The following is a 144,179-nucleotide window of genomic DNA, read 5'->3' on the forward strand; positions in this document are numbered from 1 at the left end:
TTATCATACCAGAATGAAAGATGGAGGGGATCCCTTATAATTATACAGTGTATATAAAATGATGGAATGCAGCAAATTTGGCAGACCCTGTTTCATCTTTTAGTGTAAAACAAGGCAATTTTCACTACACAGTTTCCATTGCACAGAGGATTTTTTGGGGAAAAAATCCCAGAGCATGTAAAATCATATATTCTAAATTATACTTGTTGGTGAATACAAGTGCACAATTTAAATTCTTACAGTAAATCTGTTGGTAACGTTAATTTTATTGTAAGGTCCAAATAATTTATATGTAGGGATGGGCCTCTGATTAGTTGGTTGACTGTAACAGTACAGTATGAGATGAGGGGCTGTGCTGTTTTGACTATATTTTATTTACTAATATTTTTCTCTACAGTCGTGAACACTTCCCACTGAAGAAGCTGAATGGACAAATCCATGAAGACATGTTTCATTTTCCCTGACAGCAGATGTTTTCATACATAAACACAATAATAGAGTAATTACATATACGTTCACATTATTATAGCTGCTGTGTGCTCAGTGCTACTCAAAACAAGGCACTAAGCCAAATCTTCCTAGTTTCCATTTTGATGTAAATTATATTCATAATAAAGGGATTTTAATTCAACCTAAATGCAGTTTCATTCTAGTCTAACAAACCTCCCCACTTTTTATTATTATTATTATAATTGTTATTCTTTTTCTTTTATTCTAGGTCACTCAGCCCAGATACAAGTGAAATTCTCCTCTGGTGGTGATAACAGTGATGCTACTCAATGAACTATAACAAGGGCTCTAAATGCATCTCCTGTAGCATACCACAGTGATTTGCCAAAGTGGGAATAAATCAAAGCAGTGAAGAGATGCCACGTTGAGCCAGAAGCTAAATGTTACATCTTGTTGCATGAGGTAAGGGAGAACAGATCCTGTTTTTCTGGAAGCACAATATCTTTGTGCTTGTTACCTCGGATCCAGCCCCATTAAAACAATCATTCAGAATCTACAGGAGATTGTCACCTCTTTCTTTCATGCAATGGCAGCTGGTATTGGTGCTTACACACATTCCTCATTCCCTTCAAGATTTTCAACACACAAAAAAGAAGCTTAATTTATAGTTAAAAAATAAGTGTCAGCTTACCCCGAGGCTCATCACTGGCACCAGAGGGAAAAAAAAAAAAGATAAATGCCTCTAGGTGAACTGGCAGAGATGCTAATTCTCCACTCACTTTACCGCTACACTATATGCACCACATTAATCATTTCACAGACATTTCAGAAAACTTGCACAATTTTCAAATAAAGATGCATCGTCTTCAACTCAATAATAATACAACTATATCTTGTAGCCCCAGTTTAGTTCATACAAACTCCATCCCCAAACAGGAGATTTATAAAATATTCCTATAGTCCTCTGGGATGTAATTTTTATCCTTATGTGTTTGTTTGTCTATATAGTTTTGTCTTCTCTAGTGAATATTTTTCCATGTGTTTGTACATATATAATATTGTCATTTGTCTTATTCAACTGCTAACACACTTGGGATGTTTTCTGCTTCACAGTTTTATTGCATGGATGGGTAAATGCATTATATGATCCTTATGAACTGTGTTTTACACCTCAGTACAAATCTAATATATTTTTGCTTTTGTTTTTTTAAAATAGAGCAGAGCTGCATCTTCTACTAACTTATGTAAATTCTGTGGGGTTTTCATGTTTTTAGTTTTAATTTTTTTTAAAAACCCTGAATTATAAAGACACTTGGGCCCAGATCCTCAACTATATTTAGACCCCTAACTCCCACTGATTTCATTGAAAAAGCATACAGTACAATGACATCAATTATAAAATTTCAAAAATACTGTTTAGAAACTTTCCTTGTTATAGTGAAACTGAACACCCTTAGGATCAGCTGATGAATACAAGTTGCACCTCTTTTGAAGGATCTTGGAGAGAGCTTTGGGTCCACAGAAGAATACACCGATGCTGTTGCTGCAGCAATAACAAAAAGATAACAGAACAAAACAAATAAACCACATCTCAGTTTTGTTTGAATCTTTTAAAATGGCCTGTTGACAAATGCATTTTAAAAGTTTTGCCCGTGTTCGTTTCACAAAGTATTATTTTATAACTATCTTTATTTTTAATTCTTCTTTAGTGTTTATTACATTTTATTACAGTGTTCAACTGGATTGCTATAGCTGAGGTTGCAAAAAAATGTTTTTGGTAATAATTCTCTGTTTTCACATTGTCATAGTTTTACAAAAAACAAAACAAAAAACCCCTACTCCATGGGCTGAAATTTTCCATTCTTTGTCTCTAAGTGGAGGTATTTTTAAAAAAAATGCACAAAATCCCTGCAGTTATTTTTGAGTTCTATGAAGATGAAAAAAATACACATTTTTGCCCACAGCCATAATTTAAAAGTGGCTGAATTTTGAAACTTGACATGTAAGTAGTCCTCATAGAAGAATAAGTGCATGCCCAAGTTAGCAAATATCTAGGCAATGATGTTACAGACAATAGAAAAATAGCTATTTTCTGCACAATAGAATATATCATTGTTTGAGGGTTTGCTTTTAAAAAGACCCTGCACATATCCATTAAACATATAAAGTACACACTCATTAGCTGTGCACCTACTGGAGTAAATTTTCAGAATTTGTGCCATTAGAGCAGGAAGCTAAATCTGCAGCAATGAGGTGCTACTGATGTTTGCTCCCAATAAGCTTTCTCAAAGGAAAGTGCAAATGAGGTTCAAGTGAATTCTAACCACAAAAACAGTGTTGCAGAAGTCTTAATACTGTACCAAGAACATGTGCCCACCACTGAATTTCCAAAGCATACCTATGCCTAAGTGGGAACTGGAGCTCCAAAATGTTTGCACGAATAATTGCACCTATAAGATCTTGGAATGGCTAAGAATCTGATTGGCTGCTGCTGCCCCAGTCTCTAGCTGGACAGCCCTAGCTCTGTACTCTGTAGCAGGTGTGAATGGTGGATTCATGGTGTAGTACAGCAGTTCTCAAACTGTGGGTCAGGACCCCAAAGTGGGTCACAACCCCATTCGCCAAGGCTGGCTTAGACTTGCTGGGGCCCAGGGCCGAAGGCTTCGGTCCCCCGTCCTGGGGTCATGCAGTAATTTTTATTGTCAGAAGGGGGTCGTGGTGCAATGAAGTTTGAGAACCCCTGGTGTAGTAGATACACCACCACCCTACTCCATCTGCAAAGAGACTCTGTGCATTGCACAGAAGGGAGCCCATGTGGACTTGGACTCAGTGGTATAAAGGGATGTAGACCCTGGTCAGGAACAGCCCTAGTCATTTTGCTGGCCAGGGCAGAAAACATTTTTGGCACCCACCCTCCCCTAACAGTCAGGCAAAGAAAACCTAAAACACAGTTGGCCAATGAGTTGGGGAGGGGGAACCTAGCAGTCCAGTGTCCCCTGGAAGCTGGTGCCCAGGGCGATGGCCCTGTTTGTCTGCCCCTAGAATCAGCCCTGAGTCTGGTTACCTCATGAAATCTAGCTACCCCTTTACACACACACAGCAGAACCATGCCAATTCCTCTGCATCCTGAACCATCTGCACATGCAGAGAGCATGGAGGAGGGGCAGTTTTTGCCCCATACAAGTCCAATAAAATGTTTCTCTTATGCACTTTTTCCTTTAAAGAGTTCACATTTGACCTTAAATGTATAAACTGAGGCTCACAAGCAAATTCATAGATTCATAGGGACCATTGAAATCATCTAATTTGATCTCCTGTATAGCACAAGCCATAGAACTTCCCCGCAATAATTCCTTTTGAACTACAGCATATCTTTTACAAAGAGATCCAACCTTGATTTTAAAATTGCCAGCGATGGAGAATCCACTATGACACCTTGGTAAATTGCTCCAATAGTTATTTACATTCACTTTTAAAAATTTACACCTTATTTCTAGTCTGAATTTGTCTAGCTCCAACTTCCAGCTACTGGATCATGTTATACTTTGCTAGACTGAAGAGTCCATTATCAAATATTTGTTCCCCTTGTAGATACTTGCAGACTGTGATCAAGTCACCCCTTAACCTTCTCTTTGTTAAGCTAAATAGATTGAACTCTGTGAATCTATCACTATAATGCATGTTTTCTAATCCTTTAATCATTCTCATGGCTTTTATCCTCCATCGTGTAAGTATAGTCTACATTCTTTTTTCCTACCTGTATTTATTTACAGTTAGCCATATTATTTGTTTGTTCCCAGCTTACCAAGCCACATCGCTCTGTATCCATGACCTGTCCTCATCATTATTTACCACTCCCCCAATTTTTTCATCGTCTGCATACTTATCAGGAACGATTTTATGTTTTCTTCCAGATTATTGATAAAAATGTTAAATAGCACAGGGACAAGAAATGATCCCTGCGAGACCCCACTAGAAACACCTGCTTGATGATGATTCCCCATTTACAATTACATTTTGAGACCTATCAGTTAGCCAGCTTTCAATCCACTTAATGTGTGCCATGTTAATTTTATATCATTCTAGTTTTTTAATCCAAATGTTGTGTGATAGCAAGTCAAATGCCTTATAGAAGTCTGTTACATCAACACTATTAACTTTGTCAACCAAACTTGTAATCTCATAAAAATAGATATCAGGTTAGTTTTACCAGATCTGTTTTCCAAAAATCCATGTTAACTGGCATTAATTATATTACCCTCCTTTTAATTCTTTATTAATTGTGTCCTGTATCAGCCACTCCATTATCTTGCCTTGGATCGATGTCAGACTGACAGGCCCATTACGACCCAAATTCACGTTCCCAAAACTTCAGTGCTGGATTCTTAAGAAAGCATCATAACATTCAGGACATCTCACCATCACCTTCTACTCTGTGCGTGAAAAGCTGCACAGAAAGTCTTTCTTGAAGATATTAACTATATTTTGGATATTGTCAAATAATAAAGTTTAGACTGCAAGTTAAATTTGACTGCAAGCCTAAATTTTAAAAATATGATTTTGTAGTAGCAATATTTCACAAATAATAAAAAGGAAAAAATTATATTTTCTATTGTCAGCCCTTTGCCAATTTTTTATCTTCCTTCTTATTTCCTGATTTGTATTCATCTTTACCTCTATCAATTGGTTTCTCTATTACTGTTATTTTTTCAATGTTATGGTATTCTTGAAGCTTACTCTTTTCTCTCTTTCCCCTTCCAGCATTTTAGTTTTTCATTCATAAAAAAATGCTTTTCCTTTTCCTTTCTCAACCCTTTCTCCTGAATGCAGGCCTTTAGCTTACATTAACAGGTAAATATTTGGAAATGGAAAAGAATCACAAAGATTCCAGAATTTTCTGGTGATGAACAGAAAAATATTTCAAATTCTTTCTTCAAAGGCTTCCAGGAACAAAGCAGCTTTTCTCAGACCACTAGCAAATCCACCAGGTTCAAATGAACTGTCTTTGCCAGCAGAGATGAACTAATGACAGAACAGCACAGTCTTACAACGGTAGCCAAATATGTTGGGAGAACAAACATATCCTTGACATCATAAGAAAAAAAATCACAGTTTATCTCTTTAATAACCATCTTCAAGGGAAATTAATGTTACTTTGTCCTTTGTGCAGAACAGTAATTGGATTGTGTGTTTCAATTATATCTGGCAAAGGCCAGGATATTGAAATACTTATAAATATTAGATTTTCTTATCCAAAAATTAGATTTTATTGGCATTCTCTTTCTGAGATTTCTTCATTAAAAGCTTCATTAAACATAAATCTTCTTTCCACATAGCAAAAAACTAAATTATTTTAAAAGGGTCATTTTAAAAGATTTGCCCTCTCACTGTTTATGTTGAGAAAGTGTTACATAATAAGGCTAGAAGCCAACCTGCCTTACCTAGGATGATTTTCTGCTATTTGCCTGAACTCAGTGTCCCAGTTCGGCCTTCCATAGAAGGTCTTCTGTCTCAGACCAGTAATTACATCCATCTTTTCATCATCATGTAGAGCTATATGAGTAGCCTAAAGCAAAATGTACAGCAATAGTTTTAGAATCAACAACGTATATGCAGAGTAAAAAGTAAAGCGATAATACTGTCTCTGAATAAAAGGTGGAAATATATATTACTCGGGGGGGGGGGGTCAACATATAATTATCATCAGAGGGCAGCACTCTGCCCCTAAAGAGACGGCAGACTGGGGGGAGAACAGTATTTTCAAAAGTGCCTAAGTGGCTTAGAAGCCTAAATTCCATTTTCAAAAGTGACTTAGGTACATGGGCACCTAAGTCCTATTGACTTTCAATTAGACTTGTTCCTAAGGCCCTGATTCTGAAAGGTATTTAGGTGCCTTTGAGGATCTGGGCCCAGGTCACTTTTGCAAACATGGACTTAGATTCCTAAGTTTCTTAGCAGCTTTTAAACATTTCCCGGTAGTTAAGCGGGTGATAACCATTTTAATGTTGAAAAGAAATGATTTTGGAAAGGAAAAACATAAGTAGTGAAGTAATGGTGATTTTTAAATAAATATTAGAAATTATATGCAATATAGGAAGTCTGTGTATCCAGGATGTGTGTACTTTGAATTTTCAGTTGCTCACAGAGGAGGAGTCAAAGAGGGTATGCACAAATGGTGCACAACAGTCTACCACCCTTTTTATTTTTGTATTTGTTGAGAAAAGAACCTGCTTAAATATTCTGAACAATATTCCACCTCATACTTTCATATGGCATATACAGACCATCATTAGCGGTGGCCAATGCTTTACCAATAGCATACTTTATGATATCAGACAAGCAGCAATAACTTTCCTTTGTTAAGTTGATAAAGGAAATTTACTTGCAAGTAATTCTGCTTGCCATTTTCATCCCCCTTATTCCCCCAATATTCTCCTTTCAGAAAACATTATTGCACCACCTGTAAGCAAGGAGGCAAAGAACCAAAGTTGATATTGAGGATTATCCACACCCATTTTAACCTCAGTTGAGAAACTTCCAGAACAAGTAAATAGATGTATTTTCTAAACTTGATATATAATAACCCATCTGTCCAATGCTCTATGTACACAAACTAAGCTCCCCAAGATAAGGACCATCTCTTCTTGTATGCTTGGAAAGTACTTAGCACATTGTAGGCACTATAGCAAACCAGTACATAAATAATAAACCAATTAACAAGACCATGTTAATTGATATTGCCATACCAGCAGAAGAAACAAAAAAGAAACAGGAAGAGAAATGGAAAAGTATGAAGAACTCTGCCACGAAGTGGAATGAAGATGGAAAACAGAACAAAGATGATTACAAGAGCACTTGGAGCAGTCCCTCAGAGTCTGAATGAGCAGCTCAGGAATACAGTAGGTGTGCAAAACATCATGATTAGTGATCTCCAGAAGCCAATGCTCGTAGGCTTTGTGAGAATATTAAGTCAAAAGAGAACCAGTACATTGGAGCCCCTAAAATGCAGAATTTCTGTGGACAGTTTAACAAAACTTTTGACTCCCCAAACCTACAGAGTCAGTTTGTGGTCAGGATTTATTGGTGACTCATGGGAATAAATTTTTGATGGTAGCTTTCCCCTCTTTATGCTTAAAGATCTTGTATGTTGTGAAGGTGAAAAAAATCCCTATGATGTCATACTGAGGGATAATAATAATTATACTGTAATATAATTAATACTATTATAATTAATACATATTATTATCTGATACAACATAGCAATGCCTATGTTCCTTTTCTCCTAAATAATATACAGGATTCCTATATGTAGACAGAAATAAGGCCTTTTTATTTTTCAAGTTACATGCACAGAAATGCAGTTATGTGCATAATTTGCATGCAGATTTACTCTCTCTATAGGTTCTTATATTGCACCCATAACTGCATAGGTAATTAAAAATCAAACATACAATCTCTCTCCATTTTCCTCCCTCTGTAAGTAGGAGTAACGTGTTTGTTTGTATTATAGACTATTATTATTATCCTTGTGAAGGATTATTGAAGAAAAACTAAGTCACGAAAATTGTTTGGAATTTAGTTCTGAATGTGATGTGACCTGTGGTCATTATCTTTTGCAGGAATGGATTCCATAGTTTGGATCCTTCCCTTATGAAAGTTCCCTCTCTTGTGTTCATGAGTTTCCTCTATTTCTTGACAGCTTCAGTGTTCTTGTGAGGCGTAGCAGTCACAGGAGGTCATGGTGGTAAAGGGAGATGCGGTCTTCCTGCTAGCTTGGGCCAATCTCATGGAGGGCTTTTAATATCATGGCAGAGGACTTGAACTGGAGTCTATTCAGTGGAGAGCCAATGCAGGGACTGGATGATTTGCTCATGGCCAGCTGCGCTGCTCAGCAGATGGTGGCTGCATTCTGTAGCAAACGGAACTTTTTCAATATTTGTGACTTCAGACCTAAGTATAATGAATTACAGTAATGAAGCCTAGATGTTTCAAATGCATTGCCAGGACTGGGTTTGATATCTTGAGGCACAGTTTCCTGACCAGCCATAGATGGAAGAGGTCTTGTTTGCCACCATATCTCTATTTGGTCATCCAGCGGGAGAAGAATCTATCAGGACGTCAAGACTGAACAAATTTAACAGTCTGAAGGCATATGCCCTCAACAGAGGGGAAAGAAGTAAATTCTCCAAAGGGATTCTTGCTTTCTAATATCATCACCATCATTTTGCCTAGTTTCAGCTTCAGTCAACTGCTCTTCATCCAAATGTTGTTCTTGGCCAAATGCTGGGGGATAGCCTGGAGAGAATGCTGGTTTTGTTCTATGTAAAGGAAATGTAAACCTTGGTGTCATCTGAGTATTGCTGGTATTTAAGCTAAAGTTGTCACACAGTCTCCACTAGTGGTTTCCTAAAGATATCAAGTAAGATGGGGAGAGGTTTAAGGCTTGTCGAATTCCACATGTGAGAGCTCTGGAGGTAGAGGAACTGTTACCAATTACAACCCTCTGTGTTTGGTCTGAGAAGAAGAAAGCCATTTCACTGTACTTCTTTTCACCCCTGCATAATTTTGGAGGTGGGATAACAGTAGTTGGTACTCAGTGGTATCACATGCCACAGAAAGGTCCAAAGGTCCAACAAGATATCCACCTCTGTCTATGAGCTGGAGGTCACTCACGAGAGCAAAAATTGTTTGTTTCTGTACCATGTTCTGGTGTGAAGATTCAGGATATTGGCAGCTGGCGGTTGATGGTGACCATGTGTTTTGTTAGCTTCTTGATTCTATTGTTTAGAAAATAGATGGTAGATAATAGCCTGTGAGTTTGCTAACATTGAGCAATGGTTTGTTTAATATTGGTCACACTGTTGCATGCTTCAGCATGGGTAGTAGATTTTTCTCTCCAAAAGAAGTTTTCACAGTCTCTGTTAGATAACTAGTATAAGACAGAGGTTCTCAACCTTTCTGGGCTCACAACCCATTTGTAAATGTTTGTGGCCTGTCACAACCCAGTAAATAGTCTGGGGATAGAGGTCCTGGAGTGGTTTCGGTCAGGTCCTGCCCCCTGGGGGAGTTTCAGGGTTCCCAGATTTCTACTGCATTAATAGCCCAAAGTGACTTAAAAACTAGCCCCAAAGTAGCCCAATCTACTTATTGAAACAACGTTTCAAACAAAGTGGGAGGGTGTATTTGGGGGGGAAGGGTGTGCTGGAGGGATTACCTATGGTCTCACACACAAGGTGGGGGGAAGTGTCACTCTGTCTGGCTCCCTGTCATGATGGTAGGGTGGCTGGCGCAGGCCTGGGACTCAGCACCAGCCCATCAGTCAATGCCTCCCTGCGGGCCTTTCCTCCTCCCCAGGGTGGGGAGCTGCGGCCTGGTTCTGTCACCCTCCTGGCCGAGCTCTCAGGCCCTGAGGTGAGGAGGTGGCCCGGTCGAGAAGTACTTGCTGGCTCCGCTTACCTGTTAGGCTGGCCAGCTACCACAGAGTGGTAGCTCCTGCAGCTCCTGTGCTGTGGGGTTGGCTGGGCTTGTCTCTCAACTCTGGGCATTGCAACCTGTGGGGTTGCAGCACTGCTCAGGTTTGGCCCTACCCCGCTGACTGGACCACATGACCCTTTGAAACATTCTGGCAACCCAGTTTTGGGTCCTGACCCATTGGCTGAGAAACTGATATAAGAGGCTGTTTGGACTATGTGTGTGTGAACAACTGCACACATACATTTTGAAAATCAATCCCATAATGTTGAAAGCACCTCGTCATTACCTTTTAAATAATCCCTGAGGGAAAGTGGAAAGGAATTAAGATGAGAGAAGAGCCAGGCTACAAGAAAAAGAATGACTTGTGGTATATTTCCTCTTTTTTAATCCTGTAAGAGTCCTTTCATTAAATGGAAAGAACAAAAAGTAAGAAACAGGAGGAGAGGTTTTCCTTTCCGCATCTAATGTGACTTGAGTGACCAATTAATAAAGCAGAGAGAAAGGAAAGACCCATTTGGGGCCAAATAAAGAGGGAAGAAGCTGAATGAGCCTCCTTAATCTAAGTAGTATGCAGATCTCAGAGTGGGATCTATCAATGAAATTTAAAGTTGGCAAATTTAAAACTGATTAAAGGAAATACATTTTCACAAAACACACAATTAACTTGCAGAACTCACTACCCTCCAACCAGGTCACTAATTTAGTTCGCCCCATTCTGAGGTAACAGAGTGCAAAGAAATATATATAGTCCCACGTCCTCACAATAGGGAGGGCCTTAAGTTCCCCTGCTGAGCCCTCTAGGTGACTCAGCTTTGCCTTGGGGCTTTCAACGTCTCTACCCTCTCCTTACTTCTGAGAGGGGTGTGTGGAAGGGAGGTTTTTGTACTCTCCACAACAAGGGTGGTTGATAGGGGAGCCAGGGCCCTCTTACTGTACCGGGCTGCAACCAAGAGCCCTATTAGAGGCAAAAATATCAGCATACTGAAGTGCCTTGAGGCTGCCTCCCTGGGTCACTTCCTACCATTCGCCTTCCCTCAAAGTCCAATATAAGATAGCAAAAAAGAAAAATCTGACCCTTCAGCCCAGCTGATAGCCCCTTCCTGGCAGCAAAGGCTTTTGTAGTTCCCTTGTTCAGGAGCTCTCAGGATAGATCTGTCCTCCTACCCTGACTGACCCCTTTTTTAGCCATCTGGCTCCCTTTAAAGCTCCTCCTCCAGCCGAAGCAGGATCTGCAGTTGGGGGTGGGGGGAGGGATAGAGAGAAATCACCTGGGCTCAGAGCTGCTCCTTAACCCGTTCAGTTCCAGTGGGGGGTTTATATAGCCCATCACAATGGATAACAAAATATATATTTTATACATATAATAGTAAGGAATTAAAAACAACAATAATTGTGAAAGGCATTCCACAAACTATCATGCCAACATCTCATTTAGGGTTCAGAAGAAATTTTCCATGCTGGCAAGTTGTCTTCCACCTTACTCTACAGCAGATAGTACTGGTGACTTCCAGAGATAGGATATTGGACTAGATGGACCACAGGTTCGATCTTATACAGCAATTCTTATGTTCCTATTTTCCTAAAGCTGAATTGGAAGTGGGCTCTATATTTACGGTTCTTTGCCTCCTTGCTTCCTGATAGTGGAGTTATAATGGTGTAAGTGTGGAAAAATATCACAAAAGATTTAAAAAAGAAATTTTAGGAGAAAAAAACCTGTTTATCAAATACTTCAAGAATTTAATATAATTACATTAATTCATCCATTTGCTTGTTCCTGTTTCATATGCTGCCATACTGGAAAATAAGGTACATTAACTCAAACCTATTTCATTAATACCTGACTTTCATCCCAGCCAGTAAGAAATATATGATAACTTAGAAAATGGGTTTTCCCTTTCTCAGCCATTTGTGTTTCCAGCAAGAACAGGAGATCAGCAAACCACTCAAAGGCAGATGCATCTCGGCAAGTCCAATAGAAATAAACCTGTCAGGTAAAAGTAAGGAAATTCAACAAGACACAAGCTTTCAACAAGCTTTCTATAAAGCTCTTAAATTATTTATGTTGAGATAAGTGGTTAATCTTATAGCATGCTACTGTACTCCAGTAGAAATTTAAACATGATCCCATCTACTTTTGACATTGTGGAGTTTCTTTGTATGTTTTAAAACACCTTTTTCTTAAAAAATGTGAGTGAATTTAGTGATTAAAGTATTAATGCAGACAGGCAATATGCAAGCCATCTAACTCTGTCAATGCATCATGGCTTACAAAACCTAACTCTGCATTTTTCTTGAATAGAGACTGAATATCCTATGAAACTCTGCAGTGATTTTGAGATGTGATCAAGCAGGGAGTAAGATGAGACCACCACACTCAATTTCATTCATCCACTAAGAAAGTTATTCTATTTTGTTGAGATTCTTATACCATGCCCATCACTGTGGTATTGAACTCTGGTTCCAAAGGTGAAAAATCTGTGAACTAGCCCACTCTGTCCTTTTAGTCTTAAGGTTGCCAATACCGTATTGAGTGCAGCATTAAACATCTATGCTTCTAGACAAAACTCTTAATTAAATTCATTATGGTTCTCCATTTATTATAGATGGGGCTGGTAGTGCCACCTACTATTAAGGTTGCCAGACATTCCAGTTATAAGATTTTGTTTTTAGTTGCTTATAACATTGCCAAACTTTAACCATTTGGGCTGAAATTTTCATTGCTGTGTGTTGGCCTCAGGATGATTGGGGGGGGGAGGGGGCAAATTTCACCCAAAATGATACAGCTGTTTCCAAAACTGAGACTAAGGGAAAAATATGTTGTTTTGCCCATGTTAAAAAATTCTTGAGACCTATTCTTTGTAATGCTGTAGTGTTTTCAAGTTATAGAGCAGAGAATAGAAATTTGGTGGGGGCGGCCTTTGTGTCAGGGAGGTGCCTTTTGTCATCTTGTGACAACCCACCTAAATTTGTCCAAGTTATAAGCCTTTGAAAAAATCACAGTTTGCAAATGTTTAATAGAACATTACTATCACTTAACAGCTAAAAACCCTAAAGATTCCTTCCTCACTGTGCATGCTCAAGCCTCTGACATCTCCTACTGCTGAACGGACTGCACAGGCATCATCCCTACAGAGTGACTGTGCATGTTCCAGCCCTTACAGCAGCTACACATGACCAGGCTATGCATGTGCCACCCCCACAAGGCAACTGAGCATGCTCCAGACTCTGGAGCAGTGATGGGCAACCTGCGGCCCGCAGGCCACATGCGGCCCATCAGGGTAATCTGCTGGCGGGCCGCAAGACAGTTTGTTTACATTGACTGTCCACAGGCACGGCTGCCCGCAGCTCCCAGTGGCCGCGGTTCACTGTTCCCGGCCAATGGGAGCTGCGGGAAGCAGTGTCCAGCACATCCCTGTGGCCCGCACCATTTCCCGCAGCTCCCATTGGCTGGGAACGGCGAACCGCGGTCACTGGGAGCTGCGGGCGGCCGTGCCTGTGGACGGTCAATGTAAACAAACTGTCTTGCAGCCTGCCAGCGGATTACCCTGATGGGCAGGGCCGGCTCCAGGCACCAGCTTAACAAGCAGGTGCTTGGGGTGGCCAAGGGAGAGGGGCGGCACCTGCGGCAATTCGGGGGCGGCAGGTCCCTCACTCCCTCTAGGAGCAAAGGACCTGCCGCTGAACTGCCGCCGCCAATCGTGGCTTTTTTTTTTTTTTTTTTCCAATTGCCGCCGCCGATCGCGGCTTTTTTTTTTTTTTTTTTGCTTGGGGCGGCAGAAATGCTGGAGCTGGCCCTGCTGATGGGCCTCGTACAGCCCGCAGGCCACAGGTTGTCCATCACTGCCGCAGACCCTCACAGCTCTTCTGCGTGACAGGACTGCACGTGCACTATTCTCGCAGAGAAACTTAGCATGTTCCAACCTCTCACAGCTTCTACACATGATTGGACTTTCCACGCACTGTTCCCACAGAGCAACTGAGCATGCACCAGCCAAGGGCTACAGGGGTGAAGCTGGACTTTCCCTGTAATTGCTGCTCCCAGCAGCTCTAGGCTGGGCTAAGGCCAGGCACTAGAGCTGAGAGCAGGGTGCTCTCACTTACCCTCTTGATAGCACCCAGGCAGCATAGAAGAGGAAGCTGTCTGATTCAAATGCAGAGGAAACAAAAGCCAGACCAGTAGGAGGAGAAATAGTTGATTGGGACAAAAAGTCTGGTGAGACTAGAACTAGCTGGGCAAAGAGAGTGAGACTGGGAGGCAGGGAAGGGAGACTGGGCCTGGGAGCTGGAGGGGAAGCTGGATTGGGAGCAAGTGAGGGAAATGTTTGGGGGGGGGGGGAGCAGATTGCAAACCAGATGGCTTGGGGGAGAATAGGGAAATTGGATGAGGAGCTAAGAGGAAGTGGGATTCAGAGCCAGTGAGGGTTGGGGGAACCTGAGATTGGATGAGATGCTAGGGATTGGGCGCCTTGCAACCTTAATAATGTTTTTTTAATGTAATTATTTGTATAGTCCCCCAAAGTGTACTAGACACTTTACTAACCCATAAGAAGCCCCTTCTCTCTCTCTCTCTCAAAGAAAAGAATGGGGACAATGGATGTTAGAAGGGATACAAAGCTATAAATAAAGTCAGAAAAGTGATGTTTGGCTCTTGTTTTGTTGTGTCCATGATTTTTATACTGTTTTGGTCTTTTTAAAAATCCTTTCTCCTCTTAATCCAAACCGTCTCTCTTTCTCCTCACCATGCCCCAGTGCCTTGACCTTTAAATATCAAAGGAAGTCTGACAGGTCTGCCTAATGTGTTTTTGTCTCAAACACAGCACATTTTGAAAACTGGTTAATTCCACCTTCAAATTCAGCGAAACAAACTCTTAATTCTAGTCTTGTAGTCCCACACTTTATTCACTTAACTGGACTACTTCTTAGGTGTTACTACTAACTAAGCTTTTCCTATCCTTGAATAAATCACATTCTACATGTAATAAATTTGTGCTTTGGTTATTGTGATAATTTGGCATTTACAGCCCATGTGGGTAGAATGAATAGGAGTAAAGTTTTATTTGAGGCGTGTTTATGGAGGGTGAGGTTTTGAAGCTTCACATAGAGGACAAATGAGATACACATAGTGGTGTTTCTAGTACACATATATGCAAGGTAGATGAAATAGACTGAGTTGTGTAGCTTCTAGTGAAATGGTAGATGGTGGAAAGGGAATATGTTTTGTATTATAAGTGATTACATGGCAAGATGTTGGTGTGTTTCACTCTGAAGAGTTGGATGAATTAGAGGAGGGTCTAGGGCTAATATGAGTGGTTTCTTAGATCTGTACTGTAGGTGAGTGCTCAGGGTCTCTACTGGAAATGCAGACAAGTTCTGGTGGTGGAAAATAGTGAGCTTTCTGGTGAATAGGTAAAGGATGAATTTTATATAGGGTCTGGATTAGGGCTGTTTGCAGAACCTTAACTCTAAATATCTGAGGCCTGTTTTTTTAATTATTACATTGTTTTTACATTAATATAATCCCATTGCTTTCCATGGAGTTGCTACTGACTTACCCTGGTGTAAATATGAGGAAAATCAGGCCCATTGGCAGTAAAACATTTCATTTTGGTAACTAACAACAGTGTTGTTTTAAGTTAACTGCTATGTACAATATTTACAGGCTTATGTCGCCCTTTACAAAGTTTTTGTCTGGGAATTTTGAAGTCAGCAGTTGCTAAAAGCACCTGATACCTCTGAAAATCAGGCCCCTGAAAAACATCACTATGAATTTTATCATGGCTATTGGTGACTTTTACTGAGGAACTGTCCCCACAACCTCTATTTTACCATCTAATTACTCACATCTTTTCAACAACGCATCTTACAAAAATGTATGGCAAGTGCAGATGGGTGGGGAAAGGAGGGGAGGGGACAATTTACCAAATCCAATATATTGAGCCAAATTCATCCCCACTAAAGCTGTGCCGATTGCATTTCTTAAAATTGTCATTTGTTATTAATGAGAAATATTTGTAATTAATTAATTAATAGAATTTTTCCTCACAAAGAATATTTTTGCCACAAATAGAGTCCTGAGAAGGAAGGAGAGAGAAGCTGGTGAGGAAAGTTGGCCTATGGAAAAATGAAACTATGAGGCACACAGACTCCTAGAAAAATAAAGGTAATAATGGTAAATATTATTTATAAAGAGCCTCCCTTTCTTTCCACTGAGATGCTCTGGGCATTCCACAACATATTACAAATATGATTAAAATACAATAAAAACGCAATAAAATTCACCCTCATTAACATTGTAGAATAAAACCATCCAGGAATGGTGTATTTCTATAAGTAAGCAAATATTCTGAATTTTGTATTTTATTGTAGAGCTCACAGTAATAACTGTCTGTGCTATTATTTAGGCTCCTCAAAAAAACAACAACCCCTCATTAGATTTATGTTTCACTAATCCCCACCCACCCCACCTATTATATTCATCATCTTGATGGCTTGCACAAGTAAACTGCCTTAAATTTTCCAAGTGCTCTTTCTGCAAATTGAGTTAGATGCAGTATTACTATTAATCAGATCTGTAAGGCAGGATTTTGAGTGGTCTCTTATTTAAATAATGCACTTATACTCCATGCCCTCTTCATCCTCACATATTTATCATTCATTTTTCTCCACCGTACACTTGGTAAAGTAAGCAAGAGCAGAGAGCTCTGCTCTTTCACATAAGGTGCATGCATATACTTCGTAAAGCTGCTTTCAGCACAGTGCAAACCATTAATAACTACTCCTTGATGAACATTCACTCCCCCTCCTCCCATTTGAGAGCACTGGGGAAGGCAATGGAGCAACAGAATCAGCTTGTACTCAGAAGACATAGCAAGAACGACTATGGGGGAGCAAGGGAAAAATATTCATCACCTGCTCTTACTGCTGCTCTTAAATGTGTAGTGTGTGTGTGGGGGGCTACCCCACAGCTGCTTCTGGGTGGCTGTGGAGGGCCCACAACCTGAGTAACCACACTCCCTTTGGGTTACAGGGCATAGTCCGGCACACTGTAGTTATCTCTATCCTCCACACTCAAAGGTGAGGGTCCTGCATGGGTGCACTAACAAGACGATCAAGAATTTAGCACTCAGCCGTATAGGCATAAAGACTGTTTCCCAAAAGCAGCTTTAACACGACGTTACATTTGACAACATGAACTCTGCCGCCTTTTAGTATTTCCAAATTACTGTATTTTGCTGAAAAGTTTGTGGGATGGGGTGAATCTTAAATAGGGAACAAGAAGATACAGCTGTTTGCCAGTGTTAGAATCTGGGTTAACCAATACAGTTTCATAAATTCCCAACTGCAAAATTGAGGCTAGCTGGTGTGAGGAAGAAACCAGCCTGTGCATAACTAAACTGAGTGGTAACACTCCAGTCATGAGTACTGGAATGTCCCATCCTAACCATCAAAAAAGCAATATGAAAACTACACTCTAAGGCTATTTAATTGTGACAAATCAATTAGATAAATGTGTACTGCTTCTGTTTTGCTGTGTTTTTTTTAATTATACAGCTGCTGACATTATGCAAAGCTATTAGTATTTATATCTCAACTATATGTGGGCAACACTAGGAAATATTAGTTTAATAACTGTAATGATAGCTGTACTCAAATCAAGATGAAATTGTTTAAAAAAAGAAAAAGAAAATCCTCTTATTTCCTTAATCGACATTTCTATGGTACTCACCACTATAGAAGACGAGCGCCATATACTTGGAGACAGATTAAATTATTTGTAATTATATCACAAGTGGAAGCTTTTAGCCAATGGAAAAGAAATAATTACTCTGAGATTAAGTCAATCTCACTTAAATGACTGATAAAAAAATTCTAATACTACTTTGGACTTCCACAGCACCTTCCATTGAAATCTCAAGATATCTTTCCCAAATTAATGATTTTAGCCTCACAACACCTGTGAGAAATAAGTATCATTATTCCCATTACACTAATGAAGAAACTGTGAAACAGAAAAGTTACATGTAAAGTAGAAATAATCATATTCCTGTTTCTCACAGAGGTCCTGTGAGACTTAATGCATTATAGCAAAAAGCCACGGCAGGGTGTAAATTATTGGGTCACTCGGGCACACCTTAAGTACATTCAGCCTTGTGCCTTTATCCATCCCAGAAGGCAACCAAGTCTTCTAGTGCATGCCCTGAAAAGTGACTTGCTGCTATTAAAGTATGGGGTATGGTTATTCTCTCTCTCTCTCTCTCTCTCTCTCTCTTTCTATCTCACCCACACTTTCCCTAGTCTATTTGGACCCCTTCTCACCTCCTGCATTCCCAGAAACCATGCTGCTCTTTCAGCAGCAATTTGTCATCAAACCACCAGTTTTAACTCCCTTTATTTTATAAAGATCAAGGCCTTGGACCTGCATTCTGGTCCCTGTGGGTGGATCCTTACACTGGTCTGCCCACAGACACAGTTGCAGGCTCTGGCTCTAAATCTGAAACACTGAACAGCTCCCAGTTGAGTTTTTACATTAGAAAGTGAGTTAAAATGGCTGGAAGGGGAAGGGACAGTTTTTACTTGCCACTTTCTTTTTAGTGTTTCGCTCTCTCCATTTCCACCCCAGCTGTCTCTTCTTCACCCTATCCTCACAAGCCACTACCATATTATTTATTATTATTATTATTACAAAATTAGTTCAGAGAATTAAGAATATGTTAACTTCATTGGTGCTGTCCAGGACCTGCAGCCTCAGGCACACTTTTATCAATTACATTATTAGAAATAATTCATGTTTGGAACCAGTGGATCTACTGGAGAGTTTAAAGACCCTGTTGTGTTCCTTCTATTCTACTTAAAATCTATTTGATTTTGCAAGGAGAGAAAGTAGCCAATAGCTGCTGAATGTAGCCAGGGCCGGCTCTGGCTTTTTTGCCGCCCCAGGCAAAAAAGCCTCCCGCCGCCCCCCCTCCCCCCCTCACAGGGAACGTGGCAGGGGAGGGCGCCGAGCCCGGCCGTGGGCCCGCTCTCCCCAACCGGCCGGAGCGCCGGGGGGAGGGTGGCGAGCCCGCCGTGGCTCCACTGGCGGCCGGAGCACCGGGAGGAGGGTGGAGAGCCCGGCTGGGGCCCCGCTCTCCCCGACCGGCCAGAGCACTGGGGGGAGGGTGGAGAGCCCGGCCGGGGCTCCGCTCTCCCCGGTGGCCAGAGCGCCGGGGGGAGGGCGGAGAGCCCAGTCACGGCCCCGCTCTCGGGCCGGAGCGCCGCGCCGCCCCCCTCCAGGTGCCGCCCCAAGCACATGCTTGGTGGGCTGGTGCCTGGAGCCGGCCCTGAATGTAGCTTACAGAATCACAGTTCCACACCGGAAGAGCCCTCATGAAAACTGCAAGTGGAAGTGGAGCTCAAAAACCCTCCAGGATTGACTGAGAAGGGATTTTCTTGTAGAAAAATGCTACTTTTTGAAAGAAATCCATTTTTGTCAAAACCAAAAGGTTGTTTTCTCTCTTTTTGTGTGTGAGAGACACTTGCTGTTTAGTCACCAGGAAGTGAAGCACTATCTAATGCCTTAGTTTTACTGCAAATACTTTAATTAACCTAATTTCCTCCTACCCCAAAATTACAATGATTTATGAGAATTATCATTGCACTTCAGTTCCTCAGGCAGCTGAGTAGAAGGAGGGAAGAGGAGAAAAAACAGCTGGAGGAGGAAAGGCAAAGAGGGAAGGGTTGCTGGGGGAGGGGGGGGAGGGAGAGTGAGTTACAGGTTTAACTGCCTTTGCATGCAGCTCAAACTTCTATGAATTTTTAAAAGTTGACTATGAAAACAGAGTGCATGTTGGGGTTGGAAGCAGACAATTTAAAAACATATTTCCATCTTTTTTATTCCTCTATTATTAAATATAATGGGTTTATAAATATTTATCTGAGTGCTGAGATCCCAACCCATTGTCAGTATGGTTTTAAAAAAAACATCATGAAAGAAAGTACAACGACGATATGAATTCTGCGTTGGACAATCGGCCTCCAAAGCCATACTCTAATAATCTTTAGCTTCAGAACTGTAGATGGAAACCTCTGTACATTACTGAAGGGAATCATTAATAATGAATGCCAGTGTGGAACTGTGATGGGGTACACAAACCCCACACGGGAGAGCAAGGGGTTAAGGAACAGCTCTGGGCTCAAGCAGCCATACCCAGTCACACCTGCAAAGCCTGTGCAAGCTGGAGGCATGACTTTAAAAAGGAGAGAACAGCTCAGAGGGGGGCAGTGAAAGGGAGCAGATGGCTGCTCGGAGGGAAAAGTACTGCCCTGGAGTTCATTGCCTGGGATCTGACAACAACCCAGACTCGTGAGAACCCACAAAGGAGAGACTAGTGACTGAGTGTGTGGGTCAGAGACTAGACAGAAGTGATTGTCTCCAGGAAGCTAAAGGAGGCTGGGGTAGGAAGTGGTCTGGGAAGGTAACTGCTTAGCATACCAAGGCACCGATTGGAGCTGCCCACCATTTGGCCCTGGATCGGAGCCCAGTGGACAGGGCAGGTCAGGGTTCCTGTACCCACTCTAAGAGAACGTTACAACAACAAGAGCCTTACTTAGGGTGAGATGCCAGAGGTGGGAAGAGGCAGGGTGGGGGCTTGGTGGAAGGTGTGGAGTGGGGGTGGGGCCTGGAGCTGAGTAAGTCAGCGCCTATGCTCCACCCTCACTTCTTTTTTGTTATAGGTTACCTGGGTATCAAGGTGAATTGTAAGGAGATGCCACTGCACCAGTGGTTGAGGGCAGAAGTAATAAAAATGTTCAATTAGGCCTTTAGTAGAGTGAGCTAGCAGCTAAAAAGTACTTTATCTCAGAAAGTTCTGAAAACTCATTGGGTCCACTGGACAGCAGACAAATGAGATGTTGAGATGGAGGAACTAAAGCAATTTCTACCCTCAACTTGAAGGAGCTGGTTATCTAACTTTGACAAGTATTAGCTTATTAAAATACTACCTTTTAAAAGGAATTATAAACAAATTTCCCCCCTACCTTCTCCAACGTCAGTTCTGTATTAGGATTACAGCACTTAAACCATATGGATTTTAGAATCGAGGCGAACGGAGTGACTCCTATCCCTGCTGCAATGCATACACTGACTCGATAGTGAAAAACATCTGTAGTTGCAGCTCCAAATGGTCCATCCACAGCCAGTCTGAAGTAACAAAGTATCATTTGTTAAAAGTCAGCAACATATCACTGTGACTCAAAATCTGAGAGATACTGGGCTACATTTTCCAAAATAGTGCTTCTGTTGCATATATAAAAACGTCTAAACTGTCACACAAATTGCTATCACACAAGGATTTAATTTTCAGTGGGTGGCATTTCATAGCAAAGCAACTATTTTGTGTGAAATGAGAGCACAAGAGCATCCATGTGAGTTCGGGGCCTGGCCATCTATTTAAGCATGCAATTGCAATTTTCAGGCTTTCTGAAATGTGATTAGTCATATAATTACATGTCCAAATTTAGCCAAGGTATTTGCATATTTAATTATGATTTACTGCAAAGCATCCTGTTTTTAGAGCTTTATTTTCCATAGTGTATAAATCAAAGGACAGAGGAGCAGATTTATTAATCTTTTTGAAAAGTTTTCAGTATGTATTTATGTAATGAAAGAGAGAGAGAGAAAGATCATATGTAAGTAAAGAATTAGTTTCTGAACTCTTTCAGAGGAACAAGTATTTCAGAAATAAAATATACTTAATAAAACTATAAACGCTACTTAGAATCAGAATTAAGAGAAATGCGTTCAGGTCTGAATTCCTCCAGAATCAACAGTTCTCAATGAGAATCAGTCAATTTGGATAGGAATGATATAAATTAGAGCTGAAAAAGAACTATTAAATCATCTAATCCATCCTTCTTGCAGCATGGGATGTAATCCTACGGTATATTTTTGAGTGCTTTGTCCAGCCTAGTTTTAAATTACCCAAGTGATGGTGCTTCCATCACTTCCTCTGGAAGATTGTTTCACAATCTAACATCTTACTTTCAGGAAACGTAAGTTTCCCTTGTTCCAGATTTTCTGTTTACTTGCAGATGTCATTGTGTGAATCACAGTAAAAGGAAGTTTAAATAGTGTAAATGAACATGCAGATGTTGTAGGAAGAGTTAAGTACGCTAATAAGAAAGGAAGAGGTAATCATTGTGCAACAGTCCACAAAATACATTTACATTAATTATTTGAAAATCTATTATTTTGAATGTTATGTTGCTGGCTTGTTTAAGGGTGTTGTTGCATAAGCAAACATGCCCCATTTTCAATTACTCTATTTCCCATTTTCAATTACACTAGTCATTTGGTTTGCTTTTATTCAAGTATTTCCAATGGTTTGCGTGGGTAATTGCATGTGAAATAGCAACTAAACACATTCTAAAAGACAATCTTTGATAATTTAGCCACAAACCTAAATATGTGGTTATATAAACATCTATTTTTCTCTCTATATCTGTCTTGATTTGTGCATGTTGTGCCCAATCCTGCATTTCTTGAACACTCAAAACTCCCACTGAAGTCAGTGGGAATTTAGGGCATAAAAACATACATGATGAGGTTTGTCATCAGTTGTCTAGATAGCATGTGGTGGGTACACTGCAATTATATAAGATGTATCATTCTCTGCATATAGCATTTATGGAATATTTAGAAGTAATTTTCTATATAGTGAAATAATGATTTAGCAGCATGATTTCATTAATATCAGTAGATGCTGATGGCTAAATCTCTGTGCACTATTTGAAAATTCATCCTTTACTATTAATACTTGAAACAGGCGATTTTTGTTTTGAAAATGAAGTTAAACAAAGGTTACTTACGAGTAACACGAATTCTCTGAACATATTACTTTTTGCAGATCCCATAGAAGTTGCATACAATGCCTAGCAAGCCACAGAACCATTTCTAGTAGTAAACGATTAGGGGACACACAAGCTGCTGCCATTAATCTAAACATTCCGCACCATACTTATAAGTCTCACTCACTTCTAAAAATCCTTAGTACCTCTTTGCCTTACTTAACTCTATACAAAGATCTAAGGGGAAGGGAGGTAACTGAAAAGGATTTGTGAAGCTGGGGCAGAATGGAGGGAGAATGCTGGGAAAGAGGAAGATGCACGTAGGTATTCACAGATCAATAGAGGGAAGAAGCTGCAGGCAGCAGATAGTTCCCTAGACCCAATGAAAGTGAGATCAGGACAGCTGGGAGAAGTAGAATTCTCTCTGAGATAAGGAACAGAGGTAGAAAGAGGGATCCAGGTACTGGAAGAGAGTTGTAGGACAGTGGCTCTCAACCTTTCCAGATGATTGTACCCCTTTCAGGAGTCTGATTTGTCTTGTGTACCCTAAGTTTCACCTCACTTAAAAACTACTGGCTTACAAAATCAGACATAAAAATACAAAAGTGTCACAACACACTATAACTGAAGAAATTGCGTACTTTCTCATTTTTACCATATAATTATAAAAGAAATCAATTGGAATATAAATATTGTACTTACATTTCAGTGTATAAAGCAGTATACACAAGTCATTGTCTGTATGAAATTTTAGTTTGTACTGACTTCACTAGTGCTTTTTATGTAGCCTGTTGTAAAACTAGGCAAATATCTAGAAGACTTCTGTGTACCCTGTGTTGAGAACCACAGTTGTAGGGAAGCGCAACACAGGGCTAGGGAGCAAGAAAGCGGTAAGATACTATGATGATAGTTGCCATTATAAGAACCTAAATACATAAGTTAATAGATAGGAAGCTAGCATACATAAATGGCTACTGTCATTTTAATCTGATTCATAAATATACAGGTACAGCTAAATGGCCATATTTATGTATAAGCTGATTCTGAATCAGGGATTTGTGACAGACCTTCTTGATAACTAAGAGCTCTAAGTTTATGTCCATATCCATTGTTCTTTAGCATAATGACATACTGAGATGGTTCCACGTTTATCATCTAGTACTGTACAAAAGGCAACACACACAAAAATTAGTATTTAAACCTTGGTAGCTTCCAGGGCTCCTTAAAGACTTTTTCCTCTGCTCCACAGGCCTTGAACAGGGCTCCTGTCCAATCCCCAACTACTCTTATGTGCACACTGAAGAATTCCTCCTCAGGAGCTGAGGTAAGTGTGAAAGGATGCCACTCCAGTTGTGATACAGAAGGGCACTGTAGAAATATATACTGGCCAGGGTCCATTTTAAAGCCACATTTCTTCATATGGAGCTCAAGGACTCCAGAGGAATGAGTCACCACCTAAACCATAGTAAACCACAATAAAACATTGATTTGTCCTGTACTGCTGTGTTAATTATGAATACATGTTCATTTATAGTAAGTTACAAAGCTTCCTCTAGTTCACTTCTATTTGCCTTCAACCAAAAAGAATTAAAAAGCGGGATACACATTAATTTTTAAGTTGGCAGTGGACAATGTACTATACAATATATCATAGTGCTACTGTTACTCAACATCAAATTAAGAATTTCAATTGCATGTATTATATGGTATTTTGCATTATGGATTTGAGAAGTCAAGTGAAGCCTGTGTGAGAAACCACATTTTAGGCAACTGTTACCTTGAGAGTCTGAGAGAGACCACACAACCGTATCCCCAAACATATTGGGCCTAACGTTCCTTTCACAGCAATTTGACTCCAGTGTAACTCAATTGGCATGTATGATGTTATTGCTGATTTACACCGAAGTAAGTAAGAAGAACCAAGCCCATTGAATACAATTCTAATTAACTTTTACTAAAAGCTCATCTCAGTTAAGCAACTGAGTTTTTCAATATCATGAATGGTTGCTTAACAGAAATTTCAGTCCACTGAAATTCTCTTTTAATGACTTTACCATCAAGGCTCATCTGCCACAATTATCCTCCTAGACAATGAGTCTGAGTCTGATCTCACTTAAAGCTGGTTTCACAGCTGTGTAATTCGTTGATTTCAGTGGAATTATTCCTGATTTACTTACTAATGTAAGTGAGATAAACAGGCCTTGAACTTAAAGGCAGATCCTCAGCTGACATAAGTTGTCATAACTCAATTGACTTCAATGGAGCTATGACTATTTTTACCAATTAAAGATTTGCCTCATAATCCCCTTCAGGTCTCCAGGCTCTATGGGTAGAATCCTGGACCCCCATTAAAGTTAGTATGAGTTTTGCTGCTGACTTCAATAAGATCAGGATTTCACACTGTGGGCCCAAAGAGGGAGAGACATCACCTGATCACAGGTTGCCTCATCAATCTGGTACAGATGCTCCCCGGGTTATGCAAGACCCGACATACGCAAATTTGCACTTACGGAAAAAGTTCCATAAGCCAGAAATAGGATTTTCAAGTTGCGGAATTTTTTGCATAACGTACGGGTATACGTTTCTGACTTACGCAAAATTCAAGTTACACTAGGCTTTCCATAATGGAACGATTGCGTAAGTCGGGGGGCGTCTGTACATTGTGGAACAAGTTTGCTTACATGTAGAACTTATGGATTCACTATTGGAGTGGGAGCAAAAGCTAAAACCAAATAAAAAAGCAATACTTTGCAAAACTACATGGTAATACTGGAAGAGCTCACGAAGCTAGCAGTGAAGATGAAGCTACAGAGTGGTCATCAACAAAATTAGCAAATAAAAAACTTCTGTTGATATAACAATTTCATTTGTACATTGCTTTTTATTCAGACATTTAGACTATATTACATACCTTTGTAATGACAACTTCCTGCTGAAATCTCCAGAACCTAACAATTTTTTCACAGATGTATACTACCACAGGACCTAAAACCCATTTCCAAGCCTGTAGAAAGTTGCACATAAAAAGACAACAAAACTTAAGATAAAAAATGTTTTCATTTCTGATTAAATCAGCAGTTAGCATAAAATGACATGATTTGGACCTTTCTTCTGTGGCTTTTGGTTGACCTACCAAGAGAGCATGTTTCTTGTACTGTCTACTAAGGGACAAATTCTGGCATTCGCCCGAAACAAATATAATGAATTCCTTAATGGGCACACTACAAAAGCTGTGTTAATGTATTTCTGTATTCTGGCCAAGATCCTCCCTTTAAAAGCTTTTCCTACTAACAGACAAAAGGATTAACTACTTAGGAGCTGTATTTATATGTCATTGCTGGTCATGGAGTATAAATGCATATATTTATGGAGCAAAATCCAGAGTCTTACTCCCTTGCTTTTGTTACAGAGACTGAGACTTTTCAGAATGGTCAGAAGAGGGGTAACCAGCTTCTCCCCAGTGCTCTCATTGTTGTCTGTTGGCTTTCCAGTATACAAATGTGTGCAGCACTAGCTAGAATTAGATCCAAAATATTCACTTATGCTTTAAGTATAAAGAACAGGAGTGCATCATCAGATGCATGCAGTGTATTTTCCTACTGTTATTTCCACTGCATGCATCCGATGAAGTGGGTTTTAGCCCACGAAAGCTTAAGCTCAAATAAATTTGTTAGGCTCTAAGGTGCCACAAGTACTTCTGTTCTTTTTGCGGATACAGACTAACACAGCTGCTACTCTGAAACCTGGCTTTAAGTATTTATTCTCACATAATCAGTTAGTCTGTTCTGTATCAATAATTGGACTAAGCTTATTTATGGCACCTAACTGGTCATACTGTAGATATTATACATGATCATTGTACTTTGCTGATCATATATACTGATCGATATAATAATCAAAAATACATAGCTGATCATGTATATTAGTTGATAATTGTACTCGGAGTATAATAGCTTTAGATAATTATATATAATTATATCTGCAAGACTACAAAAATGCAGACATTTGTCTGTACAGAGGACACCATCATATTTCCAGATGGAAGAATGCACCATCATATTTCTAGATGGAAGAATGCACAAAAAGCTCATTTAAGCTAACCAAAGACCTGAAAAACATGTGGCTTTTCAAGCCACCTAAATCAATATTTGTTTGCTAAAACATTGACTTTGGTGTACAAGCTGGAATGATGCTAGGTTATAAAGCATCTTTTATGAGAAGGAAATCTTCATTCATATTATGTAATTCCTTTAGATGGTGTTAAGGGGACGGAGTTGCAATTTGCCTAGCATAAGTCTTGAAAAATAAGTTTAAAAATACACATTTAAATAATGGCAAGAGGCTGACAAAAGTAAGAAGATTCTGAGTTAAAGCAGAAACTCAACTCATTCATTGTCCCTAAAGACTAGAGATGTCTCTGCACAGTCTGCAGTTTGATACGTCCCAAATAAGTTAGCGTAGATCAAGTTACAACAATGATTAAACCAGTTTTTCTCCTTTCTGTTTGTACTACTTGTAAATAAAAACATGTAACAGGAATTGTCCTTTGTAAGAGCTCAGCCAAAGCTTTCAAATGAGCTACTGTGATTATCAGCAAACAGCTTTTAAACACTTTCATTTTAACCTGTCTTCTGGATGGTTAAGAATAACAGAGCATCCTCCAGAACTGGTGGACTGGTAGGTGACAGATGTCCTTCCCTGGTAATCAGGAAAGTTACATTTTTTCCCAGGTGGTGATTTCTCCTCATAATTAGAATGAAGTGAGATGGCGCTGGACTGACTCAAGATAGGGATTGATGATATAAAGTCTGATACAAGTTAATGGGAATTGTGTCACCAACTTCAGTAGGAGCCAGATCAAGCCCATATGGGTTGACAGATACAATACAAAGTATTACAGAAATGTCATCATGGCTTTTACCCTCTGAGTTTTTTTTGAACGGAATTCAGAAGTACCTACCAGATATTATGTCACAGCATATTACACATCCAGTAAAGTAACATTCTTACAGGTAATCTATATGCCATATGGTATTATCACAATTCATTTAATATAATGTGACTTTAAGTTTATGGTTTTGGGTATACAGGAAAGTCTGGCAAAAGAGGTCTAACAGAGAAAAGGATAAGTTCATTAGTTAGCTTTATCATAGTTAATATCAGGCCATGCTGTTGGAAGCAAGCTTCTGTCTGTATTCACAGAGCATAACAGCATATTAATTTTTATGGAAACACTGTAGCTGAAATTTTAAGAGAGGCATTTATTTCCTCATTAATAGTGGATAGTGGCTAACGATAGTTTAAGAAAAATCTATGTCAGCCATTAAAAGCACTACAAGATACTGAATGTTAATTTTTCCTCTATTTAAAATTTTTTGAATGGAGGTGCAGAATCCTTTGGAAATCTTAGACATAGTCTGCAGATCCCCAGGGGTCTGTGGACTTCAGGTTGAAAACTACTGCTTTAGATAGTAAGTTCTTAGGGGATGGGGTCTCTTTATTAGGGCTGTCAAGTGACTAAAAAAATTAATTGCAATTAATCGTGTGATTAAAAAAATTAATCGTGTGATTAATCATGCTGTTAAAAAATAATAGAATGCCACTTATTTAAATATTTTTGGATGTTTTCTACATTTTCAAATATATTGGTTTCAATTACAACACAGAATACAAAGTGTACAGTGCTCACTTTATGTTTATTTTTTATTATAAATATTTGCACTGTAAAAAACAAAAGAAATAGTATTTTTCAATTAACCTCATACAAGTACCATCGTGCAATCTCTTTATCATGAAAGTTGAGCTTACAAATGTAGAATTATGTACAAAAAAATAACTGCTTTCAAAAATAAAATAATGTAAAACTTTAGAGCCTACAAGTCCACTCAGTCCTACTTCTTGTTCAGCCAATCACTCAGACAAACAAGTTTGTTGACATTTGCAGGTGATAATGCTGCCTGCTTCTTGTTTACAATGTCACCTGAAAGTGAGAACAGGCGTTCTCATGGCACCGTTGTAGCCGGCGTTGCAAGCTATTTACGTGCTAGATGTACTAAAGATTCATATGTCCCTTCATGCTTCAACCACCATTCCAGATGACTTGCATCCATGCTGGTGAAAGGTTATGTTCAATAATGATCCAAAGCAGTGCGGATCGACACATGTTCATTTTCATCATCTGAATCAGATGCCACCCGCAGAAGGTTGATTTTCTTTTTTGGTGGTTTGGGTTCTATAGTTTCCACATCAGAGAGTTGCTCTTTTAAGACTTCTGAAAGCACGCTCCACACCCCGTCCCTCTCAGATTTTGGATGGCACTTCAGATTCTTAAATCTTGGGTCGAGTGCTGTAGCTATCTTTAGAAATCTCACATTGGTATATTCTTTGCGTTTTGTCAACTCTGCAGTGAAAGTGTTCTTAAAACGAACAACATGTGCTGGGTCATCATTCAAGACTGCTATAACATGAACTATATGGCAGAATGCAGGTAAAAGAGAGCAGGAGACATACAATTCTCTCCCAAGGAGCAAGCGTCATCAGCATGGAAGCATGTCCTTGGAATGGTGTCCGAAGCATGAAGGGGCATACGAATGGTTAGCATATTTGGCACGTAAATACCTTGCAATACCGGCTACAAAAGTGCCATGCGAACCCCTGTTGTCTCTTTCAGGTGACATTGTAAATAAGAAGCGGGCAGCATTCTCTCCTGTAAATATAAACAAACTTGTTTGTCTTAGCAATTGGCTGAACAAGAAGTAGGATTTTTTTAATCACAATTAATTTTTTGAGTTAATTGCATGAGTCAGCTGCGATTAATCGACAGCCGTACTCTTTATATTTGTGTAATGTACACATCAAGCACATTCTTTATACTGAATAAATAATAAACAAACAATAACAAAAATGCTGTAAATAATGGATTTATATACAGAAGGCTAGATTCTGAAATCCACAGTCTTCACTGGGAGTTGCCTGACTAAAAAGGACTATACCAAAAACAATTATTAAGGAATAATGATACCTAGCATTTTTCATCTGTAGATGCTAATGCTCTTTACAAAGGAGGTAAGCATCATTATCCTCATATTTTAGAGGGGAGACCAAGGCACAGAAAAGTGCACTTACTTGTCTGAGGTCACCCTACAGGCCAGCAGCAGACTCAGGAATAGAACTCCAGCATCCTGAGTCCAGGTCACTGCTCTAGCCAATGCCATTCTGCTTCCTCAAGAAAGGACATAAATATAAAGAAGACATGAGCTTCATTCTTACCACAGGTTCACTGCCAGAAAATAGGGGCAAAGGACATTGAGTGGCTTTCTCCCATTCTGAGTAGTGATCTTTACAATAAGTGACATTGTGCAGCAACAGACTCTGCGGTGTCTGACCTCGGATGAGCTGACTTAACACATAAAAAAAAAGATATACAGTTGATATCATCTCTTTTGTTGTTTGATATACTAGTATGTTAACAAATACTGTACTGAATGCAGAAATGGCAATATCTGAAAATATGGCAGCTGGTTTGTTGTCTTAATGTTGTTCTTTCAGATTGTTTCAACCATACTTCTTCCACAAGGTTTTTAGGTTTTTCATTGTCAACCCACCAAGTGTAGTGGGTATGCTATGCTATAAGTATGTAGCCACACCACTGGCAGTTTGGAGAGTCAGTACATGTAACATGGATATCTCTCTCATCTGTGGATTGAGTCAGAAAGTAAGCTCATTGGAGCAGAGACCTTGTCCTCCTCTATATGTGAACAGCTGGTGTTGCTCAGAAAAATAAAATAATAGTCACTTTCTTTTCTTTGCAGCTTTAAGAAACATATTTAAAGAGCACCAAATAATTGTGAAGAGCCTTAATGAGATGTGTGGTTTTTGTTAACATATTTAAATTCTAACTTCTTTACCTAGAGAATTTACAGTGAAGTAAATTTCCTTGAACATACCCTTCTCAATTATTGAGTTTTAAAATGTACTACAGCTGGTGCTGATTGTGGATGAAGAAGAGGGGATAATGGGACTAGGTCATATTGTTGCCCTTCTTTATCCCTTTCAGATTTATTTGAAGCCAGATCATGGTCTGTCCTGTGCTCTAGTGCAAGGGATTAGAGGGGATAAAAGGTGCTTCCTTACTCCATTGTGCCAGTGTGCCACACTTCCTGTACAGCGGGGCTCCATAGAGCCACTACATCTCTCCCGCTCTCGGGTGAACAGGAAGAAGCAAGAGGGGGTGGGGAATAGGCAGAGCCTTGACTCTTGCCTTCCTACACCTCCCAAGTGTGTCCAGTTGAGTAGCTATGCTGCAGACCGGGAAGTGTACCTGTGACATTTGATGCAGTTTAGGAATCATAGAATATCAGGGTTGGAAGGGACCTCAGGAGGTCATCTAGTCTCACCCCCTGCTCAAAGCAGGACCAATCCCCAGACAGTTCAATCAGTTCAGACAATCCCCAGTTACTCATGTCCAGGAGCAACAAGGAGAGTAGGAGGAAGACTGAACTCCCTGAGTCAGTCTCCCTCCCAAACTACCCCTATCTATGAGCTAGATCACAAACTGATGATTCAGCACTTTATTATTATTTTCTCAGGGGTCCTTTTTGGGATCACAGTGTGGCATTCTTAAGAATGCTGAAGAGCAGTTTACACTACGCATATTTGAATAGGAGTGGATTGAAGTCAGTGGGACTACTTGTGGAGTAATTTATTAATCCATTGCCTTTCATGCTAACCAATATTGTCTCATTGTTTTCTTGGGCTCCCCCACCAGTTTGTCTGTATCCATCTGTTGTTTCTTGGTTTGTACTTAGGTTGTAAGCTCTTTTAGGGCAACGACAGTCATTTCGTAAAGTGTTTGTACAGCACCTAACACGATGGAGTCCTGGTCCATGACTAGCACTCCTAGGCGCCATGATAATACAAATAAATAACATGAAGTAATAATATTAATAATAGCAATCATCAGTTTGAGTAATGGTATCACACTTTGTCCATGATGGATTAAGGGACCAAAAATAAGGAGGCCTCTTGGTTCTATCCACTCGGGTGCTTAGGTGCCAAAGTCCTGTTTTTAAGCACCCCTGTGATCCACAAAACTGCTGCTTGTCTGCTGCCTAAATCCCCCCAAATCCCCCACTCACACTCACTATCGTAGGTTTGAATCATGTGTGATCCTAAAGTGTTAATATCATCATATATAATCACCTCATACCAGGCATATCATATATATATATATATATATATGTGTGTGTTTATATACTCACCCCATACCATGGATAACCAGACCAATAAAGAAAACCATGAATAGGTGATGGGTATACCAGAACACCTCATAGAATGATCTTCTGATGATCTCTGTGGATGAAGTCATGATCAGAATGAAAGCCACAGTGATTATGACACCAGTTACTCCAGCTATGGTAGTTAGTATCTGTGTTGTGTTCTAAAATAAGAATAAATTATTATGTACAGAGACTAAATCAAAGATGCAGCTTCAGTATAAGAATGAATGTAAGCAACAAACCAGACAAGGCAAAAAGATTAGAAGCTGCATGAAAAAAGATTATTTGTTCTGTTATCCATATAGGTTTATTCCAGACATGAATGTAAATATTAACTGCAATTTGTCTGTTTCAGCAATTGATAGGAGGAAATTACATAATCCTGCTAGTTCTTGCATGTATTTTTGTTGTACAAGAGTGCCTCAGAAAAGAGAGAGAATAAATTATTAGAGTTAAGAGTAGGTAAAAAAAGAGGTAATAACCAGAACAGCACTGAAAAAAATCCACAATCATTTTGAGAGAGATAAATGAGGGGTGTTCAGTGGCCTACGGACTGTAAGAAGCATGGATCTGCTTTGTTCTTATTTCACTTTAACTTACATCATTTCAGGCAGCAATAGATGCCCCTGACAGCCTCACGTTCTGTTGCCACTGCTGTCTCCATGAGACATTCATTCTGACTGCAGGCTTCCAGAATTCCAAAAGAGCTGCAGACTACAATTGAGGATTTACCCTTTCAGGGCTCTAAGCTGTTCTCTGCCAGGATGGATGATGCTATGCACACACTGAAAGACTCTCGTGCAACACTTTGCTCATTGGGAGTCTACACTTCTGCTACTAAAATGAAGCAATTTAAACCACGCCACTACCTGAGACCATTGTTCCATCAGAGGCCCCAGTAGACAGAAGATCAAGACCTTCTTGATGTTACCCGCCATCTTCCATGACAATGGGCCCTTCTCACCAGACATCTTCTACCTCAAAGCAGTCATTTTGAATCTTTAATTGAGGACAGGACAGCACAACAATTATATCTCCTCCATTCGGGATCACAACAGTCCCTTTTGCATTGTACATGGCAGAAGATCATGTTGGACAAATAGGTACTCAGTACACTGGATATGTAATCCAGTTCATCTCCCTTTCTTTCCCCAACCCATTCTCCCCATCCCTTTTCAGAGAGTCTTCTTATGAGATCATGTTACTTTAAGAGTTATGGGTTGGGCATGATAGAGTTGGGCATGATAGAGGATCCAGGAGGATTTTATTCATGCTCCTTTCTGGTCCCAAAGAAATCTAGTGGCCTCTGCCCCATTCTAGATCTAAGAAAGCTGAACAAATTCATCGAGAAAATCAAGTTCAGCATGGTTACCCTTGCTTATATTATCCCTTCCTTGAAGCCTGGAATGCTGCCCTCAATTTACAAATGTATATGTCCATGTGGTGATACATCCTTCCCACAGGAAGTACCTTCAATTTCTGATAGCCATCAACCACTGCCTGTGCACAGTGCTTCCTTTTGGCCTGTCATCAGCTCTGAGCATTTTCACCAAGTTCATGGTGGTGGTAGAAGCCCACCTTCATTATCTGGACATTCAAATATTTCCTTACAAGGACGATTGGTTGGATCAAGCAGCATCAAGGGATCATGTCCAAAACAGTGTCCTAGTCATCAGGCATGCGTTCTTCCATCAAGGTCTGAAAATAAGTTTGGACAAATCACAGCTACAACCAACTCAGCACATAACTTTTATAGGAGCAGACCTCAACACCAGAACAGACATGGCTATCTTCCACAGGAAGTCTTCCAATCTATAGCCTTCTTTTCAAAAATTCTCAAATTCAATCCAACAATGACAGTGCAAGTCTCAGCCACATGCCTCATGCGCATGATTAACTCTGCATGCCAGACTTCACCTCTGTTGACTGTAGGCTTGGCTTCATTTGTATATTGACCTTCTAGGCATCTGCTGGACATGCAGATTTGTGTATCCGTGCAAGTGCTTCAGTCTCTGGATTGGTGAATGGATCAGCAGAATGTATACAAGTGAGTTCCATTTCTGTCCCCAGAACTGATTGTCTCTGGTTACAGATGCATCTGTCAAAGGCTGGGGGGCCCATCTTGGTCAACTTCAGGCTCAAGCTCACCTCAGGAAATTTTCCTCCATATAAACATGCTGGAGCTCAGGGCCATACATTTGGCCGGCAAAATATTTATGCCCACATCAAGAATTGGGTGATTCAAGTTCTCACGGACAATACGACTGCTATGTTTTACATGAACAAGCTGGGAGGGACAAGGTCATCTCAGTTGTGTCAGGAGGCTATCCTCCTGCGGAATCTATGTATTCAACACTAAGTTTCTTTGAAGGCCTTCCATTTTCCAGGAGTGAGAAACACTCTCCTGAATTCTCTCAGTAGGGTTTTCATAGACTAACATGAGTGGTTGATCAGGATGGATATTATCCTTCAGGTTTTTCACCACTGGGGGTACCCACTAATAGAATTATTCACGACAAACCTCAACAACAAATGCATGAGATTTTGCCCAAAGGTGGGTCGCAACCCCAGTTCCATCATAGATGCTTTTCTTCTTCCCTGATTCAGTCATCTTCTACATGCATTCCCTTCTGATCATTTCATTCCGAGGGTCCTGAGGAAGCTAAAACAAGATAGAGCATCACTAATCCTCATTGCACTAGTGCGGCTAAGACAGTATTGGTTCATAGATCTGTATCAGCTTTCCATCAGGTCGCCGATAATTCTACTGCTGGTCAGGGATCTTCTGTCCCAAAACTAGGGCAAGTCTCTACATCTGAACCTCGAATCTCTCCATCTTATGGTGTGGATGATCTCTGGTTAAATATTCAAGAGAAACTGCTCCTGAGAGGTTTGGGCCGTCTTAGTGAACAGCAGAACAGAATCCACTAAAGTCACATACGCAGCAAGGTGTAAGAGATTTTCGATTTGGGCATGCTCACATCATTTATTTCCCCATCACACAGAAGTCACATATATTGGATTATCTTTTGCATCTCAAATCATCAGGCCTTTCAAATAGTTCTGTGAGAGTTCACCTGGCTTCTATTCCTACATTACATCTGCCAATAGACAATTTTCCCATTTTTTCTCATAGAGTCAGACTTTAAAGTCAGTAGGGGCCATCATGATCATCTTGTCTGACCTTCTGCACATTTCAGGCCACAGAATCTCACCCACCCACTCCCGTAATAGACCCCTAACCTCTGGCTGAGTTACTGAAGTCCTCAGATCATGATTTAAAGACTTCCACTTGTTTCTCAGTTTCTGAAGGGCCCGGTCAAGGTTTATTCTCCTGTGTCTTATCCCGTACCTATTTGGGATTTGAATCTAGTGCTTTCCAAACTGATAGGTCCTCCCTCCAATCTATGGATATGACTTCATTATCTTTATTGTATATGAAGATTGAGTTTTTGGTGGCAATTATTTCTATCAGTAGGGTTTCAGAGCTTCAACCTCTTTTAGCTTACCCTCCTTTTACTGTCTTTTATAAGGACAAGGTGTCCCTTCTATGCCACATCCTACATTTATACCCAAGGTACTGTCAGCTTTCCAACTATATCAAACAATTAATCTTATGGTGTTTTTTCTCCAAACCCCATGTATCTAAGGCTGAGGAGGCTCTCCATAACTTGGATGTTCATTGAGCCATGGATTTTTTACTTGGACTGCACTAGATCCTTCATCCCAGCTCTTTGTAAGATATGCAGTGTCACCTCAGTGAATCTCACACTGGGTCTCTGACTATGGCCTTGGCTACACTTGCGAGTTACAGCGCAATAAAGCAGCCCCGGGCGCCCTAGCTTACTCCCCGTCCACACTGGCAAGGCACTTAGAGCGCTCTGACTCCGTAGCTACAGCGCTGATGGTACTCCACCTTGGCGAGTGGAATAACGTTTGTGGCGCCCCCACTGGAGCGCCGTGGCACCAGTGTGAACGAGGTGTTGCGTTACTGCACTGTGATCAGCCTCCAGAAATGTCCCATAATCCCCTTAAGTCAAGTGGCCACTCTTGTCATTGTTGTGAAATCGGCTGCAGGAATGCGGAAATGCCCTTTCAAAGCTCCGTTTTGGAGAAGCCGTCTGCTTATCAGCTCCAAGAAAAAGCAAACATTTACTGTTTGCTTTGAGTGAGTGAGAGAGAGGCGGGGGGGAAGTGCGGTCTGAACTTACAAGACAGCATGCTGACACACTCTCAGCACCCCAAAAATCCACTCTCTCTCCCCCCACATACACACAACACACTCCCTGTCACACTCCACCCCACCTCACCCCCATTTGAAAAGCACGTTGCAGTCACTTGCATGCTGGGATAGCTGCCCATAATGCACCGATCCCAATGCCGCTGCAAGTGCCGCAAATGTGGCCACGCCAGTGCGCTTGCAGCTGTCAGTGTGGACAGACTGCAGTGCTTTCCCTACTGCACTCTACGAAGGTGGGTTTAACTCACAGCGCTCTACATCTGCAAGTGTAGCCATGCCCTATATCAAGCTCTGTTACAACCTTACTAAAGTCTCTCCGCCATTGAGAATAACTGCTCCCTCTGCCAAAGCTCACTCCACTACATCAGCATGTGACGGGGTGTACCAACACCACACTGGGGCCAGGGGGGGCCAGACCAATCACTGTGGGCCCAGGGGACCTCACCCCTCACGCCTGCTGCGCATGCTCCAGGTGGAAGAGACAAATAAAAGGAGGCAGCCCAGCTCAGTTGGGGCTGGCGGAGGAGGAAGAAGGACATGTGCTGCGGGCTCCTGTTGAGGAACCTGTGACTCTCCAGGTTGTTGGGACTGTGGACCCAGACTACGCTGCGAACAACCAGCCAACCTTGGAGACTGACTGGGATGCTGAACTGCTGCCAGCCAAGGAGATGCCTGAGATGGGCCTTATGTATTAGAAGCGAATGCTTAACAAGGAATTTTCTGGCTTCCTAGAGCCTGGGTCAGAACCCGCTGGAATAGGGTGGGCCTGGGTTCCTCTGCCCCCCGTCTCCTGCACTGCCACTATGAGTGGCCACCGAGGGCCCTAGCTAGAGACTGAGTGTTTGCTCTGCCCCGTCCCAGGGGCTACAGACTGTTTGCTTGGTCTGCCCTGTCCAGAGAATCAGAGCCCTCAACTACTATTGTTTGCCCCAGCCAGGAGGTTCAGGAGGCTAGAGACTGAGCATTTGCTTCCCCCTACTTGGCCCCACCAGGGGCCCAGAGTCCCCCCCATCACAATTGTTTGACCCAACAGAGAATCCCAACGATCGTGTGACCAACTCCACATTGGGCCAACAGGGGTGGCCCTGCTCAATACGCTGGTCTCCTCCGTGACACAGCATTTCTGAGTAATGTCCCAATAGGTCATATATGCAAGGCAGCAGCATGGCCTGTGCATACTTTCTCTACTCATTATGCCATCATTCAGACCTCTCTTGACGATGCCAGCTTTGGCAAGTTGGTGTTACAATCCCTCTTCAGATGATCCAAAGTCTCTCTACCTGCAAAGGAACTGCTGGGGAGTCACCTACAGTGGAATGTATATATGCATAATCTCTCAAAGGAGAAAAAAAGGTTATTTACCTTGCAGTAATTGTTGTTCTTTGAGATGTGTTGTGCATATATATATTTCACGACCCTCCCACCTTCCCTCTGCTTTGGAATTTATTACAGCTGTGTGAAGGAATGGAGAGGGAAGTGGCAAAGATGCCCATTTTATGCCCTTGCCTGAAAGCATGAAGAGAGCAGTGGTGCATGTGCCACCTAGTGTTACTGCTGGCATATCCAACTTGAGTGCACTGGTGCGCACACACACACACACCTACAGTGGAATATGTATGTGCACAACACATCTCAAAGAACAACAGATACTACAAGATAAGTAACCATTTTTATACAGTGTAACTGAAGGCCTAACGTGGCCTGCAGACCCTAGATTACTGTGGATGATGCACAAGCATGAAAGAACCCAGCTTGACTTCCAGATCCCGAGTTGGCTTTGTAGGGTTAGAATGAGAAAAAACATATTTTTACTTTTAAAGCGAACTTATTTGATATGGAAGTGCTGGAGAGGTGATAAGTTCCACAGTGCCATTTTTAGAGTTGAATTACTCTCAGATGTTCACACTTGACAGCACAGAGTATATTTTCAAACTAGTGCCTGTGATGAATATGTTCAGATCCTATTACATGTGAACAGGATTGATCTAGGTGACATTTTGACCATTTACACTACACTGGCTAGTTTGAATGTTGAGATGAAACAATGAAAAATGTCAAAGACTCTTCGTACGCTGCTACTGCAGAGGCATAACTAAACTGAAAAGAATACTTGAATTACTGCTCTCAGAACTTTCTTCTGTAAAGGTGGAAGAAATCCTTTGTTTGAATTTATTCAGAAAGACAGACTTATTCAGAATGTACAGACAGATGCAAGTGGGCAATAAAAGAAATGTAAAAATAATTATCAAAAGGTTAAAATGTAGGCTACGTACATTTAGTTACCATATAATTGCCAGGCAAGTATATTATTATTTGAGAGGGTTGGAAAGGACATCAGGAAATTTACTTCCAGGTGTTTGGGAGAGTAGGCTTACCTTGGAAAAATGGGAGTAAACCACCAAAGGGTGTTGGGCCCCCTCTAAAACCTACAAACTCTTCCTCTTCAATCAGTGGTGAACACATCACATGTGCATCTGGTGACTGTGGGTAGAGTGTCCCAGCAAGGGCTCTAAACTCTAGAATTTGCTTTCCCCGTGGGTCTGAGAGACCTGCCCAGATTGCCAACTTTCAGGTCAAGGCCATGTATGTTCAGGCCTTTGATGCTAGTGGAGTAGTTTATTTATTTGCTTGATGTGTATGAGATTTGATTTTTTTTTTTAGCAGATGAAATAGTCACTTTGTCAGTTGAAAAATAATTAATACAATAATATCAACTTTACACTTGCAAAACAATGCAAATACACAGATTTATGCTTGCCCTTCCACTTCAATTCAGATGCCTATTTTCCCATTCCTGGCTCTCTACTTAGCACCTATAATTCTCATTATATTTGAAGTATGTGACATTATACACAAGCAAGCAAATAACACCAGTGTTAACTATGGTATAATGTAATAACTATAAAAATAAAATCAATTAACTGCAGCCTGCACTCACTGAGGAAAAAAAATCTACTGTTGTTTACACTGGTATAAAATCAAGAGTAAGTCCACCAGAGTCAATGAAGTTACTCCCGATGTACACCAATTAACAAAGAGTAGAAGCTAGCCCCAAATTAAGGAAACCTTGCAAAACCACTGTGAGAGCCTAACACCAGCTGTGAAAGAAGTTTCATTATGTATTATTATGGTTTTTTTACATTTAAAATATTGTTCTCTCTTTTTCTAGTCAGAGGTTGTTAGCCATATTTCATATATCAATAGCTTACAGGTTTAATAAATTTTCAACTAATCATAATACTCATCATCCACACCCCACTTATCTCCTTTCTAAACTAATTAAAATAGTAAACACATTTCTCTGAGCTGGAAAACCTGAAAATTGCATTTTTTTAGCTATTGTTTTCAGCTGAAATTCAGGTTAATCTTTGACAGCATCTCCTAGCTCTGCTTAAAAGGTATTGAAATATAGTTTTATCAACAAAAGAACCTGCAGAGGACAATTTTTCAGATGAGGAAAGCCAGCAAGCACCTAATGACAACTTACCACTTCATAGTTTCTAATTGGGTTCAAGTAGCTTTCATTTGGTGTTTTGCCAATGCCAGAAAGTTTATTCTGCAACCCCCCTGCTTCCTTCGATTGACTTATATGATATCGCTCTATGTTGACCAGATGTGCAACAATATGGATGACTGTTTGAAAGAGATAGTTATACAAACTGAAGTTAAAGTTGTACATTTACACCTGCCAGCATCAATTTTATTAACTATGACATGAAACATTTAAAAAGTCTCTGTGTGGATTAAGATCTTTACACAGAAATCAACAACAAAAATAGACTTTTGTCAGTGTGTAATACATGGCAACCCGTTATGTTCAAGTATAAAATGGAATAACAGCTTCAACATAATCTTCCCATGTTTATGGTCCCGATGATGTCATTTCTTGTGTTCCCAAATGTACTGCCCTTTAGCTTTTGGTGCCATGGAAAGGTGTGCTCTTGAAAATAGGAATGATATACCATAAAATTGATTGGTTTCACTCAAAATTAGGCACGTTCTCTTGCTAAAATGTTTATGGAGCCTTTCACTTCAACGGCACGTATGCAAATTTTATTAATGTCAGAAGTAACACATAATTGGTGCCCCCTAACAGGTGGCCATGATGACGTGTTTTCAGAGGTCTTAATTCCTGTTGGACAAAGAAACTACCACATCACAAAACTACGACAAATGCAATGGGCAATGTCAAAAGGGAACCCCAGGATTGAATAGTCATAACCTCTTCCTCCCAATAAGTGAGTCCTTCAGTGTCAGGTTCAGTTAGGACAGCATGGGGAAAGCCTACATTGCAGTGCCCACTGTTGTACCTCTCAGGGCCGGCTCCAGGCACCAGGCAACCAAGCTGGTGCTTGGGGCGGCACCTGGAGGGGGGCGGCGCGGCGCTCGGGCCGCCGGGGAGAGCGGGGCCACAGCCGGGCTCGCCGCCCTCCCCCCGGCGCTCTGGCCGCCCTCCCCCCGGCTGCCGGGTGCCGGGGCTCGCCACCGGCTCGCCGCCCTGCGCTCTGGCCGCCGGGGGGAGAGCCGAGCCCCCGCCGGGGCTCGCCTCCCTGCCCCCGGCGCTCTGGCCGCCGGGGGGGGGGGGGAGAGCCGAGCCCCCGCCGGAGCTCGCCGCCCTCCTCCCAGGGCTCCGGCCGCCCTCCCCCCCTGGCGCCCTGCCCCCGGCCGCCGGGGGGAGAGCGGAGCCCCCGCCGGGGCTCGCCACCCTCGCCCCGGGGCTCCGGCCGCCCTCCCCCCGGCGGGAGAGTGGAGCCCCCGCCGGGGCTCGCCGCCCCCCCCGGGCTCCGCCCCCCCCCCCCCCCCGCGGGGGGGGAGGGCGGCCGGAGGCTTTTTTGCCTGGGGCGGCAAAAAAGCCAGAGCCGGCCCTGGTACCTCTTCTGTGAAAAAGAGAACATCAAATTTCCACTATAGTTTATCTAAGACATTTTGCTCTAATCATTGTAAAAATATTATTTGGTATCAGCTGCACATTGTTCTTTTCTTCTACCATAATCAGAGTTCTATTCCCAATGCAAACACATCCTACCAGACTCATGTTTTGGGGGCCTTACTAAGAAATCTACTTAGACCTATAATTTTCTTCCTTCTGATGGGTGACAATCACTCCAACTTGTACCTGACAGATATAGCACAAGTCTTCTAGCATGAGCCAGACTGTACTTTCCTGGAAATTACTTTGTGCAAGATGTTAACATACAAAATATAATCCTATACAGAAAAAATATTAAAATTCAAACAAATGCATTCAGAATGTTGGGTTCCCTGGATCTCCTATCATCTTAAGTACTGGCCTGAGTTTTATTAGATTTGTGCTTCTGATAGTTTCTTGTGTGCCACTAGAAGAAAAAATAATTCAATCTAAAAGTGAATTGTAGCAGGCTAGCAAGAGTAATGCAAACGTGTAATTCCATTTTTCAGTGTGGTTCCTTTAATGCACAATAGTTGTAGCAAAGTAAAAATTCTGGCACCAGATACCTTGCCATTAGCTAAAAAATTTTATATCTCTATAGTGCATTTTGTGGAGTTTCCTTAGATCTACAGTGTGTGGAATTTGCTAAGTACTTTCAAAAGCCACTGTAGAAATTCCTGAAATTTATGAGCATTTTTTATTGCTCTCAATTTATTCATTATGGGTACAGAGCTTAGAATGCTTCATCTATAATTTGTTTTTACCAGTATTTTCCCACCGCTCATGAGTAAACATATACTATGGGTGAAATTCTGCATTCCTTACTCAAGCAAAATTTCCTTTGACATCAATGGGAGTTTTGCCTGAGTAAGGGCTGCAGGATTTAGCCCTTTTTATTAGTAAAATCTGGAACCTTAGAAATGGTATGCAAGTGTAGTAATTTGTATGCTAGCCTTTACATTTTTCATCTAGTCCACCAGTGAGTTCAAATCACATGCTTTTATTGGGGAGACAAAAAAGGAAGAGGGCTGCAATTAGAGTGCAATGTCCATAGTGCATCTTAAAAATAATTAAAAAAAAGAACAAAAAGAAATGTAATTTAATTACATTCTTGTAAGTCTGGTCAATTTAGTTAATCTTATTCAGCCAATTCTGCTGTCAGTGAAGCATACATACCTCTCATTGAACTAAATAGAAATTGCATGTGCTTATCTAAGGGCATGTGCTTATCTCTCTTTTTCTGCATGCCTGCCTAGGATAATAATCATTTTGAAGTTTGTTCCTACTAATTAACCATCTTGGTATTCCCACTATTATAAAATCAAAGGGTCAAAATCTTGTCCTTTGTAACCTCACTAAGTCAGTGGTCTTGCATAAGTCTGTGAATGCTTCAGCAAACTGACCCTAAGTTTTGTAGCAGCATCACCTACTCTACTTTCTGTTGTCACAGAATTGTTCCTTTTGAACTTCAAGAAAAATCAAAATCATACCTTTTAATATATTAAATTATGAATCTCTGTAATACAACCAATGTATAAGCATACCGAGCCCAGCACACTATCTGATATATGTTGATGTTAAATTCCACACATTCTCAATTTTGGATTTTTTTATTTGTTTGTTTTATTAACTTTGTTCCCAATTTAAAGTTTTGCTGTATAACAAAGGTGAAGGATGGTGAGCGCTTTGCATGATATTGTCCTCAGAAATACTGGGAATATAGAATCTCGTCTTCCCTGATTTTTGCTGGAGGACTAAATTAGGACTGGAGATAGAGCTATTTTAGAAAATTCGGGGTAGGTTTTTAATATTAAAGACAAGCAGAAAAAGCCAACCCTTTCAGACTACCTTTATGTCATAAAGAAGTAAAAATAAAAGATTTTTTTTTTTTTGTAGGTTACCTTTAAAACCAGCACTAATATTATGACACTCTAGTTTCAGATTTTAGGTTTTTTTTAAAGAGAGGGGGGGACTGTAAGATTTGTAAATATATAAATTTACTTTCTTTTGAGGAAGAAAATGAATGTGTGAGAAATTGTCTGAAACATTATTTGCTCCTCTCTTATAAAGATCTTTAGGTTCAAGGTACTATTTTTTGACTGAGATATCCCATTTGAATTAGAATATCTTGAATGATCTGTGTGGATCAAGTTGAAAGAGTATGAAACTATGATTTTATTCTACAGGTCTATAGGGAAGATTTATTAGAGGGTGAGTAACTCCTAAGCAGCTCTTATCATAGACAGGTATGCAGAAAGGCAGGAAGCCACGCTAAGCAGAATTCCCTTTATTGAATTTTCAGTGATGCCCTTTGATTATAGATAACATTGTTTCCTCTCTCTTTTTCTTCCAACGTACCTACTTCCACCAGGCTCTAATTACACCTGGCCAATTGAAGCCTACAGTTGAATTTGTATAAGAACTGATGAAAAATTAAAGATTGGTATGGAAACTTAGCTACAAACTTTTCCCAAGACCACAAAAACCTCTACCAAGCTATTCTACTGTTTGAGAAGTAAAATAATAGACAAGATTAATAATATTGCTCTGATTATCTTTAGCATGCTACTAAGTGAAAGTGCTAAAATAATAATTAAAAAGCAGAGACAAATACTTGTGATATTTTATTATTAAACAAAAAGTGATTTACAACTTTATATTGTGTAGATATCAAGCTCAGTGATTTGATCTGCAAATTAGTTTAGCTTCCTACTGCCATATTTGAAACCATAGGAGAAAATTTACTTGTTAGAACAACTAACTAGAAAATTTCCAACAGTCTTGTGTGGCACTTGATTGTTTATGCAGGTACTACCTATAATGCTTTTTAGCATACAAAAAAGAATTTGACAATTGTGCCTGAAATATTTCACATTTTTCTCTGTATATCATGTTAATATTGCTAAATATTATAACAAGGAAGTCCATATACTTATGGGTAGCAGCTTATAGTGCAAACAAATAAATGTGATGATCCACACAATGTACAGATGTAGACTAAAAGTTTAGTATTGGGAGTTTTCTGTAGCATTTAATTTTGTATTTTAAACAACTGAGTTTCTGGCCCTTAACACAAAGGATATCATCATGAACTCAGTATTTCCCAAACAAAATATTTTTCTCACTTGTTTTTAAAAGGAAACATGAGTTTATAAGTTGTAATGTTTCACTATTCAGATGTCCTTTTGTCTTGATGTTTTCTTTTTTCAATTTCATCATCAGTTTCTCCCTATAGATAGTCAGGATTAAGTACTGGCTTTCTGGCACTTGACATCAGCTGTTGTGTGTAAATCTCTAGAATTACTGAAGTTATAAAGTAATCACTTTTCTGATAACCTTGCATTTCAAAAAATGTCCAGTTTAACACACTAGCAAACATTTTTACACTAATATAAAAAACAAAAATAAAAAAGTGCAATTTTACTCACATTTTGGAGTATGACAGAAATTATACACCAAATAGAAGTTGGTTGATTTACAGTGCTGGGTTCATATGTTAATTAAAAGAAAAAAATGTTGCATTCTCTAGCAATGTGTTCTATGCTGAAAATGAACTCTGATAAGTGAATGGACATGACAGATAAGCAAGTCATCCTAATATACTGGAAGATACATATTCCACCTCCTCCCCCTTCCCTTCTGACTACTTTAACATTACATCCAAAAGATAAAATTCAGCTCTTGGATCTTAATGGAATATGGAATTCAGGATCCTGATTCCATATTCTGCTCTCCCTCCATGGAAAGGTTAATGCCAGATACATGCATGGGAAAGCAGATCCTTCATATAGAAAGACCAGAATATTAGAGTCAAGATCAACCATGACATTCTGAGCAGAATTCTGATAGTAACATTTGCTGTGGCTGTAGCAACGTTAATTAACCCCTTCATTTCTCCTGCTTTAAACCCCCCCCCCACAAAGATTAAAAAAAAAAAAAAAAGTGAAACCCTGACCTCATTGAAGTGAATAGGAATTTTGTCATTGACTTCAGTGGGTGTGTTGTTTTATATTCAAGTAATCCACTAGTTTTAATGATAATTCATTGCTAGTAACTTAACAATAGTCTTTATTAGATGCATAGTTAACATATATCCAGAACATCTTAACTCAGGTCAGTCCATCAGTCTAACCTAAAACCAACGGCCTTCTCTGACTGTCATCTCCCACACCCTGAAGATTCTATTCATTATCTTAAGAATAAATATCAGTCAAGTTTACATCTAAAGAATTATTATGATAGAGGATTGCATAAACTACCTTATTTGAATCTGAAATATAGAGTATGTATCTATACTGGTAGAAATTGTGCTCAGAAAGCTCAGTGGGATCAGGCTTTCACCCCAGAATCCTCATTAAGCTAATAGCATTATGGTTAGTGAAAGGATAGCTATAGAGCAGTGGTCCCCAACCTTTTTCATCTGGCGGGCACCAGACGACGAGCCACAGAGGACCGTGGCGGCGGAGGAGCATCCGCCGAAATGCTGCCGACAAGCGGCAACGTCAATAGGCATCACCGCCGAAAGTCGCCGACAAGCAGCGTCATCCAGAGGCGTCGCCGCCGAAATGCCGCCAAAAATCATACTAGAGCAGTGAGTGTATCAGAGTTTTTTATGCGGACACAGCAGCAAAATGAGGACAAACACATGCATGGAATTAAGCGGCAGGCCGCAACTTTTATTAGACTTTAACACAGCAGAGGAGCGCTACTCTCCAATCACTCATACTCTCCTATACCAGGCATTTAACTGGCTCTAGTGCAGGGGCTTCAGAGCTCCTTACCCTATAACCCACAACTCAGGGTAGGCTGTCCTCAGGACTCAGCTCTCTCTGAGTTCTAGCACCCTCTCTGCCTTCAGGAGGATTCCATGAAACCAAGGCCCATCACCAAAATCCCAGGTCTTTTACCTCTGGGACCAGTTCATTTTATTCTTTTAACTGCACTGGAAATCAGTGCTGAGGGATGCTCCTCATGGCCCCTGTGCCAGGTTAAATCCTGGGAACTGGGGAATGCTGGGCAATCAGCACCCGCTTCTCCTCAGCTGGCTAATGGGTGCCAGAAACTGCCAGCAGGAGGAGCTACCTAGTGTCCCTTAGTGGGTGTCTGACCCTATCAAGTTTCCCCCACCTGTTGAGGCAGGTGGATGGCATACAGAGATTATAATATTAGGTAGAATCACTATATCATTACTAAGCGACAACTGAAAGACAAACCAGGAAAAATAGAAAACTTACTTGCATTTACAGCTATTCCATAGGCAACTATCTTATGAAATGTGAGGTTTTTGTCAAGTTGTCTCCTCAGTGCTCCTCTACAACACTTGGCAAAAAAGCAAAACTCATTTTACAAGTTACATAGTTAACTCAATTTACTATTTCCAACTCACACATAGGGAAAGGGGGATGGTGAATTCAACAGCTATTTTTAATTTTTTTTTAAATCAAGCAATTGCATGCTACATATTGACATGATTTATTCAAGTATTTCTCACAGGGATTCAGTACACTCAGGGCTGGCTCTAGGATTTTTGCCGCCCAAAGCAAAAACAATTTTGGCCGCCCCCCCCCCCATTTTTTAATTACCCCACCCCCGGCCCCGCCTCAACTCCGCCCCTTCCCCAAATCCCCAGCCCTGCCTCCTCCCCCCAGGCTCTCAAGCCTAGGAAGGAGGGAGGGAGGGGGAGAAGCGGCGCCCGCGCCGTGGCCGCTCGGGATCTCCCCCTCCCTCCCAGGTTTGAGGGCGAGTAGCGGTGCGCGAGCGGCAGCAGCAGCGGAGGTGAGCTAGGGCGGCCGGGGCACATTTTTAGGGGCGGCATTCTGGCGCCGGCCATGCCGCCCCTAAAAATGTGCCACCCCAAGCACCAGCTTGTTTTGCTGGTGCCTAGAGCCGGCCCTGAGTACACTTGGGGGTTTAATGGCAGAAATCCAGTGGAAACCAATTATTGAGTAAGGTCTTGATGGTGTAAGTTTTTATGTAGTGCATAAAGAGTGTGCACATTATTACAGTATTGCCAACTCCTGTGATTTTATTGCAAGTCTAGAAATGTTTGGGTTTTTCCTTAAAGCCTTGCCTCCTGGAATCACGTGAGTATGTGAGAATCTCAACTTTCATTGGACTCATGAGGCTCCACCTGTATGTTCCTCACTTTGGCCTTCATCTTGCCACTAGACTGGAGTAACATGATGGATACACAGCAGTGTTCTCCATTAATGCAAGTTGAATTCCCCTATACTTTTTGTCTACACCGTCACATTTTACTTTGTGCTTATACGCACAACACTTCGCATCACCAGTATTATGCAGAATCTAGCCCTAAATAGTGTTGCCTCTAAAGCTACAAATGATTAGTCTCCTTTTAATTATGGGCATATAATAACAGTGTAAACAATAATAACTCAGAACTAAATGCACAGGTTTTTCTAACAATTACATTCCTTTGAAATTTTTGATTTGGATAACATTGATGAGTTATAGAAATAAGAGAAAATAATACATGGATTTCAAAAACTGTACTTACAATGCTTGTTCCCCTTATGAATGAAATAAGGTTTCTACTGACTGGTAGCAGGATTAACATGCAGTTAAAATTAAGGCATGTCGCAGAAGCTCTCGCCCAAGCCAGTGTTGACTGTACACATAATGGTATAAAAAATTATATTACAAATTTGGGGGTAGGCTAAAGAAGAAAGGAAACATATTAAAAAGCAAGTCTCTCATTCGGAAAAATTACTCAGTATCAGCAAAAGTAGAGGCTGATAATAAAATATGCATGTTGCAACATTCTCCTTTGAGAAGGTGCTTAGCAGTCTAACTCATACTTACACCCAGCATAACCCGTGTATAAAGGTAAGCATCATCTTCTTCATACCAATGGAATGTGTCAATAAACAGATATAAATTCAATCCCAGCCACACCAGCTACAATAAAAAGTGGGGGGCCGTTAAGTGATTAATGACACCTTGGATATTTTACTGCATATTAAATCATTTGTGGTATTCTTTCAAAAGAACCTGGGGAGTATTTCAATACCAGTATGAAACAGTTCTAGAAGATCACAGAAGTTAGAAATGGAAAATACCTATCAGACTGAGTCTATCTTTTGGCAAATGCAGGATACAGTCCCCCAATAGAGGACATATCAGCACATAATAAAGGTCAGATAGTACACTTGTTCTTAGGTATAAGATTTAGCATGGAAGTGTATGTATTTGCAAAAGGCAACAACAATGAAAACTAAAGACTTCCAGAAGTGAAAAGAGTTGGGAAGGTTGAGGGAACTCCCTCACCCAAAAAATCAGAAAATAATTCAGAGCACAATTTCAAATACAATTATAAACTACTGTTCCCTTAATCTGAGAAGTAAAATGCTTAAAAAAATACAGTAAGACATTAAATTGTTTTAAAGGCTATTTATAAAAGTTGTTGAATATTTTATACAGGTCTTACATTTCACTTGTTCATTTACTGTAAGCAAACAATAAAAAACCTCTTAAACAAGCTTAAAATACTTATATATAGCCAATTAGTTTTTTTAATATTAAAGAGATACTTACTAATAACAGGACTGACAGACTTTCACTGAAAATCCAGCATCCCATCTTGATTGCCACTCTTTTATGTTAACAGCAATTCACTCTTGCCTTATAACATAACCTGAGTTCTCTGTACATTCCGCAAGCTTTTCTACTAACTACTTTTTGTCTTGAGATCTTAATAAGCACCTACCGGGAGCTGCAGCTCTCTCTAGGAATTTTCTAATTAAGGACTTCCTGCTAAGAGCAGATCACCAAACTGACATGCCTTATGACCTGTGTAAATACAAAGCTGCTCCATGTCCAGCGATTCCTCTTTCAAAAGTTATTTTACAGAAAATGAGAGCTGGTTTCATTAAATTATCCTCATTTACCATTCTGGGTTGGCTTTCACCACAAGTTCAGCAGAAATTAACATAATTCTTCATGATGCAACTTGTTAAAATACCAAACAGGAGGGAGTATTCATTATGTATATATCTTAAACACACAAAAATATCTTAAAAGAACTTGATGGTTGCAAAGTCAAGCACTCAAAAGTTAGGAAATGCCAGAATAAAAGTTGCCTATACAACCTTAATACAGACCCTTTGTGAGTATGTATTATGTTACAGACCTTAATTACATGATCAGATACTATTTTTTCTCACAAGACCCCTGCTTTATTCAGAGCACAAGTGGAGGACAGTGCTCATTTAGTGAGACGCTATTCAGTATTTTGTTTTATCCTCATTGTGCAATATATGGTCCCATGTCCTATTTAGACTCTGCTCTGAATACAAAATTAATTTCTTTATTGGCTTTTCTATGATGCTTATCAATATAGGATCTGACTGCTTCACAAATATTAACAAATTTATTTTCACAACACCCTGTGAGATGAGGAGGAGCCGAGGCACAGAGAGATTAAAGTCAAAAGCATCCACTAATTTTTGGTGCCCAAACTGAGATACCTAAGGCTTGACCTGCAGTGTACTCAGTACACCTCTACCCCGATATAACACTGTCCTCGGGAGCCAAAAAATCTTACCGCGTTATAGGTGAAACCGCGTTATATCGAACTTGCTTTGATCTGCTGGAGTGTGCAGCCCCGCCCCCCTCCCCCACCCGGAGCACTGCTTTACCGCATTATATCCGAATTTGTGTTATATCGGGTCACGTTATATCAGGATAGAGGTGTATTATATAGCATTCATATGTTCAAATCACAGCTCCCAATGACTTCAGTTGCAACACTGAGTGCTCAGCACTTCTGCAAATCAGACTCCAGTTTCTCAAGTCAGGCACCCAGAAAATTAGGAACATATAATTAGTGGCCACTTGTGTAAAGTTTGCTTTAAGTGACTTGCCCAACATCACACAGGGACTCTGGGCTAGATCCATAAAGGAGACTTAGGGCTTGTCTACACAGGGACACTAAGGAAATTTAATCTTAATTAAGGGCATGGCTACACTTGCACATGTAGAGCGCTGGGAGTTAAACCAGCCTTTGGAAACTGCAGCAGGGAAAATGCTGCTGAGTGTTTACACTCTCAGCTGGAAGTGCACTGGCGTGGCCACATTAGCAGCTCTTGCAACACCACAAAGAGCAGTGCATTGGGGTAGCTATCCCAGTGTTCAAGTGGCTGCAACGTGCTTTTCAAATGCGGGGGGTGGGGTGGAGTGTGACAGGGAGTGTGTTGTGTGTATGTGGGGGTAGAGAGAGTGGGTTTTTGGGGTGCTGAGAGTGTGTCAGCATGATGTCTTGTAGGTTCAGACTCCCCTCCCCGCCCCACCTCTCTCTCACACACTCACAGCAAGCAGCATTCCACAGTAATGGTTGCTTTGTCCCAGAGCAGATAAGCATGCCGGCTGTCAGAAACGGAGCTTTGAAAGGGCATATCCGCATTCCTACAGCCAATTCCAAAACAATGACAAGAGTGGCCACTTGACTTAAGGGGATTATGGGACGTTTCCGGAGGCTGATCAAAGCTCAGTAATGCAACACCTCATTCACACTGAGGCTGGGGCATTTCAGCCGAGGCGCAGCAAGCGTTATGCTTCTCGTAGAGGTGGATTACCAGGAGTGCTCCAGCTGCAGAGTCCAGGCGCTCTAAATGCCTTTCCGGTGTGGATGGGTTGGGAGTTAGGACGCCTGGGACTGCTTTAATGCACTGTAACTTGCAAGTGTAGCCATGCCCCTAAGGTGTGAATTTAAAGTGGATTAGTTAAACTGCATTAAACCTCTGTGTGGACACTCTCATTCAGAATGAAAGTGGCCTTAATTTGGTTTAACTCTTAGACTCAGCCTTGCAATGCCTAGCATTTAGGTGCCCTGCCACCTACTGGAACACACACCCCGAGCTAGGGGTGCAGGCTCCCTATGCAATGCAATGGGGAGAGTTAGGTATCCACAAAATCCAGCATGCTGAGTCAACTAGCCAACAGAAGAAAATTCCAAGGAGAGGGGTGTGTCCGAAGACCTGCCCCTCAAAGGCAATTACTCAAAGGCATAACTCCAGGTTCAAGGGAGGTGCCTCCGTCTGCTCAAAATTCATAGCCGTGAACCCTCTCCTGGAGTTAAATATCCATTGGTACCAGGGGACTGTATGCTGGGTCTTCCCATGTTCTTTGTCAGTCCCGCAGTACAGTCATTTTCATACTCTCTCTGGCACAATGCATTATTTATACACTGTGGAACAGCTTCAACAGGAGAGACTGAAAGAGAATATGCTATAGTATAGTGGTTAAGGTACTCATCTGGGATGGAGAGCGCGCCTCCACAAGACCACATGCCTCTGCTTCATCATACTCCAGAATCAATAAAGTTTTGTATATATATTCCTTCTCCCTTCCCCACAAACCCCCCTCCCCCAACAGATCATAGGAGGGGCTTGTGGCTTCTTTCTGGGTTCTGGAGAGTAGGTTTTTTGGCTACCCCTTTGATTCCACAGCACATTTTTTCTGTGAAGGTTCTTCTGTCTATCTCACTGATGGCCCCTCTATTTTAGTCTGCAGTCATGACCATAATGGCCTCTACGTCAGCCTCTGTGTAATAGCCCAGGTCTCCTTCTTTCAATGGGCTACAGCAATTATCATCTCAAAAATGACCAGGTAAGCCTCTTGGTCATCTTCCAATCCAATCTTTGCAAAGGAAGGAATGGTGTTCACTGACACTCTGGGCAGCCCACGCAGATTAATAAGTCTCTGAAGTAGCTGTTCCAGGATCTGTTGCTGCTCTTGTTTTTTGTTGCTGTTCTTGCTGCTTCTTCATAAATTGTAGCATGAGTTGCTGCTCTTTCTGTTGCTCCATCATCCATTTTATGACCACTTCCATATCTTCCTTTTATACCTCTTTTACAGTTGTGGGGGGGAGGGTATAGAGAGGAGGCAAAAAAAATCCCATGACTCCTACTGACACATTTGAATAAGTGACTCAGGCTATGTCTACACTTAAAAAATAGTACAGCAGCACAGCTGCAGCTGTGCCGCTGTAACAGTTCAATGTAGACACTCACTACAGTGAGGGGAGACGTTGTCCCATCACTGAAGATAATATATCTGCCTGAGAGGCAATAGCCAGGTTGAAGGAATAATTTTTCTGTCATCCTAGCACTGTCTACACCAGAGGTTAGGTCATCATAGCTACATGTCTCGGGGGTGCGAATTTTTCTCACCCCTTGAGAGATGGAGCTGTGCCAATGTACATTTCCAGTGTAGGCCAGCCCTTACTCAGCCTCCTCCAAACACAGTCCATACACCCTGTACAGAGTCAAAGCTTACCCTTAGGGTTTGGTTTATTTACAAAGAAATGTATGATTATCATAATTCCAGCCTAAGTCTTCTCCCCTGGTGGAGCCTTCTCTCCTGAGGAATGGTCAGCCTAGAACCTCATCTTCAAAGGGTTATTCCAAGTTGGAGTTAACAAGCCACCAGAAAAAATGAGTCAGCAGGATTCAGTATCTCTGAGCAGAATCAAGGCCTAATCAAAGGGTGGGTTCACAGGAGACTACTACCAGTCTGTTTCAGGGTCCCTTTTAGGGGATATTTATTTGAATATTGTAACATTTAGTCAGTACCATAATTATAGTCAATGGAAAGAACCACTTTTCTGATTTTCTTTCACGAAGCATGAATAATCAATAAAGTTTATTTGCACTTCTCAAAGGAGAAATCCTCTCTTCTGCCCCTAATCTAAATAATTCAACTGGTGGCCAGAGATCTGCATAGGGAAAGGGGGTGCAATCCTCTCACCCAGGCTGTGGAATGGCAGTATAGCACCCACTTCAGGAATGACTTAATCATGTTTGTTATTAATCATGTTTATCATAGTAGTGCCTAAGGGCCAACCAAGAATGGAGCCTCATTGTACTGGGCACTACAGAAGCACAGAGTAATAGATGGTTCCTGCCCCACATATCTTACAATCTAAAGAGACAACACATACACAGGGTGGGGGAAGAAGTAGAACACACAAGCAGGTCCTAGAGTGTGTGTGGGGTGGGGGTAGGGGAGTGTCTCACTTATACAGTTCTGAGGTCAGGGGGGAAGGATTCACATAGTGACAGATTCCCTAGCCCCATTCCCACTCTTGTCCTGATAGGCCTTCTTACTCCCAACCTCTCCCTGAAGGAAGCCGTGTAGCCTCTGAAAATCCGCCCCACCACCCCTCCCTTCTTGTCTTCCACAGCAGAATCGTTTCCAAAAGAGTTCTTCACATTCATGCCTTAAAGGCAAAATTTGCCCCTGACAAAATAGACATGTTTCTTAAAAATGAAATGTTGGAGGCCGTTTGTTCAAATGTGAGTGCAATTCATTTTGGTATTTCCAAAACATGAGAAGCAATGGATGACAATAGTGAGGTTTAAAAAGAATCTGTCATGCTCAACAACTACTTTTTAAGTACTTAATATCAATTTAATATTATCAGTTTATGTTATGCAATTTATACTATTGTTGATGCTCACTACAACCATTATAATGAAACTGTTATGATGTGGGTTTTGAATGTTTATTATATAGGGCTGGTCCACACTAACCTCCCACTTCGAACTAAGATACGCAACTTCAGCTACGTGAATAACGTAGCTGAAGTCGAAGTACCTTAGTTCGAACTTACCGCGGGTCCAGACGTGGCAGGCAGGCTCCCCCGTTGACTGCGCGTACTCCTCTCGCAGAGCAGGAGTACCGGCGTCGACGGCGAGCACTTCCGGGATCGATCCCAGAAGATCGATTGCTTACCGCTGGACCCGGAGGTAAGTATAGACGTACCCATATACTTGCAATTTAGCTATGTCTATTTTCAGCTTTATTAAATAATAAAAAAATACTATGATTATTCACTAACAAACCTCTACAACCTAACGGACATTGATTGACCAGTTCCATTATGCTGTTCAACAGACACTATACCTACAGTTAATTGTTCACTTCAGAAACCCTTTTAAGGTCAATAATTCACCTTCCTTATTGCTTCTGGACTATCACAATCACTAACAAGATAGTGGCTACAGCACTGTTTTTCAATGAAGCAAAAGGAAGAGGATATGAGGGAGAGGGGAAGAAAAATGTGCTGAGGGTGAGGAGAAATATTGGGAAGGTCAGATGCCAATTTTGAGTGCTTTAAGAAAACCCAGCACCTGGATTAGCTGTACTTCAAAGCAGAATGCTGCGCTGAGATGTTCTGCTTTGAAGTACAGCTGATCCAGACAGCAATTTTCTAAAATGAGTCAAAACTGGCATCTGAAACAGAATTTCTTTTAAAGTACAGCAGATTCATATGATGGTTTGGGCTCCAAAATTTGTCTGGATCTGCAGCTGCACTTCAAAGCAGGACATCTCAGTGCAGCATTCTGCTTTGAAGTACATCTGATCCAGATGCCAGGTTTCTTAAAGGAGCCCATACCATCATGTGACTCAACTGCACTCTAAATTTTTTCTTGTTTAATAGCAATGATTTTTCATATATACTAGCAATGATTTGTGATATTGTATTGTATCTATCATAAACAATGATCAGGTTAGGTAAACTCAGTATGACAACTGTTTATTATAATCGTATGTAATGATCTCAAACCTCTTACATAGATCCACCCAGACAGGAATCAGGAATGAACTCTGATTGAAAGATGCTTTACTGACCCCGGAGCTAGCTGTTGCTTCATTTTGTGGGTGCTTTGCAATAATCTTGGGATGCAGCTTCTCCCACCAGCACGTAGAATGTGGAGAGAAGGGGAGTTTTCCTTTGGCAATCCGGGGCAAAAATCACTGATGGGACCACAATGTTCCCATACAAAAGCAAAGCTACAGTGTGGTCCTTTCAAAGGAGCAGTCTTGCAGTGAGAGGAGACTGTGAGAGCACAGAACTGTCCCACACAAATGTCTAAAAAAGTTAATTAGTGTTGGGTTATGCTAAATATTGCCATAGAGCTCTAACATAACTGCCCACCTCCAAATAAAATGTTAGCTACCTGTAACACAAACCCTCAAAGTTTGTTAGTAATCCTTTTAATATCTCTAATAAAAATGGGGTTATTTTTATTTGCTGTTTAGATTCTGAGCTTTTAGGGTGCATTTGAGTTGTGTTTTCTGCCTTTCTCGGCAACCATAAGGCCTAGAAATTTACTTTAAAAAAAAAAAAAAAAAGGAAAGCTGAGATTCTCAGGTAATTACCTGATTCCAGGAGCTGGAGCTTCAAGAAAAATGTAATTATTGAGAGACTCATGATAGAGTCATGAGATTTGGCAATACTACAGTACTTAGTGCATGAACAGCTGCTTTTCTCCCTACCCCATATGTTGCCAGCTGCCTGGGGTAGGGTGAGAACACAAGAACTTCATTATTACTGATTTTTTACTTGACAAAGGCTGAAGATTTATACTGACCCTCATTGCTGTTTGAAGGAGCAGGAACTTGTCATGTGAAAGCAAATGCTATGGCTATGACCCCCAGCCCTTGTTGATAATGCACAGATAAGGGTGAGGTGATTCTATCACAAGACAGAAGAAAAAGGGATGATTAGGATACCTGACTTTCTGTTCTGATAATGTCATTTTGAAAAATTGATCAAGATTGGTCACTAACAGTAAAGCCTGATCAGGTTCTTATGCTACCTGAATGGTCCCATGCTCTCTCCCCTCTCAGCCCATGTTTTTAAAAACAAATTAATGAAATTTAAAACATTTAGAAATAATAATTTAGGCCATATTTTCATTGGGCCTCCAAAAATATGCCAGCAGAAATTTTGCACAAGTGAATAAGGCAGTGAGGTGCCCAGTGACCCATTTTTCTTTGCTTGTGAGCAAATGAGAACTTGAGAATACAATTGAAAGTGATTTGCATCTGCAAAAAACCAAGTAATTGCATGCCCAATTATTGATTTGTGTGTGCAAAATGCTGTTTTTCAGATCAATCATTTTCTTTTCTTTTTTTTTAAGCTAACTGAAAAATGTACAGACAGGTGTAACTGCAAATAATGTGGATGCATTTTCAGGAGGCCCGCTGAAAATTTGACAGGAAACAGAAAGTCACAGATGCAAGGGGAAGTTACCTCCATTTGTGAGGTGTGAAACAAAGAGGAACAGGGATGGGTGGGAAGCAAGTGATGATGAAGGTGACCATAGTGTCATTATTAGTGTCCCATAGCAGGTCGAGGGGAGCAAGAAGCCATTTTGCACCCTCACAGCAAGGAGAGTTTGGAAGAGAGGGAAAGAAGAATGGAGCAAAGGGGAGTAGGTAGGGGTAATGGCAGTGAGCAAGGGGGAAGAAAAGGGCAGGAAAAGAGAGGGAAAGGACAGAAAAGAAGGGCAAGGTAAGAAATCAAAGGGAAAGAGAGAGGAGAGGAGACAGCTGGTGAGAGGGTGGTGTGAGGAGTGGGGAAGGGGTGTCGTTCTGTTGTTTCCTGGGTAGGGAGTAGCAGAGGCACTTGGGTTCAGGCTGGGGCTACAGGGGAGTGGGAGGCTGAAGCCCCCATGGCCCCTGAGGCGGGACAGGGTGGGGTCTCCAAGCTAATGTGTGGGGGGCTGTGGCAATGACAGCCACTGAGGGGCAGGCTCAGGACCCGCGTGTGCCCAGCCCAGCAGGGAGCAAGGCTGCAGCAGGAGCCAGCAGGGTGGGCTGGGCCTAAGCGCAGAGGTACCAAGCAGCTCTTCCTGCCACTACTGCACTCCTTCGGCAGCCAAGAGGCGGTGGAGAGAGATAGACCGAGTGGATATGCGTGCTGCGGGTCATCCACCCCAACTCCCCCTTCAGGTACCACAACACACACAAAACACCATACACTGACATACAACTCACCTCACACACACACTCCCTCCTCTTCTACCCTGACTTCCCCTTCTAGTACCTCAACACAACACACAACAGACAGCTGCACAGCCCCCTCTCTATCCCCACACCTCTCCTCAACTACATCTACTCCCCCTTCAGGTACCACGACATAACACAACACACTGACACACAATCCCTGCCCCCCACCCCTCCTCCCACACACACACACTCCTCCTCATCCATGTCTACCTCCCTACAGGTACCCCGTATACAATACAGCATTGTAACATGCCTACCTTACTCATCCACCCTTCTTTCCATTCAGGTACCACCCCCCACCATGGTACACATGATACCCATGAAACCGACACACAGCTCCCCTCCCTCCAACACACACACGTCCATGCCTCCTCATTCACCCCACCCCCTATTCAGGTAACCCACACACCATAGAAGATAATACTACCACCCCATCTTCCTCAACTACCCCTCCTATCCATTCAGGTTCCACAACACACACCCTCTTCATCCATCCCTACTCCCCATTCACATACTGCATACATTACAACAGACTTCAACACACACCAGGCACTTCATCCAAACACCCTCACACCGACCATATCACTAATCCCTATTCACGTTCCCAATACACCACACACCACAACACACACTGACACACACCCTTCCTCATCAACTCCTAACTCCCCATTCGGGTACTGCACACCAGCACACAACACACACATATCCCCTCCTTACTCCCATCCTTACTCCCCTTTCATATACCGCCTTCCATCACACCAAAACATACACAACCCATCATCATTCACCCCTATACCGCCTTCTCAGCGCCCCCCCCCACCCCAACTGCCTGACTTAAGTCAGTGGAAGCACTCGTGGTGAGAACGCACACCACCGACAGAAAAAGAGCAGTATGGACATGAACACTGCAGTGATTACTGCAGTGGCTGTAAGTTGACCTGCCATAGGTTGACTTAAGTTTATAGTGTAGACATGCCCTCAGTGTCTGCACCCAGAGGGGTGGGGGGTGGGAGAGGAGGGAGGAAGGTATTCCTGAAAGTGAGAAGAGTATAAATAGGAGACAGTGACATCATCACTTCAGTTGCCTCTCCCCCATCTCTACACAAGGAGGCAAGATTGTCTGGAAGACAAAGAAACTCCATTGAGACTATGGGAGGGGCTAGTCCTAACTAGAAGGCATTCTAGTTAGCATGAACTGCTATGAAGTTCTGGGTGAGAGAAATCCTTTTGCTTTTAGAATTATTAGCATGGTAAAGTTAAGGAATTAGCTTATGTTTTTATATTTTATTTCCTTTTGTAACCAGCTCTGATCTTGCCAATACCACTTAATCACTTAAAATCTATTTTAATCAATCTGTTTTATGTTTAATCTAAACCAGTGTGTTTTTGGCTGAAGTGTTTTCGGAATCTACTCAGGTTAATGGGGCTGGTGCATGATCAATTTCTTTGTCAATTTCTAGGTCACTGAACAGCATAAGATGGTACACTTCTGGGGTGCAAGGCTGGAACCAGGGATATGTGGGTGTCACCCTATATGTAATTCAAAAGTGGCTGGGAATGGCACTCTGGTATTCGTCTGGAGGTAACTTGCATGATAGAGGCTGGGGTGAGTGGCAGAGTGGCAGCTCACACAGCAAAGCAGGGCATAGTGTACACCAGACTGGATAATTAAGGAGGCACAACAATAAACAGCCAAATTATGCCCTGGGGTCACACCATGACCATATAATCTCTCAAAACAATTTTGGTTAAGGTATTAACAGAAATCAGGGCTTTGGGGCTCTTTTTTGGGGACCAACGATAATAGCCATTTTTCCAGCAACAAAAGAAAACAGTCAGAATAAATGGTGACAAATAAAAATATCCTGATGTTATTAATGTAAGAACATATTATAGTCTTTATAGTGGAAGTAGGTGCACTGAATAGTGGAAAGAAAGAGGACGCAGGGAGCCTCTTCTTCTACCTAGTGAACCTGTACAATGGACAGCCATAATTTGATTTCATTGAACTAACAAGCATATGGGAGGGGGAGGGCTGCTATCTCTGGTCTGACTAGCAAAGATGGGGTCCCCTCATCTACTAAAGGTCACTCTCAAAGTTCAATTCAAATTTTATTATATACAGCATTACAGGTACGAAAGATCCTGAGCCAAATTCTGTTCTGTTACTCAGATTTGCACCAATAAAACAGATAGCAGAATTTGTCATTTTATTCATTTTTACATAGAATTTAATTGATGTTTTGCTCTTAGGAGTTCAAAGTAATAACATAAGAGAGATCATAATAGTGCAAGGGATGAAAAAAAAAGTTGCAGTCTCATGAGGTGTAGTTTAATTTTTTTGCCAACCATAATACAAACATCATTTACAAAATAAAGTCTTTGTTCAATCACAACATTAGAAAGAGCCTGGCCCTCTATTTATTTTACTAAAATAAAGTGGATTAAGCAGTATGAATATTTCTTAGCTAGATTATACTAATACTTATTTTTTTAATATTGTATTTTTTACACAGATGTTACTGGATTAAGATGATCTCATTTCTGGCTCTTATTCAAATTTTTGTGATCCCATTTGTAGTCAGTTTTTTTGAGTATGAAATGTTGTTAAGCACTGGCTGGAATACTTTTAGTGGAATATTCGATAGTATATTTTTTGTTGATGTAATTTTAAATTTTTTCACTGGATACATCAGAGATCATGATAAGGTACAAGCTAAAATTACTTAAGTGAATTCACCTCTCCATGAAATGTATGGCATTTAAAGTATGGATAAAAAGGGTTTAGTTAAATGCATTTTGTTTTGTATATAGGTATTATATTTAATACTGTTTTCCCAAATTTTCTTTTAAAAAATATTGTAGTGAGTTTAAACAGCATCATAGCACAAATTCCTCATTTCCATAGCTATACAATTATCAGAGTTGATATAATGTATGTTAGCTGGATGGTTTTCAGATGTTGAATTATTTCCCATCATTTACTCTTTATACTTCCTACCAAATTCATTTTAAGATTATTATTAAATCTTAATTCATGTTAAATTAAAGATGAATATGTTTTGGTCAGTACAGAAGTCTGAAGGAGCCATATCATTATGCACCTTGTAATATCAGCTACTGAGCATACACGTGCAAGCACAGTAGCAAAATTTACAATATATTGCACATGGCTGTTCATGACTGCATATAAAAATGTGGGTTACGCGCTGGAAGTTCACACAGTGGAAAGCTCTTTATGCCATTCAGAAATTGGAAATTGTATTTTAAAATGATTACAGGCCATCTTTTTTAACACTGCAGTATGGTAATATATAAAAGTATAAGGTGCAAGTATTCTAGACTCATTTATCTCCTGTAAAAATGTTGTTTTTTGTTTCTATTATTTTAGATTTAAATCAGCCAATGGTGTGGTCTATAAAGTAGCTCTTTTGATCAGGACATACACGCAAATGAACAACAGATACAGGGGTGGATTTAAGTGGCCAGCTGCAACTTTATTAATTTAAAACTGGGGAAAAGCAATATACATCTACCATCTGCTCTCACAGCTTGGCATTTCATTGGGTCTAATGCAGGGTTATAGGTCCATATAACAAATAACTCAGGGTAGACCCTCCTTGGCCTACCGGTAGGACTCAGCTCACTTCTGAATCCCCTCTTCCTAGCTATGCATGGAGGTTGGGGGTACAGACTACCAAGGTAGGACCTCTGTCCAGGAAGACTTCAATTCTCCCCTTCTCCGACAGGTGCAAAGTCCCCAGAAAATCCTGAGTCTCATTTACCTCTGGGAGCTGGCCACAAGTTGTGACAAGCTAAACAGCCTCTCCATTCCTAATATTAAACTTTCAAGTCCTGTTGCTTTCAACCCAACTCTGCTTCCATGAAACTTGTCAGGAAGCTGAAAAACCTACTAGTCCTCAGCCAGTTTGGTCCAAGAGGAAAAATTCCTTCTTGGTCCTATTGAAAGCCATTCCTTTTGGCCTACCAAGAGGGCAGGCCCTGCCTGTCATTGATTGTCTGCATATTGTTTGTAGCTCTTCTTGGCATCCTTCAGGTGAACTTTTAGGTCATCTTGGGTTTTATGTATCTGTTATATCCAATCCAGTGCTGCTGGGTTATGGGAAGTTGCAGATAGTTCCAGGTAGAACTCTGATAGAATCCATAGTTTAAAAAAAAGGGCTTTGCCTCGTAGAAATGTGTTCTGCATTATTGTACATGAACTCTACCTTAGGCAGCAGCAAGGACCAGTCATTCAGGTGGAAGTTTATGTAGCATTGAAGATACTGCTTCAGAATCTGTTTGGTTGTCTCTTCTTGACCATTTGTTTGAGGGTAGTAGGGAGATGAGAGGCAGGACTGAATACCCAAAATCTGAAGAGTTCCTTGCCAGAAGCAGGAGATAAATTGTGCCCCACAATCAGAGACGATGTGCTCTGGGAGGCCATGGAGGCAGATGACTTGGTCTACCCAGAGCTGGGCGGTTTTCTGGGAGGAGGGTAGGCCAGTGCAGGGGATGAAGTGTGCCATCTTTGTGAGGTGGTCCACTACTGTCAGAATGCTCATGAACCAATTGTACTCAGGTAATTCTACTACAAAATCTAAGGTGGTGACTGTCCAGGGGCAGGTGCAATCTCAAGGGGTTGCAGGATTCTGAGGGGTTTATTGTGCAGCACCTTGGAGTGGGCACATACATTTCAAGAGGCCACATAGGCCTGCACTGTGGCTCACATGTGAGGCCACCAGAAGACATGAAAGACGAGGCGCTGAGTTTTAAAGCAACCAAAATGTCCTTCCAGGGTGGAGTCATGACATATTTGTAGGGTTTTAGTCCTCAGAGGCCCAGGAAGAACTTCTATATATGTAGGGTGACCAGTTGTCCTGATTTTATGGGGACAGTCCCATTATTCAAGGCTTTGTCTTATTTAAACGCCTATTACCCCATCCCGATTTTTCACACTTGCTACCTGGTTGCCAAATATCTATGCCCTTTTACATAGGTTACCCCATCTTGGATGTTGTTGAGTTTCTTATGACTGTCTGCTTGTCAGGAGGGATCCCGTGGGCTGAGACTGAGTGTATGAGGGTGTGTAGATCTTGGTGAGGGACCGTATCTAGAAACTTATGAGGCCTAAGGATGCAGGAGGTTTTAGGGTTCATGTCCTTCAGGTTGCATAATATTCGCCCTTTTGGGCAACATATGGCCTTGCTATTTTTGGTTCCTGAACAATAGGAAAATCAAAGCACAAAGAGAATAAGGCCCACTGAAGATGTTGGTGGTTGAGGGCCTTGGCCCTACACAGATATTCAATGTTCTTATGATCAGTGTACACCCGATAGGGCACAGGTCCATTTTAGATAGTGGTGCCACTCTCTGAAGGCCGCCTTAATTGCCTGTAATTCTTTGTTCAAAATTTCATTCTTTTGCTCCACGGGGTCTGAATAAAAGGTGCATAGATGTAGAAATGGTGAAGACTGTGTCTTTGGGATAGCACTGCCCCAATCACCAATTTGGAAGCATCTGTTTTGATATGAAGACTTGTGTAGTGTTGGGGTGGACCAATATGGGAGCAGTGGTCAATGCAAGTTAAAATTACTCAAAGGCCTTTTGGGCCTCAGGAGACCAGAGGACCTGGTGTTTTTGCAGAGCTGGGCAGTAAGAGGGGTGATCCACTCCGAGAACTTTGGTATGAACTGGTGATAGAAGTTCTCGAACCCCAGGAAATGTTGTAGTTTGCAAACATTCCTTCATGCTTTCCACTTGAGGACTGCCTTTATCTTGCCTGGGTCCATTTCGATACTAACGGGAAATAGGATGAACCTTAGGAATTCTATGGAGGACTAGTCAAAAGCACATTTTTCTAGCTCAGCATAAAGGCAAGGTTGGCATAACCTCTTCAGGATGGAACAGACATGCATAGTGTGTTTTTCAGTATTGTCTTAAAAAATAATGGTATTCTACCATGTATTGTCCAGAATATGCCAGAGTACATCATTAAGAAAATGTTGGAACGTCGCGGGTGCATTTGTCAACCAAAGAACATCAAGAGATATTCCATGTGATCATAATATATTCAAAAAGCAGTGTTCCATTTGTCCCCAACTCTAACACATACTAGGTTGTTTGCCCCCCAGAGGTCTAGCTTTGTGTATACCCAGGTGGTACTCACACAGTCCGTTAGCTTGGGGATTAGTAGTAACAGGTATTGGTTTCTAATGGCAACCTGACTTAGGGCCTGATAGACCTCACATAGTTGGGGGATTCCAAACTTAACAAACAGACTGGCACCCCAGCAGGAGAAGTGTACTCATGAATAAAGCCCTTGGCTAGGTTCTGCTGAAGGTAGGTATGCAGCGCAGCTAGGTTGGGTTCAGACATGGTGTATATATGCCTGAAAGGAATGTTTGCCCCAAGTTCTAGCTCAATTGGGCAACTGTAGTCCCTGTGTGGGGGCAAGGTGTCTGATTTTTGCATGGGTCCATGCAAAAGACATCTTTTTAGTCACTGTATTTGGATGGAAGTTGAGGATCAGAATCAGCAGGTGGCTCTGTCAGGCCAGTTACCCTGCCACATGACCACTGGGGAACTACTGCATGCTACCTATTTCCTAGGGTCAAGAAGTGCCGCTGTGATAATTCTGAGTAAAATTTGACTTTTAGTTCATGCCCGCTGATAAGAGGATTGTGGAGGGCCAAATATGAAATACCCAGGATCAGAAGGAAGTGTGAGGAATGGATGGCACTGAACTGTGAGGTCTCTCAATACTCTTGGATAGTAATCTCAGAGGAACAGGTTCCGTGGTCACTGTCCCAGAGAATAAGAGAGGCCCATAAATTGTCTCTACTGGGTTCAGAATGGGCTTGGGCTGCAGGGGAATCTGTAGTGCCTGGGCTGCTTCTGCATCAATAAAGTTGTCTGCTGTGACTGAGTCAATGAAGGCCTGCTGTAGAGGGAGTCGCTGGGGATGCCCCAGGATTTGTAACTCAACTGGTACTTGTATGTGTAGTGCTGGTCAGTGGGAGCCAGCACTCATTCCCATTAGGATCTCAATTTGGGTTTCAGGGGGACACTGTCAAGATACCCAGGCTAGCCTTCTTCACCATGCCAGGGCTGGCTTGTTTCCCAGATTCCTTTGGACTGGGTTTCTTGTGGTGCAACTGGAAATAGTGTGGTCAGGATTGCCATAGTAGTAACACAAGTTAAGGTGTCACTGATGCTTTCTCTTTTAATGGGTGAGTTGCTGGAGCGTCAGGACTATCTGCATTGACTAAGCTGGTGAGGCAGAATTCAATAGCATGGGGACGTGGTTGCAACACCCCTTTTCTTTCTTCTCGTCACTCATGTAGCTGATTGTCAATACGGATAACAAGATCTATGAAGGCGTCTAGACCTGTTGGGGTTCCGACTCGGGCCAGTTCATTCTTAATCTCATCCTGAAACTGAAATATCTGGGCCACATCACTCCATTCCAAGTCCGATATGAGAAGTGGAAGTGAGCTCTGTAGGAAGCGGGCATGCCAGACCCTTGTTGGAGTTTCCGAAGGGCAGCTTCAGCAGAGCAAGCACAGTTGGGGTCATCAAACATGGTTGATTTTGCCATCTGAAAGGCATCCCTCTGTCAACAGGCTGATTATAAGGCCTACCTTGGTTTGGCTGGATGCATATGTCTATGGTCGAAGCAAGAACAAGAGGTGGCACTGATTCATGGAGCCTTGGCTCCCATCAAAGTTCTTGGGGAGAGGGATAGCAGGTCCCAGCTTGGGTGACAATGAAGTTGGATGGGTCTAGAGCACAGCATTGTCTGCATGGAATTGATGGACTTGCTCCCACAACACCTGATTCTCAGTGGCCAGCTGCGCGTTCTGCATGTGCAATGCTCAGTTGTCTGACTGGAGACAGATGACCTGCTCATACAGTGCAGATGACCCTTTGGGTACAAGGAATTCCACGAGGTCCATGGTTGGCTGGGCCCACTCAGAGAAGTAGTGGTTCAAGCAAGCTGCAAGGACCAGGGCATGGGCAGTCAGGCCTAATGGTTAGAGTCAGGAGCCTGGATCCAGAGCTGGGGTTAGTGTCAGGTGCCAAGCCAAAAGTCAGATCCAGTACCAAGCCAGTAGCTGAAGCCAGAGTCAGCATCAGAGGTAGGATGTAGAAGCAGAGACCTGGAGCAGGGCAGGAAAGCAGGAACCGGGAAAGGTGGGGGGGGGGGGGAGGAGCTAGGATAAGAAGGACAAGAACCAGGAACACTCTGCGAGGCAGGAACCAGGAACAGGTGGGAAGGTAGGGTTCAGGAGTCAGGCAAGTAGGCAGGGTCCATAGTAACAGGCAGCCAGGGAGTCATCTAATTGCTCAGACAACTTCCTGTGCCTCTTTCTGGTTTAAGTAGTGCATTGCAGCCAATTGGTGGGGCTGGACATCTCCCCTAATCAGGAATTTTGTGGGCAGGTCCCATTGCAAGCTAGAGCTTCACTGCCCCCCTTCTCCACTGGCTCAGGTGAGCTGCTAGGTGGCAGCCATGGTCTGAGAACTACCTGGGGACCTCACAAGAGGTCCCAAGGAGAAAGAGGAGCCAGCCATGCCCCACCATACATGTGCTCTCAACTCTCCCACCATTCCAGGCACTGTGTCTCCTCTCTGTTGGTCAAATCAAAATCCTCCCCTACTGATGTGCATGGTGTGTGTGAGGAGCATTGTGGGAGCTAAGCATCAGCAGTACAGGATGGAAAATGGAGCAAGTACCAAAAACAGATGAGGAGATGAATAAAGGGAAGTGACAGGATGTCCCCTTTGGAGACAATGTTCTAAGTTAGAAATGAGGTGTACTGACATTTCTGAGTGCAAAGGCTCTCAAGTGATGTCGGTCTCCAGCTGTCTCATTTTCATGATTCCAAAAAGTAATAATAAAAACATTTAAAAAGCTACCAAGTGAAACTAATTAGGTCCATATCAGAGTTCTTTTATAGCCCCAAATCATACTGTATCATAGGTAAAATAAGAACTTCTGCTTAGACTTGGTATCCCCTTTAGACTTAAATTCCTGTGGACAAGTCTGTGCAAGTTTTAGGGAAGGGTGTTCAAGGACTGCAGGTTTGGACCCAAAGGGTCAATGGGTTCCAGATACTCAACACCTCTGAGACTTTGGCCCAGTATTAGTGAAGGTTCTGAAGAACCAGTTGTGTAGAGGTAAAAAAAAAGAAGTGGGTAAAGTCACCTAAACTAAAGTGCATATGCCCCAAATAAGAAGTGTGTAAACTCAGTTTACCTCAACAACACTACTGTGAAGAAACATTAAACTTTCTGAAAGGCTCTTTGAAAACAATGAGCCTGATTCTTTCCTCACCAACATATGTTATACACTGGTGCACCCATCGACTTCAAATAAATAAATAAATTTTAAATTAATGGAGATATTCTATCTCCTAGAACTGGAAGGGACCTTGAAAGGTCATTGAGTCCAGCCCCCTGCCTTCACTAGCAGGACCAAGTACTGATTTTGCCCCAGATCCTAAAGTGGCCCCCTCAAGGGCTGAACTCACAACCCTGCATTTAGCAGGCCAATGCTCAAACCACTGAGCTATCCCTCCCCCCTAATCATTCCTGAATTACACCATTATACATGAGAGTAGGATCAGGCCCATTATACATGAGATCATTTGATTTTAAGAGAAGTAGTATGGTAGATACATTTTTGAGAGCATTACTTAAGTCGTTTTTTCTTTTAGTTTAGTTTAGGCAATGCAGTTTACCCCTAGTTTAAAGGCTAAACAGATTTTCATTGGGTAGGAGGCTTCCTCTTGCTGGCAGTTTATTTAGAATCATAAATTGTTTGCATGCTTATTTTAAGTCTGATCATTAATATAAATGCAGGAAAACATTCTAGCTGGAATTAGATGATTCAAGTATTTAAGTTTAGATCATATTAGATTAATGTATGTCTAGGTTTATATTTTAATAGTATTTTGTTCAACTTTTCCCCAGGATATTGTTTTAGAACAAAAGAAGATTACAGTGAATTATATAAAAACATGGCTTATTTCAGATCTGTTAGGAGTTCTACCAGTTGATTACTTTTTGAGAGTGAGTAAAAAAAAAAATCAATGTTGCTTAAACTAGACTCTACTAGTTAAAGTTAAAAATGGTAACTTTCTTATATTAGATTTTATTTTTATCTTCTAGAAAGGAAAACTGGAGGGGATTCTATCAACAAATGATACTAGCTCACAAGTAGCTTCTACCAGCAAATTGGTCAGAATTTTTATCCTGTTTCGTTTATTTAGATTTGCAACGCTTATACTGTATGTGCACTACTGGGAACAGGTAAATAACCATTTTAATTAATAATTATACTTGCCACTTTACCTGTAGCATTTTCCATATTCCAAATACTTTACAAACATTACTAATTAATCCTCACACCAAACCTGTGAGATAGGTAATTATTATTATCACCATTCTATAGAAAGGGAAACTAGGCAGAGAGAGTACGTGAATTGACAAAGGCCACATAGCAAACACTGGTGTATCTCACATAGAACTGAGGAGTTTCTGGCCCCTAATCCCATGGTCAGTTTACTAGATCATGCTAGTATCTTTTTTCTATTGTTTTAGTAAAAGAAAATAGGTCCAAATAGAGAATCATAAGTCAATTGCAAACAACATTATTCACATTCAGGACAGCTAAATAATATCATGTAAATAAGCAAAAATAGCTCCCTAATACTATAAACAAAATGATTCTGTACTATCCTAATACCCATGTGTTTTTAATATTGTTGTTCTGTGGATTACTTAAGTGACTGCTGGAACTTTAAGTAAAAGAATGGCAATAGGAAAGGAAAAGAAGTGTGAAAAGAGTTTTATTCTTATGTAATTAATGATATTTCATCTAACGTATTATGAAAAATATACCTTTATTTAAGTGTTTCACTCATTATTTATACTTGCTAAACTGAAAACAGATGCAACCTGACCTATGGTGTCGCTACTGCTCCGTCAAAATAGTGACAAAATTGTGGTTGATGCCTGATGCCATGCTCCACACTTCTTGTTTTGATAAGTGTTTGGTATTTAGAGAACAGTTTTGCAAAAAGACAGATTGGGAAAAAAGGTAGATGCTCTAAAAGAGAAAAATGGGTAATCAGAAGTAAGGATATCTAAGGAGAAAGGTGATATAGATCCCTTGGTAGACAAGATGTATGGATTAAGAGATGAAGGGCAAGATCTTTTGTTGTAGTGCTGCTGCTTTCTACTGTGCTTCCAGCGGAATCTGGCTACAGAGCTGGCATATCTGGACCCAGAAAGCTCACTCCAGTGTAAGGGGTGTTCTGTAATGTATGCTGGTGGAGCAGATGGGTGAACAGCTAGGTTGGGAGAGTGCAAAGGTGAGCATTATGCCAATGTTGCGTGCACATCCTGCCCTGTGCTATGTGCTCTTTGGCTGTACTTGAGGATTTGCTACAATATCTTATAGGAACTGTTAAGAGAAAAAAAGTTCACCTAGCTAAAAAGAATTCACCTAGGTTGTTGGTTCTTGAGAGGACAATTCTCTCAACAACAAGTACTGTGATGATCTCCCGCTTCTGTTTACTTAAAGCAGGAGGGTCTTGGTTTTCCCAATTATGTTGGGGAAAATGCTGTTTTTTAATATGTACCTGAATAATAGTGTTTTAATTTAGGCCTAATAAGCACAATTTGGCCAACACTGTTATGGAAAAATTTGCAGTTTAAAGTAAATATACTTACTGTGCATTTGCTGAGGGAAATTTTGTTACAGGACCAGCATATATACAACAGAAATACTAGGGTGGTGTAAATTGTTGTAGATCAATTTAAGTCAGTAGACAGTAGACAAATGACAATTTACCCTAGCTGAGGATCTGGGCCACTGTCTTCATAGGAAGAAGAACAAAACCACAGTCCAATCCTGCAGAAGTAATCAGAACAAGTGGCAGCTACAAGAGATGTTGACTTCCTTCTGTCCTATTTTGTTGGTGGTAATGGGTGATAATTTTAATCTCAGTTTCTCCTTTCCTCTTATGTAATGGTGCTGCCTTTTAGTGATGGTACACAGAGACAGAAAATGAAAAACAGACAGGGAAGACTTCTCTGTTACTAGCATGCCTCACCAATCTATTCAATTTCTTTAAGGGTGTAATCAAGCATGTGGACAAAGGTGATTCAGTTGGCATGGTGTACTTGGGCTTTCAGAAAGCCATTGACAAGGTTACTCACCAAAGGCTCTTAAGCAAACTAAGGGTATGTCTACACTGGGAGAGTTACAGTGCCGCCAGTTACAGCACCACTCAGAGAGCACGGAAGGGAAACCACTGTTGTGTGTTCACACTGTCAGCTGCCTGCGCCATAGTGTATTCACACTTGCAGCACTTGCAGCGGTATTTGGAGCGGTACACTCTAGGCAGCTATCCCACAGAGCACCTCTTTCCCTTCTGCCGCTAAGAGTTGTGGGAAGGTGGAGGGGGTCGCGGGGCATCCTGGGTCCTGTCCCAATGCCCCATGATGCATTGCTTTACATCCCAGAAATCCCTGAGTTTCCATCCGCCTTTGGCACCATCTTTCAACGGTTTGTGTACTGCGCGCTCTGCTCTGCCTCTTCAGGCTGCAGGAATAGATCCCGCACTGTTGACCAATATGCTGCTTGCTCTCACTAACACATCACAAGTGGCAGTGGAGTTACTCCTTAAACTACAAAGGCAGGAGGAGTTCAACAGTGATCTTGCTACGCGTAGAAGCTACAACACGAGATTGCTTGTGGCATTCATGGCGGTGCTGAGCACAGTGGAATGCCGCTTTTGGGCTTGGGAAACAAGCACTGAGTGGTGGGATCACATCGTCATGCACGTCTGGGATGACAAGCAGTGGCTGCAGAACTTTCGGATGAGGAAAGCTACATTCATGGGACTGTGTGATGAGCTCATCCCAGCCCTGCGGCACAAGGACATGAGAATGAGAGCTATCCTGTCATTGGAGAAACGCATGGCAATTGCACTGTGGAAGCTGGCTACTCCAGACTGCTACTGATCAGTCACTAACCAGTTCAGAGTGGGAAAGTCGACCGTTGGACTCATGTTAATGGAAGTGTGCAGGGCCATTATTCGCATCCTGCTCCCAAAGACCATGACTCTGGGCAACGTGCGTGACATTGTGGATGGCTTTGCACAAATGGGCTTCCCTAACTGTGGAGGGGTGATAGATGGCACACATATTCCAATTCTGCACCAGACCACCTAGCCACCGAATACATTAATCGGAAGGGGAATTTCTCAATGGTTTTCCAGGCACTTGTGGCTCACCGTGGGTGTTTCATGGACATTAACACAGGCTGGTCCAGAAAGGTGCATGACGCACGCATCTTTTGGAACACTGGCCTGTTCAGGAAGCTGTAAGCGGGGACTTTCTTCCCGGACCAGAAGATCACTCTAGGGGAAGTCAAAATTCCCATTGTGATTCTGGGAGATCCTGCCTACCCCTTAATGCTGTGGCTTATGAAGCCATACATGAGGCACCTTGACAGCAGCAAGGAGCGGTTCAACAATAGGCTGAGCAAGTGCAGAATGACTGTTGAGTGTGCTTTTGGCCATTTAAAAGCCGGCTGGTCATGCCTGTATGGGAAGCTGGACATGGCCGATGACAATATTCCTATGCTTATAGCCGCATGCTGTACGCTCCATAATATTTGTGAAGGGAAGGGTGAAAGCTTTAATCAGGGCTGGAATGCTCCCTCTTCCTATCAATATCTGTCTTCCCTGGATATAGTTTCAACTAGCTACTCTTCATCTTTGAGGAGATTACAGTTTTGGTTGATAAAGGGAACTGCATAGGTGTAATATACTTAAACTTTTTTAAGGCATTTGACTTAGTACTACATGACATTCTGATTAAAAAATTAGCATTATACAATATCAATACACACACGTTAAATGGATTAATAACTGGCTAACTGACAGATCTCAAAAGTTGTCCATGGAGAATCCTCATCGAATGGGGATGTGTCTAGTGGGGTTCTGCAGTGACTGGTACAAAGACTGACACTATTCAGTGTTTTTATCAGTGACATGGAAGTAAGCATAAAATCACTGCTTATAAAATTTGTGGATGACAAAAAGGAAAGTGAGGTGGTCAATCATGAGGATAGTGCAATCTGGATCATTGGTAAGCTGGGCCCAGTCAAACAAATGAATTTTAATACAGCCAAATAAAAGGACATCTAGAAGCCAGGACTGTAGACTATACCTACAGAATAGGGGACTGTATGCTGGATAGCAATGGCTCTGAAAAGGATTTAGGGGTGGATAAGCCATTGAACAAGTTGTGGCAAAAAGCAACCCTTAGATATTGAACCCGGCCCTGGTTGCTGCTGGCTCTGCCTGGCAGAAGGGTTACATATGTATAGATAATTTTCTTTCTCTCATTAAGCACAGCTCTATCCCAGGGCTAGAAAACATTTCCAGACACCTACTTATCAGGAGAGGTGGTTCAAATCTCAAAATTTGATGTTGGGAAAGAAGGATTAAAATTTTTAAGAAAACATCTGTGAAAGTTTCATCCCATATCTTGACCAGCCCTGCTAGCCAGACAAGTAAATCTGCCAACCAGAGGCCAATACAAAAGGTGGCTGGGGACTGCACCAAGACCCAGGGTAGCATCTTGGTGGCAAGTTTAGCATTTCATGACCAGCTGCTAGAAAGGGGAAACAATTCCCACCAGGTTCTATCCCTGAACCACATTCAGGGGCTCTTTCTTTCATATCAGCCCCTGATGTAGTTCCCCATCACTGCAGGAAACTGAGCTCTGTGTACTCTACACTATAGCAAGCTGTACCTAAATTCTGTGGCAATGCCCCACAGCATTGTACAGCATCCACGCTGGCTGGCACGGCTCGGGCTGGCCAGGGGTCAGGTCAGCCAGTGCGGCTCAGGTCGGGACAGGCAGCGTGGCTGGGATGGGACGGCCAGGGCTTCTCTGTGGGCAGGAGGAAGGGGCTCCAGCCATGGGAGGGAGAGGGGGGTAGAGGGGTCAGGGCCTTGAAGCATCTACATTTACAGGACGGGTGGGGGTGGGGGTGTAGGGAAATCCCTGCTTTGGTGAGTCTGATACTAGAATATTGTGTCCATGTCTGGTGTCCATACTTTGAAAAATTGGAGCAGCTGCAGAAAAGAGCCACAAAAATTGTTCAATGTGGAGAAAATACCTTATAGTGAGAGACTTTAAAGAGCTCAATCTGTTTCGTTTATCAAAAAGAAGACTGAGAGGTGACTTGAGTACAGCATGTAAGCACCTTCCTGGGGAGAAAGTACTGGGTAGTAAAGGGGTTTTTAATCTAGTAGAGAAAGGCATAACAAGAACCAGTGACTGAAAGCTGAAGCCCAGAGAGATTCAAAGAAAAGAAAGCACATTTTCTTTTAACAGTGAGGGTGATTAACCATTGGAACAAATTAGCAAGGTAAGCAGTGGATTCTCCATCTCTTGATGTCTTCATATCAAGACTAGATGCCTTCCTGGAAGATATGCTTCAGCCAAACACAAATTATGTTTTAACCAAACATAAGTCATAGTGGGATATACACTGTGATATACAGGAAGTCAGACAGACTAGATGATCTAGTGGTCTCCTTTGACCTTACAGTCTACAAATTGAAGTCCTTTATCTCAGGTATTGGGATAACAGGCTAATGGGATTATCACTGCTTTTAAGCTTGTTATCAATGTGTTTCTGGCACCTGGTCTGTAATGTTTCATAACTTTTCCATATATTGAATAGAATAGTTGAATAATCTTTACCACATACATATTGAAGAGGGGCAGGATTGCACATTGCAAGATGTTACATAGGAGAGCTCTTTTTTACCCTTCATTCAGTAGCCTTTGCAACACAAAAGAAAACCATCAGAAGGTTAAAGTAGATTGGGAGGGTGATTATAACTGCATCTCCCCGCTGGGCTGCTCCAAGGACATCTCAACAACATGCTGTCTTTTACTGTGGGTTAGCACACAGACTATCTAGCCCTCAATAGGTTTCTCAAAATTATGTTTCATGACCTTTTTTTAACCTTTACTTTATTTATTCTTTTTACAGAGTAAAAATATCTCATTAGGGGTTTTCTCACAATGTGATGACATTCTTTTCAAGATAATTTAAAAGTAATCTGTAAACTAATCTTTTCCTTGTAACTTGTGTAGATTCTGGAGACTAAAGCTTTATGAAAGGAGTGTTTTTAAATAAATCCTAATTAATTTCTCATCCAAATAGATTGACTACATTTAGATACGCAGCTTTCTAATATTTCACAAACATTGAAAATTGCAGCTTTGTAGGGTTAATATAGTAATGTAGGTTGCTTGGTAATGGAGGCATGAGATTATATTTTTTCCCCAAGTTTTGCTGAGGTGAAAGTTACACGGTTTATGTGCTCGAGATTCCTAATGCCTATTTTTGTGGAGGCCATTAACTGAGAAATTACATGAAACTCTGCCCTAAACATATTGACTTACATTAATTCACATAGGGCAATGCCTAGTATTCCACTAATTATCTGAATGTGGCAGTAGGCAAAGTAATATACTGTAAATTACAAACTAGTAATTTGAATAGTAAACTTCTATAATATCGCTGAAAGGACACTTCTGTCATAAGCCCCTCCTTATAAGGCATTTATAACTTTTGAAGAATAGTTACCATTTGGGCTGAAATTTGTCATCCCACTACTCATTCCAGTTCATTTTTAATTAAACTTGCAAAAATTTCTTTTAGTCCTTTTTTTCATGTATTCAACCGGTGACGTTATCCTTATAGTCAAAGCCTTGTGTATTTTGCATTTCTCAGACTACAGAATTCACCCCCTGCCACAGAACTGTGCTCCAGAATAACAGCTTTCATTTTTATAAAATTATTTGTAGCCCTTATTGTTTTGAAGACAACCTTGAAAACACGAATCAAGTGTAAACTGATGTAATGATGTCTTCCTGAGTTTGCAGACAGGTGAAAATTGCTGAGGGGGGTGAATGGCCCCATGCATCCTAATGGACTGTTAACATAAACCTAATGATCACTATCTGTGGCAAATTGAAAATGGAAAGAGCATGGACAGCATAAAATAAATGTAATAGCAAATAATGCAGCTCATACTATACTGAATGTATCATTTAATGTTACATTTATTTTGATAAAAACTCCCTTTAAAAATGTATTTTAAACACCCACAGAATTTCCACCAGAATTCTGCAGAATACTTGGGACCCTATTTACTACAAATAAAAAGGCTTAAATTCAGCTCCAGGGTATGTGGGTACATCTCTCCTGGAAATCCCTGGATTAAATTCAGCAACAAATAGTGCTGTATGTTATAAATCGGGTGTAAATTTGTCAGAAAATGGGAATATGTATTATAACTGCGCAACCTGCATAAAGCTGGAATTTACTGGGTGCACAAATCCAGTGTAACTTTTACACCAAGGAGTCAGAAAGGAAAAGCAATTAACAGGAGAATGTAAATCTTACTTGCAGGGGAACTGCCTTTGACTTAAACTCTGCTTGGCACATGCAAATTACACTTCTTGGAAATGCATTGAATGCCAAATCGGTGTTAATTATACTAGTTTATTACTTTCATCCACATATGCCCATTTTGTTATCATTTTTACTCAACACATAACTTTTACATTGCTGTTAAATTTTGTCTATTAAATTATAATTTTTGTGTATGCATATCCAGTAACTCTTCCAAATAAAGATTTGATAATCAGTACTACAATTGTGTTAATATTTTGGCTTTTGTTAACAATTTTGTAATTATTAAATATTTCCTTTTTGTGTGTGAAGGTTGGATTCAGGACTAATTACAAGATAAATAGTTATTTGAACCTGATACACATGATTATTCTGTTGATAATAATGTGGCACTGGAATTCCTGCTTACAATTTCTGATTCAGAGATTCTGAAATTTTCCAAGTACTGGCTGGGTTTAACGTCAAAACATTTTGGTAAGATACATATTGTAATTCCTATGATATGATGGTCTTTAGTGGAGTGGGGATGGGTTTGGGGTATTCCACACAATACTTATTCTTTGCTCAAAGGAAATTAATGGCTATTTGTACACACAAAAAATGCTTTCAGTTGACCTGATCTGGGAGTAATTAAAAGTCTTTAAAGTTGAATTTTCAATCTGATACCTTGAGATATAATTGCATACATGTAATTCATGCGAATTGTATTTCCAAACTTGAGAGTGCTTCCTTTAGTCTTTGCTGCTTTGCCTTTCATAATTAGAAAAAAAATATGTGAAATTTATAATATATTGTGAAAAATCTAGCATACACTTTTCAAATTTGTTTTGGTATTTGAAACTTGCTTTTTAAAACTCCTGACTCTCTTGGGAAATTCTGAAAACATTTTATTTAGAAACAATTCTGTTTCTACAGCATGTATGCTCTTAATCACTTTTCCCTATTATTACTAGGGATATTTGCAAACAAATAAGCTCTTAGGAATTCATCTGCTGCTGCTACTTCTTCTTCTTCACTTAAAATCAAAATCCCTCTGGAGCAAATGAGCTCCTAAGCAACAGAACTATTTTCATACAAATATTTTTTAAATGAAAACAAGCATAGAAAAAAATACTGAAAATGTCATTACTTTTGCAAAATAGTTTTTTACTGAAACATTTTTTCAAAGGTTTCCATGCAGTAAACAAGCTGTTAATGCTGCCCCTCTAATTTGATTGCTACCAATACAGTTTAATCCTTTGCTTCTAAATTCCCTAATTCAAACTCTTTCCTACTTTTGAAGCTAGTTTCAGGAGACAGTTCTGTAGAACTGCTCTGATTGAACATTCCATTCAGTAGTCTCTTCTTACTAAAGTCTACCTAGTATAAAAACCCAAGAAACTTGTCAAATTTCACAGCTATTCCATCTGATTTGACCGAGTGATGACAGTTTGCGCTAAGACCTTTTATCTTCTAGTAAGTAATTCAAGAATGATAAAACTAGAGGGTACATAAATGAAGCTATAGTCTATGAATATTTATTCATCTTTACAATTAGCCTGTAAATAGTGAAGGAAATCCATCAAGATTACATATGTTCAGATCCCTGTCAAAGTGGCCCGCCCCTAATCCTTAGTGCACTTAAATCTTTTGTTCTTACTAGTGGCTAGCACAATGTGAAGATCTTAACTAGCCAAAGGGTTCTAACCCCTTCTCCCTGTCCTCTTATGGAAAGCTTTCCTCCCTCTCTTAACAATGTACTTCATATTCAAGTTCCCAAGAGTGTTTTCAGGACGTTTACTCCCAATTTGTGGTCATCTTGAAGAAATGAGAAGCCACCAAGCCAGACAGAAGTACAGGGGGAAAGGTATTATCGCTCCTCCAGGGATCTAAATGAATCATGTGAAGTGGTTTTTATAAAGCACTAAAGGCTTTGTTTACAAACTTCTTGTTATCAATTACTGGCTATAAAATACTTGGTTTAAACTGGTATTAGATTAAAACTACAAGTCTCGTTAATAAGATTTCATATATTTTGGATGAAATAATGACATTGACGTACATATTGAAAACTCTAGCTGGGAAGACATATATATTTAAAAGATCACAACATAACTTATTTGATAACTCTTTGATGTTTTCACTGTAAAAGTGAGATTTAGAGGTGCACTCTGTACTAATAAATAATAATAAATATTAAATAAATCATACTCAATATGTAGGCTTGGCAGAAAGCATTTTTTAAAATTATTTTTTACAGATAATATTGATATTTATTTTTAAGCTTTTTATTTTTATCTATTGAAATTTTTACAGTTGCAGGAAATTAAGGGGGGCACGAGACAATGGGGGGGAAAGACAATAATTATTTAATAACAGTAGATATTGATATTCATCTCAGAGCATAGGGCCTGCAAAAAATCCACTTAATTGGTGCTAAAAGCCTTTTTGTGGGGCCTTTGCCTTGGGGTGAATTTCATCCTTAGGGTGTAACACACAAGATTCTGTAGAGATATAGGAGAGACTCATATAATGTCCTGTGGACATCCTTCAGAGATGTAAATATATTATTAGATATTTATTTAAATCCACCACTTTTTCACTGGGGAATTTAAGAAACTACAGAAATAATATTTTGTTCTCATGAATGTGAATATGATACTATGATTCTGGTGAAGACATTACACACATAACAGCATCAATTTTACTATCCATTATAAACAGAGGAAAACATCTTAGCAAAATGGAAATGGCAAAATATGAGAAGAAATGTATTTGTTAAGCCTCTTAAATTGTTCCATTGCAAACATTTTCAAGAAATAGAGCAACTATACTACAGTATAATAATTAAGAAGTCTTTGACAGTGTCTCTTTAATCTGATTAGAAAGTAATTGAATTACTTTCTATTTCACAGAATAAATCTGCTGGACACAGGTGTGCCTTTGCTTTATTTCGGACTATGTGCCACATGATGTGTCTTGGCTATGGCACTGCTGATGTTCCAAAAGGTAAAATATCCCTTAGATTATTTCAGCCCCCAAAACTTCTTCTGTAATAACAAGAACCTTTACTGTCAACCTGTCTCAGTTCCCAAATAAGCTAGCGCTTTCTTCCCTCTTCCCCTAGTAACAAAGTATTCCCCTTACTAGACAAACATTTCAAATAAGCACATTTCTAGCAAACAGCAGAAAAAATATGTTTGGACACACCCCGTGAGCCTGCCTCTGCTCTGTATAGTTCAAGTCAATTGAAATCAAAGTACTGATCATACACATTTTTGCCATGCAGTTCACATGCATATAATCAATATAATATTAAATATTTTAGTTCTACCCTAATCAGTTTGCAGATAGTCAAATAATTACCTATGTGTATATTAAAATTAATGCACCGTATGAAAATATCTCAAAAGTAAACCTAACATTTGCAGTGAATGTCCATACGGCAATAAATGCAAATGGGATATGATAATCAGATGGATGGTTTCTTTAACAATACTTTTTTAAAAAAAATTAGAAAGTATTTGCTTTAAAAGACAAAACTTTTTAAAAAGTATTAAAAATAGCTGAGCACAATTTATCAGATTCTTAGGCTTTGCACATTACACCCCTTGCTAATCATAATCTCATTATGCATAAGACACTATTTTCCTACTTTCTTTCTTACTTTGCTTTTACTATCATGCACAGCTGGTTTCTGGAAGATGCTTCTGTCATTCCAGGTTGTTAAACCAGTTTCTGACCTCAGACACGTGTATGTTCAACTCCTATTGATTTCAAAATTCATATGTATACATTTTGTTAAAGAACAGAAGGTAAAGGAAGTTTACTCATTACAGACCATGTACGCAACAAGGTTGCGTGTTCAGTGTCTGACATGAAAATTCTTACTAGAAACCTTAGCTTAAGATTACTGATCCAAAACATCAGCACTCGGAAGCTTATTTGAAAAGTAGATGTGTCATCATTTGTGACTGAAGATTTTAAGCAGAAATAATCTAAATAATCTACTAAATTAGAATATTTTTTCCTTTGTAAATCACATAATTGTAGAAGTCAGAAAGGGAAATAACCTATTAGATCAACCAGTTTATCTTCTAGCCAATACAGGATTGTTCCTTACAACACATTTTCTACTGTTTTGTCCAGTTAAAAAAGAGAATTTTTGTACGCTATTTTTAAACGTGGTTGAGTGATCTTGAAGCATCATAGTATGGCTGTGAGAGGCAGCCAGACTAAACATTTCCTGCTTTAGTGGAAAAGTTCTAAAAAGTTACAGATTTTGCATGCTCCAAATCAGAAATATGTTATGCTGCCTTTTTCAGATATTTGGTAGTCTCATTAAAATAAATGGGTGACAATAGCAGCCTCTTCAGAATCTCTACACTTGGATTCTTAATAACTGAAACTGCATGAAACATTTGTTCTGATGCAGTTTGCAAGACAGGCTCTGTTGCTTTCTCTGTATGAGGAAGCAATCATTTCTCTCTTTCTTCTCCTTGGTTTCTTCCTGCAAAATTTTCTTTTATTTAAAGACTAGGGGACTAGGTCCATATTCTTAAGAGAGGCCATCGGTGCTCAGAGCAACCTGGGGGTATGTGCAAAATGTGCTGTAGGTCTCCTCTACACACGCCAATACTTGAGCCAATGGATTTGGCATGAAGTAAGATTTAAAGCAGCCTCACAGTTGTTGCAAATTGTGCCAGCTTCAGTGACCCCCAAGGGGCTGCTCTGGTGAGTGTAGGGAGACCAGATAGCAAGTGTGAAAATTTATTTTTGGAAAATGGGGATATGGTTGCCTATATAAGACAAAACTCCTAATACAGGGACCATTCCAATATTATCGGGATGTCTGGTCACTCTAGGTGGTTGAGGATCCCAAAAGTGACAGGGCACTTCAGCCACATCTCCTATGCTAGGCATTGTGAGGGGGTATGACAGAGACCATAATTCAACAAAGCATTTAAACATGTGCTTAACGCTGAGCATATGACTAGTCCATTGAAACCAACTCATATGCTTAAAGTTAAAGACATGGTTAAGTTCTAGGGCTGCCTGGAAAATAAGATTAAAATTGCACACCTTTCTGATTCTTGACATTTTACTACACATCTGATTTAACTTACATTTGCTTTACACATATTTTGAATAAATCCATTTGAAATAATAAAAACTAGTGATCTTTGAGTCAACAGAAAAGGTAAAAGATTTCTTTTGTATTTTCCCTGTTAAAAAAATCACTTGGAAGTGCTAACAATTATTACTAATTTTAACTTAAATAATACAAGTATTACTGGAATAGTGTACCCTAAATAATTGCATTGAAAAATTTGTAATTTCTTTCCACTGAATAATTACTTTGCTAGCCCCTTTCAGCAATCAAAATGTAAAATGTTCTAAGATCTTGTTATAGTTATTGATTCCTAATTTCTTATTTTTTCTACATTATTTCCCTAGGGGTTTCTGATATTTGGTTATTTAGTATGAACATTCTGGCTGGGCAGCTCTCTATGTTTTGATGCTAGCTAGAGTCACAGGACCAGTTGCTATCTCTAAAAGAAGCGCTCTTATGTATAGAGTAAAGGTATAGTCATGTATCTAAGATGTATATGTTATATTTATTATTTTTGTATTTGTTTTGTAGTAAAATGAACATGTACATAAGACCCATTAGATGTGATAGTAAAGTAATTCAGTCCATCTCTGCAATAAATAGATTAATTACAGTAATCTTCTCTATTATATAACAAGCTCCCATTAGAATGCCATTAAAAGCTATTTGCAACTCCTTAAATTTATATATTATGTCTATCCTTCTAAGCCACCAGTTCTCCCTTTTCCAAGCCATCTACTAAGGAAACATCTGGGATTTGAATGACATCACATTAGGATCTCTATAGCATGTTGAAAGCCTGAGTGTCCTGTTTGGCAAGTACAGGAGATGGTGCATGTAGGCTGGGATGCGTGGACAGGAATTAGTGCTGGCTGTCCTTCTCCGAGTTCTGCGGAAGCCCTCACTAGAGTAGGTTAACCACAAGCACTGGTCTCCACAGGTTGGAAGTGGCAAGGTTGGTAAGAGACTGCTCTCTCAGCAGTTTTCTTCCATTTCATCCCTTCAATGTGGTCCCACGCTCGCAACACCACGCATGGCCTGGGGAAGCGCATTGGCTGCCGCTGGGAGTGGTGCGAGGAGCGCCAAGCGCTGGGAGTCCTGGTGCCGCAGATCAGGTCTGACAACATCATCGTCACCCTGAGCGCCAGAGGCATGCTGGAGAGGACCCTGAAGGCCGCCGTCCACTCGCTGTACGTGGAAACCCTGAAGCATAAACTGGACCAGGGTAAAGCCTTCAAGTTGACCAGCAAGTGGGATGCCAGCAACCACTTCCTCGCCAGGGGCAGCTTCACCCATTTCGATGACTGGCGGTTCATCCACCCATGCCCGGCTCAACTGCGTCCCTCTCAATGGAGCCGTCCACCATGGGAACCCAGACAAGTATTGTCTGCCCCATGTCCTGTGTAGCTGCAAACCCCACTCTAGAGCCTGGCAGCTGCACCACAACGCCATCCAGAACCGCCTGGTGAAAGCCATTGCACCGCGCCTGGGGGAGGTTGCTGTGAACTGCACCATCCCTGGTACCGACAGCCAGTTGCGACCTGACGTCGTTGTCACTGACGAGGCCCAGAATAAGATCATCCTCGTCGACATCATGGTCTCCTTTGAGAACAGGACCCCGGCTTTTCGCGAAGCCCAAGCTCGTAAGCTGGAAAAGTATGCCCCGCTGGCCGACACCCTGAGAGCGAAGGGCTATGAGGTGCAGATGGATGCCCTGATCGTCAGAGCCCTGGGGACCTAGGACCCCTGCAACGAGCATGTGCTGCAGGCCTGCGGGATCGGTCGACGCTACGTATGGCTCATGCAGCGCCTCATGGTCTCAGACACCATCCAATGGTCCAGGGACATCTACATCAAACATGTCACTGGCCACCGACAGTACCACGAGGTGTGATCCGAATCGACATCGTGCTTCGACTACGAGAAAGGGACTGAGAGATTTTGTCCATTGGACCATATGAACTTGAACCATAAACTCACTGAACGTTAAATCTCACCAAATGAGGGTCAATCCATCCTCATCATCGTATCCACTCATTATACTTCACATCTGAACATAGCCATTATATGAACAACATACCCTCATATCTCAATGTCTGTACTTTGACTCATCAACCTTTTAGCCCCAATCGGGGATATTCCAGATTATGTATTCCTTACGCCACCCGATCTTAAACTGAACTTCACACACCTTGATAATCTGTATGTTATTCCCTGATAACAAGAAACTTCTATGCTTAAACTCTGTACCGTTCACTTTTTTAAAACATCATCTTAGCTTACACTTGTGGCCTTTTCTATGCATTGAGCAGCCCTTCCTCGCGAGAGGCAGCAACAGATGAGGAGTCATGTGGGCATAAGGGCCGAGACAAGAACTAGGGAGAAGTATGGAGTCTCCTAGTTTTGGCATGGATGGCTTTTGCCTACACATATCTTTAGTTATCCTAGAGTTTAGGGAGCCATATCCACTGCATTGTGCATATATGGGTGCAAACCTTTCCCACCTTAACGGAATGGTGATAAGGAATCTCCATGAGTCAAAGCCTGTATAATGCAGAACATTATCCTAGAGTATATCTCTGGCAGTAAATCGAAACTTATGGAGTAGCCTCTTGACTGCAGGACTCAGCTACACCTCTTCTCCTCTCTCATTTGAATAGATCCAGGAAGTCCAGTACATTTTTTAATAGAAAAGTATAAAATTATTGTCTACTAAAACAATCTTGAAATATACCTAAAATATTAAAGGATCAGATATTCAGATTCTAGTTTCTAGGCATCAGTTAAATGGAGACAAGGGGTCACAGTATATAAATATTTAACAAGGGATTAAAGTGCAGCCACCAAAGCTACCAAAAAAGGAAGATTTAAACAAATATTGTCCAAAAATAAATTCAGTATTAACACCCAGATCCCCTGTTAAATCTTAGCAGACAAATTCAGTTCAGTTAGAAAAAGGAAACACTGACCTGAAATAAACAAGTGCAACCCTCATAACTACTTAATACTTCCTGCTTTTCTTACCTGTTTAGATTGTAAGCTCTTTGGGACACAGACTGTCTCTTACTGGGAATCTATACAGTGCCTATCACAACATGCCCATATCAGTTTGGGGTCTGTAGGCACTGCTGTAATACACACAATTAATAGTAGTAATCACATTAAAGCAAAGAGATTTTTAAATGCTATTTGAGTTCTCAAAGTGTCATTTTATACACTCATAGGCTATGGCTACACTGGCGCTTTACAGTGCTGCAACTTTCTCGCTCAGGGGTGTGAAAAAACACCCCCCTGAGCACAGCAAGTTACAGCGCTGTAAAGCGCCAGTGTAAACAGTGCCCCAGCACAGCTCCCAGCGCTGTAAACTAATCCCCTCGTGGAGGTGGAGTACCTGCAGCGCTGGAAGAGCTCTCTCCCAGCGCTGGCGCGTGACCACACTCGCACTTGAAAGCGCTGCCGTGGGAGCTTTGAAGTTTCGAGTGTAGCCACGGCCATAGTTGCAATATTCCCTTCAAGTTTTTACACCTTGTTTTGTAGTTTAACTATTCACTCATATCCAGTATTCATAAGGGTCCAATATAGGTTCAGATTTGTACCTGCATTCAGTATAGAATTGGGAGTGGGGCCAAACGTGGCTTTACACTACCTTAATTCAGTCCCCTTGTGTGTCTGGACTCTGATACGCTGGCCTAACATTGACACAGAAAGTCTGTGGCAGAGCCATGAATAGACTCCAGCTGTCTTGGGTTCTAAATAAGTTAATTAACCACAAGAGAGCATTCTTTCTTTCTTACAATCTTCTGTCTCATTCACTGTCCGTCCTGTGCACTTAATGAAGTAGGGGGTCCTGTCATACAAATAGTATATGATCATATAGTTAGAGAGTGTATCATAGTGCATACACATAAGACGGCCAAGTTAAGGTTGCATAAGCAATCTTAATTCTGACATTTCATAACTTTTGATTACTTGAATTTGCAACGGTAACATTCTTTTAACAGTTTTAGAATGTTATTTACTAAGTTTTAAAGAACAAAAACTAAAAAAACAGAAATTCTATTATGTGAAAATATATTGACAACGTGTATGTGTCATCAGCCATATTTGCACCTGGAACCTTTAATATGGAGCCAGGGAATATGCTCAGTGCAGTTGGAACATTCAGAGATTTTAGCAGCAAGGCTCTATAAAGGGTTACTGAGCATGTCCAAATGGTGATTTTCAGAGCCTTATCTCTTAGCCAAATCTGCATAGATTTTCCTGGGGTGAGCAAAAGGCACCTCTCTGTTCCAAGGATTAACCCCCCAGGGAACTTCAAGTTCATGTTCCAAAGCATGGAGGTGCTACAACTCTTCAAATAAATGAGAGTAAAAAACCCTAAAAAAATAAATAAAAATGAAGCAGAGCTACCTTGCTGGAATCTCTATCCATACCCCTCCGTCCCCACCAAAAAAGTCATCCTAAGGCACAGAACAAGCATGAAGAATTTCAGCCCAAACAGTTAGAAGCAATTGAAAGCAGAGACTTATGATATAACTAGTTAGACAATCTTACCTGTCTAATCAATAAGCCAAAATATAAAGAAACAATGTTAATTATGAAAACATGCCTTATTTAATAACTTCATACAGATTTTTTTTTTTAAACTAGGAAGTGATGATCCACAACTGCCACCATGTAATGGACAAAAATATGCCATGGTTTAAAGATACAGGACATGTGATTTTGAACAGAGTGATCAGTGAACTGGAATTTTAATTTTTCCAAAGTAAAGATGTTATCTACAGGGAAGGATCTTTTGGAAATAAGATGTACATCCTTGAAAAAGGCACAGTGATCATCTACACAGGTCATATACGAGAGAAGTTAGTTGATAGTGGCTATTCTGGAGGTAAATATCTTTTTCTTTCCTTTTAAAGGTATTTCATTTTACAGATGGAATTCTGGTAGCATATATTAGGCCATCCTTTCAACTGTGCTGTAACAGAAAATTACATTGTAATTCTGCTTCTCTGAAGATATTTGGAAGGATTCTCACTCCTAGGTCTCAGCTTTTTAGCACCCTGAGGGCTGGTCTACACCCAGTTTTTGTACCGCTGTGACTATATCAGTTTTCAAAGTGAGATAGTTAAAGTGATACAACCACCAAGTGTGGATGTCGATATATCAGTATAAAGGTGTCTATACCAATATAGTAAAAAACAAGGTTAGACAAGCCTTTACTCAGGCGCCAATCAGACAAAAACAATGCTGGTGCTGGAACACTTAAACTCCAACTAAAAATCCCAAGGAAGCACCAAGATGCTTCTAATAAAGTGCCAGAACACTACAGATGAAGCAAAAAAGAGCACCAAGCACCAAAAAGGGCACGAAAGAATCACAGATATGCCCAAAGTGCTCAAGTCAATTGCCTCAAATATTTAGCCCAGCCATACCAGACCTGGCAGATAGGTGGAGTAAGAGATGGTAAAGAATACTCAGCAAGCCTTGCTGGATTCCTGAAAAGAATCTTAGCAATAGTAGAAGTGCAGTTTTCTGCAGAGAGCTCCTTCACCTAACGCTACCAAGGAGAAAGTGACTGGAACATTCAGAGGACAATGTTGATACTCATCACAAGGTGGTATATAATAATATTAGGGGGCCCAAGGATGTAGGCAGAAGGTAGAATACTGCAGAAGGTAAACAGAATAATTAAAATAAATTATTCAGCAATAAAAGAATCAAATGTAGTAATGTATATATAGATACACACAAAAACTATATTAAAAGAATAATAAGGCTACGAAGTCAAGCACTCAAGAGCTAATGTTCTTTTAACATAGTTTTTTATGTATATAAAAAGTATATCTGTGGTGTGTGTTTGCATCTGTTATATATCTATGCTGCCACCTATGGATGGAGACCACTTACTCAACCAGGCTATCATGCTTTCATTTCCATTTAGTTTATTTCCTTTAAAACATACTTTGTCTGTGAGGTTTATAAACTAGACATTTCACCTCTAAGAAATATAGAAGAAAAAAATCTAACACATAAAATATACAAGAAGTGCTAAATACAAGTATGCTCTAATAAATTTGTTAGTCTCTAAGGTGCCACAAGTACTCCTGTTATTTTTGCGGATACAGACTAACACGGCTGCTACTCTGAAACCTAAATACAAGTGAATCACTTGTTTTTTGTTGCATCCCATCCTTCATCTATATTGCTTATTTAGATTGTTAAGTTATTTGGGGAGGGCCTTTGCCACTGTATTTGTCTGTAAAATGTATTTGGTGCTATATAAATAATATATGCATGCCATAGACATAAAAACACTTAATATTATATGCTGACAATTTGCATATACTCATATACAGCTCCATCTATTTGCTTGGAGGTGCTTTTGGGCAAATACCAGCCATCAAATGCAGTGATAATTCTGCTGGGCGTTACTTTTTCTGACACTAAGTTCTCTATTAGAAATAGTTGGGGGCTTCAAAACAACTTAGTTTTGCATGGCAGTTTGATCTTCACACCCAGGTTGGGTGGGAAATGTCTATATATAAAAGATATTGGTAGTGTTTGGTTAGTGGGAACTGGTTTCCTGTTACTGCCCTTTCTCTCTTTGATAGACACAACTTCAGAACCTGCCCATCACCATATAAAATCACAAGAATGGTCATACTGGGTCAGACCAATGGTCCCTCTAGCTCAGTATTCTGCCTTCCAACAGTAGCCAGTGCCAGATAATTCAGAGGGAATGAACAGAATAAGGTAATTATTGAATGATCCATCCCCTGACGTCCAGTCCCAGCTTCTGGCAGTCATAGTCTTAGGAACACCCAGAGCATAGGGTTATGTCCCTGACCATTCTGGATAATAGCCACTAATGGCCTATTGAACTTGTCTAATTTTTTTTTGAACCCAGTTATACTTTTGGCCTTCACAACATCCCCTGGCAACAAGTTCCACAGGTTGACTGAGAGTTGTGTGAAGAAGTACTTATTTATGTTTGTTTGAAACCTGCTGCATATACATTTTATTAGGTGACCCCTGGTTCTTGTGTTATGTGAAGGAGTAAATAACACTTCCTTATTCACTTTCTCCACACCAGTCATGATTTTATAGACCTCTATCATATCCCCGACTAGTCGTCTCTTTTCTAAGCTGAACAGTCCCAGTCTTTTTAATCTCTCCTCATATGGAAGCTGTTCCATACCCCTAATCATTTTCTTGCCCTTTTCTGTACTTTTTCCAGTTCTAATATAACTTTTTGAGATGGGCAACCACAACTGCATGAAGTATTCAAGGTGTGGGCATAACATGGATTTATATAGTGGCATTATGATATTTTCTGTTTTATTATCTATCCCTTTCCTAATGGTTCCTAACATTCTTTTTTTGACTGCCGCTGCATATTGAGTGGATGTTTTCAGAGAACTATACATGATGATTCCAAGATCTCTTTCTTGAGTGGTTAGAGCTAATTTAGACCCCTATAGTTGGAATTATATTTACCATTGTGCATTACTTTGCATTTATCAACACTGAATTTAATCTGCCATTTTCTTTCCCAGTCACCCAGTTTTATGAAATCTTTTTATAACTCTTCGCGGTCAGCTTTGAACGTAACTATTTGAAGTAATTTTGTATCATCTGCAAATTTTGCAATCTCACTGTTTACCCTTTTTTCCAGGTCATTTATGAATATGTTGAACAGAACTAGTCCCAGTACAGATCATTTGAGGACCCCTCTCTTTAACTCTTTCTGCTGTGAAAATTGGCCATTTATTCCTACACTTTGTTTCCTACCTTTTAAACAGTTACTGATCAATGAGAGGACCTTCCCTCTTATCCCAGGACTGCTTAATTTGCATAAGAGTCTTGGTGAGGAACCTTGTCAAAGGCTTTTTGAAAGTCCAAGTACACTATATCGACTGTATCACACTTGTCCACGTTTGTTGATACCCTCAAAGAATTCTAATAGAATTCTAGTAGTACCAGATACCACTGCCAGTATAATGATGGCCTTCCTGCTGCATGACATTCCAAACACCACCTGCATATGCAGCCTTTACAGCAATTTTTGCCTGGCACAGGTTTTCACCAGGTTGCTTCAGTGAGTCTGCCTCTTTACCCCTCCCAACCAGAGCAGTAATGAGCAACTAGCAACCTAGCACTTTCTACCTGCCCCTTGAGTGAGGTCATCAAATGTGGAGCACCAGCGAAAGGTAGCCAGACTTTATGCACAACTGATCTAGTGTCTCATTCCTGAATAAAATTCCTAGTGCAAGCGATTAGATCTAAATGCAAAGATTCCACATAAAATATGCACAAAACCTGTTGAAGGGTTTTAAAATTTCTCTGTTCAATAACATTTGTGACATAATGAGATTTAGCTTACGCTTACAAGCTTCTGAGACAAATATTTCAACATCCCACCTGGTACAGCCTCCCTTTAGTGGTCGTAAGCAGTTTGAAAAAGCCATGGGAAGGCCATTAAAATATCAGTGGATGCAAAATTTTCATATTAAATTTGTCTGTACCAGTACCTTTAATACCTTTGTACAGTATATAGACAAGATAGAATGGTTCAAGGCCATGAGTTATGTTGAGTGATCTAGGACAGTAGTTCTCAAATATTTTTGTGCAGTTTTAAACAAGGCCACCTAACTTAAAGCGGAAAAAAGATCACAACATTTTCTGTTTTTAGTTCAATGCTATTGTAAATCAAATGAATCATAGAAAATTAAAATTGTAACAGTGCCATCCCTGTAATTTAATCACTGGTTAATTTAATTTTTGTTTTATTTAATCAAAACCACTGGAAGCAGCTCATTTGTATTGTAAATTACACAACTTCTGTCCTTTATTTCATATACTGTTGATCACTTATGGCAGGTGTGATTAGATAATTAAATCACTGGCCATATGAAATTGCCATTTAATCAATAGGCCAGGTCAACATTTCAAAATATGATACAAAAAGATGCAGGACATTAAAAACTGACTAAAATTGTAATGTTTTAGACATTGTTATTGACTATATGGTCATTAACACTGTAATAAACTGTCTGGTGCTTTTGTGTTTTATTGCTATTTATTGGTTGTATGGTCAAACCTGCTGCAGTATTTATTGATTATGTCTAGCAGTGATTTAATGGAACTGGACCTTTAGGTCAGTCACTAGGTGGTGGTCTGTATGTTTTTGAGTTAAAAGCCTGTGTTGCATATATGTAGTTAGCTGATAACTGTAGAGATATATTTGTAGAAGATTATAATTTAGAGATGCTCCCTCATAAGGGACAGTATTATGAACATAAGAATTTGGAGATGTGCCCTGATGGCAGGGGTTGAGAACACCGCATGGCTGCGTGCAGCAGTTCACCAGAGATCTGCTCTGGTTTGTTTTATTTAAGTTTAATTCCTTTCTCATTCACCTGCTTGTTATTTTATGAACACCAAGATAGTTACATGGTGTCAGAAGTGCTGAATGAGAAGGAAACTGAAGCCATTTTGCAGTTAACTCCTGTGTTTGCAACTGAAAGCGGAGACAAAGGGAGACACCTGAGAAGCATGTGGAGCACTTGGAACAGAGGCTTTTGCATGTATTTGGTGAGCACAACAGTAGCTTGACTAGCTTAAGAAGGGGGGGGAAAGCTAAAAATGAATGTGTTTCAACTTCCATCCAGTCTGCAATTGTCAGGCAATGTTGCAGAGAACTGGAAAAATTAAGACAGAGATTTGAATTGTATTTAGCAGCCTTCGGGGCAGAGGAGAAAAATGATAAAGTGAAATCATCAATCTTTTTGCATGTTGTTGGGGAGGAAGCATTGGATATTTATAACAACTTTAAGTTTGAAGAAGGTGAAAGCATGAAGTTAAGTAAAATATTGAATAAATTTGAGGAACATTGCATGGCAAAAAGGACTAAGACCTTTGAGAGACACAAAAATTGTACATGCTGATGACAACATAGAGCAAAATGTCACAGAATTAAGGAAACTCAGTAAAACCTGTGACTTTGGTGAGCTGACAGAGTCTCTGGTCAGAGATAGAATCATTTGTACCATTAAAGACAATGTGTTAAGAGAGAGTCTGCTTTGTGAAGGAAACTTAACTTTAGAAAAAGCTCTCCAAATATGCAGGGCAGCGGAAACTGTAAAAGCACAAGCCAAAGAGCTGAATTCACCAGAAGGGGTTATCCATATACAGGGTAAAAAAGAATATAGCCTGAATAGGTTAAATCAAAGAGTGGAACCACTCACTATGAAAAACACTGCAAGGGGGAAGACTGGGCACAGACGGTCATGTGGAAGGTGTGGATCACAGCATGGTCCCGAACAGTGTGTTGCCTTTGAGAAACTCTGTCATAAATGTGGGGAAAATAATCATTTTGCAAAATGCTGCAGATCCCAAATGCAGAAAAGTCAAGTGCATTCAATTAAAGACAATCTGGTTGAGGAGCTTTTCATAGATGTACTAGGATCTACCAAGCCTGATGAGAGGGACTGGATACTGCATATGACAGTAAACGGAACACTTATTCCACTGAAATTAGACACAGGAGCTCAGATAAAGGAGCAGTTATCCATCCATGTAGAAAGGTGCTATTTGCACTCCATGATAAACTCAAGGCCGAGCAGAACGGGTGAACTCCCTAGTCATTGTGGAGAAAAATAACGGCAAGCTATGCATATGCTTAGATCCCAGAGACCTCAACAAGGCTATAAAAAGAGAACATTTCAAACTATCAACCACAGAAGAGATTATGGCTCAATTTGCAAATGCTCAATATTTCAGTCAATTAGATGCTTCCTCGGGTTTTTGGCAGCTAAAATTAACTGAAGAAATCTCAAAGCTATGCACATTTAATATCCCATTTGGAAGATACAGATTCTTACGCTTACCCTTCAGCATAGTTCAGCACCAGAAGAGTACCACAAAACTATACATATGATCTATGAACATATTCATGGTGTTGACACCTCAATGGATGACATCATTATCTGGGGCTCAATGAAAGTGGAACATAATCATGGACTTCGGGAAGTCCTGGATGTAACTAGAGCTGCAAACCTCAAACTAAATAGGGAGAAATGTATTTTAGGGGTTATAGAACTAACTTTTGTTGGGGACATTATTTCCAACGAAAGTGTAAAACCTGATAAGAGGAAGATTTCAGCTATTGAAATGATGCCACATCCCTAGTCAAAGAAAGATGTCCAATGGTTCCTGGGAATGGTTAATTATCTTGGAAAATCCATACATAATCTATCTACCAAAGCAGTAGCTTTGAAAAAGCTCCTAGAGAATAAAAATGAATGGTATTGGGGTGCAGAACAGGAGGAATCATGGGATGGTTTAAAACAACTGATACAAGAACCAGTGTTGAAGTTCTATGCACCAGGAAGGCCTATTAAAATCTGAGCAGATGCTTCACAGTCTGAGTTGGCTGCACTGACTTTCAGAAGCATGAGGATTGTTGGCAACCAGTGGCATATGCATACAATTCACTGACTGAGGCATAAACCAGATATCGACAGATCGAAAAGGAGCTTTTAGAAATATTGTTTGCCTGTGAAAGTTTCAATTAGTATATTTATGGACAGACAGTGGCAGTTGGAATGGACCACAAGTCCCTGATAGCATTATTTAGCAAACTGCGAAATGACTGTACCTTAAGGATTCAAAGAATGATGATAAAGCTGGAAAAGTATGACTTGGTTGTGACCTGCATGCCCGGTAAATTCATGTTCACTGCAGATGCACTTTCCAGAGCAGTGGCTCCCACGAAACCAGAGAAGACTTTAGAGACAGATGCAAGCCTATATAGATCTGATTCTAAAGTCAATTCCCATAGCTAACAGGAAACTACAACTAATAAGAGAGGAAACAGAGAAAAATGAATCATTGGAAATCCTTAAAGAAGTGATAATCAAAGGGCAGCCTGAAGAAATAAGCAGTTGCTGTCCAAGTATAAGAGACTATTGGGACTACAGACATGAATTTACTGTGATAGATGGGGTGATTTTCTGGGCAGTAAGGTTGTAATTCCAATAAGCTTCCAAAAAGAAATGCTACAAAAGATCCATGAGGATCATTTAGGAATTGAGAAGAGCAAACAATGACCACAAGAGATGCAGATCAATCTCGACATCACTAATGTGGTAGGAAACGGCTTTTCCTGCTTGAAATACAAGCCATGTCAACAGGCAGAGCCTCTGACACCTCATCCAGTTCTGCAAAGGCCTTATGAGAAGGTAGGCACTGACTTATTTTCCTGGCAATCAAAGGATTATTTAATAGTCATAGATTATTATTCTCTGTATCCAGAAATTTGCACACTGCACAGTACTAATAATAAGTCAGTGATAGCTGGCTTGAAGAGAATCTTCTTCAGACATGGAATTCCAGATGAAGCCTTTAGCAATAATGGGCCTCAATTTTCTCTTGCAGATTTTAGGCAATTTGCCAGAGATTGGGATTTTCATAACAAAACATCAAGTCCAAATTACCCCCAATCAGATGGATTTGTGGAAAGGTCTATTCAGACAGTGAAGAACCTTATGAAAAAGACTTTTGATGGGGGGTATGTGTGTGTGTGATTTGTATGAAGCGTTGCTGGTTTACTGAAGTACACTCCTGGAGAATGACTTTTCTCCAGCTCAACTGTTAATGGGAAGAAGGATCAGATCTAATTTACCAATCACTGATAACTTGCTGAAATCTCATAATAATGAAACCATACAGAAGATGAAAGAAAATCAGAAGTGGAAGCAGAAATATTATTTTGACAAAATGGCCTGTGATCACCCATCTCTTAATCCAGGGGATAGAATGTGCCTGAGGAATCACACCTCTGATATTTGGGGCCAAAGGGGTATCATTAAAAAACAGCTGTATCCAAGGTTTTATGTAGTTGAGACAGACCAGGAGGACACATTTTGACATAATCGAAGGGATTTGAGTAATCCCAGAAAGTTCCAACACATTCACAGTAGATGTGGACTCTAGCATTTCCCATCTGACTGATCCTTTATCATCACAAAGGAGAAACTGTCAAGGAACAAGAGAACTACCGAGGCTCTAATGAAAGGCTGATACTGAGAAGATCAGATCGGGAGATTAAACATCCTGAAAGACTCATCGAGACTTACTATCCTGCCTGGAGAAGGGGTATTTGAGGAAAGTGAGTGGTAAAGACTCACTTGCAAGTGATGTGCCGGTAACCTCTCCTCTCTAGGTAGTTGACACAGTGGGTTTATGGAAATGTACTACATGGGTTGAGAATTTAATGCATGTGTTATTAGATAGTTGTTAGCTGTATATAGATATAGATAATGAGTTAATTTTTTTCTGTAAGAGGGAAGATGTAGAGATATGTTTGTAAAAGATTATAATTTAGAGATGTTCCCTCATAAGGGACAGTATTATGAGCATAGGAATTTGGAAATGTGCCCTGGAGGCAGAAATTGGGAACACTGCATGGCTGTGTCAACAGTTCATCAGGGATGCTCTCTAATTTGTTTTATTAAAGTTTCATTCCATTCTCATTCACTGGTTTGTTATTTGATGAACCCCAAGATTGTTACAATAACTGTGGTTTCAGTTTATTTATTCAGCCACAGATAATCATACTGTGAATGAAATGCAAGTTGTCTTTTTTGTTCTATTTTTTATTGATTGTTCTGAATTGTCATTTCATTTTTGTTATGTGTTGCTACATGGATTACAACTAGTAGGAATTCTCTAGAATATGCTTAGCTCTTCTGTAACATCACAAGACTTGTCACCCTGGAGATAGCACACCATCTTGACATGGTGTTTTTTTGAAGTCACAGATGTCTCAGGCCAGGGCCTTGTCTCTGGAGTTAACAATCAGCATTACTTGCCTCTTTCTTTTGGGTTGTATTTCTCAGCTAGCCCTGTCATGACTGATCATCTTAACGACATTCTAGACTGTCCAGTCAGATCCCCCATCTTGTCAAATGTTGAAAATCACATCAGTATCTTATTTAATTACATTTTGTTCTTTTTATTAGTTCCAGTCTTTCTTGATAGTGTAGTCTTTCATCTCCCAAATATATCCATATTTAAGAACATAAATATTGTGTGTGTATGTCCTGATGCTACTTCCTGATCTTCTATGCTCTAAGATGGCTTCCCTAATTTCACTCAGGCATTTATTTCAACTGTTTTTATAGTTCTTTCACCATCTTCTCCATAATGGAAAGCAATTTGTACTTCATAGGCTAGAACTTCAACAGCAGCACAACAAGAATTTAAATCTGCCTTAAAGTAGTACCCAAGGATTCTCTTGTCATATGGGAATCCCTGATCCCGCTCCTATAAACATAAAGGGTGATCCCAGAAAAGATATGTTGAGTGTGGGGCCAGCATGCAGTGCACTCTAGGGATCCTATGCAGCACTTGGCAATCCCCAGGATTGTGGGGGAGATAGAAAGCTGAGAATCCAGCCCCATATATTTTATCCCTCTCTTCATTTATAAACAGGAAAATTGTACACATTCCACATGGACTAGTTCAGATCTTTTAGTAGCTATCTATGTTCCATTTGTTGCTTCTCACTTTAGGGATGTCTTTTCACTTATAGGAAACTGTTAGTGGCTAAATGTGAACTGTTACCTAAGAATGTCTGTAATTGCTATCTTTGAGCTCAAAAACAATTACAGCGTAATGTTCTCAGTTTCTCTTCAAAACTCATCATTCTGTACATATTGTTAAATAGAAATATTTAACCACTGACCTCCAACTTAGAGCTGGTTAGGCATTTTTCAACAAACCTTTTTTTTTTTTTTTTTTTTTTTGGCTACAAAATGCAATTGCTGAAATAGGAACTTTTCACAGAAACATATCACTTTTGATTAAATTTCATGAGAAAAGGGTTCTCAGGCCCAGGATGGAATTTTGGGTGAGAGAGAGACTGACCCCCATCCTTTCCAGAAAAGCCAATAGCCTGCTGGTTAGGCCACTTGCTGCAGATATGGGAGACCCAGATTCGAGTCCTGGCTTTGCCTGAGTCAGACAAGTTGAGCTGCTTTACCACCAGTCTATTGGCTATTTTCCGGTAAGCCTCTCAATCTTTCCTATTGGAGCTGTTCCATTTTGTATAACTAATTATCTATATCTTGCAACAGAGACCTGACCCTCGTCTTCTACATCGCACTGAGTGCCCTAATCACTGGGCAATAGAGTCAGTCTCTCTGGCCCAGCAAATATTCATACAAAGTGGAACAGCTCCTACATGGGGGAGAGGTGGGCAGAGTGAGACTGACTCTATAGGAGTGGTGGGCAACCTGCAGCCCGTGGGCCGCACGTGGCCCGTCGGGGTAATCCGCTGGTGGGCCATGAGACAGTTGGTTTACATTTGCACGCTGCCCACAGCTTCCAGTAGCCGCGGTTCACCGTTCCCGGCCAATGGGAGCTGTGGGAAGCGGTGGCCAGCATGTCCCTGCGGCCTGCACTGCTTCCCACAGCTCCCATGAGAGCCGTGCAAATGTAAACAAACTGTCTGGCAGCCCGCTAGCAGATTACCCTGACGGGCCATGTGCGGCCCACGGGCCGCAGGTTGCCCACCACTGCTCTATAGCATGGTGGTTAGAGCACTCATTTGGGACGTAGGAGACCCAGATTCAACTGCCTGCTCTACCTGAGTGCCCTGAATACTGAGCTATGGCTATCCTAAGATGGGGTGTCTCTGGTTTTACACTGATTTTTTTCTTGGGTTTCCCATGATGTGGAATGGGAAAACCATTTCCCACCAGCTCCACTCTAACTCATATCACACTTCTTTTGTTTTCACTTTGAACCAAATCCAGATCACGTTAAAGCCAATGGCAAAATAACTTTTGACTTAAATGGGACCAGGATTTGGCCCTTTGTTGCTGTTTCCCCTGAAGCTGGTTTCTTGCAGCTTTTTGTAGCAGTGTTTCTAGAATACATGGCTGGCCAAACAGGGAACAAATCTTTAATTCCTTGTTAAAACACCTTTTAGTACTCAGTTATTATTAAAATCACTCAGTTAAAAGATAGAAAATGTTTAATTCATTTTAGTTGTAATTTACTTTTAGTGTTTTGATTTGTTTTGTCTATGTAACTGTAAAATTGTTTTATAAACAATCTCATGAACTCTGCACTCTCTTCAACTAATCAAAAATATAGTGAGGAAAACTAACATTATATAAGGATTATAGTAAATAAATTAAAATGAATTTTAGTAGGAGAAGCTAAAAAGAGGCAACATGTCAAATCTAACCTGCAAACCTCTCAAAGTTAACAAGACAGTAAACTTGACATTGCATAGTATTTGACATACAGCGGTATTTTTAATATTTACTTTTTATCCCAAAACATTTACCTGAGAAAAGGTCATGGCGTTAAATTTGGAGCCATTTACAGCAATTGCCAAATGTTTACTATCTACATGAATGTCATGTTTCTTAGTCAAAAGAAGGTTGATGTGCTAAATGTCAATTATTTCAACTTGTTTGATGGCAGCACAGATTGCCAAGCAACATAAAAAGAGGTTTAATAAATATAATATACACTGCTAACCATTAATCTTGCCTAGCAGAGGTTGGAGTTTCATGTATAGAGGATTTATGACAAGTAACAGCACAGGACATTAAAACTCAATTATTGCTATGCTGGATGAAGGCATTATCATTAACTGGTGGAAACAGTACCTTGTTTCTTCTGGTACTGCTGTCATACTTGGGAAAGCATCAGGGATAATGAAATTATTTTAGGAAATTGTATCCTGATTTTTTCTATGTACTATTCTGCCCCTCCTAGAATTGGCAAAAAAGGAATGCCTAGAATTATATTTACAAGAAGTCTACCTGGTCTATTCATGATAATGATGGGTACTATGAATAATTACATTTTGCTAGAGCTCTGAGTATTTAGAATTAATCCAAATGTTACACTTTTATAAGGTAATGTAATTAAATGAAAGTTTTAATATGTTACATTTCTATAACACTTTTCATGCTGAAAGATCCCAAATCACTTTATAAACACAGATAGAGCACTAAAACACAGCTACTCCAGGGCACATAGTGGAAGCCAATCATTGCACATCAGGGAAATTTTGGTCAAGTCACCAATGCAAACCACCTGTAAAGTGTTATGAGACCTCTAAAGTCTGCACAGATCAATCAAGGTATCTGTTTTTAAGGATCTTTCCAAATACTGTACACAGAGTAAACTGCATTGTGCTTCATTTATGTTCCTCAGAAGCCAGAAGGTCTGAGCTGTTCTTATTAGAATTTGAACCAGTTGTTCCATGAACTCTAGGCACAAGTATTTCAAACAAAAAATATAGTTCATTAAGCTATCCCTTCTGGCAAACAATGGTTTCAAGGTAATATCATTATGATAAATTCAGTGTTTATATTTTCATTTTAATGAACTATGTATTAAATTTACTACACATAAAAAGATGTGATATACCTTCCTGTAAAATTCAACCCCATCTGCTTGTCAATCAGATTTTGTACAGATTTAAAAGAAACCTAAACACCGTAACAAATGAAAAACTGATTAACATCAATATACTATATATGAGTACCAAGAAAAGAGAAAATTCCAGTAAAACAGCATCTTAGAGAAATACGGTATCATAAAACCATGAGACCTTTGTATAATGTTTCCCTAGTGTGTCTGTGTAAAAATTGTAAAAATGAGTTACATATTTCTAGAAGTGAAAATGAATCATTGTTAAGTACAGCTATAAGTTTCTTCATCTTGAAAATACTTATCAGCTTAGAAGAACAAAGCATTTAGAGTGTTGAGTATTTGCAGTGAACTTCCTATAGTAAGGAGGGAAAGCAAAACCAGCAGAGTGAAACTTATTTCCATCATTCCACAAATGGTTGTGTTTTCTCCCAAAAGAAACAGCATAGAGGATTTCTCCCATCTCAAACTGGTCATTAGTTATATTCTGGTTTATGATAGTCATGATAGCCACATAGATAAGATTGTAAGGACTAGATTTTCATCAGTAAGTGTAGATGAACGTAGGTTTCACGCTACACACACAAACCAACAAAAATATCCAATTGAAATTTACACATATGCAAATTAAGAAAAATGCTGCTTGATAACATAGTTTGATTTAAGGATATTTACTGTGATGTTGATGATTTGTGTTTTAATGGTTATAAAAATATTGATATTTACTTTCATTAAATAACTATGATCTGACCCCCACCCATACACACAATTTCCGTCAACTGTGAAAATGCAGTGAAAAAAAACTAAAAAACCTGCTTAAAACAAATAATTTTGCACAACTGTGAAAATTTAATTAGATAAAACTAAAAAGTGCTTAAAAAAAACACCATTTTTTTGAGATTTTTATATATAAATAAATTGAATTCTGCCAAACTTCTGTATAGAGTAGGTATTGAGACAGGACATCTTCTAGCAGAAAGATATTAGCAAATTGGATAGAAATTGGAGAAAATATTGTCCTAAATCTCTATTTTGCCCATGCTACAGAGGAAAACATTATGACCAATCCATTATGTATAAATACCAAGGAGAGAAGGTGCAAAGGAGACTTTTATTCAACTGGAAAAATTGTTCCACACAACTCACTTTCTCAGTCTTTTTTTTTAATTTGTGCTCCAGGCCTTTGCCTTTGTTTCCTATTTCTTTCCTTCCAATTCCCAATCCAAGGTGAAGAAACACAAGATCATAAAAAAGAGATGATGGAAAGAAAGTCCTCCTGACTAAACTAATCGTCCAGACTATGGATCTGCCACAGTGGACAGCGTGATCCTATCCTGCTCACTTCATTTATGGACCCTTGCTCTGGATCCCAGCAGGCAGGTCCTTTGAAGGGAGGAGGTGCTGTAGTTCTGCTGCAGGCCAGCATGCATCTTCCACCTGTATCCAACCTTTTAACTGCCTACACCTCAGCTGTGGAGTGTGCAGCATAAGGGATCACCTTGGAATGTCAGTCCTCTGGCTTGGTTTCCAGGGTATCCCACTTCCTCCAGCCCCAAGCATCAAGTTCTTAATCATCTCTCACCAGAAGAGAACTGTTATGGAGAGCACTAAAGTAAAGCATGATGTGATGACAACTCTTGTTAGTCAGAGGTCAGCTGTCTTTGGCTTCATAGTCCAGTTAAGTCAAATAAAAATGCCTTTAAACAAGAATTGTCAGCCTAGAAAGAACCTGGTCCTCCACATCTGACCTGAGGAGAGAGAAGGGAAACCTGAATTTTTCCATGTCACTATCAATGTTTTTAGTCTAGACATTAAAACTAAACTAGGGTTACCATACGTCCGGTTTTTCCCAGACATGTCCGGCTTTTCGGCAATCAAACCCCCGTCCAGGGGGAATTGCCGGGAAGCCGAACATGTCCGGGAAAATACCGGCCGGACACTTCCTCTCCCGCGGCTGCTCTGCTCGCATTCTCCAAAATTCCTTTTGGGGAAACTGGGTCTCTGCAGCAAGCTTGATGGAAATGCCCCCTCTGATTCTGAGATAGCTAGCTACAACAGCTTCCAGTGCACCATGTGCAAGCAACTAGAGGAATAGATACGATATCAGGAAAATGCACAAAAACATCCAGACTACTCAGTCCTGATTGCTCTTCAAGCCACCATGCCCAATGACTGCCATCTGGGCTACCCATCCCCACTTCACTTGGGAGCCGCCATACCCCACGATTTTCCCACACTCCCATAAGCAGCTGGCCATGGAGGAATGAGTGGGAGAGTAGTCCAGACATGGAGCCACTTGACAACCATTTACTTCAATTTCCCCTGCACCCTTAATAAAAGTGTGGATCAGCCCTTATGTAAATAGTCGTTGCTCCTAGAAAGACAAAATGGTTGTCGGTGTGGCTGATTATGTAACCTTGCCTCTTTCTCTATGGGATTCAGTAAGACAAACTGGCTCCTCCGGAGAATGCTTCTCCTGCCATTCCCTCTATTATGGGTTTAGGGGCCATCTATAAAGTTCAGGGAACCCACTTAGGAATCAACTCACCTACTCTGAGAAGCAAACTCTTTCAAGTATTCCACTTTATTTCTATGGCACAGCAGTGGTGGTTGCTCCGTTAATATTCCGTCATAAGAAATATTTCATTATATCACAAAATGGAGACTACTGTCCCTCTATCCCAAATTAATGAAGGACCCTGCAGACTAGAACTGATCAAGTATTTTCCATCTGAACAACTTTCATCACAGAAAATGCAGTTTCTGCAATCAAATTTTTCAGCAAGAAAATCTGTTTTGCTGAAAGTTTTCCATTTCCATAAAGAAAATCAACATGAAATATTTTGTTTTAGGTTGGTTTGGTCCAAATCAGAATATTTTGTTTTGTTGACCTGACCCAAAACATCTAATTTCAAATCAGTTCAATGAAACATTCATTATCATTTCCCTATCAGAGCATAACTTTATAGAAGTTGTAGTTCAGGCACTCATTCTCTCCAGCAGCTGGTCCAACAGGTGGCCCATGGGCCAATACGGCCTATAGGAAAATTTCTTCAGGCCCCTGAAGATGTCTGCCCTACAGTAGACCTGCTCTAGAAAATGGTGGTCTCTGTGCAGCATGACCTCACACCCCGTATGTATGAAGTCATGCTGCACAGTGGATGCCATGCCTCTACAAAGCATGACCTTGCACACACTGAGCATGAAAAGTCATGCCACATGGAGAACACCATTTGTTTCTGTATGTGGCCTACAGAGGTGCTGCACAACTATGCATGCTGCCTGCATCACTGAAAAGGTTGGACAGTCTAGTTATTTTGCAGATTTCTCTCTGATCGAGCTCTGTGCATCTTGGGAGATATGATCCAGGTTCCCCGGAAGACTACGAAGGAGAATGGGGGCATCAGGCTCCCAAACTACAATGTTCTAATGGGAAAATACAGTGTTATGTTCAAATGACTCAAAACGAGGCATTTTTTGTCATTTCAAAAAACCAAAATATTTAAAAAAAGAACAGGAGTACTTGTGGCACCTTAGAGACTAACAAATTTATTAGAGCATAAGCTTTCGTGGGCTACAACCCACTTCTTCGGATGCATATAGAGTGAAACATATATTGAGGAGATATATATACACACATACAGAGAGCATGAACAGGTGGGAGTTGTCTTACCAACTCTGAGAGGCCAATTAAGTAAGAGAAAAAAAACTTTTGAAGTGATAATCAAGATAGCTCAGTACAGACAGTTTGATACGAAGCAAGTGTGAAAATACTTACAAGGGGAGATAGATTCAATGTTTGTAATGGCTCAGCCATTCCCAGTCCTTATTTAATCCTGAGTTGATTGTGTCTAGTTTGCATATCAATTCCAGCTCAGCAGTCTCTCGTTGGAGTCTGTTTTTTGAAGTTTTTCTGTTTTAAGGGCCTAATCATCATCATAGGGCCTAATCACATCAGCCATACCATCAGGGGCTCGTTCACCTGCACATCTACCAATGTGATATATGCCATCATGTGCCAGCAATGCCCCTCTGCCAGGTACATTGGCCAAATCGGACAGTCTCTACGCAAAAGAATTAATGGACACAAATCTGACATCAGGAATCATAATACTCAAAAACCAGTGGGAGAACACTTTAACCTGTCTGGCCATTCTATGACAGACCTGCGGGTGGCTATCTTAAAACAGAAAAACTTCAAAAACAGACTCCAACGAGAGACTGCTGAGCTGGAATTGATATGCAAACTAGACACAATCAACTCAGGATTAAATAAGGACTGGGAATGGCTGAGCCATTACAAACATTGAATCTATCTCCCCTTGTAAGTATTTTCACACTTGCTTCTTATCAAACTGTCTGTACTGAGCTATCTTGATTATCACTTCAAAAGTTTTTTTTCTCTTACTTAATTGGCCTCTCAGAGTTGGTAAGACAACTCCCACCTGTTCATGCTCTCTGTATGTGTGTATATATATCTCCTCAATATATGTTTCACTCTATATGCATCCGAAGAAGTGGGTTGTAGCCCACGAAAACTTATGCTCTAATAAATTTGTTAGTCTCTAAGGTGCCACAAGTACTCCTGTTCTTTTTGCGGATACAGACTAACATGGCTACTACTCTGAAACCTGTCAAAATATTTAATAGATTCATAGATTCCAAGGCCAGAAGGGACCATTGTGATCATCCAGTCTAACCTCTTGTTTCATAGGCCATAGAACTTCCCCAAAATAATTCCTAAAGCATATCTTTTAGAAAAAAACATCCAATCTTGATTGAAAAGTTGTCAGTGATGGAGAATCTACCACGACCTTTGATAAGCTGTTCCGATGATTAATTACTTTCACTGTTACTTATTTCCAGTCAGTTTAAGGAATGTTGAAATGTTCAGATTGTAATCTATTTTTTGTAGAATTTCTGTTCGGTGAAAAATATTGAAATTTCAACTTTTCATCCCAATTTGGGACAAAACCAAGGTTGACATGTTGGATTTCCTGCAGGAAATTACACATTTTGTTCAGCTGTACTATAGGTTCTGACCACAGAAGTTACTCTTTCATGGAGGAAATTGCTAAAGTTCTGGTTTCAAGTAAACTAAAGAATAAGAAGTGTGAAGACCCTTTTCCTTTTCCCAGCCTCTTTTAGTTCTTCTCTAGTTGTTCGGAACACAAAATTTCCAAGCATAAGGACATGAAAAGTGACAGTAAAAGGCCCAAGAAACACAGAGGCTTCCTCAGATCCTCTTCCTTGGAGAAGAGAGCTTTTGGACTTGAAGGAGGAACCTCAGGTTAAGCTTGTTGAGTCAGAGTATTTTGAAACCATTCTGAAGCATGGTGATAAACTCTTTCCTTTAAATAAGCCCCTGAAAGAGGTAAACCAGAGGATGTGGTAAGGAAGGGCAGTGAGACCACTCACAATTAAGTCTGACCTGGTTATACTCTCAAAATCAGATGCAACACTCTGATTTTGGTTAATGACATGGCAATTTTTAAAGCCACCTCAGCAGTCTTTCATGCATCTGTTGCCACCTCATCTTGTTTTAGAGTCAGGCTGGCATGTCTAGAGTAGAGTCTGGTGCATTTTTATTTTTATTTTTAGTGATAGTAAATTCACTGAAAAACACATTTTTCAGGGCATCGAAAATATTTGCAAAATGCAGGTTAACTTCAGCAAATAGTTTAGTTTGAAAAAAAAAAGAGAGAAAAATGTCAAAACAGTTCATTGTGATCCATTGGAAACTAAATGTTTTGACTTTTCAAAAAAATCAATATTTTGTTTTGAAATTTAGCTATATTTGTTCAAAAACAAACAACAAACAAACAAAGTAACAAAACAAAATGAAAAAACAATCATTTTGGTCAAATGAAATATTGACTAAATTGTTTTGTTTTTCATTTCAGTAAGAAAAATGGAAACATTTCAGTTTTCATTCAAATCTAACCCATTTCCCCCCAGATTTTTCATTTCAGCCTCTGAACCGAAAAATCAATTTTTTACTCAGTTCTAGTCCAGACTCCCTACTGGACAATCTCCCTGTTCAAGTTTAGAAAAACCTTTTATGGCACACGCTGGATAGCCTGAAATTTAAATCAAGAGTGAAGGGTTATAATTCAGCATCACAATACCACCTCTGGCTAAAGCCACAGAAAGCTGATACCACATACTGGTCACCATAAAATATAGTGGCTACAAGGAAATCTAGATCCTACTGTGGATTTCAGCGCCCCTTTTGATGAGCTACAATTGCAGGAGGGCTATCAAACCAGCAAAGGATAAATTGAATTGATCAAAATGCATGAGAGACATGGAAAATGCTGAGCTCACTTCAAACAAGCGAGACAATAGGCTGATCCAGTCTGATGTGATTCCACATATAGGGGGCATACAGCAGGACAGTACTGTCAAAGTGTTGTCACACAAATGGGTCTTAGATATATCCACCCCGGTTTACACCCTAGAATTGAATGCAACTCCATATTCAAGATTAAATGACATCTCTTATTTCCTCCAACCCTTTGAAACATCAGAGTATGAAGAGTATCTCTGTGCTTCCTAGTTCCAGTGTTTTGGTAGCTAGAAAAAAGTAGGTATTCTGAGACCACAGAATGTCAGAACTGGAGTGGATTGGTGGTGATAATTCATGCCAGCTTCAGGAGCTCATTCAGGGAACAATTTCCATTACTAAATGGAAAGCATAGAATTATCAATAATGATGCAGAAAAGACAGAAGTGTTCAGTAAATATTTCTGTTCTGTATTTGGGAAAAAACAAATAATATAGCCTCATCATGTGGTGATAACACTTTTTTCATTCCACTAGTATCTCTGGAGGATGTTAAACAGAAGCTAGTAAAGTTAGATATTTTTAGATCAGCGGGTCCAGATAACGTGCATCCAAGAGTTTTAAAAAAGCTGGCTGAGGGCCTTCCTGGAACAATAATGTTGATTTTTAATAAGAAGTCTTGGAGCACTGGGGAAGTTCCAGAATACTGGAAGAATGCTAATATTGTGAGACAATTTTTAAAAAGGGTAAATGAGATTACCTGGGTAATCATAGGCCTGTTAGCCTGACATCGATCCCAGGCAAGACAATGGAGTGGCTGGTATGGGACTCAATTAATAAAGAATTAAAGGAGGGTAGTGTAACTAATGCAAATCAACATGGGTTTATGGAAAGTAGATGCTGCCAAACTAACCTGAGATTTTTTTGATGGGATTACAAATTTGGTTTATAAAGTTAATAGTGTTGACATAATAGACTTCTGTAAGGCTCTTTGTACTGTATGATGTTTTGAATAACATTAATAAAAAACTGGAATATAAAATTAACATGGCACATATTCAGTGGATTAAAAATTGGCTAACAGATAGGTCTCAAAATGTAATTGTAAATGGGCAATCCTCATTGAACAGGTGTGTTTCCAGTGAGTCTCACAGGGATTGGTTCTTGGGCCTAAGCTATTTAACATTTTTATCAATGAGCACTGTAAGAAAACACAAAATCATCACTGATAAAGTTTGCAAATGACCCAAAAATTGGGGGACTGGTAAATAACGAAGAGGACAGGTCACTGATTCAGAGCAATCTGGATGTCTTGATAAACTGGACACAAACAAACATTATGCATTTTAATATGGCTAAATGTAAATGTATATGTGACATTACCCAGGATACAATCTGGACTGATGAACAGCTGTGTCCCCTCAGTTCTCCAATCTGGGATGCCTTTTACACTGCTTTGCTGTCACAGCAACCACTCCTGGGCTGCTCTCACACAGCCTCCAGCATGTAAACTACTCCCAGTTATAGTGCAAGAGTGCTAGAGCCAGCCATGCTTGAATTATACTGCAGGGCAACACCAGCAAATTCCCAGCCCCAGACTTCCCCCAGAAATGTGCGTCTTTTACTGCCCAGAACGCTCCAGGACAATACAAGCTCATATAAAGTCTGACATTTCATTAATAGAAAATGATATGCACAAATCTTATCACAAATGGAGCATCCCAAACACTTCAGTCCAAACACACTGGTATAGATAAAACAATAAAACAAGTTTATTAATTACAGAAAGTTAGATTTTAAGTGGTTACAAGTAATGAACCATAAAAGTCAGAATTGATTACAAAAAAATAAAAGTAAATTGCAACTAATGCCTAACTTAACAAGCTAGAGTAAATTCAAAGCAAAGGTCCTAACCCCATATATTTTAGTAGCCTTTCTGGCTGAATCTTTCAGTCAGGATCCCTCCCTCAGTGCAAAGCTGTTTCCTTTGTTCTTCACGTGTTGTGGATACCATTAGTAGAAAAAAAAAGGAGGAAAATTTTGGGGCATCCCCTCCCTCCTTTTATAGTCCTTTCTCTTCTTTGAGAATTATCTCCAGCTGAGGTTCAGGAGACAAAGTCTGTGTGGATGGGGACCCACAGCTGTTTCAGTAAATTATGCATTTTCAAATGATACCTCACAAGGCATACTTTGTACAAAATTTATCGTAGTTTTGTAAAAGGGGTGAACATAGGGGTATATGCTATCACAGTATATATCTAGGAACGAAGAATGTAGGCCATACTTACGGGATGAGGGACTCTATCCTGGAAAGCAGTGATTCTGGGGGAAAGAACTGGGGGCTGTAGTAGATAATCAACTGAACATGAGCTGGCAAAGTGATGCTTCAGCCAAAAATGCTGATACGATCCTGGGATGCATAAACAGGGTAATCTTGAGTAGGAGTAGAGAGGTTATTATACCTCTTTACTTGGCACCTTTGGAATACTGTGTCCACTGCTGGTGCCCACAATTCAAGAAGGATGTTGATAAATTGGAGAGGAGTCAGAGAAGAACCATGAGAATAAGTAAAGGATTAGAAAACGTGCATTATGGTGATAAGCTAAATACATTGAGCTATTTGTGTCTAACAAAGAGAAGGTTAAGGGCTGACTTGATTACGGTCTAGAAATACCTACATGGGGAACAAATATTTAATAATGGCCTCTTCAATCTAGCAGAGACAGGTATAACACAATCTAATGGCTGGAAGTTGAAGTTAGACAAATTCAGACTGGAAATAAGGCATACATTTAATGGTGAGGGAAGTTAACCATTGAAACAGTTTACCCAGGGTCATGGCGGATTCTCCATCACTGACAACTTTTCAATCAAGATTGGGTGTTTTTCTAAAGAATATGCTCTAGGAATTATTTTGGGAAAGTTCTATGTCCTGTGTTACACCAAAGGTCAGACTGGATGATCACAGTGGCCCATTCTGGCATTGGAATCTATGAATCTCCTCCCAGGATAACTGACAGAACTCCAACACAGTATCAATTGGCTCACGGTCAGAGCAATCAGATATGCGTACATTGTCCGAACTCCAATCCCAATAAACCAAAATGAATTGGCAATGTCAGACAATGGTTCAGCAGTAGTTTACCTTAAAAAGAAAGGAAATACCAGGTCCTCAGCTCTGCTACAGATTAGGCAATCTTCTTTGTTCCTGAATAGAAAAGGCACTGCTTTCCTTTCAATTCCTACACACAAAAGGGAAACTAAATATCAAAGCAGACTGACAAAGTATAGATCCAGGAAAGTGGAAGCTGCATTCCAAAGTCTTTGAGTAGAGAGTCAGGTCTCTAGAATAGCCATCAATGGGCCTATTTGTGTCCAGAATAAAACAGAGTTACCAAAATTGTATTCCACAATAAAAGATCAACAGTCAGTAGCCATAGTTCCGCAGTTTCATCCATTGCCAAAAGCAGAAATTGTACATAGTTCTCAGATCCAAATCAGATGGTAACCACCAGTCTGAAAGGAGCTGCTCTCCAAAGGACCACTTCTGCTATCCAGCCCAGAGAAATTGAATTAGCAACACGGGTCTAGTCAAAGCTAAGGTGAAACATATTTTGGAGCTCTTACACCAAAGTCCAATTATGCACCTAACCCCCCCAAATTTGAAAATTCCAAGTGGCATACTTTTCCAGCATACTTAGAGACAGCACTGTAGCGCAAGATTTCATCTCATCTGGACATCAGAAGATTTCACAGAGCTGCTTCACATGTCAACCCTACACTAGCACAGAGAACTTCCCCAAGGACTGAAATCTTGTTTTAAACACCCTGACTAAGCATTTCTTTGATCACTTATCAGAAGTGCTCTTATAGTCTCTCTCTTTAAAGATTGCCTTCCTGGTTGCAATCACTTTGGCAAGAAGATTTTCTTATCAGTAGAATAGCAGTATTGCAACTCTAAGGAGGGCATAGTTCTGCTAAGAGCTAACACAGCATTTATCACTAAAACATCTCTATGTTCCACAGATCACAGGAGTTCATTCTTCCATCTTTTTGCCCATATAAAAAACGAGTTCTGAAAAAACTCTGGCATATTCTTCATTGAGCTAAGGTCCCATAACCATTACACTGGGTACTTCAGCTTGCTGCTTTCAGCCTGGTTCAAACAGAACCAGACCTTTCATTCACTGGCAGCAGGGGAATGTCCACCCCATGAAATTCTCCCCAGTATTATCTGTCTAGCAGTCAACCAGACCTCCCTGCTGCAGAGAGCTTTTATGAGGAAAATTCCAAACTTTATTTCAAGTTTCTATTAATGTTTTGGCTCAATAGTGTGAGTCTGTCTAATTCCCAGCCGCATCACAGAGCCAGACTTGCTTTTTGAGGATATTGCCTCTTCAGCTCTGCTTCCCTCTCTCAGGTGTTTGCAGTGAATGTGCCCCTGCAGGCTTCAGGAAGTGTGCTAGGCCAAGAAAAGCCAGAGGCAAAAGGAAGGGTCTGTGTCTCCCACTTCACCCCCTCATCGAATGCCTCGTTGAGAAGTTTGGCCAGCTCTGTGGGCAGAGTACACTTCCCCATTCTGTGCAGATAGGGCAGGGTTGCCTCGCCCACCCGTCCTGGGCAGGAAAGGAGCCAGGCAGGATCTGAAAAAGTCCAAGGTCAAGTAGCTCCTCCTCTCTCACTTCCATGAGAAGAGAGATGACAGATGGAAGATAGTGCCTAGTCCCTACAGCCTGAACCTGCAGCCATGCTCTTGACTGCGGAACTCAACAGATTTTGACTGTGGACTCCTCCCAGACCATGAATGGAAGGCACTGGACACAATGTGGACACTACCAATGCCAGAGAGTGAAGATTACTGCCCAGCTCCCTCTCCTTACTGCCACCTCTATAACCAGACCTCCCAGAGGTCATCAACTGATATCCCAGGCTGGATCCTTCAAGGGAAATACAGATCCATCTTGTCCCTGGGGATCACATAGGGATTATCATCCTGGATCAGACACACGGTCTATATAGTGTGGTATCCTCTCTCTGATTCTGGGCAGTGCCAGATGCTTCAAAGGAAGGTACAAGTATCTCATAGTAGGTGGAAATGGGATAATCTTCCCATCATATTAGGTATCATCCTGGTCTCAATAGTAAGAGATTAGTTTAAACCCTGAAGCACAAAGTTTAATATACTTTCCAATTTTTTTGTTGTAATTAATTATATGTCCGGATATTCATGATATCCATAATAATGTCTAGTCCCTTGTTTTTAAATCTTAAGTTTCTTGGCCTCAACACATTTCTTCAGCAATGAGTTCCACAGTTCAGTCACACACAGTGTAAAAAAGCATTTATTTTTATCAGTTTTTAATTTCCTACCTTTTAATTTCATTCACGTCCCCTTGTTCTTGTGTTGTGAGATTGAGAGAACAGAAGTTCCCAATCTGTCTTCTCTATACTATTCATTATTTTACTTTTATTCTGTTCTGTCTTATTTGTCTTCTTTCTAAAGTAAACTATCCCAGCCTTGTCAATCTCTCTTTATATGAGAATTTTCCCAGGCAGTTGATCATTCTTCTCTGAACATCCTGTTTTTGAGGCTACACCATTGATTTATAAAAAGGCATTATGATATTTTCTGTATTATTCTCCTTTCCATTCCTTATGCATCCTAACATCACTTTAGCTTTTTTGATTGCAGTGGTGCATTGAGCAAAGGTTTTCACTGAGCTGCGTACAATGACACCAGGTCCCTTTTTGGAGTTGATACAGTTAGTTTAAAACCTATAAGGTTTAAGTACGTTAAATTTTCCCCTCCAATGTACATTACTTTGTATTTGCCAGCACTGAATTTCATTTGCCATTGTGTTGCCCATTCACCTAGCTTGTTAGGTCTCTCTGAAATTCCTGACAGTTTTCTCTGGTCCTGACTAATGTACGTAACTCTGTCCTCTGCAAATTTTGCTACCTCACTATTCACACCCATTTCCAAATCATGAATAAATACATCAAACAACCTGGGACCTAGTGCAGAACCTTGAGGCACTCTACTATTAACCTCTTTTGATAATGCAAATAGACTAATCCTGTTCTTTGCTTTCTGTTTCCTAGCACGGGATCTACAATCAATATAGATGGCTGTCATATCAGACATAAATAGCCATATTGAGGATTGTGAGATAGAGTCACATCCTTAGCCCTGGTCTACACTACGAGTTTAGGTCAAATTTAGCAGCATTAGATCGATTTAACCCTGCACCCGTCCACATGACGAAGCCATTTTTGTCGACTTAAAGGGCTCTTAAAATCAATTCCTGTACTCCTCCCCGACGAGGGGATTAGTGCTGAAATCGACATCGCTGGGTCAAATTTGCGGTAGTGTGGACGCAATTCAACGGTATTGGCCTCTGGGAGCTATCCCAGAGTGCTCCATTGTGACCGCTCTGGACAGCACTCTCAACTCAGATGCACTGGCCAGATAGACAGGAAAAGCCCCGTGAACTTTTGAATTTCATTTCCTGTTTGGCCAGCATGGCAAACTGATCAGCACAGGTGACCGTGCAGATCTCTTCAGCAGAGGTGACCATGGAGTCCCAGAATCGCAAAAGAGCTCCAGCATGGACCGAACGGGAGGTACTGGATCTGATCGCTGTATGGGGAGACAAATCTGTGCTATCAGAACTCCGTTCCAAAAGATGAAATGCCAAATATTTGAAAAAATCTCCAAGGGCATGAAGGACAGAGGCTATAACAGGGACCCCCAGCAGTGCCGCTTGAAACTAAAGGAGCTCAGGTAAGCCTAACAAAAAACCAAAGAGGCAAACAGCTGCTCCGGGTCAGACCCCCAGACATGCCGCTTAACAGTCAACTCCCAATTACATTAGTTTTTGTTTTCTAATAATATACATTTTACAAAAAGAATTTTCTTGAAGATGTGTTAACTTGGAATCAGAGAAACAGATCCTTAGTTAATACACATGGAGAGCATCTACCTTTGCAGGTCATCAGCTTAACATGTGTCACCTAGTGCCAACAAACATGCACTGTAGATGTTATTTTCCAAATCACATATTACACATTGAGTCCAGCCTTCAGTCTGAAATTCCTATTTTGCCATTCCCATGCTTTGACTAGAAATCTCATCCCTCTGGTAATTAGATAATCCGTTATTATCTCAATTTCACAAAAGCCTAAATAGAATGTCCAGCCCCGGTGTTTTAGGCATGACAAAGAGTTCTCTTTATCAGAGAAATATTTGGCTCCATACATCCAAAGAAGGAATCAAAAAGGGCTTTTCATAATTTAAGTGAAGCCTGGAGCAAAAAATATTTTGCTGCAAGATATGAATGGTAATCTAAAGACCTACAGCTCATTTTCTGAGCACTCACAGCTCCCACTGAAATCAGTGAGAGCTGCAGGAGTTTAGCACCTCTGAAAATCAAGCCTGTAGTCTGTCAAAACATGGGATAACCATCTGAAGATAGTCTTGATTTCTTCCCTGTCACTGGTGGTAAAGCTGCCACTGATCTTAGTACCACAGCTAAACAAATTCAGGATAGTAATGTTTACTTTATCTAAAAAATTATACTCTCTCTTTTACCCTTGAATAATTGAGTAGATATCAAATATCAATCTTTCAATTATTCATTAAGTTATTTCACTTACTAGAAAAATGGCCGTAGGCAAACAAGTGTCACTTGTACTAGAAACTGTGAATGTCTTCATGAAGTTTGCTAATCGGGTCTTGGTTTCTTAGACCACAGAGAGTCTTTATTCAAATATGAAAACACAATAAAATCCCTCAGTAATGGCTGCAGTAACAGTCTGATAATGAGGGAGCTTTTTCCTTCTCTCAGGAAATCTTTTTCCTTTTTTATCTTTTCTGGTAGATCAGCCCAAAACATTGAGAGGTGATCTTTGGTACATGCTGTATGTAAATGTAAGAGACAAGGTGCGTGAGGTAATATCTTTTTTTGGACCAATTTTTGTTGGTGAGAGAGACAACAGAGAGCTACACAGAGCTCGTCTTCAGGTCTGGGAAAAGAACTCCCAGTGTCACAGCAAAATGCCAGGTGGAACAGATTGCTTAGCTTAAATAGTTTGCACATATTTTCAAGGGACCATTTAAGATAGTGTGGCCTGTTAACACCTCTGCAGTCATAGGACAAAAAGAGGGGGTTAGTGGGTTACAGACTGTTGTAATAAACCATAAATCCAGTGGCACGATTCAATCAGTCTGGGAGCTTAAATACATTACCCACTAGACACCAAAAATCATGGACAGATGGGAGGGTTTTTTGGGGGGTAGCAGAAGTTATAAACGGTGTACTTCTATATTTGGGGTAAGAAAGGAAGATGGTGTCCCTGGATATAAGAGGACTTGATATTAGTATTTGGTGCTGCTATATCATGGCCACCAATCAAGGACTTTAACTAGTATGTTCCTTTACAAACAAGTGATAGACAAACTATTAATGCCTGATTCTCTACTGTTTCACATCGTGTAGCCATTTACATCTGAACAACACTAAGTGCAAAATAAGTGGAGAATTCTGATTTGGTTGCATTTTCCACAGGTTTAAATGACTACACAAGGTGCAAGATAGTGGAGAATCAGATCCTTTAATCTCTGTCAGCTTCATATGATCGCCTACCACTTGGGGGACCCACTCATCAGGACCCACTCCACAGGCGGGGAGCTAAGGAATAGCTTGAGAACTTGCTCCATAGACATTCATTTCAAATTTCCTGTGCTCCTAAGGTGTCAGTGCATTCTGGTGTAACATACTAAAGTGACATACATAGGTTGTTTTCTACTCATGACATACTGTATGTATTTAAAGGGAAAACAGTTCTCTTATTACTCATACAAAAATATATAGGCCAAAACTATAAATTTTGGCTGCCTACAGTTGGATATCTAAATAAAAATGGCCTGATTTTCTGAGCTTAAGAGCACCCACAACTCCCATTGCTTCAAATCAGGCCACTTTTATTATAATATATGTTGTATGTTCCCATTTTGATGCATTTTTGCAGCCTCCTCTAACAAAGCTGTACAACGGTATACTGTTAGAGGACACTAACTTGTTGCTAATTATTATTTGTTATTCCTTGGACCACCATATTTATGTGATCTTAAGCACTTTACATAGGATATTGTTTTCCTATTAGTTGCAGTTTCTGTTTACACAATCGGTAGACTCAAAACACTGGAGATTAAAGCATCTTTCAGTTAAGTTTGTAGCAACAAGACAGTATTGCCCACCTCTATGTGCTAAATTCCTTGCAAAGGTGGTATTAAGAATTCCATCCTAAATAAAGCGATTGATCAATATTCCTTCTCTGCTTACACTCCAATCTTCAGAATTGCTGGTTACTCTAGCTAGATGGATTTACTTAGAATAGTGAAAGACATTCAGAAAGTCCATCCAATTTCTTGATTTATTTGCTATTGATGCATAAAATAAGCTTGTCTGTGAAATAGCCATGTTGAAATTGCTGTTCTCATGCATTTTTCATTGTTTTTATTCAGCTAGACTGACTCCTGAGGGTCAGATTAAAATTCATTCATCGAAAGCTACAGTAGTGACAGTAGATAGCCTCAGATTGGTTCTTCCAGTTAAGACCTGTGCCCGTATTTATAAAATCATTTAGACTGGACAAAAAACATTTTAAACAGAAGTTCTTTTACCCATGTGATTAACATAATTTAGAAAATACTGTTCAGTATTCTAGATATCTAATTCAGTTTATTCCAGCACAGCATTGTGATCTTCACAAAGTTATTTATCGCTAGTGATGATGAGGGTCCATTACTTGTTAGATAACCACATCCCTTGTCTGTAATATTAGACATACCCATTTAATGCAATTATAAAGCTTAACACTTATGTAGTGATCTTCATGCTGCTTAATAAACATCATGTAAATAAATTCTCAACATTCCTGGGAAGTATGTTAACCCCATTTTACAGATGGGAATACTGAGACAGAGAGTCATGCAGGCAAATTTTCAAGCATGGTCTCTAATTTTTGGTGACTCATTTATATTGTCTAATTTGAGACACCTTGGGCCATATTTTCAAAGGTACTGAGCATTTGCAGCTACCCATTGGCTTAAATTAGAATTTTGGGTGCTGAGCAACTCAGAGAAATCAGGCCCAAGGCAGGCATCCAAAAGCTAAGGGACTCAAAATTAGTAGTTACTTTCAAAATATTGACATAAGTGACTTGCTATAGGCCACAATGGGAATCAGTGTCAGATAGTCAGGATTAGAACTCAGCTCTTGATTTCTATTCCTGTGCTGAGATCATGAAGACCCAAACTCCTCTCTCATTTGGGCTGGATTCTGCAGTTCACATTTTGGCAAAATGCCCATTGACTTTAAGTTTCCATGAATAAGCATTTCAGGGCTAGTTCATCACTTTCTGCCCTCGTATGTTGCAGAATTGTGAGCCTCTCTGATAATCACATTGTATTGTAATTTCTTACATAAATTATAAGCAACTTAAGTCAGAGACCTTGACTTATCTTTGTATAACACTAAACATACTGACAGTACTCAAGATAATAAATATTGAAACTTATGAAAAAAATCAAAATTAACTTTTTTTCATAGAAGACATTACATGTATGTGGTAAATGTTTGATTATTGACGTTGGCTAATTTTGGCAAGATGTTGAATACAAACATATGTAGCTCTTTCAAGAATGACAAAAAATACCTTATAAATGAAAAAATATAATTTTGCTCAAAAATGAAAATCAATGTAGTTATCAAAATATTCATATTTTTGAGTTTGATAAGTTTGCCATTGAATTCACTGGGAGTAGCATTAGGTATTTTATTTGCTCACTGCATTAAAAAACTGCACAACTGAATATTTTCCTGTATTTTGCCACACTTTACCAAACAGCAGACAATGTGCTGATGCTCGTGCAAAACTGAAATTCCCTTGAGCAAATAGTAGATTATTCATTGTTCCACTTTTCCCCAAATCAAGCTATTTTTCTGTTTATTTTCAATTGTGAAACTGAGCTGTTGAGTATATGAAGCACTTCTCCTGTAGAAATAAAGGCCTCAATACTGTAAGCTGTTTCACACAGACAGAACCCTGCACCTGTGTAAGATAGCATGCAGGAGTGGGAACAAAGTCCAGAAGATGATTTTAGTTTAAGTGAATGCAATGGTAGTTTTCCAATCAAGTGTTTTCATTTCAATACATTTCCAGTAAAGTTAATTATACCATTTATATAACTATAAAATGTTGTTTAAATTGTGATTTTATAATATATCTAATTAAAAGCTCCAGAGCTCCAATGCATTGGAATGCAGTCTTTTTCGGGCACATTTTAGATTTACCTACCTATCAAGTGCTGGTCAACACCTTCATCCATTTTGCTATAGAAAAAATAGTTTATAAAACAAATATTAAAATATGCTAGGCAAATGTTCATTTAATAGTTAAAATATCTCACCTAAATTTTCTTATGACATTCTAATCTCTTAATACTTTAGAAAATTACTGGTTTGTGATAAATTGCATATATTTTTGAAAACTTATATTATTTCCCTGACAGGGTATGGATATTGTCCTTATGCTTATCTGTAAATATATGTTATTTAGTTATAATGATCACTTTGTAAAACCACATCTGAATATTGTTGGTGATGTATATTACCAAAGCAGATTGTACACAAATATTTTGTCTTGTGACTTAAAAACATAAAATATTATATGAGAAACCCCTATGTTGCACAAACCCCACAAAACTATTACTGTTACAAAACAAAAACCCACTTTTTCTGGGGGGGTTTAAATTAAAATATTCTAGAAGGAAACAATATGTTGAAATACAGATCTCAGTTTAAAGTAAGACCTCGATAAACTCCTAAGAAAACAATCGCGTGCTGGTGATAAGTAAGCAGCTCGGAGGGCGTTGAAGATTTTTATAAGACATCTCAAAGCTCCGGCCACTGATACTTAGCTTGGCACCCTGGGTAGCTCTCCTTTGGTTTGAGAGAGGACATCAGTCAGAGGATAGGAGGATTAGCAAGTCTAGACTCACCCTGTTCCCTGCTGGAGTCAAGATTAGTGACAGTATTTCTAAAAGTACATAATTAACTTAAAAGATGCTCTTAGGGGTGAAATCCTTACTCTTTCTAAAAGAAACTTTAGTCAAAGTTAGAAAATAATCTAAGCTCTAACAATAATAAAAAGTAAACACCATTGCCATCTTGTGGCTTAAAGATGCTTTAACAGATTCATACTAGAAGATCATATGCTGTTCCCTCTGATGTTCTGTAAACATAACACATTTTCAATTAAATAGGAGAATCAAAGTGGCACAACAGAGAAACAATGTCCAGACTTACATATCAGATTCAATTATAGAAATGGAGAAACAATCCTATTAGTCTAGAAGGACTGATCACATGGCCAGTCATTAGAAATGAATGTGCACAGGTTCTTATTGAATGAAATAGTAGTAGACATATTTTGCTATATTGTCATAACAACAACTCCTGACAGAATAAAACATCCAAATAACTTTACACAAATCAAAAGAAGAATTATACATAAAATAAATATAGTTTGAGCCCATCCTGCTATCATTTCAGCCAATGCAAGTTTTGCCATTGACTTCAGTGCGAAAAAATTGGACCCCTTTAAAAAAAAATAGGCCTGCTTTGAATAAAAGTATATATTTAATATTGTTACAGACAGAGACACAAACTATCTCTATCTGTATGTAGCAATTTGGATTTTGGTTTGGGGTGGGGTTTTTTTGTTTGTTTGTTTGTTTGTTTGTTGTTGGTGGGTTTTTTTGTATTTTATATCTACCCATGAAGGATCTGGTACTCTGACCTCTGTAACAGGCAGCAGAATACAAGATTAAATGGACCATTGGTCTGAGCCAGACCAATATTTCTTATATGTTTTACACACGAGATTTTTTTGGAGGCCTAATACTGAATGTGATTGTCTTAGAAAAAAGTTTTGTAAATTATTGAACTGAAGAACTTTTGGCAACCTATGACTGTCTAATTTCATTTCTCCCTATATTTAGTAGGCCATAACAAATGAGTGTAGCAAATTTCAAGATTGTAGTATTAAACAGCACATGAACACTTTAAATCTGTTAAGAAAGACTGATGACCTCTGATAGAAATTTCAAAGTTCAAGTTTGAGATTATTTTTCCTGTATCTTGAAGTCCATAATGAATGAGTGGATCACCGAGTAAAGAAAAAACTAATATTTGAACCAGCTTTCAAGAACTGTTTAAACCTGACTCCAAGAAGGGTTCCATGACTGTGGATCACAAATGGAGATAGCCCAGATTTAGATGCCTACCTTCCTGAGAGAGGCTGAGTTTAGGACACACCTCCTCTCCTTGGCAGCTGCTATTGGCTATTTTAGGCAGCTTCCTGCCTAGCGGGTTGGCTTTTATGGATCCCATTTTTTGGTGCCTATCTCTTCCCATACATTGTATAGGGAGCTTAGGTGCCTAACTCCAGGTTTGTTGATTCCACTGGGTGGCTAGGAGCCTAAAAGTTAGGCACCAAAGCACTGAGCATTGCAGTATCTAGGTCTCTCCATGGATCTGGACCTTCAGTCACCTCTGTTACAAACACTGACATTGTATAGGAAAGATATAGTATAAAATCTAAGCAGCTTAGTTTGAGTTGACTGAGCAAACATTTTAAAAGCAAAGAAATATATAGGATTCAACACATTTCTTTTAGCAAATAGTTGAATCACTAAGGTCACAGTTTAGGAAATCACTTAAGCACATGCTTAATTCCATCCTATACAAGAAAACAGTCACATTCATATACTTAAATCTCATTGATTTCTTTCCTAAATAGGGACACTTCCTTGAGAGTCAGATGCATCAAGATGCTGAGCCCCTTCAACTTTTGACACTCATGGGAGTTTGGAACACTACATCTCTAGAAAGATGCTTAGCTTCTCATAGGCCTGGACCATTTAGTATCAAATTCAGCACACTGCAGTACACTTATTTTTTTTTTAGAAATATATACAAATAATAAAAATATCAATTGTAATTACACTAGCTGGGATGAAAAGTTATAAAGATATTAGCCCATATACTTCAGGACATAAGCCAATCACTGACTGCTTGGAGTTAGAAAGTTTTCCTGTTGATATGTTATTGCCTAATTGTTCATTATTAAGGTGGGATTTGTGGTTTGTTTATGCTTGCCTGTGAAGGATGTAGGACTGTGATCAGCATTATAGGCCAGAAGGATACCAGACTAAATAGACCAATGGTCTGATCCAGATAGTATTTCATATGCTTACTGACAAGCTGAATACATAGATAAGACAACATATACATCTTATTGAAATTTGAGTTCTTGGTGTCCTAAAGCTGTGACAATTATCCACACCTTTATGTTAAAAAAATATTTTCATCTCTCTCTCTAAGAATATGAATATTTTACATTAAGTTTCCTCATGTACACCAGAGACAGTGTTAAATCTAAAATTTACAGTTAAGAAGGATGTGGTAACTTCATATAAATATCTCCAGAGAAATAATGCAAAAAAGGGAAATAGCTATTCACATTGGACAATTAACTGAAATTTCATGCATTTTCTTACAGTTGAAAGGACTTTATCTTGCATCAGATAAATAAAATTAGAGATGGAGTTTTGATTAAATTAAATTTAATCCCTCGGCCACATCTTAGTATATTACTGCAACCTGAATCAGGAAAACTTTTAAAAAGTTTAATAAAAAAGTCTGTCCAATTTGCTTTAAATAAGATTAAGAAAAAATAGTATTTCTGATTGTTGTAAAACAAGTTCGACATTGTTGGCAAGTCTGCAGAGTTCAAACATCCATGCAACTTATCCTCCAAGAGAACTGCTGTAGTGCTTAGTTTTGGGGGTAACTGTCTAAAAATAAAGTTATTAAAAGTCGATTTGTAATGTAACTGGCTATACATTAGTGGCAGTGATGTGGCCATGAAGTAGTTATGCATCAGTTACTTTGAAGAAAGCTAGTTACATGTAATATAAATGGAACAAATCAGTCAATGGTCTCTAACTTTGATCAAAGGCAGTTACAGGTTATACTAAGGACAGATTTAGGTCCATTTAAACCAGGCCATTAAAAGTTCCTGTAACTTGGAGAAGGAACTATGTTAATATCACTGGGACAAAATAAACCTTTCATTGTGCATTTTAGAAATCCAGAAAACTTAATTTCCTCCTCAGAAGACAACAGATTTTTCATCAGGTTCCTGGAAAGGTGCCATTTTGGAGTCCAAAAATTATTTTTTGGCAACATAAAAGTAACAAAACATTTTATTACCCTCCCCCTATCCAGGATAGCTCACAATTTTGTTGCTCTGTGCCAGTTTGAGAAAATTCCAGTTTTAACATAACCAGCTTTTTCTGTCTCATCTGGGTCTGCCTAGAGATCTGAAAATGTGTGAACCTGTTTTTCTAATTAAATAACATGTTTCTTTCTAATTGGGACACCAGCACAGACACCTGGGTTTCCATTTGAGTAGTAGACAGACATACCAGTAGATCCTTAATAATTTTTGCCACCAGCTGGTGGCAAGAATACCTCAAGATGGATTTTTCAGCTGGCAAAAATGTTTTTTTTCCTGAAAAACTGATTAAAAATTGGCATAAATGCCCTGACTGAATCACAAGACTGTTTTCTACCAGCGTGGGTCCCTCTTGTCCAGAGTGCAGCACAAATGTGTAGCCTTCAAAATATGAGTCTTACGCCAGTTCTCAAAGGTCTTCCCTTCTCACATGGATGACAGTTCTCTGTCAGAATGTTAAGAAGCAGGTTATTAATGGACGCTAGGAAAGGGAAGTGCTGCAGACTCAGAAGAAAGCCTAGCTCTACCTCTTTGAGTGTGTGATTCTATTATATCCTCCAAAGTCTGGGAGGGGATGGGAAACAAAAAGGGGAAGACATCATGGAGCATATAGACATACGAAAAGTGGAGGGAGGCTGGGGAGAGAATCACAGAGGGGCAGCTGACCCCCTTGTCCAACAGCAAATGATGGAAGAAACCTCTTGCACACATGAAAAATTGATCCTGCAGTCTTTGCTCAGACAAATTTCCCTTTGAAGTCAATGAAAGTTTTACTTGATGGAAAGACTTCAGGAATCAAGTGGCAGAAATTGAATAGAAAAAAACCAGAAAATTTATCTCTAGAGATTTACATTTCTTGATGCAGATCACCTTGTAATGTAGCTACAGACAAAATAGAAATTTCCTCTTGCTTCTTCCTTGATGAAGAAATTCTGGCCAAGAAATTGGCCAGATAAGTAATGTATAGTTTGAGGGCAGTCAGGTATATTTGATGTATCTGAATTTAATTTTAAATAAAATTTCAACTGCCATTTCAGATGTGCCAGGTCAAAAGAAGTTTTGTTACCTTAAAATGGACACTGGTGCACTTCTTTGATAACTGGGATATTTTAAACCTCCATTATGTATTAAAAAGATAGACTGTGAGCATTTAATATTCGCAATCTATCTTTTTAAATAGAAGATGAAAGATAAGAGCACTGGAAGTACAACTTGGCCAGAGCAAAGAAGGCTCCAACCAGAGAAGTATAAGTTGCAGCAGCAAACTGAAGGGGAAAAATTACATTACTAGCTTTATGCAATTTCGCTGCTATAATACTTCTGCTATGTTCTTTCCATTTGCAAGTTTTCCAGAACTCATAGCTGTTTTCCTCTTTTATTGGTATATTATTATGAGAGAACATGGGATACAGTCTTGCATTCTTTGTTCACCCAAAACGTCAATAGAAGATTTGAATGCAAAAGGAATGAAGGATCAGGCCCATCATTTAGTTAATTAAGTCTTTTAAAAAGAGTGCACTATTCTATTGTATATTATTTCACATTTAGGACCCAACCTTGAAGATAGTCCTGGGAGTAATTTTACTTATACGAATAAATCCCACTGAAGACAGTGGGCAATATTCACATGACTGAAGTTATTCACATGCAAAAGTGTTTAAAAGATCAGATCTTTAGTATGCAACCATAATATAAATGTAATCCAAGTCTTTTGTTTTATTTTTAAGTAAGTGCATAGGGCTAGTTAATTATGCATGTCACAGAGGCTGCATATACACCTTTGTTACTGAAGAAATATACCTTTAAAATATTTTTAGGGTCTTTGGGATACACACATTTTGGTGCTCTTCTGATTGCAATTTTGTCATTTGGACTGGCTACAAGCATAGATTATTTATGAGAGTTGATATATTGCCCACAGAATATGAATAGAATTGCTGAATATTTTGAGTTTAATAAAGTTAACATTTGTAAGCTTAAAACAAATGATGTTTATTCAATTTTTCTACAGAAGTATTTTTTTCCAACCAAAAAAATGGTGCTAAGTGCTTTAACTTTACCACACTCTGATTGATGATTCACTTAAAGAATGAACAATGATCACATCGTTCCTGTAGGAAATATAAACCTGAATGAACCCATAGAGCAAAATCTGAGCCAAAACAGTGAACTAACCATGTGCAATAGTTTAACTGTGCTTATTAGCATAGATTCATTTTGTCTCCTTATCTAAGTAATACTAGTTAGGACAAAATACATTATCATGTTGTCTAATATAAAGATTTTAGAGATGTAATATTAAGATGACTGCATTATTTTCATGTGCTGATGCCATGAGCAAACCATGGAGGTTATCCCACCCAAAAGAATACCAATAAATATTTGTTATACCACACCATCATTTTTCCTGTACATGCAATGTATTTTACAGAAAAAAATAAAATTTGCTGAGAGGAAGGATGGTGCCGTGGTTAGGTCACTAGCCTGATAGTTGAGTGACTATGTTCAATTCTCTGCTCTGCCATAGATTTCCTGTGTGACTTTGGAAAATCACCTAGTATCTCTGTGCCTCAGGTCCCCATCTATAAAATGGGGGTGATCATACTTCACAGGAATATTCAGTTTCTGAAGATACATTTGTTAGGCTGTGATGGGTTAAGACACTATGGTGATGGGGGTAAAATAAGTACCATAGACAAACATTATAGTGTGCTTTACATTTTATTAGAACTATTTTTGTATCCCTCTACAGTACTTGTCAATCATGGTTGCCTTAATTAAGAGTCCAATTATGTTCACAGGGAGAGGAAAAATTTATAATTAAAATGTATGTAACCAATATATTGAAAACTGCTCTAAAAATAACCTTTTTCATACATAAGAATGTCACATTTTTAAGGTCCAGCATCTTGAGACTTTCCAGAATTAGAAACAATGTTATGTATCCCATTGGCAAGATGGGATTCTCCTCTTTCTGATGATAGATAGCTCTTGTTTTTAGCACTGCATCAGAGATACAATATCAGACAATGAATGAGTGACTAGTCCAATTACTTATCCTAGAGCTCAGGCCAGTGTAATTTTGGCAGGCTGAGAAATAAGGGGATGGGCAGAGGAAAATTCCATACTTGAGGAGAAAGAAGACAACATTTTTGTGTCAGGTTGATTTTTTTAAAAAACAACATTTGTGTAAAGTAACTCAGAGGTCCAGCATGTTAGACGAAGGAAGAGATGGGTTAATGGGTAGAGTGCATGTGACACAGTCAAATGTGGATGACAAACACAATTGCAATTGAACACAAGCTCTATTACTTATCACATGGATATTATCATCACCTGTGTCTTTAGTCTTTTTTTTTTTTCCAGGCAGGGCTATCTCCTATGTTTTATTTTAGTTATCTTGTACTCATGCTATCCAATCCACTAACAGCTGCTTCTTATCTAGACAAGGTTCTTTTAATTTTTAGATGGATATAAGCTATGACCTTAAATCTTACCACTGTGATCCTGGTGCCTTTTTTTTTTTTTTTTGTACACACACTATTATAAACTTTTAGTTCAGTGTGACTGTCAAGAGCAACTTTTCTAAAAATTCTGTGTCTGCTTCTGAAGAGAGTGTGAAAAGAGGGGGCAGCAGATTAATTAGTGAGTAAGTGAACCAGTTAATTAATATTACAATTAAATCTGCCTGAGGTATGCTTATAGCATCGTTGGCAGTTCTGCAAATGTAAGTAATGGAAGTGTTTGCTTTCTCTCTCCTTCCCACTATAGTATTGAAAATATAGTTAATTTGAAACAAGTCTGATGAGGAGTGGTCAGAATGAGATAGCCTACTGAGTTACCATAGTGCCAGATATATTGTGTGTCCTATGACATAAATCTATGTCCTAGTCCTAGGACAGAAATCTAAAAGAAAATTAGTAATTATATACAATATAGTGCCAAGAGATCAACTTTGTTGCCTTTGGCAATCACTAATGATTTTTTTTAGTTTGCAAGAACAGCATAATGTTTTATTTCTGCCCCCAATTTTAATTAAAAAAAAGTTAATTTGCATTTATTTCTGCAAGAGTGAGCCATGTTACTATGGAAAAAACCCCTAAGAATCATCTAAAACAAGAGATAATTTATCATAAGAAAGAAATTTGTGAGATAATATTGTATAACACATTTCAGGCTCTATCTTTCCCTTTGAAGAAACAGTTGGATTTTCTTTCTCATAATAATATATCCCTGTTCATGATAGTAAATCATGGCCTTATTCTACATGCTTGGTCCCCACAGGAGTACCTGATGTTTATTTGGCTATAGGAGGGGTGTGAGCAGCCTATGGCAGGTTTGTAAACCAGAGAAAGGCTTATTCTTCCTTCATGTGGAACATTTTGCATCAATCATCAGCCCCAGATCTAGGATTCACTGCCAGTTTACAAGTCAGTACCTGGCTAAGAGAGCTCCCTGTATGTGGGAAAGCACGTGTATTACAGCACTCCTTGGTTAAAGAGAGATAATCCAAGTAAGCGCCCCACCCCCCAACAAAATCTATTAAGTAGCTTGAAATGAGGGGATATGTAGGGAGCATTACTAAGTTTGTTTACGTACTGTCTCATTTATATTCCACATTCTGAACTACTAGACCCATTAGCTGCACTACTGTGAGCCAGAAGGTTCTACCTGAGAGCAGAAGTATGTTTATCTAATTAAAGATGGTTATTCCTTTGCTAAGGCAGCACAGAATCTGGGGTAAGCCCACTGCCTCCCAAACACACCTGTTCTCCTTTCCATGCCCTATTTTGATGCTACTAATGTTAGCATTTCCAGGTACACTGAGTTGAGGAGCTGTGAGTAAATGGCAAGCAAAGCAAGCATTTATTATCTGAGCCTGCTGTAACACTTTACGTACCTTTTCCGGAGGGCAATTCTTCACTTCACCCTTAAACATGAAATATTGCTTAACCCTTGCACTGGCCACTTCCATGGAAGTTAATTGGCTGTAGTGTACTGGATTTTTGCATCACAAAGTATTACACACTGTGACAAGCTGAAAATAATAATTTAAGATTATTAAATAAATTAGATACAGTATAATACATTATTTACAGCCAAATCGTAACAATAGGCCATAGACTGGAAGCCAAGGTCTCGCACCCGCACAGAGACCACATACATCACTGAGTATTGCTTCAAGGCAATTTTCTTCATGCTGCTGTGCTGACAGGATTGGAGTCATGATGATAGCGAGAGTATGGTCAGTGGAGCTATCAGGGTGTTTAAAAAAAATTGTTATATGTTTAGATCATAATAGCATCCAAAGGTGCCAAGCAGGATCAGAGCCCCATTGGGCTATATGCCGTATAAACATTTAGAAAGACATCTTCCCTAGAACAAGAGCTTACAACATAAGGTAAGATGAAATGCAGCAAATGAGTGTTGTGAGGAGGTATACAAACCCAACACTGGGCAACATAGGGTTAATGAGCTGATGTGAGGTCAGGTATCACTGCCCCTTCATACCTGTGAGAGATGTCAGGGAAAGAGGTGCTTAAGAGGAAGAAATCCAGCTCAGTTGATGGCAGACTAGGGGGTAGAGTAGAACTTCAGTTCCAGAAGAGAGGGCTGGCTGAAGGCAGGCGCTCTTTGGATAACTGCTTCCTGATAGCCCCTGATGGATGACAGCCAGACAGCCAGACCTGATGCTGACTCACCTTGTGAAGGAACTATTTCCCCTCTATTTCCTATGAACTCAATTTGGGGCCACAGCTTGATGAGTGCCCTCTGAAGGAAGCCCTTAATACAACTTTAGGATGATTCATTTGTATTACTTTCCCTCTCTTCTCTTCACTGATAGCCCACCCCTTGTAGGGCTATCTGGGGCCCAGCTGGAGGGCTGAACCTTTTAGGTCTGGAACAGGATGAGAAAGCCACCCATACATTGCAGAGCTGTGGCTTGGGGCTGGTCCACACTGGGGCGGGGGATCGATCTAGGAAACGCAACTTCAGCTACGAGAATAGCGTAGCTGAAGTCGACGTTTCCTAGATCGAACTAAGTTTACTTACTGCGGGTCCACACGGCGCAGGCAAGCTCCCCCGTCGACAGCGCTTCCTCCTCTCGGCGAGCAGGAGTTCCGCAGTCGACGGGGGAGTGCTTCTGGGATCAATTTATCGCGTCCAGATGAGACGCGATAAATCGATCCCAGAAGATCGATCTCTACCCGCCGAATCGGATGGGTAGTGTGGACCTAGCCTTGGATGAGTGCTATGGATATGGCCAGAGCCTATGGGGTGTTATCAGCTATTGCCAATACCCACAAGTCCTTAGTAGGGGGCTACAGCACCCATAAGGCTGTAAAAACAGCCACAGAGTAGCTCTGCTGGTGCTTTATGGTTGAAGGGGAAGATTGTCCTTTCCTCCAACCCTGTGAAGATCCCGTTCACAAAATTTGTTTACTTTGGCGTTGAACTGGTTGCAGAATTTGATGCTATTACTTATTCTCCCTCTCAGTTTCATTTAAAAAAATAGAAAACCAGATATATTGATGGGGCATTTACTCAGAGCTCCTCAACTTAATGAGAGATTCACCCTTCCCACAAGGAAAATACCTGCCATTTGGTGCAGTAGATCTGTTCTTGAGTGTGCTTTTTGGAAGTATTTTTCTCTATAGCTATTGTAAAATACTTGATAAAATCTAGTAACATTTACAACTTTGTTCATAGAAGATATTGTGTTCCGTATACACTACTAAAATACAGAATTAACCAACAATTAGTTACAGCAAAACTGCATTTCCCCCATTTAACAAGTCTTTCTTCCACTGTGTCCAAATGATTAGCTCACAGTTGTTGCCTGAATGATGTACAAGTCACAAGAGAACTAGAGGCAGTTAAATAACAAGGGATTAAAAAGCAAAAAAACCACACACATTTAAAGGGCTGTTTTAAATTTTAAAAAAGCCTGAAATGGCTGTGTTTGTATCATTTAGAGCAAGGTTTTAATTGTTTGTTCACAGTCTGAATGAAATCCTAAGACTTTTATCCACCGTTTCATTCTATGGTTGGTCTTATTTTTCTCCTTTCAGATCCCTTTCTCCTCTTCATGGTGAGTAGTGCTGCTTAACTAAAAGCACAAAGTAGCTGATCTTTTCTGAATAGTGAACTTGTCAGAGATGGGTTACCAGTATTGTAATAAGGGGCTGTCAGAGACAAATTCCTCCTTATTCTCTCCCAGAGTGAGAACAAACTGTAGAAAGAAAGAGTGCAAGTCTGGGAAACTTGTGTTTCCATTTAAACTAAACACTTTCCATAATCAAGGCGAAGAGGCAACCTGGGGTCAGATTCAACCCTGCACCAGTGCTGTGGCTAGCAGAAGGAAGCAGCTTGTGTCTTCCCTAGTCTCAAGCTGCAAGAAAATGGCTCTGCCCTTTGTGTAAGTTCAGGTATGCCCGAGGGCAGCCGTAACTAGTTTTCTTTCTGCAGTGGGCCTCAAGAAGCAGAAAATTACTGGGAGGTAAGAACACCCTGGCCACTCCGACTGCTATCCCCAACACACTCTATGCCTGCCCCCAGCTCACTTTTTGAAAGCCTTCTGTGTTTGTTAGAAGGCTGAGTTGGTGCTGAGCAAACTCTGCCAGCTCCTGCAGAGGGTCTCTTTTGCAGAAGGGGCTTTTGCCTGCACTATGACATCTTTGTGCCATTGCAGATGGCACGGAAGGGTCACAGGTCAGGGATGAATTCCATGGTACAGTGGATGGGCATGAGATTGAGGAAAACTAGGCTCTGTTTCCACCTCTGCCACTCATCAGCTGTGTAACCTTGAGCAAGTCACTTCACATCTGTGTATCTGTTTCTCCTCCCATCTTCTGTTTTGTATATTTGGATTGTAAGCTCTTTGGGGAAGGGATTGTTTCTTACTATGTGTATGAATAGTGCATAGCACATTGGGGGTTCTAGGCACTGTATATAATATAATAATTGTACCTCCATATCTTTCCTCTTACTCTTGTAGGAGAGTCCAGAATTCACCCCCCGCTCCCTGTCCCCACCAGCAAGGGTTTTTGGAAAACACTTGCCACTCTGGCACAAGCAGATCCACTCCTAAAAATATACTTTTCAGAAATATTTTTCTCTAAAGATACCTTATTGAATGGGTTCTTACCTTTGGGTCTCAGCTCACAGCAGGAGACAGGTTGTCTCTCAGTGAGATCCATGTCTCTGTATTACCTAGTAGAGTTTGGAAACTCCAGAAAACCTTCAAGAGTTTGGGGAGTTCCAGTCCATCTGGCACTGGGAAGCCAGGACCCAAGAGTCAGAATTCAGACAAATGATAACTTCAAAGAAGTAAAATCTCAGATGAATAATTATATTTTATGAGCCTCAGTCAAGCGTCTTTCTCAAGGATGATTTAGTACAAATTACCTGTGTTCAGCCCATGATAGCTCACATCCCATAGATCCTTGGCTATTTCCTTTTGTATTGTAATATTGTTTTAAAAGAAAATATGTAGTTAAAAATAAGCAGAGAGCATGATCCTGCTCCCAGGAGATCAATGGAAAAATTCTCATTGATCTCAATGGAAGCAGGTTCAGACACTGCACCACACTTTAAGTTTAACACCATGGAGTCTAATCCTACAGACTTTATTCATATTCAGCCCCCATTGAAGTCAATGGGAATCTTGCATAAGTAGGATCTGGCCCTTGATGATCAGAAATATGGATTTCGTGTATCAGCACAAATCCTGTTACTAGTAATTTAAATCTGCCTGGAACAAGAGCTGACTGGATACTTCGTTAACCAAATATTTTTTAAATATTTTTCTTTTCTTTTTTTTAAATCTCCATTTTGGGTGATATGTGAAGAGTACAGAGGTAGAGCAGTAAGGATAAATGCAAGGAATAGATAAAAAGTAGCTGATATGACAATTACCTTCTGCACCATCAATCTAGAAAAATAGTACAATGATGACTATTTAGATTTTAGAATATTTAGAATATGCCTTCCACAAATTCCAACCAAAGTGATTAGTCTTTCTAAGGGTCCCTATATCCATATTTGATTTTCATGTCACATGGACAGGTGGATATTGACAATTCACTTTGTGCATCAAGAGTATTGTAAGTCACATCTCTTCCTCATACAAGCTCCATGGGAGGGTTTGAGCATATTCAAGAGCCTTTTTAATTATTCAGCTAGATTGTTGGTACCATAGTTAAATTATACAACCATAAGATGGATAGTAAATCTTAATTGATTTAAAAGATAATACATAGTTTGGTGGAAATATGTAACTTAAAAGATAGTTTTTTGAAATATTCTGTTTATGCTGAAGAAAAAGCAAACCAAATATCATTCTTATGTTGTAAATTATAAACTATTGCAAGTACCTGCTGTAAGCATGAAAAGGGGTCAATTTTTATTAATTTACTGAGGTGCCAGTTAGATTTTAAAGCTGAATACAAACAAACTAGGTTTGCCAATTGGATGAATTATAGCCAATATGTAATAGAATCCAACGGGATAACCCCTGTTTATTGAGTCCAGGGAATGCTAATTTACTGATTTTAATACTGGGTTCTTTTCAGATCAACTCGTACCTTGAATAGTATTTCTCAAATTAGAACTCTTGCTTATTCTTAACCAACCAACAATTTATTAATTCACCTGCAACCACACTAATATACAATGACCAGTTCACCACTCAGGTGTAGACACAACCAATGTTCTAGGCATGTGCTACACACCCAGTACAGTCTGGCAAGCAAGACTAGAGTTGAGGCTTAGCAGTTATAACAAGGAACAGTGCACATTACCAGGGGTTCTTATTATATTTACTTATGATCATCAGTTCTTCAGTTTCTAACATATTTCACAGTTCCAAGGATGCACTTGTCTTTAAGGCACTTTTTAAGAGAGTGTGGTTACTCCTGTTTGAATGGATTAGTCTAAATGGAACACGTTTAGAATATTTAAAGCAATCTCTCTTAGGCCAATTTTCTTGGACCTACCAAGGAGTTAAGTCTGAAACATGGTTACTTGGGTCTCACTAGAGATTGCAAATTTAGCAAGATAACCTACAGTTATTTATATTCAAAAAAATAGAAGGGGAAATACAATCTTTGAAATGAAATCTGATCACTTCTTCTTATCCTCTTAACCTTGGGATGGGGGGGAAAGTCCATTCTACACAGCTGTTCCAGGCATCGGTTACACTTAGGATCCTGCAGCTTCTTGTTAGGCCCAGCCAACTCTCGTGAGCACATGGTGACTTCCGTTTTAAAATATCCTAAATTCAGAGATTTGATGAAGCGGGCCACCTCTGATTTCCATTAGATCAGTGCCAAGTGAGCGCTTGGATTTCAGCTCTCCTAGTTTTTCTGCTGTTTCCATTGTTACCCAGTAGATGGCAATAATGTATAACAAATTTCTTCAATCCTTTTCTTATCGGAGGATGTTTAAGTTTGATTCATTTTAAGGTTTGTATTTCATTAGCAAATCCTGCTGTCAGTTGTATTCCCACAGTCCCCACCCCACCCACATACACTCTTTAAGCAATTTCTCTTAATATTCCAAAATTACACTCTGTCTTATATCTTTTAACATTCCTTCTTCCTGGTGCCAGACAAATTCATATTACTTCTAGAGTGCAACGATTATTTACAATGAAAACCAGCAAAATTCTTCATCTTCTAAATTTAGAGGACATGCTCCATACATTCTTGGATTGCACATAAGCATTTCACATTATTTAGGACTTAAAATAGAACATGAGGCATTTTCCACATATAGAGAAGGATGTTGATCTGATTCATAAGGCAATCAAACATGTAGCTTCTAATTAGGGGTGAAAACATGTGGCTTGCATTTCTTGGGGTAACAGATAGTTTGCCCAGTTTGACCTTCCATCTTATAGCCAGTCATTTCTATTTTGCCCAGTTTGCAGTTTTCCCACCCATCTTTTGATCCATTCACAATGTGCAATAAGAAAGCAGGGTATCACCTTTACTTGGTAGCTTAGGGCTTGTACACACTACCACTTAGGTCAGTATAATTTATGTAGCTCAGAGATGTGAATAAGCCACCCCTGAGCAACATAAGTTACACTAACCTAAGTGCTGGTGTGAACAGTGCAATGTCCGCAGGAGAGCTTCTCCTGTCGACATAGCTACCACGTCTCTCGGAGGTGGTTTTATTATGATGATTGGAGAGCTTTCACCTGTCAACACAGAGCGTCTTCACCAGACATGCTACACAGTGGCACAGCTGCATCGGTGCATCTGCACTGCTCTAGCACATCTAGTGGATATTAGACCTAGGCTGGGAGGGAAAAAAGAGGTTTTATCCATACGCAAACTGAGATTCTTGCCTCGATAATTAGCAATACTCCCCTTTAGACATTTTAGTTTCTATTCTTGGGGATAGGAACACTTGATCTTGCTGATCTGTAGCTCCTTGGACAAAGTGTCTCATACGATGTGAATCATTTTCTTATTGTCTTTACTTCATACATGAACCCTATTCTGGGATAACAGAGGTGGATAGCTTTTTTTTTTTAAGGGCCAGAAGGATTCAGTAGTTATTAATAATTCAAGGCATATCTATTCTATATATCCCTTACACTGCACAGTTTCCAACACACCCTTAGCATATGCACACTAATAAGTAGTGTTTTTGCAATAAATACACTTTGCATGTGACATTTAAAGCAGTTGATGAAGGGAACAGAATAATTAGAAGTTAACAGAAGTGTTAGATTTCTATTGGTGCACTTTCTGGATCTTATAATTGCATTGGTATAGTATAAGAGTACGCCACCATTCTTGAAAGAATTAGATCTGACTTACTGGAATATTTGCTGTAAAATATTTTAAAATCTCTTCCCTAGCACAAAAAATATATTCATCTGAAAGTCTACAGTTTGCTGAGTGGTTGTTTCATTTGTTAGTGTAAGTGCACTTGCCAGCATAGTTATCATTTGACTAAAGGGGTATCTATGCAAAAGACATAGTCAGGTGTGTCCTGCTGCACTGAATGCTAATATGCCTTCAGTAGAAGCACATTATGCTTTTATTTCTGACTGTACATTGAATTATTTACACCTTCAAGGCAGTTGATTGAACTGCAGCATCAGTCAATTAGCAAATCAAAAATTTATATGATTCCAATTTAGCACGGAGTCCTTCTCTCTCTATTTTTTTCTTTTTAGATTTTCACCCTGACAGTGACAAATTACTCCTCTGCTGGCTGAGATTGGAAATTAAAAGCATTTAGAGTTGCTCATGCATTTATGCTAATGAGAAGTTCTGATATGATTTGCATGCAAAAGAGGACAATCTGAAAGCTCATCAGTTTTTCATGCTTCCGCGTTTTGATGTAGTAGGATTTTCTGTTTTTCTGCAGAGCAAAAAAATTTTTCTTGGGGAAACAATACAGAATGTGAACAAAAAGAGCTTCTTTTAAGTCAGAATTTTTTTTACCCTCCAGATTCTTGTCAAATCATTTGCTTTTCTGTTTCAGAACTGCAGCCCACATTCATTAGCATTTTAGATGTTTATCAAAGGAATGATCCAGTATCTGCCATGCAAGATTATAGCTCAAGCTTCATTTTAAATTCAGCAAGGAATAAAAAAGACCGGAGGACAGATGAGAAGAGGGACGTGCACCCTGACAATCTTCTTCACAGATACACCTGAATTAATCCCATTTAGAGCAAAATTTGACTAATCACCAGAGGTGAAAGCTTTAAGTTTAGTGAAGTAGTTAGCACTGACAAATGTTGGGGACCTCTTTTGGCACAGTCTTTCCAGTTATTCAGACACAGGAGATGGGCATTCAAAATGATATAGCAGATCACTAAATAGAAGCTTTATAGCTTCCATTTTAAAGTTAATTAATTATTTCAATTTGTAGGCATTTAGTCTTGCTCACTGATTTGCTTTAATAGAAGACAAAATGGCAATAAAGGGTAGGGACAAACTGTAATACCTTTTCAATTTATTTATTTTGCTTTTGCAGTGAATAGTTGTACATATTACAAGCAGCATAACTAAAATAATAATTTACTAACATAAGGGAAGAAAGACAACTTCCTGACTGACTCCTTTGTTTGGAAAGCTTGATTGATTTAGAGCTGTATGAAAGTACTGATTTTTGTTTTACAAAAACAGTTTTGTTTTGTTTTTGCCAGTGGCAACTTAAAAACTCCCTCAAAACATAGCTCTAGTTTGGTCTTCTTTACTGGAACCTTTTTGCTATAATTATTATAGAACATTAGCACTACCCGGCACTTATTATCATATGCACTGACCTCCATAAACTGATATAGAGAGACCTGCTTTTTTTACTTTGTACTTGATAAACTAAATGATAGTACATAGTCCATTTAGCAAATCAAGGACAAATATGGACTTAACTAAGGGACACAATTCTTATTTAATTTGAAATCTGAGTTATAGGCATAAATCAAACAGATCATATCACACACAAAGCACTCTCCAGAATGCACTTTACACTTTAAATTTTACCTATGGTTATACATATATAGAATTCAAGGCCGTGGAATATCAGAGATGTGTCAAAATAGAATTTGATCCATTAATGTAATTGGGGTTACCATGGGGTAACTGAAGCCAGAATCTGGCACTTTAACAAGCATTTTATACACTTAAAGACAGTTAAACAGTAGTACATAGGTAAAGGGGAATATATTACCAAAATACCCTTTTTAAGGCAATGTGATGGCTCAACCTACTTGGAAGCAAAATATCTGCCAATTATATAACCACATAAGTTCCCTCTCCCCCCATTTATGTGTGCACACATGTATGCATGCACCTTGATCCTGATTCATGGAGCAGATATCTTGCTCCCTCACCTGCTTCGTTTCATCTTTTTTTGTCCCTACCCTTTAGTTCTAAGGAGGAGGAAAAAGAAGGGGAGGTGTAATACCTGATGAAAACAGGAAAGATGCAGAATGAAGAGAGAAGGGAGAGAAAAGGCAGCAGAAAAAGATCCACTGCCTCCCAGCTTCGTTTCCACAATAGAAATTCCTGTAAAGTAGAAAGACGAGGGCCAGGGAACCCGCTAAAAATTCTCCATGTCTCTTATCACATGCTCTGATGCTACATCTGCTAGAATCCATCCCTTTTATGTCCAAGAAGTGGCTTTGCTTGTTATGCCTTAGAATTGATTTCCCGCATCACCACTTAATCCACCCTCCTTCAGCAGCTAGCTAGATGGCTCACTCACATAACCGTCTCTATAGGTGACAAGAGCAGATCTTTCAATGCTTCCCCTCCAGCTCCATACTGGAAACTTGCATTAGTGGGCCATGTTCCTTCTATCTCTGAGGCTTTGGAACTTTCAAACCTTTGGCCTGACTTCCCACTGGTGGAAGGGGTAGTACACCAAACTCCACCTATTTCTCAACTTTGCCAGTCTCACTCCCTCTATTGTCCATGGGGATTTTTTCCCTCAGGTAATAGGAGCTGATCTAATTATTACACCAGGCTTTCAGCTTCCAATCTCATCCCACCCTTGGAAAAGCCACTGGCCAGCCTGTCTCATCTGAAGCACACTCTATCTGTCCTGGAGTTTCTCTCTGGGGCCATCACCTTCTCCAGTGCTTCAGGTACCTCTACTTCTTCCTCTTCTGAAAGGTGCAGGCTTGCTACCAGATCTCCAGGTGTTTCTATATCCTATTTCACAGTACACACATCTGGCTCAGAGGCTGAAACACAATAGGGTAAGCACAAAATCTCAATTAGCCAATGTCTTTTGAGGGTGGAAGAAGAATCTTGAAAAGGTCACAGAGACATTGTGAGCCTTACAAGAAATTCTTCTTCATCACCCTTCACCAAAGTCTTCCTTTAAGCTAAGTTCCCAGAGGAAGGAGTTTTGCACATTCTTTATTTTTAGTTCCTCCTTGTCCTCCTCTTCCTTTCATAACCAAACAGTTCATTCTTTGTCAGGTTTCCAGAACCTCTTAGAAGGGGCATCTTGCATTGCACAGACTGAACGGATTAAACTCTTTCACCTGACCTCCTTTTTCCAGCCTCTGAACCTTCCAAAAAAGCTACCTGCTGAGATCAGGCCAACCCTATCCCATCCCCAACTCTGTTCTCACACAGAAGAGGGAAGAAGGCAAGGCTGGTTCAAGGGTCAGGTGAGCAGGGTGGGTGTCCTGGGTGCCAACTTCCAGGAGGTACCATGTCATTGGGCGATTCAGCCATTTTTGTATTGTGGGATTTTTTTCTCCACTGGTTGGCTGGCTTCTTTTTCTTTTTTGATGCAGCCACTCTGGGGACAGGGGGCATCAAAAACCTTTTTCCACCCTCACCGGCAGAATGCCTCTGGCTGTTCCACGGTGAAGGTGGTGCATATTCTGAAACTTGTTGGGATTTGTACAACTAGGGTGGCACACAAGGACTATTATGTAGAATTGTCTTTGGAAAACCCATTTTTCAGTCTCTGCCAAAACACTCTTTGCCCATGGAAAAGTGCAGGATCTCCTCTGACCCAAAGATCTATTCTTCTCATTACCAAAAGGGACACAGGTGGTTTTTTTTGTTTTGTTTTGTTTAAAGCCATGCTCCCTTTCATGCCTGAATATTGGGATTTGTTGCCCTATTCTGAACCCAGACATCCTTCACAAGAGGCTTTGCAAACACAAACTTCCATTGGGAGACACTTGCAATGTCTATTTACTCCATATTCCTGGGACATTGTTTTGCTTGGTGAACCTCAAAAGGGCCTGGTCCACCAGTATCTTGTTTCACTGTGGAGGATTTAAAAAAAATATTTTTATCCACTTTGCTTCTCCATGGTCCCCAATTTACCAACCAAGATCCTGGTAACATGCATTATTTCTTAGTGCTACTGTAAATGCGTAATAATTTGCGGTGATTCAGACCCCATCTTGATCTCCCAGCAAACTTCACCAGTACCTGACATGTCTTCACTTTCTCAACAAATCACAGCAATATCCCATTTCCATCTCCTCAGAGATCATGAACCTACGCATGATTCAAAACTCCCAGGTGAGCAAAATATTTAGGTTTCTCAGTCTCAGTTCATATGTCCAGGGCTCTAGCCCTCTCACTAGATCAGCAAAACTTCATTTACACAGACACCTCGCTGCCTGTTTTTTTGGGCACGCCAGTGCCTCCATACCTCTCCAAGGCTACCTTCTTGAAGTGACACCGTTTATCCTTCAAGGAAACAATTCTTCTCCCTGTGACAATTCAGGAACCTCTGCTTTGGTGGTGTCACCCACTTCATGTTGCTTTGGGACTGACATTGTAGCTTCCACCCAACCTGATTTCTGCCACTATGAATTTCAGCCTGCCAGGCTGAAGAGTTCACCTTGGATCCTTTTTAGCCCAGAAGTCTGGTTCTGCTCAGAACAGGGACATATAGTCATTGGCCCAGTGGATTGCCTAGAAGCTAGTTCACTGGACCAACATGTATTATCCAGATGCAACAACTAAAGGCAATAATCTTTCAGAACAGAAAGGGTGACAGGCCCTGTTTTTGGGCACAGTCCTGGGTCTTTTCAGCATGCATCTACAGGGGAGGGACTACACCACTATGAATTTACTCGGACATTTTCAGGAGATTAAAAGGAAATTGAATTTCAATGACACTCTTTCAGGAGATTTTCCATATCTAGTGATTCCCCCTTCTATAGGTTTGGGTCAGTGTCTCACTACTCATAGTTATCACCCCAGAACTCTGTATAGCCTTTATCAGCTGGTGCTTATATACTAGACTTAACTAGCACATCTTTTGCCTTCTTGCTTTTCGGTAAGTGGAGCCAGATGCTGTAAGTTCTTCTTGTCTCCATAGCAATATGACATAAGGAATTACTGGGAATACTTTTCCATTCTTTAGTTTACATCTTAACACCAGTGTAGACATAGTCATGAATAGTTATAGAAAGTACTTCAGAAGTATTGTATTATATTGTCATGTTCTCTGTGTGAAAGTCTGATAGAAGTCAATAGGAATTGTGTATGCTGCTCAGTGGCATAATCAGGCAATACAGATACAGACTAACACGGCTGCTACTCTGAAATCTGCAAACAGGGTACATTCTGTAATAAGAGAACATCTAATATAACACACTTCAAGTAAATTATAGTAGTAACAAGAATATCCATATCATAGTAAGCATTTTAAAAACAACAGTTTTGGAACAGATAAAAATCCTCACACCTGAGGGCCTAAGCCAACCTCTAACTGATGGGGGACAGGATGAAAATGTCCTTAGGGCATCTTATCCTATAACTGCAGGATACTATTCTGATTTGGCATTGCAATTCCCAAAGTCTTATAGTTCTAGTACAGTACTTCGTTGATGCCTAGATTGAGGCTGGGATTGTTGACTTCAGTGAGAACAGAGGTAGGCCAGTGCTGGGCAGTTTTGAAAATTTCACCCTGAACTTTGGTTCTAAGGTAGTCAACCAAAAATGTCTTTGAAAGCATTCCTTTGATATAGTACATCTTACATTAAGTGTGGTAGAAACATCAATGAGTTAACTGGCCATCCTGAGCTTGTCATTCCAAATGAAAGATTCTCAGACATGTTTTGAAAGTTTATTTGAGAATGTTTACAAAAGGGACTGAATGTTGTGAACCGGATGATGACTAGAAATAACATTTTGCAAATGCTGTTTCATATCTGAAAAAATCAATTAAAAATAAACAAGGGATTCCAGAGTTTTTTGAAATTGCTGTAGTACTTACATGAGAGTCTGGCTTTCAAACAATAAAAAAAAAAATCTTTTGATCTACATTATAGTCCTGGTTCTCTGAGGTGTCAGGAAACATTTGTAAGTCTGCAAGATGAGGTGTGCAGAGATTCTATAGCTGCTGATGTTTAGACAAGGCTCAAAGGTCTCATCACAAGAAAGTCTGTCCAAGGATATGACTTGCATATGCTCCCTTTTCGAGAAACTAGATTCTATATAAATTGAGGGGCGGGGGGACTCCACAATTGCTTCCGACACAAGAATCCCTTTCAGAGGGGTGGTTTTAGACTCTCAAGCGGGCAGAGCTTTCATTGCAGAGGAGGATTCAGTGTACCTGACTGAATTTTAAAGAGATTAAGAGAAATGTCACCAGCCAGTAATGTTTGTCCTCAGCCTGATGGGCCTCATAGCCACAGTTGTAATCCCCTTGCTTGATTCCTTTGGCTAGCAAGACATTATCAACACATTCTTGAAATTCGGTCTCCCAAATCCCAGCCTTAATTAGTCATGAGCTAAAATACACCTTAAACTTGTCACTGGAACCAGACTGAATATTATAATGTTTCTAACTGTAGTACCTGTCCACTCAGATACATGACAATTGTGCAGTGTAATAGGAAGTGGAGACATTTTTCAGGCAAGCTAATATAAAATGTTTAAATATTCACGCTTTGAAGCTACTCAAGAATTTGGAATGTGAGAATAAGGCCAGGAAATGGCTTAGTGGGCAGGCTGCAGGTGAGGTGGTCAAAAGGTATGTGATAAATGCAATGCATCACCTGGCTCTGATTTCTCATATGGATATCACCATGTATACATTGTATGTATGCATGCACCTGTAGAGAGTCAGCTAGTACAGTAACGATGCAAGGTAAACTGAGTGTTCAACATTTTATCAACTACTACTATAAATAGTAATAAATGAAATAGTTATTTACTGAAGCTTAAAATGGATTAAGCAGGAAGTCTTATGTGCTGAAATGAATGAAACATCCTATAATTTGCTTTGATGTACCTCTCTAGCCACTACTGCATTGCAACTCTCATGTTCAAGTTGTGAATACTAGGGAGAACATAATACAGTCAAGTAAACCAAAACAATCTTCCTTTTATACATTTCCTAAGTTAAGTTCCTATTAATAGTTGCCAGACGAGCAGCCGCATCTCCCATTGAAGTAATTGGATGTAAAGATACCCAGCATCTCAAGAATTTGGACCAAGAAAAATAGGAAAAATAATCAATATTATTGTCATTCTTTTTAACATCTTTAGTGTCTATGATGCCAGTGATTTTTTCCCCCATTGCCTATTTTGAATGTCTTATGTAGACATTGTAGCCTTTCATGTCTGCAGAACAGACAAAATGGCTTCTATGCCAATTATTTCAAATACATGTATAGTAACAATGTTTTTTGGGGTTGGGTTTTGTTTTGTTTTTAACACAGAACAGCAGTTTATAGGTAGAATAATACATGTGAATTTGTGTTCTTATAAGATACAAACCAAACTTCTTAGCTTCAATGGGCCAGATCTTCAGCACGTATAAATGGGCACAGTCCCACTGAATTCAATAGAGCTACATTGGTATAAGTGAGAAGAGAATTAGGCTCATGAGGTGTGCAATGCAAAAATGAATAAATGTTGCTCTATCCAAAATGTTTGTTTACCCTAATACAGCTTATTATGTTTCCTTATTTTTAGCCCTAGTTTCCCTAAATTAATACTATTTCCATTAAGAAAAAAAGGTTTCACATTAGGAGGCACACACACACATGTCCCTCTCCCACAAATAATAGCCCTGGGTTTGACACAATCTATGTCAGTGATCTTGTGGGCACCTTTAGTTCTCAAACATGTGCTAGAATCTTTTGCACTAGTTATGAACATCTGGACCCCAAAGAAACCTTCCACACATGCCTGAGCAAAAACGTGGTCCCCTCTTTGGACAGATGAAGGAGGAGGAGCGCAAGGCCTGAAACTTCACAGCTGAATACGAGCGGCTCAGGATTAGCATGTGGGGTGATCACAGTAGTCACAGTAATATTCCACTGCCTTTTTTAAAAGGTGTTTTAGGTAGCTGCCCATTTAGACAGTGTCTAATGCTGCCCCAGTCTCTTCAAATATACCACAATTTTTAAACAATGAAAAGTTGAATAAGTACTTTTCTTCCATGAGGATCATGCTTTAGGGACAGAATTGAAGGCTCTTTGAAAAGCAATGTGGTAAATGTTATATTCTGAATCATTTGAATATAGATAAGGAACTATATAGTGTGGATTATGATGTTTATTCTGCACTGGTATTCATTCAATCTTCAATTAACTTCTAAGTTTTCATCAAGAAAATAAAGGAAGATTGTGAGGGAAGGGAGAGAAGATTTATAGTTCCCATAAAGTGTTTCATCAATTTTTTTTATTACATTTTCCCCCAATCCAGAAATGTGTCTACTGGGCACCAAGAAAAGGACTAATACTGTGAGAGCAGTTACAGTATGCAGAATGTACTCTCTTTCAGTGGACAGTTTCAGAAAATATTGTATGAATATCCAAGCCTGAGAAAAAATATTGAGGAAATGTACAGAGCGATAGACTTAGACTTACAAGCAGGTACTGTATTTATTTGGCTTTACTTTTGTGTGTGTTAAGATAGCAAACAGAGGGATATAAAAGTACAGACTATTTGCCAGATTCTGGCCCCCAAACATGGATAAAGCTGGCAGCATGGGTAGGAAACCTTTCCCCCATTCCATTGTGTGCCTGTGCATGGACATGCCGCACTCTAGTGCTTGTGCGGCTTGAGTAGTAAACATTGTTAGGGGGCTTATTCCTTCACCCTCTCACTTCCCTGGTCCTTCTCGCATGAACAGAGAGCAACAATACCCGAAGTCCAAAGGCGCAAACAATTCGATGTTTATTGGGGTGAATTTCCAGCAAGCATGATTCCAGTTTCCTTCCTCAGTGTCCCCCTTCCCAGCTCTTACACCACAGAGCCATCCCTGTTCCCATTCCCTGTTCCCATTCCCCCCTTAGCAAAACATGATTCCAATTTCCCCACCCCCATTCCCTGTTCCCATTCCCCCCTTACTTCCTGATTGACTGCAGACTATATAGTAAAACTTGAGTTCTGCTTAGCTATACCTTAACCAATCATTTTACTGAAATTTAACTAACCAATCCTAACATACTGTAACATGGTTATTTAACCAATTATATTCCACCACCTTAATTGGTTTACACCTAACAAAATTAATTATACAGCAGACAGAAACAATTACAGAACCAGACAGAGACCATGCAAATAAACATACAAAACAATACAGAAGCCAGGATTTCACATCCCAGCTATTGATAAGTGAGTTCTTGCCAGACAGGATGCTATCAAACTAAGTTTCCTTTTACATGTTCTAGGCTCTTCCCTTTCTCTGGAGGTGATAGAAATATCAGGACAGGATTGTATTCCTAACAGCCCAGTAGCACCTTATTTCCATGTGACTAGTTTGGAATGTGAGGATGTGACCGTTCACTTCTCAGCTTATGGTTGCCTCTGCTGCTTAGCCAAAGGCCTTACTTAGCCTAAGAACAGAGCCTCAGACTGTCACAGTACGAGAAGGCCCTTACACAGACAGACAGTGATTTTAATTCTTTCTTTTATACCTCTATAACTAGCTAAGTGATAAGAATACACCTAAATTCTTAAAGTATAGGCCTTTACAGACAGGCCTGAATATCTATATCCTAACAAACATGAAGCAGTAAACATGCTTTGAGCAGGGGGTTGGACTAGATGACCTCCTGAGGTCCCTTCCAACCCTGATATTCTATGATTCTATGAAGGAATGATCTCATGGCCAGAAGTGAAACACAGCCCAAAGGCGATGAGGGTGGACACATTCATGGTGGTTGTAGTCTTACATTTCTAAAAGAATACATCCTCTTTGTTCCAATTTGTCCCTTTTTCTCAGACCCTTCGGCAGGGCAGTTTCTTATACCAGCCTCTGTTATCAGGTGCCTTGGATCAATACTTGTTCCTCTAGAGCCATATCATTATTTGTTTCATACAATTTTTTCTGTCCTCTGTAACTTGTCCCACAAAGACATTTTGTACGCATGTACTTCCTGAGGAAGATATTATGGTCCTCTATGAAATGTCTGTTATATGTTTCCAAAATCCATTCAAGCGCTCCTATTAAGATAATTTTAGTTCCTGTCTTTCCTGTACTATTTTTCAATTTAAGTTCTTTGGAAGATGCATACACAGTATCTCCTAGCACAACTTCTTATTTCTAAATAAGCATCCTCCACCCCAAAGGTCTTCTGCTCTTTGCTCAAGCCTAGCAGCTATGCTTGTGCGTGTTAATTGTCCAAACTGGAGGCATTAATTTGAATCCAGTTCATTGTCACTTATAAAGAGATAAGGCTGATACATTCTTAGAATTCCCTCTTATCCTTGTTCTACTCTATAACAGATATGAATTATTGACTGGTTTATACTGATTAGTAAATGGGAAAAGGCTTAATGGAGACGCATTCTATCTGGAAACACTTTCTAGAATTGTACTGTAAATAGTTGACAGCTGGACTGATATCTTCCCCTTTACTTTTCTTATTCTTGTACAATTGTAGTGTTAATCATGCCTATTGAATTCACCTGTAGGTACATTTATTATATGTCATCTTGTACATTATGTCTACATGTTAGTGCTTTATATTGAATAAGCTTTGGTTGCATGCTGTGTTTACTCCTGATTCTGCTTTACTATAGTTAATTACAATTTATGCATCTTTATACATTATTCAAAAGTGCAGTAGCATTTTCATTGTAATAGAACAGGGTGCTAGAGAAATAGGAAGAGCTAGAAAACTGATGTCGGTGACTGGGTAGTTACTGGCATAGGAACACACATTTCAAAGGAAAGTCAGCTTGTCTTTAATGTAGAGAAGAGAAGAGAAGCTTTAAGTTATTGGGATAGGATAGTATTTCTAATTTGATTAAACAGGTCTGAACAATCCTTGGCCTTTCAGAGGTCAGAGAAAGACCCCCTTTTCCTCCATGGACCTGTTACTAATTTCCACTGTAAAATCTAAAAGTGTTATTTCACCCACTCTCATCCCTTCTCCCCTTTCCTTCCCCCACCCGCTTTCTCCAACCCAATTAGCAGATTAGCCAGCAGGCTAGGATGCCTGAAGAAGTAGAAATTAAATTGACTTTCATCACATGCCAAGCTAAATGTAGAGTTATCCAAGAGCACAACCAGACCCCTAGAGGGTTTCTCCTTCCTTAAGGATCCCCAAGGGTGGATAAAAAAATCAAAGGTGCCATCAAAGACTCCTTCAAAGTTATGATGCTATCCTCCATAAAAATATCTCACAATGGATTATAGATGAGGCTATGATTATATAATTAGATGACAAGCTGAGAGGCTATCAACAGAGTGAGAAAGAACACAGACCGTATTAAAACATAGCTTACCCTGGGTAGGAATTAGAATATGAGTATATTACATGAGTGAGTGGTAGAGGTAGAAACAACAAGCAAAATTTAATACAACACTTATCTTCATTAGGAAAAAAAGGGTGTTTTTTTTTTACCACGTGGTAACTAACACATGGTAACATCCTAGTGTGGACGAGGCAGTTGTAGTTTTAACATGTGTTAGCCAACTGAGGTAAACACTAGTATTTGTAAATGGTAAAAATGTGTTAAAACTACAACTGACTTGCCCACATTAGAATTTTACTATGTATTAGTACCAGGCACAGTTACACATGCTAAAACCCCTCTTTTCCCCCGTAGGGTGGATGCACCATTAGAGGTGTGGGAAAATGTAACTAGCTGCATAATTAAAACAAGGGTCACGTTAGGGGAGATATAGGAAGGAGGTCAACAGGAATTTAGTCAGATTTCAGGAGGGCTTGGCACCCGTTTATTGTACATAGAGCAAAATATGACTACCTGACACATGATCAAATGTGCACCAGGTACATATATAATGTGCAAGTAACTCATGGTTCTTAGAAGTATACCTTTCAAGCCAGAATTGCTGAACTGCTTAATGGTATAGAGCTTTTTAGACAAGGTATTTTGGTACTTATAACAGGTGTGTCTTAGGGTATGTCTACACTACGAGAGTAGTTCGATTTTACTTAAATCGAATATGTGGAATCGATATTACAAAGTCGAACGTGTGTGTCCACACTAAGGACAGTAATTCGACTTTGTGAGTCCACACTAACGGGGCAAGCGTCGACATTGGAAGCGGTGCACTGTGGGCAGCTATCCCACAGTTCCCGCAGCCCATTGGAATTCTGGGTCGAGCCCCCAATGCCTTCTGGGGAAAAAAATGTGTCGAGGGTGGTTTTGGGTAACTGTCGTCATCCAACCGTCACTCCCGCCCTCCCTCCCTGAAAGTGCCGGCGGGAAATCAGTTTGCGCACTTTTCTGGTCAGTGACAGCGCGGACGCCACAGCACTGCGAGCATGGAGCCCGCTGCGACCATCGCTGCAGTTATGGCCGTTGTCAACACCTCACACCTTATCATCCACCTTTCCCAGAGGCAGATGCTGAGAAATCGGGCGAGGAGGCTACGGCAGTGCGGTGAGGACCTGAAGTCTGAGAGTGGCACAGACCTGTCACAAAGCACGGGACCCCGCGCCGAGGACATCATGGTGGCAATGGGTCATGTTGATGTTGTGGAACGGCGATTCTGGGCCCGGGAAACAAGCACGGACTGGTGGGACCGCATAGTGCTGCAGGTCTGGGATGAATCACAGTGGCTGCGAAACTTTCGCATGCGGAAGGGGACTTTCCTAGAACTTTGTGAGTTGCTGTCCCCTGTCCTGAAGCGCAAGGACACCCGGATGCGAGCAGCTCTGAGTGTCCAGAAGCTAGTGGCCATAGCCCTCTGGAAGCTTGCAACGCCGGACAGCTACCGGTCAGTCGCGAACCACTTTGGCATGGGCAAATCTACCGGGGGGGTTGTTGTGATGCAAGTAGCCAACGCAATCGTTGAGCTACTGCTCTCAAAGGTAGTGACCCTGGGAAACGTGCAGGTCATCATAGATGGCTTCGCCGCGATGGGATTCCCAAACTGCGGTGGGGCTATAGATGGAACTCACATCCCTATCCTGGGACCGGACCACCAGGCCAGCCAGTACATTAACCGAAAGGGCTACTTTTCAATGGTGCTGCAAGCACTGGTGGACCATAGGGGACGTTTTACAAACATCAACGTCGGATGGCCGGGCAAGGTTCATGACGCTCGTGTTTTCAGGAACTCTGGTCTGTTTAGACGGCTGCAGGAAGGTATTTACTTCCCAGACCACAAAATAACTCTTGGGGATGTGGAGATGCCTATAGTCATCCTCGGGGACCCAGCCTACCCGCTAATGCCCTGGCTCATGAAGCCCTATACAGGTGCCCTGGACAGTGAAAAAGAACTCTTCAACTACCGGCTGAGCAAGTGCAGAATGGTGGTGGAGTGTGCTTTTGGACGTCTCAAGGGGAGATGGAGAACCTTACTGACTCGCTCTGATCTCAGCGAAACCAATATCCCCATTGTTATTGCAGCTTGCTGTGTGCTCCACAATCTGTGTGAGAGCAAGGGGGAGACCTTTATGGTGGGGTGGGAGGTTGAGGCAAATAGCCTGGCTGCTGATTACGCCCAGCCAGACAGCCGGGCGATTAGAAAAGCCCAGCGGGACGCGCTGTGCATCC

The 144,179-nt window shown here is 40.1% G+C and overlaps 1 protein-coding gene across 1 annotated transcript; it reads right to left on the minus strand.

Annotated features, from left to right (window-relative positions):
• Nucleotides 1–1,866: 1,866 nt before the first annotated feature.
• Nucleotides 1,867–48,775, minus strand: NOX3 (NADPH oxidase 3). Its single transcript, XM_065401316.1, has 13 exons — nucleotides 48,731–48,775; nucleotides 47,999–48,094; nucleotides 47,694–47,804; nucleotides 46,411–46,495; nucleotides 39,755–39,900; nucleotides 32,010–32,188; nucleotides 30,019–30,148; nucleotides 25,661–25,753; nucleotides 23,951–24,204; nucleotides 20,941–21,103; nucleotides 11,762–11,908; nucleotides 5,892–6,016; nucleotides 1,867–1,993 (listed from the first exon to the last, which is right to left on the minus strand). Exons 1-13 carry the CDS (start codon nucleotides 48,773–48,775, stop codon nucleotides 1,867–1,869), a joined length of 1,701 nt encoding a protein of 566 aa, XP_065257388.1.
• Nucleotides 48,776–144,179: the final 95,404 nt, after the last annotated feature.

Source organism: Emys orbicularis, chromosome 3 (genome assembly GCF_028017835.1).
Source record: "Emys orbicularis isolate rEmyOrb1 chromosome 3, rEmyOrb1.hap1, whole genome shotgun sequence".
Lineage (NCBI taxonomy): Eukaryota > Metazoa > Chordata > Testudines > Emydidae > Emys > Emys orbicularis.

Excerpts from the sequence above, each read along its gene's own strand:
- NOX3 (XM_065401316.1), bottom strand. The coding sequence starts at position 48,775 with ATGGGATGCTGGATTTTCAGTGAAAGTCTGTCAGTCCTGTTATTA. Across the intron at positions 47,805-47,998 it reads ATACACGGGTTATGCTGGGT|TCAACACTGGCTTGGGCGAG; the intron begins GTAAGTATGAGT and ends TTATGTGTACAG. Across the intron at positions 6,017-11,761 it reads CTGGCTGGGATGAAAGTCAG|GCTACTCATATAGCTCTACA; the intron begins GTATTAATGAAA and ends ATTTTGCTTTAG.